General features: G+C 45.9%; 1 protein-coding gene across 1 annotated transcript; it reads right to left on the bottom strand.

Annotated features, from left to right (window-relative positions):
- Window positions 1-36,895: 36,895 nt before the first annotated feature.
- Window positions 36,896-38,025, bottom strand: LOC123065663 (inorganic pyrophosphatase 1). Its single transcript, XM_044488902.1, has one exon. It carries the CDS (start codon window positions 37,937-37,939, stop codon window positions 37,472-37,474), a length of 468 nt encoding a protein of 155 aa, XP_044344837.1. The 5' UTR covers window positions 37,940-38,025; the 3' UTR covers window positions 36,896-37,471.
- Between the last annotated feature and the right edge of the window lie 106,154 nt (window positions 38,026-144,179).

Genomic DNA, 144,179 nt, shown 5'->3' with positions numbered 1-144,179 from the left:
TCACCGCGGCCTTGGCCCTCTTCGCCGCTCTCTGGGCTAGCGTCCTGAAAAAGAAAGGGGTCCAGATTGAAGCAAGTCAGATACAAGATCAAAATAGCAAGATTGAAGAACTACAAGAGCACCAAAGAAACTTACTCTTCTTCCTCCTCGTCGGAGCTGAGCGCGGAAAGATCGAAGTCCGGCTCCCCTCTGGAGCGGCGAGGAGGAGGAGTAGGATCCCTTGCCCGCTTGGTGGGGCCGGTGGCAGTGGCCCGGGAAGATCCCACTCCAGTTGCCGCTGCTGCGTGAGGCGCTCCCACGGCAACATTGCTTGCCGCGGTAGAGCGTGCCGCACGGCTCGGCGGCTGTTGACCCGGCTGCCGCCCCGCCACGTCCGCGGCCCTGCGAAGACGCCTCCTTGGCGGGGCCGGGGGCTCCGCCTGCAGCAAGCTTTCTGAAGGCTCGGGCTCTTCCTCGCCGGCCTCGCTCGGCTCGGCTTCAGAACCGGCAGGCTCTTCCTCGCCAATGAACTCCGCGCGCTCGGCAAGGTTTGCCGCTTCTGCTGCCTCCGCCTCCTCCAGAGTGAACCCGAACATGCCCGCGGCAGCTGCGGCCGCAGCCTCTTCCGCCCTAGTGGCAATGCGCTGCAGCTCCTCATCGGTGGTGTCACGGGTGAGGCTCTTCTGCTCGTCAGCGTGGACCGGCACTTCTTCCAAGTTATCGAAGAACGCTTGCACGACGTCATCCGCAGGCTCTTGCCAAGTTGGAACGATTCCGTGTGAATCGCACAACGGCATCATGGCGCGGATTCGGTCAAGCGAAGAATTATTGCACAATGGGACGACGCCCCTCGGCAGCGTGAATGGGTGCTGGGGGTCGCGTTTGAACAACTCCAGGAGCATTGCATCCAGCTCCAAGACGGTGAAGTTGTAGTTGAGGCCCGGCCGCAGCCTCATGATGTCCGTCGAGTTCTTGAATTCCCAGGCGGGGCTCCCCCTCTCCTGCAGGGGGCGATGCGGCGGCGGAGGAAATCTGCGCCTACAGCGCCTACAGTGAGCCTGGCAAGCCTGAGGCGAAGGATCCTAATAATGGCGATCTTTAGCCTCTCGTCTTCCGGGGCCACGTTGCTCCAGTCATTGCCGCGCACTATCGGAGCTTGGCGCACGGCGGTGAAGGGCTGCGGATTCTCCTCGACGATCCAGCACCACTCCGCTCTCCACTCATCCCACTTGCTGCGGAGCCCACCCTCCAAGTACGCCTCCTTCTTGCCGACTCTCAAGATCCAGGCGATCCCACTGGCAAGCGGCTCTCGTCTCTCTACCCGAGGTATGAAGAAGTGGCGGAAAAGGGCAACACTGGGGTGGACTCCGACAAAGTTTTCGCACAAATGTGCGAAAACTGCCATGGTCAAAACGGCATTGGGGGTGAAATCAAGGAGGCCGAAGCCGTAGGTGTTCATAATATTGCAGAAGAACTCCGAGAAGGGCGGGCAGAGCCCGCAATAGAAAACAGCGCGAAGAATGGGTACCCGTTTGGAGCCAGCTCCGAAGCAGCGGCCGGGAGTACCCTCGTGCGCAGATGCGCCCGCGTCTCCGTCGCCTAAAAGAGGTAGAAGTACTCCCTCATCTCCTGCACGCCGAGCTGGGGGGAGAAGATCGCCCGCTCCTTCCGCAGCACCGCGAGCCGCTGCGCCTCGGCCGACTTCGCACCCTTTCCCTTGTCGGCTTTCGGAGCCATGGCGGAGGTGGTGGGGGAGGTCGAAGGCATTGGTGATGCTGGTGGCAATGGGGGGGCGGAGCGCTGCTCTCTCGGCTTCGAGAAGAAGGGGGGGGGAGCGGCGGAGGTTCGTGAAGACGGAGTAGTAGCAACCAGCGGGGGCGAACGAACTGCCCCTATTTCCTCTGCTTATAAAGAGGGACGGGGCGGATGTTTCGCCCTTCCGAATAAAGAACCACCCATGATCTCTCCCACGATGTCGCATTCAACGCGTGCCATTAGGGGAGAGCGTGGTGGATACGGAGCGAGATTCGGCGTGGCCCAGTCCACATGTGCCCGTGCCCTGTCTTGGGCTTGGCCCAACAGCGCTCGGCACCGTGTCTGGCCCAGGCCCGGGGGCTCCTGTCGGTGTACTAGAATAGGGTACCCTAGTACCCCGAACTTGTGCACGGGAAGTTGCAGCACCCCGCGGCAAGGCTTGCCGGGCTAACGCCAAGATCCTCCGTGGTTCCCTTGGAGCCATTCAAGAACAAAGTATTTAAGCTCAGGAGACAAGGCCCCGGCAAGAGGAGCTTGCCGGGAAGGCCAACCGAAGCACTCCAAGGAACTTGCCGCGACACGCCACGTGCTCCGGCAAGGCAACAAGGCCCCGGCAAGAGGAGCTTGCCGGGAAGACCAACCAAGGTACCTCGAGGCCCGGTGAGCGACAAGCTTCCGGACCCGACAAGATAATAACAGCGGCAAGGCGCTTGCCGCGGCAGGCGGCCACTCCGTACCCGCGCTCCAACGCATCCACCAACGTGTCGCTCTGGGGGCCTCTCCAGGCACGCGTGGCGGGAGGCTGTGGGGAGAGCGCTCCCTTACCGGGAACCCCTCCCTTGGCGGCGTAGTCGAAGCAGATGGCACTTCGGGACCAGCTTCCGGGCGCTCCTGATGTGGCTGCTCTGCTCCTACACAAATTAACAAGCAAGATATCAACAAAGGAAAAAAGCACTCATGCGCGCCCGACAGCAGAAAGCTAACTATGAACTTACGCTGGGGGCTGCTTTGAGGAGTGATTGCCGGGTCCGTCAAGGTGGTCTCGGACCCACCCCCTGCTGACACGATGGGGTCATCTTCGATGATGATCACCGCGGCCTTGGCCCTCTTTGCCGCTCTCTGGGCCAGCGTCCTGAAAAAGAATGTGGTCCAGATTGAAGCAAGTCAGATACAAGATAAAAATAGCAAGATTGAAGAACTACAAGAGCACCAAAGAAACTTACTCTTCTTCCTCCTCGTCGGAGCTGAGCGCGGAAAGATCGAAGTCCGGCTCCCCTCTGGAGCGGCGAGGCGGAGGAGTAGGATCCCTTGCCCGCTTGGCGGGGGCGGTGGCAGTGGCCCGGGAAGATCCCGCTCCAGTTGCCGCTGCTGCGTGAGGCGCTCCCGCGGCAACATTGCTTGCCGCGGTAGAGCGTGTCGCACGGCTCGGCGGCTGTTGACCCGGCTGCCGCCCCGCCACGTCCGCGGCCCTGCAAAGACGCCTCCTTGGCGGGGCCGGGGGCTCCGCTTGCGGCAAGCTTTCTGAAGGCTCGGGCTCTTCCTCGCCGGCCTCGCTCGGCTCGGCTTCAGAACCGGCAGGCTCTTCCTCACCAATGAACTCCGCACGCTCGGCAAGGCTTGCCGCTTCTGCCACCTCTGCCTCCTCCACAGTGAACCCGAACATGCCCGCAGCAGCTGCGGCCGCAACCTCTTCCGCCCTAGTGGCGATGCGCTGCAGCTCCTCATCGGTGGTGTCACGGGTGAGGCTCTTCTGCTCGTCAGCGTGGACCGGCACTTCTTCCAAGTTGTCGAAGAACGCTTGCACGACGTCATCCGTAGGATCTTGCCAAGTTGGAACGATTCCGTGTGAATCGCACAACGGCATCATGGCGTGGATCCGGTCAAGCGAAGAATTATTGCACAATGGGACGACGCCCCTCGGCAGCGTGAATGGGTGCTGGGGGTCGCGTTTGAACAACTCCAGGAGCATTGCATCCAGCTCCAAGATGGTGAAGTTGTAGTTGAGGCCCGGCCGCAGCCTCATGATGTCCGCCGAGTTCTTGAATTCCCAGGCGGGTCTCCCCCTCTCCTGCAGGGGGGCGATGCGGCAGCGGAGGAAATCTGCGCCTACAGCGCCTACAGTGAGCCCGGCAAGCCTGAGGCGAAGGATCCTAATAATGGCGATCTTCAGCCTCTCGTCTTCCGGGGCCACGTTGCTCCAGTCATTGCCGCGCACTATCGGAGCTTGGCGCACGGCGGTGAAGGGCTGCGGATTCTCCTCGACGATCCAGCACCACTCCGCTCTCCACTCATCCCACTTGCTGCGGAGCTCACCCTCCAAGTACGCCTCCTTCTTGCCGACTCTCGAGATCCAGGCTATCCCACCGGCAAGCGGCTCTCCTCTCTCTACCTGAGGTATGAAGAAGTGGCGGAAAAGGGCAACACTAGGGTGGACTCCGACAAAGTTTTCGCACAAATGTGCAAAAACTGCCATGGTCAGAACGGCATTGGGGGTGAAATCAAGGAGGCGGAAGCCACAGGTGTTCATAATATTGCAGAAGAACTCCGAGAAGGGCGGGCAGAGCCCGCAATAGAAGAACAGCGCAAAGAATGGGTACCCGTTTGGAGCCAGCTCCGAAGCAGCGGCCGGGAGTACCCTCGTGCGCAGATGCGCCCGCGTCTCCGTCGCCCAAAAGAGGTAGAAGTACTCCCTCATCTCCTGCACGCCGAGCTGGGGGGAGAAGATCGCCCGCTCCTTCCGCAGCGCCGCGAGCCGCTGCGCCTCGGCCGACTTCACACCCTTTCCCTTGTCGGCTTTCGGAGCCATGGCGGAGGTGGTGGGGGAGGTCGAAGGCATTGGTGATGCTGGTGGCAATGGGGGGGCGGAGCGCTGCTCTCTCGGCTTCGAGAAGAAGGGGGGGGAGCGGCGGAGGTTCGTGAAGACGGAGTAGTAGCAACCAGCGAGGGGGAACGAACTGCCCCTGTTTCCTCTGCTTATAAAGAGGGACGGGGCGGACGTTTCGCCCTTCCGAATAAAGAACCACCCACGATCATTCCCACGATGTCGCATTCAACGCGTGCCGTTAGGGGAGAGCGCGGTGGATACGGAGCGAGATTCGGCGTGGCCCAGTCCACATGTGCCCGTGCCCTGTCTTGGGCTTGGCCCAACAGCGCTCGGCACCGTGTCTGGCCCAGGCCCGGGGGCTCCTGTAGGTGTACTAGAATAGAGGTACCCTAGTACCCCGAACTTGTGCACGGGCAGTTGCAGCACCCCGCGGCAAGGCTTGCCGGGCTAACGCCAGGATCCTCCGTGGTTCCCTTGGAGCCATTCAAGAACAAAGTATTTAAGCTCAAGAGACAAGGCCCCGGCAAGAGGAGCTTGCCGGGAAGGCCAACCGAGGCACTCCAAGGAACTTGCCGCGACGCGCCACGCGCTCCGGCAAGGCAACAAGGCCCCGGCAAGAGGAGCTTGCCGGGAAGACCAACCAAGGTACCTCGAGGCCCGGTGAGCGACAAGCTTCCGGACCCGACAAGATAACAACAGCGGCAAGGCGTTTGCCGCGGCAGGCGGCCACTCCGTGCCCGCGCTCCAGCGCATCCACCAACGTGTTGCTCTGGGGGCCTCTCCAGGCGCGCGTGGCGGGAGGCTGTGGGGAGAGCGCTCCCTTACCGGGAACCCCTCCCTTGGCGGCGTAGTCAAAGCAGATGGCACTTCGGGACCAGCTTCCGGGCGCTCCTGATGTGGCTGCTCTGCTCCTACACAAATCAACAAGCAAGATATCAACAAAGGAAAAAGCACTCATGCGCGCCCGACACCAGAAAGCTAACTATGAACTTACGCTGGGGGCTGCGCTGGGGGCTGCTTTGAGGAGTGATTGCCAGGTCCGTCAAGGTGGTCTCGGACCCACCCCCTGCTGACACGATGGGGTCATCTTCGATGACGATCACCGCGGCCTTGGCCCTCTTCGCCGCTCTCTGGGCTAGCGTCCTGAAAAAGAAAGGGGTCCAGATTGAAGCAAGTCAGATACAAGATAAAAATAGCAAGATTGAAGAACTACAAGAGCACCAAAGAAACTTACTCTTCTTCCTCCTCGTCGGAGCTGAGCGCGGAAAGATCGAAGTCCGGCTCCCCTCTGGTGCGGCGAGGCGGAGGAGTAGGATCCCTTGCCCGCTTGGCGGGGGCGGTGGCAGTGGCCCGGGAAGATCCCGCTCCAGTTGCCGCTGCTGAGTGAGGCGCTCCTGCGGCAACATTTCTTGCCGCGGTAGAGCGTGTCGCACGGCTCGGCGGCTGTTGACCCGGCTGCCGCCCCGCCACGTCCGCGGCCCTGCGAAGCCGCCTCCTTGGCGGGGCCGGGGGCTCCGCCTGCGGCAAGCTTTCTGAAGGCTCGGGCTCTTCCTCGCCGGCCTCGCTCGGCTCGGCTTCAGAACCGGCAGGCTCTTCCTCACCAATGAACTCCGCGCGCTCGGCAAGGTTTGCCGCTTCTGCCACCTCCGCCTCCTCCACAGTGAACCCAAACATGCCCGCGGCAGCTACGGCCGCAACCTCTTCCGCCCTAGTGGCGATGCGCTGCAGCTCCTCATCGGTGGTGTCACGGGTGAGGCTCTTCTGCTCGTCAGCGTGGACCGGCACTTCTTCCAAGTTGTCGAAGAACGCTTGCACGACGTCATCCGCAGGCTCTTGCCAAGTTGGAACGATTCCGTGTGAATCGCACAACGGCATCATGGCGCGGATCCGGTCAAGCGAAGAATTATTGCACAATGGGACGACGCCCCTCGGCAGCGTGAATGGGTGCTGGGGGTCGCGTTTGAACAACTCCAGGAGCATTGCATCCAGCTCCAAGACGGTGAAGTTGTAGTTGAGGCCCGGCCGCAGCCTCATGATGTCCGCCGAGTTCTTCAATTCCCAGGCGGGTCTCCCCCTCTCCTGCAGGGGGGCGATGCGGCGGCGGAGGAAATCTGCGCCTACAGCGCCTACAGTGAGCCCGGCAAGCCTGAGGCGAAGGATCCTAATAATGGCGATCTTCAGCCTCTCGTCTTCCGGGGCCACGTTGCTCCAGTCATTGCCGCGCACTATCGGAGCTTGGCGCACGGCGGTGAAGGGCTGCGGATTCTCCTCGACGATCCAGCACCACTCCGCTCTCCACTCATCCCACTTGCTGCGGAGCTCACCCTCCAAGTACGCCTCCTTCTTGCCGACTCTCGAGATCCAGGCTATCCCACCAGCAAGCGGCTCTCCTCTCTCTACCCGAGGTATGAAGAAGTGGCGGAAAAGGGCAACACTGGGGTGGACTCCGACAAAGTTTTCGCACAAATGTGCGAAAACTGCCATGGTCAGAACGGCATTGGGTGTGAAATCAAGGAGGCGGAAGCCGTAGGTGTTCATAATATTGCAGAAGAACTCCGAGAAGGGCGGGAAGAGCCCGCAATAGAAGAACAACGCGAAGAATGGGTACCCATTTGGAGCCAGCTCCGAAGCAGCGGCCGGGAGTACCCTCGTGCGCAGATGCGCCCGCGTCTCCGTCGCCCAAAAGAGGTAGAAGTACTCCCTCATCTCCTGCACGCCGAGCTGGGGGGAGAAGATCGCCCGCTCCTTCCGCAGCGCCGCGAGCCGCTGCGCCTCGGCCGACTTCACACCCTTTCCCTTGTCGGCTTTCGGAGCCATGGCGGAGGTGGTGGGGGAGGTCGAAGGCATTGGTGATGCTGGTGGCAATGGGGGGGCGGAGCGCTGCTCTCTCGGCTTCGAGAAGAAGGGGGGGGGAGCGGCGGAGGTTCGTGAAGACGGAGTAGTAGCAACCAGCGAGGGGGAACAAACTGCCCCTGTTTCCTCTGCTTATAAAGAGGGACGGGGCGGACGTTTCGCCCTTCCGAATAAAGAACCACCCACGATCTCTCCCATGATGTCGCATTCAACGCGTGCCGTTAGGGGAGAGCGCGGTGGATACGGAGCGAGATTTGGCGTGGCCCAGTCCACATGTGCCCGTGCCCTGTCTTGGGCTTGGCCCAACAGCGCTCGGCACCGTGTCTGGCCCAGGCCCGGGGGCTCCTGTAGGTGTACTAGAATAGAGGTACCCTAGTACCCCGAACTTGTGCACGGGCAGTTGCAGCACCCCGCGGCAAGGCTTGCCGGGCTAACGCCAAGATCCTCCGTGGTTCCCTTGGAGCCATTCAAGAACAAAGTATTTAAGCTCAAGAGAAAAGGCCCCGGCCAGAGGAGCTTGCCGGGAAGGCCAACCGAGGCACTCCAAGGAACTTGCCGCGACGCGCCACGCGCTCCGGCAAGGCAACAAGGCCCCGGCAAGAGGAGCTTGCCGGGAAGACCAACCAAGGTACCTCAAGGCCCGGTGAGCGACAAGCTTCCGGACCCGACAAGATAACAACAGCGGCAAGGCGCTTGCCGCGGCAGGCGGCCACTCCGTGCCCGCGCTCCAGCGCATCCACCAACGTGTCGCTCTGGGGGCCTCTCCAGGCGCGCGTGGCGGGAGGCTGTGGGGAGAGCGCTCCCTTACCGGGAACCCCTCCCTTGGCGGCGTAGTCGAAGCAGATGGCACTTCGGGACCAGCTTCCGGGCGCTCCTGATGTGGCTGCTCTGCTCCTACACAAATCAACAAGCAAGATATCAACAAAGGAAAAAGCACTCATGCGCGCCCGACACCAGAAAGCTAACTATGAACTTACGCTGGGGGCTGTGCTGGGGGCTGCTTTGAGGAGTGATTGCCGGGTCCGTCAAGGTGGTCTCGGACCCACCCCCTGCTGACACGATGGGGTCATCTTCGATGACGATCACCGCGGCCTTGGCCCTCTTCGCCGCTCTCTGGGCTAGCGTCCTGAAAAAGAAAGGGGTCCAGATTGAAGCAAGTCAGATACAAGATAAAAATAGCAAGATTGAAGAACTACAAGAGCACCAAAGAAACTTACTCTTCTTCCTCCTCGTCGGAGCTGAGCGCGGAAAGATCAAAGTCCGGCTCCCCTCTGGTGCGGCGAGGCGGAGGAGTAGGATCCCTTGCCCGCTTGGCGGGGGCGGTGGCAGTGGCCCGGGAAGATCCCGCTCCAGTTGCCGCTGCTGCGTGAGGCGCTCCCGCGGCAACATTTCTTGCCGCGGTAGAGCATGTCGCACGGCTCGGCGGCTGTTGACCCGGCTGCCGCCCCGCCACGTCCGCGGCCCTGCGAAGACGCCTCCTTGGCGGGGCCGGGGGCTCCGCCTGCGGCAAGCTTTCTGAAGGCTCGGGCTCTTCCTCGCCGGCCTCGCTCGGCTCGGCTTCAGAACCGGCAGGCTCTTCCTCGCCAATGAACTCCGCGCGCTCGGCAAGGTTTGCCGCTTCTGCCGCCTCCGCCTCCTCCACAGTGAACCCGAACACGCCCGCGGCAGCTGCGGCCACAACCTCTTCCGCCCTAGTGGCGATGCGCTGCAGCTCCTCGTCGGTGGCGTCACGGGTGAGGCTCTTCTGCTCGTCAGCGTGGACCGACACTCCTTCCAAGTTGTCGAAGAACGCTTGCACGACGTCATCCGCAGGCTCTTGCCAAGTTGGAATGATTCCGTGTGAATCGCACAACGGCATCATGGCGCGGATCCGGTCAAGCGAAGAATTATTGCACAATGGGACGACGCCCCTTGGCAGCGTGAATGGGTGCTGGGGGTCGCGTTTGAACAACTCCAGGAGCATTCCATCCAGCTCCAAGACGTTGAAGTTGTAGTTGAGGCCCGGCCGCAGCCTCATGATGTCCGCCGAGTTCTTGGATTCCCAGGCGGGCCTCCCCCTCTCCTGCAGGGGGGCGATGTGGCGGCGGAGGAAATCTGCGCCTACAGCGCCTACAGTGAGCCCGGCAAGCCTGAGGCGAAGGATCCTAATAATGGCGATCTTCAGCCTCTCGTCTTCTGGGGCCACATTGCTCCTGTCATTGCCGTGCACTATCGGAGCTTGGCGCACGGCGGTGAAGGGCTGCGGATTCTCCTCGACGATCCAGCACCACTCTGCTCTCCACTCATCCCACTTGCTGCGGAGCTCACCCTCCAAGTACGCCTCCTTCTTGCCGACTCTCGAGATCCAGGCGATCCCTCCGGCAAGCGGCTCTCCTCTCTCTACCCGAGGTATGAAGAAGTGGCGGAAAAGGGCAACACTGGGGTGGACTCCGACAAAGTTTTCGCACAAATGTGCGAAAACTGGCATGGTCAGAACGGCATTGGGGGTGAAATCAAGGAGGCGGAAGCCGTAGGTGTTCATAATATCGCAGAAGAACTCCGAGAAGGGCGGGCAGAGCCCGCAATAGAAGAACAGCGCGAAGAATGGGTACCCGTTTGGAGCCAGCTCCGAAGCAGTGGCCGGGAGTACCCTCGTGCGCGGATGCGCCCATGTCTCCGTCGCCCAAAAGAGGTAGAAGTACTCCCTCAGCTCCTGCACGCCGAGCTGGGGGGAGAAGATCGCCCGCTCCTTCCGCAGCGCCGCGAGCCGCTGCGCCTCGGCCGACATCACACCCTTTCCCTTGTCGGCTTTCGGAGCCATGGCGGAGGTGGTGGGGGAGGTCGAAGGCGTTGGTGATGCTGGTGGCAATGGGGGGCGGAGCGCTGCTCTCTCGGCTTCGAGAAGAAGGAGGGGGGGGAGCGGCGGAGGTTCGTGAAGACGGAGTAGTAGCAACAAGCAAGGAGGAACGAACTGCCCCTGTTTCCTCTGCTTATAAAGAGGGACGGGGCGGACGTTTCTCCCTTCTGAATAAAGAACCACCCACGATCTCTCCCACGATGCCGCATTCAACGCGTGCCGCTAGGGGAGAGCGCGTTGGATACGGAGCGAGATTCGGCGTGGCCCAGTCCACATGTGCCCGTGCCCTGTCTTGGGCCTGGCCCAACAGCTCGGCACCGTGTCTGGCCCAGGCCCGGGGGCTCCTGTCGGTGTACTAGAATAGGGGTACCCTAGTACCCCGAACTTGTGCACGGGCAGTTGCAGCACCCCGCGGCAAGGCTTGCCGGGCTAACGCCAAGATCCTCCGTGGTTCCCTTGGAGCCATTCAAGAACAAAGTATTTAAGCTCAGGAGACAAGGCCCCGGTAAGAGGAGCTTGCCGGGAAGGCCAACCGAGGCACTCCAAGGAACTTGCCGCGACGCGCCACGCGCTCCGGCAAGGCAACAAGGCCCCGGCAAGAGGAGCTTGCCGGGAAGACCAACCAAGGTACCTCGAGGCCCGGTGAGTGACAAGCTTTCGGACCCGACAAGATAACAACAGCGGCAAGGCGCCTGCCACGGCAGGCGGCCACTCCGTGCCCGCGCTCCAGCGCATCCACCAACGTGTCGCTCTGGGGGCCTCTCTAGGTGCGCGTGGTGGGAGGTTGTGCAACCAGCGGTACGCAGTGGCATGCGAAGCTGACAAGATCGCCATCGTGGCGAACGGTGGCGCCCCTAACGGTCCTTCTCTGCACTGTTTGGGCGACTCAGACGGGCATCTAATGCCCTTGTCCCCTGCCGTCAGGGTTAGGTAGGGTGCACTATACAAGTAACTGTACAAACCACCTCACTTTTTACATTTGTACCCTTCTCTGCGTTGCCACCTGTCGGTGATCCCTTTAGCGTATAAAAGGAGGCCCATGCGCAACGTAGAGGGGGTTCGGTTCAGTTCGACTCATTCGTAACCCAGTAAAACACTACGCTCTCCCTCTAGAGCAAGAACATAATAGAACCAGACAAGCAGCAGTAGGAGTGTTATCTCTCCGGAGAGCTCCGAAGCTGGGTAAACTACTCGTGTGCTTCGCCTCGATCTGCTCTTCATGCGATCTCTGCCCCCCGCTGAACCGTAAGGGGCCCGGTCCGCCGGCCCCATAGGTGTTCGTGGATCAGTTTCCCCGACACAACGTTTGTAGCCAAATCATCAATCTTAATCAATTTTTCTTCTACCATAGAATTAAAATTCTTTTGAGAATTAATGAAATCTTTAATATTATTTTCAAGATCAGAGGATATTTTACTATAATTTCCGTAAGAATTGTTGTAGGAATTACCATAATTATTAGAGGAAATACTAGGAAACGACGTATGCTTGAAATTACCTATATACGCATTATTACCAAAATTGTCCCTACCAACAAAACTCACATCCATAGATTCATTATTATTCTCAATCAAAGTGGAAAAAGGCATATCATTAGGATCAATAGGAGCACTCTTACTAGCAAACAATTTCATAAGTTCATCCATCTTTTCACTCAAAGTTTTAATTTCTTTAATCACATGCACTTTTTTACTAGTTGAAGATCTTTCAGTATGCCATTGGGAGTAATTTGCCATAATATTATGTAGGAGTTTAGTAGCTTCTCCTAATGTAATTTCCATAAAATTACCTCCCATGGCGGAATCTAAAAGATCTCTAGTTGCAAAATTCAATCCAGCATAAAAGTTTTAGCACGATCTCGAAGTGAGAACGGAAATAGCTTCAATTTAACAATATCATCATCCACATATTTTTTCTTTTGCATGTCACACAACTCAACGGAAGTGTTTAGATGGGATGCAACATCCTCATTAGGGCTACCGGAAAATTGTTCTTTCATCAATTCAAAAAAGCAGCATTAATTTCATAAGATTCTGCACTAGTGGTGGGAGCAATCAGAGTACCAATAAAATCATTATTATTAGTGTTGGAAAATTCACACAATTTGGTATTTTCTTGAGGCAACGTGACGAAGCAAGCAATCTAGCACACAAGCAAACGAAAAGACGAATGAACGAAGGGCGAATAAAAAGGCAAATATTTTTGTGTTTTTCTGAAAATGTTTTAGAAGTGGGGAAGAGGAAAACGAGTGGAGAATGGCAAATAATGTAAGTGCAAGAGATGAGAGTTTATGATGGGTACCTGGTAGGCTTGATGTAGAACCTCCCCGGCAATGGCGCCAGAAATTATTCCTGCTACTTCTTGAGCTTGCTTTGATTTTTCCCTTAAAGAGGAAAGGGGGATGCATCAAAGTAGAGATAAGTATTTCCCTCGGTTAAGAACCGAGGTATCAATCCAATTGGAGGCACAAAAAAGTCTCCAATATATGCACCTGACAAACTAACAAACACTTGCACATAACGCGAAAAAGGGGTTGTCAATCCCTTCACGATCACGAACAAGAGTGAAATCTAATGGAGATAGGTATAAAAGATAAATAAAAGAGCAAACTAAAGTAAATATAAATAAATTGCTTCAAGGTATTTTTGGGTTTTTTGGTTTATAGATTCGAAAATATATGATGAAAAATAGACCCGGGGGCCATAGGTTTCACTAGAGGCTTCTCTACTGAAAATAACATACGGTGGGTAAACAAATTACTGTTGAGCAATTGATAAAAAAGCGCATAATTATAACAATATCTAAGGCAATGATCATGAATATAAGCATCACGTCTGTGACAAGTCGATCGACTCCTGCCTGCATCTACTACTATTACTCCACACATCAACCGCTATCCAGCATGCATCTAGAGTATTAAGTTCATAAGAATGGAGTAACGCCTTAAGTAAGATGACATGATGTAGTGGGATAAACTCAAACAATATGATATAAACCCCATCCTTTTATCCTTGATGGCAACAATGTAATATGTGCCTCGCTACCCCTTCTGTCACTGGGTGAGAACACCGCAAGATTGAACCCAAAACTAAGCACCTCTCCCATTGCAAGAAAAACCAATCTAGTTGGCCAAACCAAACTGATAGTTCAAAGAGAAATACAAAGATATCTTAATCATCCATATAAGAATTTAGAGAAGACTCAAATAATATTCATAGATAATCCGATCATAAATCCACAATTCATCAATCTCAACAAACGCATCGCAAAAGAATATTACATCGAATAGAACTCCAAGAACATCAAGGAGAAAATTGCATTGAAGATCAAAGAGAGAGAAGAAGCCATCTATAGCTACTAGTTGTGGTCTTGTAGGTCTGTAGTAAATTTCTCACGTATCATCGGAAGGGCAGCAAGGTTGATGTAGAGTCCATCCATGATCGAACCCCCCTCTGGCAGATCGCCCGAAAAGGCCCCAAGATGGGATCTCACAAGAACAGAGGCTTGCGGCAGCAGAAAAGTATTTTTGTTGACATTTCTGATATTTGGGGAATATTTGAGAATTTATAGAGGCGGAACTAGGGTTAGAGGACCCTTGAGGGGCACACAAGCCAGCCAACCTCGGCCCCCGGGAGGCGCGCCCTGAGGGCTTGTGGCCTCCTCGGGACTCTTCTGGCCCTCTCTCCAAGTTATGTAGGTGTCTTCTGGTCCAAGAAAAATCATCGGAAAGTTCTATTCCGTTTGGACTCCATTTGATATTCCTTTTATGTAAAAGTCAAAAACAAGGAAAAAACAAAAACTAGCACTAGGCTCTGGGTTAATAAGTTAGTTACAAAAATAATATAAAATAGCATATTAATGCATCTAAAACATCCAAAACAGATAATATAATAGCATGGAACAATAAAAAATTATAGATACGTTGGAGATGTATCAATTGATCATTCCCCTTTTAAAATACCAAACGATAATGATGATGAAATGGTCTGTGATATAAAGAGAGGCTCATGCCTGCATAAATTGTTGAACTTGACCTCATTGATAATCTAGGATGAAGCACTTATGTCGAATAGAATATGTTTTGATGCTTTAGATAGGACCTTGTGCGATGTCCTTTCTGCGGATGACCCTTTACTCTCTGATGTCCTGTTTAGTGGGATGGTTATGGTATTAGGTGGGCATCGTAGACAAATTCTTCCTATTATTGAGGGTGGTACCAGGACTCAGATAGTTGACGCAACAATTACTAATTCTCTGTTGTGGTGATTTGTCAAAGTGTTGTCCCTTACCATTAACATGCGTTTGGTTGTCCCATATGCAGATCCGAGGGTGCAGGAAAGTGTTGCACTGTTTAGTAAATGGGTCCTTGATCTTGGAGAGGGTAGATTACCTACCACACATAAAGGGGGTGAATCTGACCCTTCTTGGATAGAAATACCTGCTGATCTGTTGGTTAAAACGGATGGTGATCGCATAGGGGACATTGTTTCTTCTATTTACAATGACTTCCAGTCTAATTATATGAATGTCGCCTATCTGCAAAGAAGGGCTATTCTGTCGACCACTAATGATTTTGCCGAGGAGATCAATACTCATGTGATGGACTTAGTTCCTTCTCTTGGTAAAGATTACTTGAGTGCCGATTCCGTAGATACCTCAGGAGAGGCCATGCGAGAGGAAAACCTTTTCTACCCTATTGAGTACTTGAACACTGTTAAGATTATTGATTTTCCAAATAATAGGTTGACTCTTAAAAGGGGTCTTCCTATAATGCTTCTCATAAACCTTAGCCAGGAAAATGGTATGTGTAACGGAATGAGACTTTTTGTGAAGGACCTAGATGATTGTGTCATTGAGGCTGCTATTATGGCTGGTTCGCACATGGGTGATATTGTCTATATCCCCCGGATAGAGTTGATGGAAAAACAAACAAAATCACCTTTGTGCTTCAACTTAGGTAGTTCCCTGGACATGTGTGCTATGCGATGACAATAAATAAGAGCTAAGGACAAACTTTGTTTGTTGTTGGTTTGTATATTAAGAAACTTGTCTTCACGCATGGGCAGCTGTATGTGGCAGTTTCCATGTTACTTTGAGGAATTCTTTGAAAATCCTTATAGATTGTGAGGATGGTACCTGTGGCTCCGAGACTAAAAATGTCGTCTTCCCAGAGATCTTGCGATCAGTTGGGATCCTTCCATGATCTGGATAGGTGATAGTTAACTATGTACAACACCTGTGTTTTGGAGATACCCTTTGGGTTAGCTATAAATAAGTTCAATGTATTCTTTGATCTTTTGTTCATGCATGTGCCTAGTGTGTCTTGTCTTCTGTTTATTTCTACGCCGATTATGCTTGATGTTATGAATCTCTTGGATGAATCTTTTGTCTATGCGACTCCTGTAACAAATTTCCACTGTTGCTTGTGTTAGTGGGTTCGGTACTATTCCTTTGGGCACAAACGCTATACTTTTGCTGTTGTGGTTCTGTTATAGATGACAACCATTGCTTTAGATGAGCTTGTCCAAGGAAATAACAAGGATTTAGTCTGTGTGTATGTCTCGCGACTATATGGAACCATCATGGAGGCACTGACACTAGCTAGTCCGATCAAGCACACTACACATGGTTCTAATGTATGCTGTGGTACTCGCTTTCACCTTTAATTATGTGTTTCATGTTAATTATGGGTGTTGGCTGAGACTTATGTATACTCATAATTTCTCTGTCTTTGTAGGGCAACCACATGTATGCTGAGATTTCTAAGAAACTGGTTCCTATATTTGCGCCTAGGATTCATGAAGGTTGTGCATATGTGATTTTTCAGTTCTTGGTGTTTCCAAATAAATGCTATTTCAAGCATGTCATTGGACTAAATCTGATCAGATTCAATCGTTTCACCTCAACTAACCCTCTAGCTAATGAAGAGTCGAATTCCCATTTTGTACTTACTCACTCACTGCTTTGGCTCATCTTCCTGCGCCGGTTGAGACCCCTGACTATTTCACAGGTGTGTTTATTGCCTTCTTATTTTTGCAGCTTCTCTATCTATGCTTTTAATTGTCCTCCCTATGATTATGTAGACATCCTAGGACTTAGTATCGGTGCGTTTGATGCCATGGTATACTTTTGGCATCCTGGACTTGGGGGTATCCAGTCCTGCTTGCCTGCAGCCCACTGCGTGGCTCCATCGACGGCCTGGTACGGCCCAGCTTCAACAACATAGCAAGACCCTCACGAGGGGCCAAGCATCGCGAGGCGGACGACGCCAAGACCCCCGAAGGAGTTGGCCTCCTCAGGAGGGCTCCTTAGGGGCGGAAAGATCTATGCGGCTACCTCATGAGGCTCAGCTGACGTGAGCCATGACGACCAAGGCCAGGCGGGCGCAGAGCGCAGGTTTCCTCTTTGGTGCAAGGGAGGCAAGCCACAGGCGCGGAGACCCGAGGAATCAACCAAAGGTTTCCATTTCGGTGCAACAAGACCAAGACCGCGAGGACGGCAGGACGGAGGTCATCGTTGAGTCCACCGCAACATCATGACCAGAGGCTTTTCGCATGCGAAGACTACTTTTGTCAGGATAGACTGTACTACTTGTCCCCTTTCAAATTCTGTCATTGTGGAATCCCTTCCCGCTCATATTTGGGATGAGGACTAGGGTGACTATATATAGGACTTAGCCACCACCATAGCAGAGAGAGATAGATTCCACCCTGAGCACCACACCAGCTCAAGAACACCTCACCTCCTGAGGCTTGTTCATCCTTTGTACTAGTTCATCCATATCCCCTCGAGGCAATCCACCACACCACACTAGATTAGGGTGTTACACCACAACGGTGGCCTGAACCAGTATAAATCTCTGCATCTTTGTGTCTTTGTGAGCTCTACGCGCTAGGCTAGGGAGGATCGCGAGTAGGCAGGCAGGGCAGGTTGAGATCTCCGCACGCACCCCAGTGTTCAAACCTCTCACGGGTTGCCGGACCCTGAAATCAGACATTTGGCGCGCCAAGTAGGGGTGCGTCAGATCCTCTCTTCCCTCGTTCGATCCGTCTCTACTCCGACATCTCCATGGCCGACACGCGCAGGGCTCGCACCGAACGCCGGGCCGCGGTCACCACCTACGTCGCTCAGACGGCTCCAGCGGGTGACGGCTGCGCCCGCTGCACTCCTTCTTCGGTGGCCAACGCTGCCACGGGCCCTGTTGGCCACAACAAGCTTCATCGCTGCACCCGTCGGTGCGGCGTGATGGCCGCACCACTACTTCGTCGCTCACCCCAGCAGCTTCATCATCCCACGTGTGCCGCGGCCAGATAGACGCGCAGGCCGCCCTGCTCACGGCGCGGGAGCTTCTTCACTACCGTCCTGTGGGTGATCTCTAAGAGGAGTGGCTCGAGCGCATCTCCGAGCTCATTAGCGTCACGCACAGGGCTCCGATGGGCCGGCTCGCTCGCTGCCTCAGCAACCACCTGCAGCGGGCGACGTCACGCACGGGGCTCCTCCTCCGCCTCCGGCCCGCGGTGCCATCATCAAGCCAAGGCGTATGGCTCCACGGTGCGACCTGCAGTACCCGGCACCAGCTCGGGACGATGTGAGCTGCCAGGAGGTTCAACGTCCCCAAGGAGAAGCACGCGTGCTTCCAGCACCCCAGCACCAGGCTCGCGAGCCGCCACAGGAGGGGGCGGTGTGTGTGCACCAGGACCGCGTTCCATCCCCTCGACAACCTCCAGTGGCCACAGCAGGATGCCGCACGTTCACTGGAGAACTCCGCAACGTCATCTGGCCGAGCAAGTTCAAGCCTGGCCTGCCTCCACGCTACGACGGCACCGCAGACCCTACCGAGTTCATGCAGCTCTACGAGTTGAGAATCGAGGCGGCCAACAGCAACGAGAAGATCATGACAAACTAGTTTATGATGGACCTTAAGGATGGCACGCGTTCTTGGCTCCTGAACCTGACCAAGGGGTCGGTTTCTTCCTGGAAGGAGATGCGCAGCCGCTTCATCGCCAACTTCCAGGGCACTCGAGACCGTCCGCCTGCCGCGGGCGACCCGCGCCGCTTCAAGCAGTAGCCTCGGGAGACCCTACATAAGTACATCCAGCACTTCAACTACGTTCGCCTCAAGATTCCCAAGGTGTCGGACGAGGCCATCATCTCTGCATTCACCGATGGCGTCCATGATGTCAAGATGAAGGAGGAGCTCGCCATCCACGAGGACCTTTGCACTGCTCTGGAGATGTTCAACATGGTGAACAAGTGTGCGAGGGCAGAGGAGGGACGCCTCTCCCTCCTCGAGCTCCCCGATGCTGATCCAGAAGACAAGAACACCAAGGCCAAGGACATGAAGCACAAGGGGCCAGCCGTGCTTGCGGCAGAGCTAGAGACCAAGCGCAGCTGCGACCACCCCGAGTCATCCAAGGGCAAGCGGTCGTTTTGTGCCTTCCACAACGTCTACAGCCACAACACCAGCGACTGCCAGGAGCTCAGGGTTCTCCGTGACGGGCGCCTCGGTCGACGCCCCAAGCGCAACGATCGGGGCTACGGTCGCGGAGGTGGCCGAGGTGGAGGACGCTGGGACAGACGCGACAGCCGTCAGGAGTGGCGCGACCAGTCTCGCACGAGCAAATGGAGGGAGCAGCCTCGTGAGGATCACCCTCAAGGCAATGCAGCTTTGCCTCCTCTGCCTCCACCACCAAGAAGGAACGAAGGTCACCATCAGGACGAGGGGGCTGGGGGCTTCCAGGAGCCGCGGGCCTTCGCCTGCATCTTTGGCGACTCACAAGCCTCAGGTTTTCACCGTGTCTTCAAGCAATTTGCACGCGAGGTCAATGCGGTGCTCCCCAGGCTTGAGGCAACTCGCCCTCTCAAGTGGTCCAAGTGTGCCATCACCTTCGACTCCACAGACTGGCTCAAGTGCACGGCCACCGCTGGCGTGCTCCCTATGCTCTGCTCCCCCGTCATCAGCAACGTAACCGTCACCAAGACTCTCATTGATGGCGGAGTAGGGCTCAATGTTCTCTCCGTCCAGACGTTCGACAGGCTCCAGGTGTCGTACTACCAGCTGCACCCCACCAAGCTATTTTTAGGAGTGACCGATGGATCAACGCACCCGATCGGGCAGGTTCGCCTCCCTGTCACCTTCTGCGAGCGCAACAACTACCGCACCGAGCTCATTGACTTCGATGTCGCTGACATCCGCCTGCCCTACAATGCCATACTTGGGTACCCAGCACTGGACAAGTTCATGGCAGCCACGAACCACAGCTACAACATCCTCAGGATGCCAGGAAGCGGCGGCATCATCACGGTCGCCTATCAGGAGAAGGTTGCCATTTGCTCCCTCGAGCGTGCTTTCCATGCTGCAGCAGTTGAAAACCCAGAAGATGAAGACGGCGCCGTCCATCCTGAGGTCGCCCCCAAGACAAAGAAGTTGCAGCTGGGCCAGGGGTCTTGTGAGGAAGCATCAATCGAGGACGCAACACTGAGCCTCGCGTCTCCGGACGTGGCGCCTTCACCCATCGCATAGGAAGGCGCGCCCGACGCCCCTCTTAGGCTGGGCTTGGGGACTCTCCTTTAGAGGGCCTCAGACCTAGCCCATGTCACCGGAATGGCGCTCGGGCACCATGTGGAGGCGCTCTTCAGAGCAGGCTTCCCAGGAGAATACAACAGGCGTGAGGCACCAGGCGTTCAGGAGTTCATCAGCGAGGCAATCGAGGAGATTCAGGAAGGAAGGGTTCTGCAAGGCAATCGTCGCCTACCGCGAGGTGGAGCTCGCTGCCCTAGCAAGGATAAAGAGTTCCGCGTCTGCATCAATATCCTTGGGCTCAGCAGGGCCGTGTCTCGGCAGCTCATGTGGCCTTCTCGTGTTGGCCGATGCAAAGGACCGCCTCACAACTACGTCCACATGCCTTTCGGCCTGGCGGGTGCGGCTGAGGCATTCCAGCGCTGCCTAAGGGACGCTCAGGCGGCCTGCAAAGCTAGGCACCAGGCGATCCTGGCGGAGATGGAGGAGCACCCTCAGGAGTCTTCTGGTTCATCCGAGCCTCCCGAGGCCCGGCATCGGAGCGGCTCATGAGGAACGGCTTCAGCAGCGCGCGTTTTTTGGCTACTTCAACAACTCTTCAGCAACGGTACTAGGTGACATCTCCCTAGTTCATTCAGTCTGGGGGCGCCCCTCGGGCTGCATCATCCGCAGGCCGTGTGGGTCCGTCCCTACGGCGTGTATCGTTTTGCACTCACCAGGATTATCTAATAGTTTCCGTGAATTTATCTATGATTGTCACCTCGTGTCCTCCGCCTCACGGCCTTGATGCATCTGACTAATGTCATTTCTGCACAACACACACATCGGCACGGCGCTTGTGCTCGGGTCCGTCCTTGCAATGCTGATAAAATCAGGGATCGAGCTCTGGTTCACGGCCCGCTTCGCATACACCACCTCGCAGGGTCCCCGGTGCCTCCATCTCACGCCAGGGGCTCTCGGCCTCCTTTGTCATCTAACTTGCAGGATCACCCTACAATGAGCCAAGGGTTGGCCCGGACGACCACCGTCCAGCCTCATGAGTCACTTGCACGTTAAAGGGGGGTCTCCCGAGCATCACTTCTCGGGAGCTCCTACTGGCTCTCCAGCCCTCACCCCCTAGCCTTGACCACGGCATCGCGACCTGGCATACCAGCAGCGGTTGAGCTCGCTCGAGGGTCGGGTTCCGAGGACGTAGAGCACCTTGGCAAGCGAGGCAGGAGGGTGGCCAAGACGGGCTGCGCCTGATGGCACCACAGGTGCGACGGCAAGCATTGCCTCTCCGATGGGCTTAGACCGCAAAAGATAAGTCTCGGCTCGCTTTGGCACTAGTTTCGCTCCACACGCTTCACCCCGCTGTTGGTGTACTAAAGTAGGGGCGCTCCTTCGTACCCCTTACTTGTGCATGGGCAGTTAGAGTCGCACATGTGGCCATTCTTAAGCAGAGCAGGGACAAGGAATCAAAGCCGCAAGATGACCAAAGCAACGCCAAGACGGAGTCATAAAGAGCAAGAAGGCGAGGTGGTTTCCCCCGGCAAGACCCTTGTCGGGGCGACCCCCACGGCCCCGGAAAGATCCTTGCCGGGGTAGCTTACCTGATGCCAGTGGATCACTCCACCCTTGAGCCCCAGTTTTTCCAACACCGCCAACCACGTTGGGACCTGGGCTCGAGAGGCGCCTCCATGATGGCATGTAGATCTTCGTGAAGACAAGAAACACTTCAAATCAGAAGAGGATTAGAAGACGACGAACCTTGGTGAGATCCTTGCCGAGGAAACCCACTAGACCACCAGCAAGATCCTTGCCGGGGACGACCACAACGCCACGGCAAGACCCTTGCCGGGACCCCGGCAGGGCACTTGCCGAGGACATCCGCGAGGCCACAACCAGGCCCTCACCCGCCAAGTTTCTACCGCTCCCATGCAGCTGCCAGCCCACCAGCTAGGCAGGCACCTGTGTGTCGACGTGGGGCTTCTAGGCCAACTCAGCACATGCCTACGTGGTGGCATGCAAACCTCCGTGAAGGCCCTACCACCATGCCACCTCAGCAGCCTGCTAGCCTACATGGCGCTGACCGCCTCACTGGCCCAAGCACGTGTCAAGGCAGGGCGAGGCGATGATAAAGTGAAGGGGACATGTCAGAGGCGCATTAAATGTGTCTTGTCCGTAATGGCAAGCGATCGGCTTAGCCACAGTACCCCGATGCCACCTCCTATGTGCCACTGTGGCGATCCCCTTGCCTATAAAAGGAGGCCCAAGGTATCCAGGAGAAGGATTCAGACTCTTGGACAAGTTACTGTTGGAAATATGCCCTAGAGGCAATAATAAATTAGTTATTATTATTATATTTCCTTGTTCATGATAATCGTTTATTATTCATGCTATAATTGTATTGATAGGAAACTCAGATACATGTGTGGGTACATAGACAACACCATGTCCCTAGTAAGCCTCTAGTTGACTAGCTCGTTGATCAATAGATGGTTACGGTTTCCTGACCATGGACATTGGATGTCGCTGATAACGGGATCACATCATTAGGAGAATGATGTGATGGACAAGACCCAATCCTAAGCCTAGCACAAAGATCGTAGTTCGTATGCTAAAGCTTTTCTAATGTCAAGTATCATTTCCTTAGACCATCAGATTGTGCAACTCCCGGCTACCGTAGGAATGCTTTGGGTGCACCAAACGTCACAATGTAACTGGGTGGCTATAAAGGTGCACTACGGGTATCTCCGAAAGTGTCTGTTGGGTTGGCACGAATCGAGACTGGGATTTGTCACTCTGGTTGACGGAAAGGTATCTCTGGGCCCACTCGGTAGGACATCATCATAATGTGCACAATGTGACCAAGGGGTTGATCACGGGATGATGTGTTATGGAACAAGTAAAGAGACTTACCGGTAACGAGATTGAACAAGGTATCGGCATACCGACGATCGAATCTCGGGCAAGTATAATACCACTAGACAAAGGGAATTGTATACGGGATTGCTTGAATCCTTGACATCGTGCTTCATCCGATGAGATCATCGTGGAACATGTGGGAGCCAACATGAGTATCCAGATCCTGCTGTTGGTTATTGGCCAGAGAGCTGTCTCGGTCATGTCTGCATGATTCCCGAACCCGTAGGGTCTACACACTTAAGGTTTGGTGACGCTAGACTTGTTATGGGAATTGGTGTGCAGTTACCGAATGTTGTTCGTAGTCCCAGATGAGATCCCAGACGTCACGAGGAGTTCCGGAATGGTCCGGAGGTAAAGATTTATATATGGGAAGTCCTATTTTGGCCACCGGAAAATGTTCGGGATTTTTCGGTATTGTAACGGGAAAGTTCTAGAAGGTTTCGAAGTGGGGCCCACCAACATGGGGGGACCCACATGAACGTGGGTAGTGGGTGCAAGGCCCCACACCCTTGATCTTAGAAGGAATAAGATCATATCCCGAAGGGATAAGATCAAGATCCCTAAAAAGGGGGGAGAACAATCGGTGGGGAAGGAAATGATGGGATTTCTTTCCTCCCACCTTTGCCAACGCCCCAATGGACTTGGAGGGCAAGAAACCAGCCCCCTCCACCCCTATATATAGTGGGGAGGCGCATGGGTGCTTCATCCTTGCCCCTGGCGCAGCCCTCTCCCTCCCCAACACCTCCTCCTCCGTAGTAGTGCTTGGCGAAGCCCTGTCGGAGAACTGCAAGTTCCACCACCACGCCGTCGTGCTGCCGGAGCTCTCCCTCAACTTCTCCTCTCCCCTTTCTGGATCAAGAAGGAGGAGACGTCCCCGGGCTGTACGTGTGTTGAACACGGAGGTGCCGTCCGTTCGGCACTAGGATCTCCAGTGATTTGGATCACGATGAGTACGACTCCTTCAACCCCGTTCTCTAGACGCTTCCGCTTAGCGATCTAAAAGGGTATGTAGATGCACTCCCCTCTCTCTCGTTGCTAGTTTCTCCATAGATAGATCTTGGTGACTCATAGGAAAATTTTGAATTTCTGGTACGTTCCCCAACAGTGGCATCATGAGCTAGGTCTATTGCGTAGATTCTTTGCACGAGTAGAACACAAAGTAGTTGTGGGCATTGATTTTGTTCAATATGCTTACCGTTACTAGTCCAATCTTGTTTCGACGGTATTGTGTGATGAAGCGGCCCGGACCGACCTTACACGTACACTTACGTGAGACAGGTTCCACCGATTGACAGGCACTTGTTGCATCAAGTGGCTAGCGGGTGCCAGTCTCTCCCACTTTAGTCGGATCGGATTCGATGAAAAGGGTCCTTATGAAGGGTAAATAGTAATTGACATATCACGTTGTGGTTTTTGCATAGGTAAGAAACGTTCTTGCTAGAAACCCATAGCAGCCACGTAAAACATGCAAACAACAATTAGAGGACGTCTAACTTGTTTTTGCAGGGTATGCTATGTGATGTGATATGGCCAAAAAGAATGTGATGAATGATATGTGATGTATGAGATTGATCATGTTCTTGTAATAGGAATCACGACTTGCATGTCGATGAGTATGACAACTGGCAGGAGCCATAGGAGTTGTCTTAATTTATTGTATGACCTGCGTGTCATTGAACAACGCCATGTAATTACTTTACTTTATTGCTAACCGGTAGCCATAGTAGTAGAAGTAATAGTTGGCGAGACAACTTCATGAAGACACGATGATGGAGATCATGATGATGGAGATCATGGTGTCATGCCGGTGACGATGATGATCGTGGAGCCCCGAAGATGGAGATCAAAAGGAGCAAAATGATATTGGCCATATCATGTCACTTTTTGATTGCATGTGATGTTTATCATGTTTATGCATCTTATTTGCTTAGAATTACGGTAGTAAATAAGATGATCCCTCATTAAAATTTCAAGAAAGTGTTCCCCCTAACTGTGCACCATTGCGAAAGTTCGTCGTTTCGAAGCACCACGTGATGATCGGGTGTGATAGATTCTAACATTCACATACAACGGGTGTAAGCCAGATTTGCACACGCGAAACACTTAGGTTAACTTGACGAGCCTAGCATGTACATACATGGCCTCGGAACACAAGAGACCGAAAGGTCAAGCATGAGTCGTATAGTAGATACGATCAACATGAAGATGTTCACCGATGATGACTAGTCCGTCTCACATGATGATCGGACACAGCCTAGTTGACTCGGATCATGTAATCACTTAGATGACTAGAGGGATGTCTATCTGAGTGGGAGTTCATTAGATGAACTTAATTATCCTGAACATAGTCAAAAGCCCTTTGCAAATTGTGCCATAGCTCGCCTTTAGTTCTACTGTTTTAGATATGTTCCTAGACAAAATATAGTTGAAAGTTGACAGTAGCAATTATGGGGACAGTAGAAGGCTTATGTCCTTAATGCACCACTCGGTGCGCTGGACCTCGAACGTGGTCTGTGGATGGTGCGAACATCTGACATACACGTTTTGATGACTACATGATAGTTCGGTAATGTTAAATGGTTTAGAATTGAGGCACCGAAGACATTTTGAAATGTCGCGGAACATATGAGATGTTTCGAGGGCTGAAATTGGGATTTCAGGCTCGTGCCCAGTCGAGAGGTATGAGACCTCTGATGAGTTTTCTAGCCTACAAACTAAGGGAGAAGATCTCAATCGTTGAGCTTGTACTCAGATTGTCTGGGTACAACAATCACTTGAATCGAGTGGGAGTCGATCTTCCAGATGAGATAGTGATGTTTCTACAAAGTCATTGCCACCAAGCTGCTAGAGCTTCGTGATGAACTATAACGTATCATGGATGGATATGGTGATCCTTGAGATATTCGGGATGTTTGACACCGCGAAAGTAGAAATCAAGAAGGAGCATCAATTGTTGATGGTTAGTGAAACCACTAGTTTCAAGAAGGGCAAGGGCAAGAAGGGGTATTTCATGAAACGGCAAATCAGTTGCTGCTCCAGTTAAGAAACCCAGGGTTGAACCCAAACCTGAGACTAAGTGCTTCTGTAATGAGGGAACGGACACTGGAGCAGAACTACCCTAGATACTTGGTAGATGAGAAGGCTGGCAAGGTTGACAGAAGTATATTGGATATACATATTATGTTAATGTGTACTTTACTAGTACTCCTAGTAGCACCAGGGTATTAGATACCGGTTCGGTTGCTAAGTGTTAGTAACTCGAAATAAAAGAGCTACGGAATAAACAGAGACTAGCTAAAGGTGAGATGACGATGTGTGTTGGAAGTGTTTCCAAGGTTGATGTGATCAAGCATCGCCTGCTCCGTCTACCATCGAAATTGGTGTTAAACCTAAATAATTGCTATTTGGTGTTTGCGTTGAGCATAGACATGATTGGATTGTGTCTATCGCAATACGGTTATTCATGTAAGGAGAATAATGGTTACTCTATTTATTTGAATAATACCTTCAATGGTCTTGCACCTAAAAGAATGGTTCATTGAATCTCGATCGTAGTGATACACATTTTCATGCCAAAAGATATAAGATTTTAATGATAGTACCACTTACTTGTGGCACTGCCATGTAAGTCATATTGGTATAAAACACATGAAGAAGCTCCATGTTGATGGATCTTTGGACTCACACGTTTTTGAAAAGTTTGAGACATGCGAGCCATGTCTATTGGTGTATACGCATGAAGAAACTCCATGCAGATGGATTGTTTGGACTCACTTGATTTTGAATCGCTTGAGAAATGCAAATCATACCACATGGGCAAGATGACTGAAAAGCCTCGTTTTCAGTAAAATGGAACAAGATAGCAACTTGTTGGAAGTAACACATTTTGATGTGTGCAGTCCAATGAGTGCCGAGGCATGCAGTGAATATCGTTATGTTCTTACTTCACGGATGATTTAAGTAGATACTAAGTATATTTACTTGATGAAACACAAGTCTGAATTATTGAATGGTTCAAGTAATTTCAGAGTGAAGTTGAAGATCATCGTGACAAGAGGATAAAATGTCTATGATATGATCATAGAGATGAGTATCTGAGTTACGAGCTTTGGCACGCAATTAAGACATTGTGGAAATTATTTCACAATTAATACCGCCTGGAACACCATAATGTGATGGTGTGTCCGAACATCATATTTGCACCCTATTGGATATAGTGCGTACCATGATGTATCTTATCGAATTACCACTATCATTCATGGGTTAGGCATTAGAGACAACCGCACTCACTTTAATAGGGCACCACATAATTCCGTTGAGACAACACCGTTTGAACTATGGTTTGGAGAAACCTAAGTTGTCGTTTCTTAAAAGTTTGGGGCTGCGACGCTTATGTGAAAAAGTTTCAGGTTGACGAGCTCGAACCCAAAGAGGATAAAAATGCATCTTCATAGGACACCCAAAATAGTTGGGTATACCTCCTATCCCAGATCCGGAAGCAAAAGTAATTGTCTCTAGAAACGGGTCCTTTCTCGAGGAAAAGTTTCTCTCGAAAGAATTGAGTGGGAGAATGGTGGAGACTTGATGAGGTTATTGAACCATCACTTCAACCAGTGAGTAGCAGGGCACATGAAGTTGTTCATGTGCCACCTACACCAATTGAAGTGGAAGCTGATGATAGTGATCATGATGCTTCAGATCAAGTCACTATCAGACCTCGTAGGTCGACAAGGACGCATACTACTTCAGAGTGGTACACAATCCTGTCTTAGAGGTCATGTTGCTAGACAACAATGAACATATGAGCTATGGAGAAGCGATGGTGGGACCGAATTCCGACGAATGGCTCGAGACCATAAAATCTGAGAGAGGATCCATGACTTTGGAAGAAATACTTGATGGACGTAAGGCCGTTGGGTACAGATGGATTTTGAAAGGAAGACAGACAATGATGGTAAGTATCGCCATTAAGAAAGCTCGACTTGTTGTTAAGATGTTTTCTGACAAGTTCAAGGAGTTTACTACGATGAGACTTTCTCACTCGTAGCGATGCTAAGAGTCTGTTGGAATTATATTAGCAATTACTTCATGATTTATGAAATCTTGCAGATAGGATGTCAAAACATTGTTTCCTCGACGATATCCTTGAGGAAAGGTTGTATGTGATACAACCATAAGGTTTTGTCAATCCTGAAGAACGCTAACAAATATGCAAAGCTCCAGCAATCCTTCTAAGGACTGGAGTAAGCATCTCGGAGTTGGAATGTACGCTTTGATGAGATGATCAAAGATTTTGGGTTTATACAAAGTTTATGAGAAACTTGTATTTCCAAAGAAGTGAGTGGGAGCACTATAGAATTTCTGATGAGTATATGTTGTTGACATATTGTTGATCAGAAATGATGTAGAATTTCTGGAAAGCATATAGGGTTATTTGAAAAGTGTTTTTCAATAGAAAACCTGGAATAAGCTGCTTGAACATTGAGCATCAAGATCTATGAGGATAGATCAAAAACGCTAAATGGTACTTTCAAATGAGCACATACCTTGACATGATCTTGAAGGTGTTCAAGATGGACCAGTCAAAGAAGGAGTTCTTGCCTGAGTTGTAAGGTATGAAGTTAAGAGTTAAAGCTCGACCACGGCAGAAGAGAGAGAAAGGACGAAGGTCGTCCCCTATGCTTCAGACGTAGGCTCTATAGTATGCTATGCTCTGTACCGCACCAGAAGTGTGCCTTGCCATGAGTCAGTCAAGGGGTACAAGAATGATCCAGGAATGGATCATTGGACAGTGGTCAAAATTGTCCTTGGAGTAAATAAAGGACATGTTTCTCGATTATGCAGGTGATAAAGAGTTTGACGTAAAGGGTTACGTCGATGCAAGCTTTAACACCTGTCCGAATGACTCTGAGTAGCAAACCGGATATGTATAGTGGAGCAACCATTTGGAATAGCTCCAAGTGGAGCGTGGAAGCAGTATTTACAATATGACCTAGAGATTTGTGAAATACATACGGATCTGAATGTTGCAGACCCGTTGACTAAAACCTCTCTCACAAGCAAAACATGATCAAACCCCGGAACTCATTGAGTCTTAATCACATGATGGTGTGAACTAGTTTAGTGACACTAGTAAACTCTTTTGATGTTGGTCACATGGGGATGTGACCTGTCAGTGTTTATCACATGGCGACGTGAACTAGATTATTGACTCTAGTGCAAGTGGGAGACTGTTGGAAATATGCCCTAGAGGCAATAATAAATTAGTTATTATTATTATATTTCCTTGTTCATGATAATCATTTATTATCCATGCTATAATTGTATTGATAGGAAACTCAGATACATGTGTGGGTACATAGACAACACCATGTCCCTAGTAAGCCTCTAGTTGACTAGCTCGTTGATCAATAGATGGGTACGGTTTCTTGACCATGGACATTGGATGTCGTTGATAACGGGATCACATCATTAGGAGAATGATGTGATGGACAAGACCCAATCCTAAGCCTAGCACAAAGATCGTAGTTCGTATGCTAAAGCTTTTCTAATGGCAAGTATCATTTCCTTAGACCATGAGATTGTGCAACTCCCGGATACCGTAGGAATGCTTTGGGTGCACCAAACGTCACAACGTAACTGGGTGGCTATAAAGGTGCAGTACGGGTATCTCCGAAAGTGTCTGTTGGGTTGGCACGAATCGAGACTGGGATTTGTCACTCCGGTTGACGGAAAGGTATCTCTGGGCCCACTCGGTAGGACATCATCATAATGTGCACAATGTGACCAAGGGGTTGATCACGGGATGATGTGTTACGGAACGAGTAAAGAGACTTGCCGGTAACGAGATTGAACAAGGTATCGGCATACCGACGATCGATTCTCGGGCAAGTATAATACCGCTAGACAAAGCGAATTGTATACGGGATTGCTTGAATCCTTGACATTGTGGTTCATCCGATGAGATCATCGTGGAACATGTGGGAGCCAACATGAGTATCCAGATCCCGCTATTGGTTATTGGCCAGAGAGCTGTCTCGGTCATGTCTGCATGATTCCCGAACCCGTAGGGTCTACACACTTAAGGTCCGGTGACGCTAGACTTGTTATGGGAATTGGTGTGCAGTTACCGAATGTTGTTCGGAGTCCTGGATGAGATCCCGGACATCACGGGGAGTTCCGGAATGGTCCGTAGGTAAAGATTTATATATGGGAAGTCCTATTTTGGCCACCGGAAAATGTTCGGGATTTTTCGGTATTGTACCGGGAAGGTTCTAGAAGGTTCTGGAGTGGGGCCCACCAGCATGGGGGGACCCACATGAACGTGGGTAGTGGGGGCAAGGCCCCACACCCTTGGTCAAGGCGCACCAAGATCCCCCCTTAGAAGGAATAAGATCATATCCCAAAGGGATAAGATAAAGATCCCTAAAAAAGGGGGATAACAATCGGTGGGGAAGGAAATGATGGGATTTCTTTCCTCCCACCTTTGCCAACGCCCCAATGGACTTGGAGGGCAAGAAACCAGCCCCCTCCACCCCTATATATAGTGGGGAGGCGCATGGGAGCTTCACCCTAGCCCCTGGCGCATCCCTCTCCCTCCCCAACACCTCCTCCTCCGTAGTACTGCTTGGCGAAGCCCTGCCGGAGAACTGCAAGCTCCACCGCCATGCTGCCGTGTTGCCGGAGCTCTCCCTCAACTTCTCCTTTCCCCTTGCTGGATCAAGAAGGAGGAGACTTCCCCGGGCTGTACGTGTGTTGAACGCGGAGGTGCCGTCCGTTCGGCACTAGGATCTCCGATGATTTGGATCATGATGAGTACGACTCCTTCAACCCCGTTCTCTTGAATGCTTCCGCTTAGAGATCTACATGGGTATGTAGATGCACTCCCCTCTCTCTCATTGCTAGTTTCTCCATAGATAGATCTTGGTGACTCATAGGAAAATTTTGAATTTCTGCTACGTTCCCCAACAGTTACGCTCGTTGTAGCTAGCACAAGAACTCCAAGAACATAGATATACACACAAAAGCAGGACTAGGGTATTACGCATCCTCGCGGCCCGAACCTGGGTAAACGACCTGAGTGTTTGTGCTGACTGCTGATCCCGCTCTTCTCACCACCCCGCGCCCCGCAACCGTAGTAGGGATTCTCGTGATCCCATACGTGTCATTTCCCACCGATACCCGCGGTTCCACTTGGGCGGTTCAACTCCCCTTCTCAACTCTCTGCGCATCTACTTGCATGCCAAGGGGGATCTCGTGAGCATCGCGCCTCATGAGCTCTTACCGGACCTTGTGTCGCTCACCTCCTAGCCTTGACCACGACATCGCGACCTGGCACACTAGCGACAGCTGAAGCCTGCCTGGGGACTGGGTCCCACCGGCGTAGAGTGCCACGCTGTCGAGGGAAGAGAAAAGGGCGGGACTCAGTCAGACTGGAATACACGCGTTCATTACAAAGTCAAAAGGAACAAACGATACTATTGAATACATCTCGGTCCTTACAAGCCCCACGGGGGCTGATTTTCATCTCGCGTAGGAAAAACAACTACAAGGCTTAGCGGCGTCGCTGACGATGCCGGGCAGCAGCCGCAGCAGCACTCCGACCCCAGCAGGAGCTCAACGGCACATAGTTGTCGTCGCTCAACTCTGGAGAGTCGCTGGGCTCACGAGAGTTGCTGGATTTCGATGCTGCTGGACGAAGCGCTGAAGGGGGCAACGGCATATCCAGCGCCCATCACGGTGTTCCTTCAGCTGTCTCCTCCGGGACAGCACTCCAGCCGCTCGCCTCGCTCGTTGAAGACCTTGAAGAACAAGGTGGACGCGCCGTCGTATTCGAAGTGAATCGCCAGGGCTCCCTCTGCACGGCAAGCCCGGGCGATCTCGCCCCATCCGTGCGTCATGAAGACGTCTCCGGACGACACCACCTCGACCTCAGCCCCGGTGGCCAGGCTGCTGCACCCCGCGTGCTACAGCCATAGCTCCACCGGTCCCCTCGGAGGCAGTTCGTTGGCGAAGAACCGCGGGAATCAGATCCAAGTATTGGGAGGCATCGCCGCCCACACTATGAACTCGCGTGAGCTATCCTCAGTGTGGGTCCATGGTGCGGCCGGCAGGGCAATGGCGGCCCTGTCATCTTCGCGAGGCGCCGCTCGACGGTGCGCTCCTTCACCTTGCGCCCGGACATACAAGGGGAGGAGGAATCCAGGCGGAGGCCTCGATTGCCAAGGCCTAGCCACCTCTCGCCTCACGCCAGCATCGCCGTGGAGGTGGGGTCGTTTCTTCGGCGGGAGAGGGTCCGGCCCCTCCCTTGGAGCCTTCCCTTTCTCTGCCAAAGAGAACCTCCTGATCGGTGCCATGGGAGCAAGACGGAGCGGAAAGAAGCAAGCGGGAGCAAGTCGAGAGAGAAATGGGCAGAGGGTCCGCCTGCTCGCACGTTTATAGCCGGGAGAAGGTAAATCGTCGGCCTCCCATGATTTCTAGTAATGATGATCCTTTCTGCATGCAGCATGTAGTTGTCAAGTCGAGCAGTTGCCGAGGCATCATGGGGAAGCGGAGTCGCCCATGTCCAATCAATCACCATGCGTCATCACGGCCGTAGATGGTTAGGGCCCGCGATGCTGCGCACTTGCCCTTTGGCTTCGTCTGGAAGCCAAGTCCAAGCGCGCCTTAGGCCCGGGGGCTACTGTCGGCGTCCTGGACTTGGGGGTATCCAGTCCTGCCTGCCTACGGCCCACCGCGTGGCTCCATCGACGGCCTGGTACGGCCCAACTTCAACAACAACACAACAAGACCCTCGCGAGGCGGACGACGCCAAGACCCCCGAAGGAGTTGGCCTTCTCAGGAGGGCTCCTGAGGGGCGGAGAGATCTATGCAGCTACCTCATGAGGCTCAGCTGACGTGAGCCATGACGACCAGGGCCAGGCGGGCGCAGAGCGCAGGTTTCCTCGTCGGTGCAAGGGAGGCAAGCCATAGGCGCGGAGTCTCGAGGAATCAGCCAAAGGTTTCCATTCCGGTGCAACAAGACCAAGACCGCCAGGACGGCAGGACGGAGGTCATCGTCGAGTCCACCGCAGCGTCATGACCAGAGGCTTTTTGCATGCGAAGACTACTTCTGTCAGGATAGATTGTACTACTTGTCCCCTTTCAAATCCCGCCGTTGTGGAATCCCTTCCCGCTCATATTTGGGAAGAGGACCAGGGCGACTATATATAGGACTTAGCCACCACCATAGTAGAGAGAGATAGATTCCACCCCGAGCACCACACCAGCTCAAGAACACCACACCTCCTGAGGCTTGTTCATCCTTTGTACTAGTTCATCCATAGCCCCTCGAGGCAATCCACCACACCACACTGGATTAGGGTGTTACACCACAACGGTGGCCCGAACCAGTATAAATCTCTATGTCTTTGTGTCTCTGTGAGCTCTACGTGCTAGGCTAGGGAGGATCACGAGTAGGCAGGCTAGACAGGTTGAGATATCCACATGCATCCCAGTGTTCGAACCTCTCACGGGTTGCTGGACCCTGAAATTCAACATATACCACAGCTATAACAGAGTCGAGCCTTCTGTAAAGCGAACTATCACTATCGTTGACGTGAGGTTGTTGCTCACTATTTACCTTGTGTTCTCGACGTTGCTAGATTTGATATCAATGCCCTCTTTTTTTGTGCAGTGGATATCAGATCAATGTCGTACTGTGGGGAGAGTAGGCAAAGGCCTTGAATGGAAATGATGTCATGTAGATAGGCCAAACTGGGCCAATCATTGCTTTATTTGTTGGGACCCTGGTTAAAAACTATGAAAGTTAGGCCTAGATAAGGTGGAGCCTCTTTTATTACCTGGTGCTTTCTATTTGACTTGGTGTTTTTCCTGAATGTTTTGTAGGGCGCAGGGGGGTTAGTGGTAGCGCGGCATGCCAATTGTATATTAATGATGATATCTCTGACAGCACTCAATTTCATGAAAGGTGCTACGACTGTACTAGACCGTTTGTTGCTTTCTATTTTGTCCATATGCTATTTTGACTCTATGCTTATTTCTTCTTCTCCGGTTTGTGTAGCCCGCAAGGCAAGTCCTCTCATGTAAAGAAGATTATTCTCCCTGGTAAAACAACAAATGAGAAGAGTGCGCAGGTCAATCTACAAACTAAAATAGTTGGTCAACTTCTCGACTTGAACATCTATGAGAATAAGGTGACCATCTTGCCTTTGTTCGTGTGTGGCAGTATGGGCTTTTTAGCTATGTTATCATCTGATATTGTGGTACGTCGTTTATTTTTAGAGCACGCGTTCCTTCTGCTCGGCCACTCTGTCCAGGCTCAGTCCTGGTCAGCCTTGGTGGTTCATGTCTTGTGAGAAGTGCCATAAAATAGCACAGTGACACGACTCTGTCTACAGGTGCATTAACCCTACTTGTGCCTCCACCGAGGCAATGCCAAGGTATTACTCTATACTTTTATTCATAATGCACATTTTCCCTCTCCTTCTCGCTATATAATAATGCGTCTTTTCGTATAGATGTCGCATATGCTTCAGATGCACTGACGATTCAAGGGAGGCCGAGTTTATTTTCTTTGATGGGGTTGGAAAAGAGATAGCTGCTAAATCTTTGATCACTTTGCTGCGTGAAAGGGCATTCCAGTCGTACAACCCTTGATGAGATTGTTGAAATAGCGCGTGGAGACCCAGCCATCCCTAAAGACATATCCACTTTGATTGGTAAGAAGTATAAATTTGTGGTGTCTATGTCTTCAAAGAGCTTTATGCCTGATGCCGAGGAGACATCCAAGTTATCACGATAGATGTGCTTGTGGAAAAGACCTCGAGCTTTGTGGTTTTATATTGCAAGGTAGATTCCTCCGGACCTTCTACTAGTGATGCGGGGTGGACTACTTCTGGTGATGTACCACCCTCGGTGTTGCCCGTTGGAAGCTTCTCTACTGATGCTGGTGCTTTTTTCTTCCTGCATTCCCCGCTGGATCGGTCCCGATCTTGCCCATCTCCGGTGATCAGTCTGCAAGGGTATGATTTTGTGTGTTGTATTTTGCATGTAAGCTGTTGCTGTTTTCGTTTGTGCAGTTATTCTTATTAGCTTTAACCGATATGTTTTTTAGGTTCCTGTTGTTCTTGGCTCTCAATCGACCCTTGCTTCCCCGCCATGGGTCAATAAAAGGTGGGTTTATGGGTTGTCCTGTCAATAAAGTACTACATGTGTGTGGCTACATAAGCAAGCGTGATAATTGTCAGTTACCATTCAGTTGTGTCAAAGTACTAGCATTCATATGTACTAATGTTTGGTCTGTGATTGGTTGCCGATATACCTATAGGTGCTTCATTTCGATTTCTGCTTGCTTGGTGTTCACTTTGTTTTTTGTTTTGACAACTGGCGTACTGCACTCACTCTATACATATCCTTTGAGATCAGCCGATCGATGGTTCATAGTTCTAACGTACCACAGCCCAGGCTCGAGGTTAATGCATGTCTTCTGATGGCGTCCATCTTCCAAAAAGCATACAAGTATCTAGCCCAGTCTACAAATCCGTAGTTGATGTGCCTTTTGTGTGTCCTGTAACTTCTGAAACAGCAGAAACATATTAACCTTGAATAAAAGATTTAGCTAAGAAATACAAGTTATGAATAGCTCAGGAATACAAGTTTTATGAATAAAAGATTGTTGCATCAAAGAACAGTAGCACCTCCTTGTCATTGTCTTTGGCCTCCTTCTAGTAGACCATATTTATCTAGCCTTTCTAAAACTGAACTGATGAATGCTGACGTTCGCAAGCCTTTGTCCCAGTTGACAATTCTAAGGTGTTCCTTCCGTCTTTTATATGCATTGGATCAATATCAGTAACATGTTTATCTGATTGGGTTGCATGTTCTTTGGGCTTCTAGGAAAATGCAACATTGGTCGATGGTCCTGCTACCCTAGGTTAAAAGGTGGATGGTACTACCAGGTATATACTTCTACTTGCCTCCAGTGCTTCATGTTTGATCCATCGCTGTCAAGTAGGTGGTCTGGCTGTTTTCTCTCTCTGTGGTGAACTAAGGGAGGTGCCATTGGCTGGTGAGGGCACCACCATTCGAAAAACCAAAAAGGCAAGGAGGGACTAAGACCAAAGAGGTCAGGTGTTGTTGAGTGCTCGCCCTTTTGGTACGTTTGTTTGATCTCCTCCTTGCTTTCATGACTGTTGTGATGAGCATCTTGTTGATCTGTGGTTGGTAATTTGTGTATCCAAGACCTTATCCTTTTGTTTGTGGATGCGTGAAGAAATGATGAAAAATGCTTGTTGAATCAACCACAAGTGGAGCATGAAGCGCTTTTGGTTTATCGCTGGGCTTTCTAAGTTGGTGCAAATATGCATTGCCCGTATTGTACATTATGTCTACTCTACCTGGACCATATCAGCCAGTGAAATTTGTCTGCATAAGACTGTTACCCCTTGCCTATTGTAGTCTAAATATGTGTGTATCCTACCTCTATGCTAGCAGACAGGATGTGTCTGTATAAGACTTAAACTCAACTATTATTGTAAGTTATGCTATCTACTAGACTACTACCGACTGAACTAAAGAACAGTCGATGTAATGTCATCATGTGTGTACTTAAAATGATCTATCGTGCACTTGTGACCTCTTATGTATTACTACTGTTGTTGTTGTTGTTATCGATTACTACTGTTTATCATCGTCTTGTAATGACACTTAATGAATGGTTATACTTGGATCTCATTTGATGTTCTGCTTTTAATCACTTCCAGTTATTTTGTTATTGGGTTGAAAATGACCGCACCCCTGCAAGCCACACTTCCTACCCGAGGTTCATCCATTTGTGAGCACGAAACAATTGTCATTTTTTGTATTCTACAAATTCACAAAAATGATAGCTGTCGAACATCAACTAGGAGAGTATGTCAAGCGAACGTTTTCTTTTTATTTATTTGGTATGAAATAGCAAATCTTGCCCATTTTTTACGCAATTTTTTTCTTCTTTTCAAAAAATGGCATGCATTCCGAAGAAAATTTTCAACCTCATACAACTAAAATTGACATCTAAAACGTTCGCAAATATCAACTTATCCCAACAAATGTTCGTCGGATATTGCGGTCCCAAATTTATGAAAGACTAGCGAGATTGCTGCTAGATGTGTTGGCTAGAACCATGTGACACATATAGTAAGCAATCCAATTTGTTTCGATGTGTGTTGGCTTGAACAAATTCGTGAAATATCGATGGGCCGAAATTGACTTTCGCCACATCAACTCATGTATTCGTCAATCAATAGATAGATGGGATACATCGAGCTTCAGCATTGCCAGTTGGCTCAAGGACAACACGCACAAATTAGTCAAATACTGTACTACTACTATCGAGTTCGCCATTGGATGACAAGGTATCGGTCCCCAAATTAAGCGTAATGCAGCACGGTTGGATGGATCAGTTCTTGACGACGAGCGGCATGGGCATGCCGTCCTGGACGGCCACCGGCAGCGACTCGAGCTTGCAGTCGAGCGGCAGCAGCTGGCTCTCCTCGACGAGCACCCGGCTGATGAGCCGCAGCAGCGTCTCCTCCATGTCCTTGCCGTCGCTCCACGGGTGCACCTCCGCCTGGAGCAGGCCAGGGTTCTCGCACATGAGGTCCCACACGGGGAAGCCCTTGCGCGGCATCATGAAGTCGTCCCTGGCGAGCCGCAGCGACGGGCAGAAGTCGCCGCGGCCGTCGCCGAGGTAGATGAAGCGCTTCCTGGCGCCGTCCACCGCGGCGGAGGCGCGGATGCGGTCGAGCACCTGGCCCTAGCACATGTTGGGCGGGCATGTGCCGAGGCCGCAGCCGTGCGGGCCGGCGTGGAAGTCGTGGTGCGGCGCGATGCGGAGGCGGCCGTCGGCGTCGACGCGGCTGGGGTTGGTGTTGATCTCGGAGAAGCAGCCCCGGAGGCCGTGGTGGTCGAGGACGGTCTCGATGAAGAAGCGGTTGGCGTCGCTGAGGACCCTGAGGTCGCAGCCGAGGCTGTGGGCGGCCCGGATGGTGGCGACGACGTGCGGGTCGATGGGCGCGGCCCGGAGCACGTCGGCGACGTCGCGGAGGGTCCTGCCCTGCGCGTGCAGCTCCCCCATGACGGTGTCGATGAGGGTGTTCCACGGCATGGTGGGCAGCAGGCTGTCGAAGAGCTCCGTGGCGCCGAGGCCGTCGACGACCCAGTTGTCGCTGTCGACGTCGATGATGGCCTTGTCGAAGTCGAACACCACCACGACGCCGGCCATCTCGACGTACGGTCCTTCTTCTTGGACTTGGATTTCGGAGTGGTGTGCGTGCGTCGGTGCGTGCGTGTTTGCGGTTTGCGTCGAGTGGCCTTGACGAGGAAAGGGTGTGGAGGCGGGCGCGGGGCTATATACTGGCCCGGGACGGGGAGGCGGGAAGATGCCGAGGGAATATTACGAGATGCCTACGAATAGGGGCAGGCATCGGATCGGACTTGCTCCGGCGCGTTGCTGATCGATCCATGTCAGTAATTAGCCGCCCTTTCAGGAAGGCACGCGGCGAATCAGGTTTGGTTTTGGGTTCCGGGATTCGGTTTCTTTGTAGTTTATGCCGTGGCATATGCGCGTTCGCGTCTTTGCCTCCCGCGGCATGAAGACGCGAGGTGGCTTCTCGTGGTGTGGCCGTTATAGCTGGCCAAACCTCGGGCCGGGCCGGGCCTAGCCAAGCCCGACACAAAAAACCCAGGCCCGGGCCCGGCCATCGGGCCTGTGTTTCTGGGACTGAGCCCGGCCCGAACATCTAAAAGCCCGTCAGGCTTCGGGCCGGCCCGGCCCAACCTTCAAAAAACTGCAAAAATGACGGGTCCGGGCTCGGCCCGGGGGCAGCGTCGTGCCGGGCTTTTTTGGGCCGGGTCGGGCCGGGCCGGCCTGGCCAGGCTTCCTATGGCCAGGATTAGTGGATGTGAACGTGAAGGATCCGGAGGAGCTCCTGCATGTGGCCAGGGGAATATCCTCTCCCTCGTGCCGTCGTGGTGGCACTTTCACGCGCCCGTCTCTGGCTCGCGGCTGCTGCGTTCGCGTGTCCGGGAAATTCATGAAATACTTTCGAGCGCGGATGGTACGAGAGCTTTGAACGCAGATACCACGGATGCGTTTGGTTCACATCTTTGTTTTAGAGCATTTTGTATGCTTGTCCCAGTTGGGTTGTCTGCATCAGGTGTTAGAGCAACTCTAGCAGACCCCGCATCCCGCCGGCCCGCAAAACTCATTTGCAGTTCGCGCAAAACCACTTTTGCAGGCCGACGCGGACTAGCACAGATGCAGACCCCCCAAACGGATCTGTCAAAAAATATTCGCGAAATATGCTTTTTTACGGGTCGGCTTCTGCGGGCACCACCGCGAAGACCCGCAAATAGATAAACTGCAAATCTCGTATTTGACATAGGGTTTGACAAACAAGTTCAAATTCAAATGACATAAATAGTTTGCGCGCAAATAAAAGCGAAATTCATTACGCAAAAGAGGGCATGCAAAAGGTTTGCGCCCATGTCCGGCATCTTCTTGGGAGTCGATCTTCACTACGTGCCATGGAGTCCATATTAAAGTTCATCGGCGCCACCGAATCCACCTCCCTCGCTTGTTCCAACTCCTGCACCGAAATCATCCACATTGCCTCCATATGGAGCAGAGAAAACATCACCGGAACTTGAACACGGACCGGCCGAAGCTACCATTCTTCTCTTCAAGATCTCTTTCCTTGCCATATCATGTCATGTTTTGGTGAGGTCGTCCATGTCATTGCGGTTCATTGACATGATCTTGTTCTCTTTGGCGAGCAACAATGACATCGATTTGTTTTCGGAGGCGCGTGCTTTTCTCTCCTCAATGGCAGCTTTGCGGAGCCCCTCTTCCTTGAGCATTTGCCATTTTTCTTGCTTCTCTTTTGCCTTCTTCTCGGCCAACTCTTTCTTGATCTCCAACGACTTCAACAACATCAACTTGTTTGATTGCACCATGGCATCGATCTTCTCCCTCAAGCTCGATGCTTCTTGATCTCTCTTGATCTTCTCTCTCGTCTTTTTATCGCCATCGGGCTTGTGCAAATTTCTTGGGCCATCATCATCTTCGTCTTCATCCATGTTTACAAGTGAGCCTCTCTTTGGTGGGGATTCTCTGTCGATCAACTTCCACTGGCTCCAAGCAAGCTACCCAACAGCTGCACATAGGCTTGATATTCTCCCAACGCCCTTTAAGCAACCGAAATGCACATAGGCTTGACATAAGTAGGTGGTTCTCTCTCAAAAAATGTATGGTGGAAGTGTAGGCACGTTCTGATGGCTCTCTTACTTACTAAGAGGGGGTGGCGGGGTATATATAGCCTCCACACAAAATCGAACCGTTGCACACTTTTCACCCATCTCGGTGGCACCAATCCGTAAACTCGGTGGCACCGATCTGCACAAAAAAATTAACATTAGTAATCTCGGCGGGACCGACTGGAACAACTCAATGGGACCGACGTGCTAGGGCTACGGGAAAACCTCAACTCGCTGGCACTAATTGCATCAACTCGGTGAGACTAAAATGAAGCAATAAGGCAACAGAGAATCAGTCAAGCCAACTCGATGGGACCTATTGTAACATCTCGATGAAACCGAAGTGAATGCAACAAGTCACAGAGCGCTGGCAAGGCCATCTCGGTGGGCCAAGATCCGTATCGGTGGAACCGAATTGTTAGGGTTTTGGAAGTGGCTAAGTCCAGTTCAACTCGGTGGCTCTGGGTAGGAAATATTGGTAGGGGCGAGTTGTAGTTTAGATTTTGGACATATGTGGATAGAGAAAGTGGCCAAGGGTTTTGGAGCAATATCACTAAGCACTTGAGCAACAAGATCATTAAGCAACACCTCATCCCTTTTTAATAGTATTGGCTTTCCCATGGACTCAGTGTGATCTTGGATAACTTAGACAAAAATGAAGAGTCTTGAGCTTTTGCCAATCCTTGTCCTTAGCATTTTGAAGGGGTCCACAATCCTATTTTCCTTGCCATGCCATTGTTGAACTTGTTTGAAATACACTAGATACAACTATTAGTCCAACAAAAGATATGTTGACATTAATTATCAAAATCTCCTAGGGAGCACTTATGCTTTCACCCCCACGCCACTGGGTATGGCAAGGGCAAGGAAAAAAATAAGGGCTACAAACATGCAGGTGGCGCTCCTCCTATGCCGACGCCGTACAACCCCTGGACTGGCGCCATATACATGTGGCTGATGCAGCCTGGTTTGAGCAGCACCGACAGCCTCCTCGGACGAGGCCCGACCCCTCACACCCATGCCTACGTTGCTACCCGCCGGCTAACCAGGGCGTCCCCTATGGCGCCTACGGTGCCGTGCCCAATGGTGCCACCCCGCTCGGTGCTGCCCACTACGCCGCGCCTGCTGCATCGACGCCATTGTGGGATATCTCCTCCCTCACTCAACACTTCACCAACATGACGCTGCAGCAGCCCGCCCCCGAGTGGGTCATGGACAGCGGTGCGACCGACCATCTCTCCTCCAATGTTGGTATCCTCTCCTCTCTTTCCCCTCATCCTATGTACCGTCACGTTGTTGTTGGTGATGGTTCCACCGTCCCCGTCACCACGTCCGGCCATTCTACCCTTCCCTCTCTTTTTCCCAACGGACCTCTTCATTTATGCCATGTTCTAGTCACCCCGCATATCATCAAAAATCTTGTTTTTGTTCGTCAATTCACTATGATAATCATTGCATCGTCGCTTTTGACCCTTTTGGTTTTTCTGTGAAGGACCTTCTTTCCTGGCACGAGATCCTTCGGTGCAATAGTACGGGGGAGATCTACACACTCTCATGTCATCCGCCACCTCGAGCCCTTGCAACGCTCATTGCACGTCATGACATTTGGCACCGTCACCTTGGTCATCCCGGACATGATGCTTACCGTCGTCTCTCGCAGCATATTTCTCTTCCTTGTATCAAACAAACAAATCATAGTACTTTGTGTCATGTGTGTCAGCTAGGAAGTCATGTATGTTGGCCTTTTTCATCTTCAACTAGTCATACCACCCATCCATTCGAGTTAGTTCATTATGATCTTTGGACTTCACCTATATTGAGTGCCCTGGAAATAAATATTTTCTAGTGATTCTTGATGATGTCACACATTTTTATGGACCGTTCCCCTTCACCAAAAGTCGGACGCCTACACCTCGCCCTCTGCTTTTCGCGCGTTCGCTCTTACTTAGTTCGGCTTGTCTCTCACGTCCATACAATGTGATAACAGTCATCAGTTCGATAACAACAAACTCCACTCTCTAGCTGCCACGCATGGTGTTCATATTCGCTTCTCTTGCCCATACACATCCTAACAAAATGGTAAAGCTGAATGCATCATTCACACAGTCAATGGCATCGTGCGCTCTCTTTTATTTCAGGCTAGCTTACCACCATGTTTTTGAGTGGAAGCACTCCACACTGCTACTCACATCCTAAACCGTTTTCCCACAAAAATCGTCAGCGCACCCTCCCCCTACTTTGCCCTACACAACACCCATCCCGATTACTCGTCGCTTTGAGTTTTTCGATGCCTTTGCTATCCTAACATTGCTTCCACTATGCCACATAAACTGTCATTGTGTTCGAGTGTATGTGTCTTTATCGACTACTCCTCTCACCATAAGGGGTATCGGTGCATGGATCTCACTGCCCACCGCATCATGATCTCTCATCATGTTGTTTTCGACGAGATGACTTTTCCTTTTGCCTCCCTCAGCCTACCATCACTGCCACATATGATTTCCTTGATGACGACACCTTGCCCGTCGTTGTCCCCCTTCCCATATCACCACACCCACACCCCCATCACCGCGCGCCCTCCCTCGCCACCCGCCCCTCCGCGCCTATCCATCGCACATGCAGCATCTTCGGCATCCATCGCCCTCCTGTGAGCGGCTTAACATGCATGTTTCTATCAACAGGTACTCACCGGTTCCCATTTTTGCCCACGCTGCTCTCAAGGGTCACAACTTTCTTGATGCTATGACCGCGGAATACCGCGCACTCCTTAACAACAACGCTTGGGACCTTGTGCCGCCGCCTCAGAACGCCAACATCGTCTCCGGCAAGTGGGTGTTTCGCCACAAGCTCAAGCGCAACGACTCCCTCGATCGCTATGAAGCACGTTGGGTGCTTCTCGGTTTCTCTCATGAGCAAGGCATGGACTTCGACGAGACATTCAGTCCAGTTGTTAAACCGGCCACGGTGCGCGTCATCCTCTCCATCGCGCTCTCTCTTAATTGGGAGACTCGACAGCTTGACATCAAGAACGCCTTTCTCCATGCTCACTTGTTAAGGTCGTCTACTGTTGTCAACCCACCGGCTTGCTTGACTCTACTCGCCCTGAGCATGTCTCTTAGCTAAACTGTTCACTCTATGGTCTCAAGCAGGCTCCTCGTGCGTGGTACCAACGCTTCATGACTTTCATCACTCCGACTAGCTTCACATGCTCACGTTCGGACACATCGTTGTTCATCCTCCAGTGTGCGTAAGGAACAACCTTTCTTCTTCTCTAAATGGATGACATCGTCCTCTCACCGCCTCCTCGACCGGACTGCTCGACAGGATCACATCCTCTCTCCGCTCCAAGTTTGCCATGACCGACATGGGTAGTCTCCACTACTTCCTTGGCATCACAGTCACCCGCGACTCCATGGGCATGCACCTCTCGCAAGCCAAGTACGCTGCGGAGATTCTAGATAGGGCCAGCATGACTGACTGCAAGTCCGCCACGACACCGGTTGACACGTCACTGAAGCTTGCTGCCAACTATCGGTCCTCCCGTGGCTGATTCCACTAAGTATCAGAGTTTCGTCGGGGCTTTATACGTCTCCATCGTATATACTTTTCCAAACTCTTTTTCCCTTGTTTTGGACTCTAAATTGCATGATTTGAATAGGAACTAACCCGGACTGACGTTGTTTTTAGCAGAATTGCCACGATGTTATTTTTTTGCAGAAATAAAAGTTCTCGGAATGACCTGAAACTTTACGGAGATGCTTTTTGGAATTAATAAAAAATATTAGCAAAAGAATCAACCTAAGGGGGCCCACACCCTAACCACAAGGGTGGAGGGCGTGGCCACCCCCCTAGGGCAGCCCCATAGACCTCCACCGACCTCAACTCCAACTCCATATATTCACGTTCGGGGAGAAAAAAATTAGAGAGAAGGATTCATCGTGTTTTACAATACGGAGCCGCCGCCAAGCCCTGTTCTTCCTCGGGAGGGAAGATCTGGAGTCCGTTCGGGGCTCAGGAGAGGGGAATCCGTCGCCATCATCATCATCAACCATCCTCCATCACCAATTTCATGATGCTCACTGTCGTGCCTGAGTAATCCCATCGTAGGCTTGCTGTACGGTGTTGGGTTGGATGAGATTTACCATGTAATTGAGTTAGTTTTGTTAGGATTTGATCCCTAGTATCCACTATGTTCTAAGATTGATGTTGCTATGACTTTGCTATGCCTAATGATTGTCACTAGGGCCCAAGTGCCATGATTTCAGATCTGAACCTGTTATGTTTTCATGAATATATTTGTTTTCTTGATCCTATCTTGCAAGTTATAGTCACTTACTACGTGTTATGATCCGGCAACCCCAGAGTGACAATAGTTGGGACACTCGCGGTGATGAGCGTAGTTTGAGGAGTTCATGTATTCACTAAGTGCTAATGCTTTGGTCTAGTACTCTATTAAAAGGAGGCCTTAATATCCCTTAGTTTCCAATAGGACCCCGCTGCCACAGGAGGTAGGACAAAAGATGTCATGCAAGTTCTTTTCCATAAGCACATATGACTATATTCGGAATACATGCCTACATTATATTGATGAATTAGAGCTAGTTCTGTGTCACCCTAGGTTATAACTGTTGCATGATGAATGCCATCTGACATAATTATCCATCATTGATCCATTGCCTACGAGCTTTTCACATATTGATCTTTGCTCTGTTACTTTTCTGTTGCCACTGTTACGATTACTACAAAACTGCTACTATTACTTTTGCCACCGTTACCGCTACTTCCATACTACTTTGCTACTAAATATTTTGCTGCAGATATTAAGTCTTTCAGGTGTGGTTGAATTGACAACTTAGCTGCTAATACTTGAGAATATTCTTTGGCTCCCCTTGTGTTGAATCAATAAATTTGGGTTGAATACTCTACCCTCAAAAACTGTTGCGATCCCCTATACTTGTGGGTTATCAAGACCTTTTTCTGGCGTTGTTGCCGAGCAGCATAGCTCTATTCTCTGAGTCACTTGGGATTTATATATGTTGATCACTATGAGGAATTTGAAAGATCAAAGAACCAAGATTTTTCCCTCAACTACGAGGGGTGGTAAGGAACTGCCATCTAGCTCTGCACTTGATTCTCCTTCTGTTTTGAGTAAACTTGTGACTCCTACACCTGCTATTGATTCTGATATGTCCCATGTTATTTATGATGTCACTTCTACTATGCATGATGCTTATGATGAAACTACTTCTCTGCTTGATAATACTGTGCCACTAGGTGAATTTCTTGATGAACAACTTGCTAGGGTTAGAGAGAATGAAATTACTGAAACTGATGATATTATTAAAACTAAAGACTATGATTCTCCCCCAAGATATGAATTGCCTGTGGTACCTGAGGGTTATATTATGGATGAGGAAACTGCTAGAGACTTTCTTGCTTGCAATGATAGGGAAGATCTTAAGAAACTGTTAGCTAAGCTGAAAGAAAAATCCTTGAATGCTAGAATGAAATATGGTCCTAATTTTGCTACTTGACCTATCTTTGTTACTGATAAGGATTATGAATTCTCTGTCGATCTTGGGTTAATTACTTTGGTTGAATCTGATCCTTTCTATGGTTATGAATCTGAAACTGTTGTGGCACATCTTACTAAATTGAATGATATAGCCACCCTATTTGCTCATGAGGAAAAAATTCGCCATTACTATATTCTTATGTTGTTTCCTTTCTCATTAAAGGGTGATGCTAAGTTATGGTTTAACTCTCTTGCTCCTGGTTGTGTGTGTAGTCCCCAGGATATGATTTACTACTTCTCTCAAAAATATTTTCCTGCTCATAAGAGACAAGCAGCCTTAGGGGAAATATTTAACTTTGTGCAAATTGAAGAAGAGAGTCTCCCAGAAGCTTAGGGGAGCCTTCTTCAATTACTTAATGCTTTGCCTGATCATCCTCTCAAGAAAAATGAAATACTTGATATCTTTTATAATGGACTAACCAATGCTTTCAAAGACCACCTGGATAGTTGTGATGGTTGTGTTTTCAGGGAAAGAACTGTTGAGCAAGCTAAATTACTATTGAATAATATATTGAGTAATGATAATGATTCGGCACTTCCTGAACCAACTCCTAAGCCAACTCCAAAGAAAAGGGGTATTCTATTTCTCAGTCCTGAAGATATGCAAGAGGCAAAGAAATCTATGAAAGAAAAGGGTATTAAAGCTGAAGATGATAAAAATTTACCGCCTATTGAAGAAATACATGGTCTTGATAACCCGACACAAGTATTAGAGGTAAACTCTCTCCATAGATTTGATGGAGGTGATATTCCTCATAATAAGTCTGCTATCAATGCTTGGATGAGTTTGATAATTTTATTGTTAAACAAGAAAACTTCAATGCTTATGTTAGTAGACAATTGAAATGTAATGCTTACATGCTTGGACACTTGAGTGATTATATGAATAGAACTGTCAATGATGTTAAGCTTATTAGTAAACATGCCTTCATGGTTACAACTCAAGAGGAACAAGTACTTAAGGCACATGATGATTTGCTTAATGAGTTGAATAATAAGAATACTGATAATGTTGATAGGGTTATGACTAGAGGTGGTAAAATGACCTAGGAACCTTTGTATCCTGAGGGTCATCCTAAGAGAGTTGAGCAAGATTCTCAGAGAATTAACACTAATGCACCTAGTCCTCATAGTAAAAAGAAAAAGAAAACTGATAGGACTTTGCATACGAGTGAACGTGCTATAGACACACCTGAGAATCTCAATGATATTTCTATTTCTGATGCTGAAACACAATCTAGTGATAAACATGAACCTAGTGATAATGTTAATAATGATGTTCATGTTGATGTCAACCTAGTAATGATAATGATGTAGAGATTGAACATACTGTTGATCTTGATAACCCACAATCAAAGAATCAACACTATGATAAGAGAGACTTCATTGCTAGGAAACATGGTAAAGAAAGAGAACCATGGGTTCAGAAACCCATGCCCTTTCCTCCTAAACCATCCAAGAAAAAGGATGATGAGGATTTTAACACTTTGCTGAAATGATTAGACCTATCTTTTTGCGTATGCGTTTGACTGATATGCTTAAAATGCCTCCTTATGCTAAGTATATGAAAGATATTGTTACTAATAAAAGAAAGATACTGTAGGCTGAAATTTCCACCATGCTTGCTAATTATACTTTTAAGGGCGGAATACCAAGGAAACTAGGAGATCCACGAGTACCAACAATACCATGCTCCATTAAAAGAAACTATGTTAAAACTGCTTTATGTGATCTTGGAGCCGGTGTTAGTGTTATGCCTTTCTTCTTATATCGTAGACTTGATTTGAATAAGTTGACACCTACTGAAATCTCTTTGCAAATGGCTGATAAATCAACTGCTATACCCATCGGTATTTGTGAAGATGTGTCTGTTGTGGTTGCAAACGTTACTATCTTAACGTACTTTGTTATTCTTGATATTCCCGAGGACGACCGTATGTTGATACGTCTCCCTCGTATCTACAATTTTTTATTGTTCCATGCCAATATTATTCAACTTTCATATACTTTTGGCAACTTTTTATACTATTTTTTGGGAGTAACATATTGATCCAGTGCCCAGTGCCAGTTCCTGTTTGTTGCATGTTTTATGTTTCACAGAAACCCAATATCAAACGGAATCCAAACGGGATAAAAACGTACGAAGAATTATTTTGGAATATTTGGGATTTTCCAGAGGAAGAATCAACGCGAAACGGTGTCCGAGGTGGCCACGAGATAGGGGGCGCGCCTGGCACTCTCATGGGCCACCCGTAAGGCGGTTGACGCTCTTCTTTTGCCGCAAGAAAGCTAATTTTATGAGAAAAATCTAGGCGAAAGATTCACCCCAATCGGAGTTAAGGATCTCCAGATATAAAATAAATGGTGAAGGGGCAGAATCAGAGAACGCAGAAACAGAGAGATAGATCCAATCTCGGAGGGGCTCTCGCCCCTACCAAGCCATGGGAGCCAAGGACCAGAGGGGAAACTCTTCTCCCATCTAGGGAGGAGGTCAAGGAAGAAGAAGAAGAAGAAGGGGGCCTCTCCCCCCTTGCTTCCGGTGGCGCCGGAGCGCTGCTAGGGGCCATCATCATCACCGCGATCTTCACCAACACCTCCGCCATCTTCACCAACATCTCCATCACCTTCCCCCTTCTATATTCAGCGGTCCACTCTCCCGCATCCCGCTGTACCTCTACTTGAACATGGTGCTTTATGCTTCAAATTATTATCCAATGATGTGTTGCCATCCTATGATGTCTGAGTAGATTTTCGTTGTCCTTTTGGTCATTGATGAATTTCTATGATTGGTTTCAGTTGCATGTTTTATTATTGGTGTAGTCCTATGGTGCTCTCCGTGTCGCGCAAGCGTGAGGGATTCCTGCTGTAGGGTTTGGAATATGTTCATGATTTGCTTATGGTGGGTGGCGTGAGTGACAGAAGCACAGACCCGAGTAAGTAGGTTGTTTGCGTATGGGATAAAGGGGAGTTGATACTTTAACGCTATGGTTGGGTTTTACCTTAATGAATCTTTAGTAGTTGCGGATGCTTGCTAGTGTTCCAATAATAAGTGCATATGATCCAAGTAGATAAAGTATGTTAGCTTATGTCTCTCCCTCAAATAGAATTGCAATAGTGATTACCGGTCTAGTAACATAGTCAATTGCTTAGGGACAATTCCACAACTCCTGCCACCACTTTTCCACACTCGCTTTATATAAACAACCCCTAGTTTATATTTGTGTTCTTTATTATCTTGCAAACCTATCCAACAACACCTACAAAGTACTTCTAGTTTCATACTTGTTCTAGGTAAAGTGAACACTAAGCGTGCGTAGAGTCGTATCAGTGGCAGATAGGACTTGAGAGAATATTTGTTCTACATTTAGCTCCTCGTTGGGTCCGACACTCTTACTTATCAAAAGAGGCTACAACTATCCTGTATACTTGCGGGTTATCAAGACCTTTTTCTGGCGCCGTTGCCGGGGAGTCATAGCGTGGGGTGAATATTCTCGTGTGTGCTTGTTTGCTTTATCACTAAGTAATTTTTATTTGCTACTCTTAGTTGTTCTCTATCTTTAGTTATGGATATGGAACACGAAATACCAAAAAAATTAGGTGTACTTGCTACTCATGGAGATGGGATAACTCCTAAAACCCCGATGCTCATTATGTTCAAGATATTATGTACTACTTTGATAATCCTGAGAAAACCCCATTCAACTTTATAATGGGAGACACGTTGGATCAACATGAATACTTTAGGGATTATCGCTCGACACAAAAAGGAAACTATTATGGGATCAATTTATTATGTTGAGTTGGTATGCCCGGGATCTATGCTTGAGATATGATATTACTTGTTGCTCTAGGATGAAGGCTCCAGACCTTCCCTTTTCATGCAAATTTAATGATAATGAAACCTTAGCTTCTTATGCTAATGGTATATATGATTACTATGATGTGGAACAAATAGAAGAATTTGTTGCTTTTAAGGCTGCCTATGAAATTGAATCTTTGTTTGAAAAGAATGAAGCTTTAGATGATGATGTTTATAGGCCTGAAAATCTTACTATACTTAGATATTGCTATGAAAATTATGAATACAATTACTATATTAATGCGTTTATTGAGAAAGTCTCCATTGTCCAAGAAGAGACTAATATTTTGCAGGAAGCTATGGAAGAAGAAATTGATGAAACTGTGAGCTCATTGGATGAAAAAAATGATGAGGAGAGCAAAGAACAAAAGGAGGAAGAGCGGATTGATCACCTGTGCCCACCTTCTAATGAGAGTAACTCTTCAACTCATACATTGTTTAATTCCCCTTCGTGCTTACCGAAGGATAATTGCTATGATGATTGCTATGATCCCTTTAATTCTCTTGAAATATCCCTTTTTGATGATGCTTGCTATGCTTGTGGCCGAGATGCCAATATGGATTATGCTTATGGAGATAAACTTGCTATAGTTCCTTATGTTAAACATGAAATTGTTGCTATTGCACCCACGCATGATAGTCCTATTATCTTTTTGAATTCTCCCTACCACACTATATCGGAGAAGTTTGTGCTTATTAAGGATTACATTGATGGGTTGCCTTTTACCGTTGCACATGATGATTTTGATGAATATAATATGCATGTTATTGCTGCTCCTACTTGCAATTATTATGAGAGAGGAACTACATCTCCGCCTCTTTATGTTTCCAACACGATAGAATTGCAAGAAACTGTTTATACTTTGCATTGGCCTTTACTATGTGTGCATGAATTGTTCTTTTATGACATGTCGATGCATAGGAAGAGAGTTAGACTTCGTTGTTGCATGATATATGTTACTTTATGCTCACTACTAAATTACAAATCATTGTTAATTAAAATTGGCTTTTATATACCTTGGGATCCGGGTGGATTCATTACTTGAGCACTATATGCCTAGCTTAATGGCTTTAAAGAAAAAGCTGCCAGGGAGATAACCCGGAAGTTTTAGAGAGTCATTTATTTCTGTTGAGTGCTTCTATATAGTATAAAAACAAAAAAAATAAAGAGCGGAACCTAAAAACTTTTTCAAAAAGGAAAGTGAAAGTGAGAAAGACAAGCATTATTGAAGTGGGAGAGCTCCTTGAACTTTGTTCATGCTCATGGAAACTTTGTGAATCTTGATTACAGAAACTTTTCATCAAAAATAATTAACCCCTTGTACAATTCCATTGTATTATAAAAATAATTTGGTAAGGTTTGCCTTTAGGATGTTTACAATGCTTTTTCTACATTTTTAACTGTAGGACAGAAACTTTGGCTGTAGTGCGCGATTTTACATTTTTAACTGGAACGTCAATTGGTTTTGATTCCTTTTGCACTGTCTTGATGTAAAACTTGTTTATGTTTCCTAATTTTTGGTAGAATTTTTGGGGTACCATAAGTATAGTGAATGTTCAGATTGCTGCAGACTGTTCTGTTTTTGACAGATTCGGTTTTTGATGCATAGTTTGCTTGTTTTGATGAATCTATCAATTTATATTAGTGGATTAAGCCATGGAAAAGTTATATTACAGTAGACACAATGTGAAAACAAAATATGAATTGGTTTTCTACATTACTTAGAGTGGTGATTTGCTTTATTATACTAACGGATCTTACCAAGTTTTCTGTTTAAGTTTTGTGTGGATGAAGTGTCTAATCGAGGAGGTCTCGATATGAGGAAAAAGGAAGAGAGGCAAGAGCTCAAGCTTGGGGATGCTCAAGACACCCCAAGTAAATATTCAAGGAGACTCAAGCATCTAATCTTGGGGATGCCCCGGAAGGCATCCCCTCTTTGTTCAACAAGTATCGGTATGTTTTCGGATTCGTTTCGTTCATGTGATATGTGCAACCTTGGAGCGTCTTTTGCATTTAGTTTTCACTTTTATTTTATGCACCATGATGGTATGAGATAGTCCTTGGTTGATTTATAGAATGCTCATTGCACTTCACTTAAATATTTTGAGTGTGGCTTTATAGAATGCTTCATGTGCTTCACTTATATTATTTGAAGTTTGGATTGTCTGTTTCTCTTCATATAGAAAACCGCCATTTGTAGAATGCTCTTTTGCTTCACTTATATTTGTTAGAGCGTGGGCATATCTTTTGTAGAAAGAATTAAACTCTCTTGCTTCACTTATATCAATTTAGAGAGATGACAGGAATTGGTATTCACATGGTTAGTCATAAAATCCTACATAAACTTGTAGATCGCTGAATATGATATGTTTGATTCCTTGCAATAGTTTTGCGATATAAAGATGGTGATATTAGAGTCATGCTAGTGGGTGGTTGTGGATTGTAGAGACACTTGTGTTGAGGTTTGCAAGTCCCGTAGCATGCACGTATGGTAACCGTTGTGTGACAAATTTGAAGCATGGGGTGTTTATTTGATTGTCTTCCTTATGAGTGGTGGTCGGGGATGAGCGATGGTCTTTTCCTACCAATCTATCCCTCTAGGGGCATGCGTAGTAGTACTTTGCTTTGAGGGCTAATAAACTTCTGCAATAAGTATATGAGTTATTTATGACTAATGTGAGTCCATGGATTATACACACTTTTACCTTTCCATCATTGCTAGCCTCTTCGGTACCATGCATTGCCCTTTCTCACCTTGAGAGTTAGTGCAAACTTCGTCGGTGCATCCAAACCCCGTGATATGATACGCTCTATCACACATAAGCCTCATTATATCTTCCTCAAAACAGCCACCATACCTACCTATCATGGCATTTCCATAGCCATTCCGAGATATATTTCCATGCAACTTCCATCATCATCATATACATGACTTGAGCATTCATTGTCATATTGCTTTGCATGATCGTAAGATAGCTAGCATGATGGTTTCATGGCTTGTCCATTTTTTGATGTCATTGCTACGCTAGATCATTGCACATCCTGGTACACCGCCAGAGGCATTCATATAGAGTCATATCTTTGTTCTAGTATCGAGTTGTAAGTAAATAAAAGTGTGATGATCATCATTATAGAGCATTGCCCCATAAAAAAAGAAAAAGAGAGAAAAAAGGAAAGGCTAAAGAAGCATAAATAAGAACGGCGGCCAAAGAATCCCACCCAAAAAAAGGAAAAAAAGAAAAATAAAGGAAAAGAAAAGGGGCAATGTTACTATCCTTTTTCCACACTTGTGCTTCAAAGTAGCACCATGTTCTTCTTATAGATTGTCTCCTATGTTGTCACTTTCATATACTAGTGGGAGTTTTCATTATAGAACTTGGCTTGTATATTCCAACGATGGGCTTCCTCAAATTCCCTAGGTCTTCATGAGAGAGCAAGTTGGATGCACACCCACTTAGTTTCTTTTGTTGAGCTTTCATACATTTATAGCTCTTAGTGCATCCGTTGCATGGCAATCCCTACTCCTCACATTGACATCAATTGATGGGCATCTCCATAGACCGTTGATTAGCCGCGTCGATGTGAGACTTTCTCCCTTTTTGTCTTCTCCACATAACCTCCATCATTATATTCTATTCCACCTATAGTGCTATATCCATGGCTTGCGCTCATGTATTGCGTGAGGGTTGAAAAAGCTGAAACGCGTTAAAAGGTATGAACCAATTGCTCGGCTTGTCATCGGGGTTGTGCATGATGGGAGCATTTTTGTGTGACGAAAATGAAGCATGGCCAAACTATATGACTTTGTAGGGATAAGCTTGCTTTGGCCTTGTTGTTTTGAAAAGACATGATTGCTTTACTAGTACGCTCGAAGTATTATTGCTTTTTATGTCAAATGATAGACTATTGCTTTTAATCACTCGTGTCTTAATATTCATGCCATGATTAGACATATGATCAAGATTATGCCAGGTAGCATTCCACATCAAAAATTATCTTTTTTATCATTTACCTACTCGAGGACGAGCAGGAATTAAGCTTGGGGATGTTGATATGTCTCCGTCGTATCTATAATTTTTTATTGTTCCATGCCAATATTATTCAACTTTCATATACTTTTGGCAACTTTTTATACTATTTTTTGGGACTAACATATTGGTCAAGTGCCCAGTGCCAGTTCCTATTTGTTGCATGTTTTATGTTTCGTAGAAACCCCATATCAACGGAATCCAAACGGGATAAAAATGGATGGAGAATTATTTTGGAATATTTGGGATTTTCCGGAGGAAGAATCAACGCGAAACGGTGTCCGAGGTGGCCACGAGACAGGGGGCGCGCCCACCCCTTGGGTGTGCCTGGCACTCTCGTGGCCCACCCGTAAGGCGGTTAACGCTCTTCTTTTGCTGTAAGAAAGCTAATTTTATGAGAAAAATCTGGGCGAAAGATTCACCCCAATCGGAGTTATGGATCTCCAGATATAAGAGAAACGGCGAAGGGGGAGAATCAGAGAATGCAGAAACAGAGAGATAGATCCAATCTCGGAGGGGCTCTCGCCCCTCCCAAGCCATGGGAGTCAAGGACCAGAGGGGAAATCCTTCTCCCATCAAGGGAGGAGGTCAAGGAAGAAGAAGAAGAAGGGGGCCTCTCCCCCCTTGCTTTCGGTGGCGCCGGAGCGCTGCCGGGGGCCATCATCATCACCGCGATCTTCACCAACACCTCCGCCATCTTCACCAACATCTCCATCACCTTCCCCCTTCTATATTCAGCGGTCCACTCTCGCGCATCCCGCTGTACCCTCTACTTGAACATGGTGCTTTATGCTTCAAATTATTATCCAATGATGTGTTGCCATCCTATGATGTCTGAGTAGATTTTCATTGTCCTTTTGGTGATTGATGAATTGCTATGTTTGGTTTGAGTTGCATGTTTTATTATTGGTGCTGTCCTATGGTTGTCTCCATGTCGCGCAAGCGTGAGGGATTCCCGCTGTAGGGTTTGCAATATGTTCATGATTTGCTTATGGTGGGTGGCGTGAGTGACAGAAGCACAGACCCAAGTAAGTAGGTTGTTTGCGTATGGGATAAAGGGGACTTGATACTTTAATGCTATGGTTGGTTTTTACCTTAATGAATCTTTAGTAGTTGCGGATGCTTGCTAGAGTTCCAATCATAAGTGCATATGATCCAAGTAGAGAAAGTATGTTAGCTTATGCCTCTCCCTCAAATAGAATTGCAATAGTGATTACCGGTCTAGTAGCATAGTAAATTTCTTAGGGACAATTCCACAACTCCTACCACCACTTTTCCACACTCGCTATATTTACTTTATTGCATCTTTATCTAAACAGCCCCTAGTTTATATTTACGTGTTCTTTATTATCTTGCAAACCTATCCAACAACACCTACAAAGTACTTCTAGTTTCATACCTGTTCTAGGTAAAGTGAACACTAAGCATGCGTAGAGTCGTATCAGTGGCAGATAGGACTTGAGAGAATATTGGTTCTACCTTTAGCTCCTCGTTGGGTTCGACACTCTTACTTATCGAAAGAGGCTACAACTATCCCGTATACTTGCGGGTTATCATATGTCGATTATCCTTGGTAGACCCTTTTTAAATACTGCATGGGTTGTTATTGACTGCAACAAAGGCAATGTCACTTTTCATGTTAATGGTAATGAGCATACGATACACTTTTCGAAGAAACAACCTCCAAGTTCATAGTTTAAATTCTATTGGAAAAACTCGAACTATTACTATTGGAGGTTTTGAATTCCCTCTTCCTACTGTCAAAAAGAAATATGATATTCTTATTGTTGGGGACATGCATATCCCCGTTGAGGTAACCTAGTGTTATTTGAAAGTTCTCCGGTTTCATGTCATTCAGAAGAAGTTTGTTAATTAGACTTGATCAACCTTGTTAATGGATTCCTTTTGATGAGCATGAGATGGATGAATTTAGAAAGCACAACTCTTTGTACCTATCTTTTATTTTCTGTTATTTAGATTAAATAAAGAAAAAATAGTATTTTCTGTCTATTTTCTGAATTATCCGTGCAATAAAAAATACCCCGAAAATAAAAGTTCTCCAAATGCCCTGAAAATTTAGTATGATTTTTTATAGAATATTTGAGAATTTATGGCACTTAGAACACACCAGGGGCCTCACTAGTGGGCCACAAGGGTGGAGGGCGCGCCCTACCCCCTGGACGCGCCCCCTATCCTTGTGGGGCCCACGTGGCACCCCTCCACTTATTCTAGCACCCATCTACTTCTTCTTCCTCCAGAGAAAATCACTCCATAGCTCAAACCCGTGTTCTTGCTCATTTTCCTGCCATTTTCGATCTCCTTGCTCAAAGTTCCACTCACAAAACTGCTTTCGGGGATTGTTCTTCAGTATGTGACTCCTCCAATGGTCCAATTAGTTTTTTGTTCTAGTGTTTTATTTATTGCAAAAAAAATTCTGCTGTGGTGACCTTGTTCTTGAGCTTGCATGTCAAATTTATATGGTCCAAAGTAGTTTTGATGCATGATATAGCCTATAAGCACTTGTAGGAGTAGTTGCTATCAATCTTGTTGAGTTTGGTTCACTTTTATTTTGGGTCACTAAAAATTTCAGAAATTTTTAGAGTAATAAAAATGTCTAGGAGAATGTACCAAGGTGGTTCTTCAAGGAAGCAAGCACCGATGCTCGCGATACGTGAGCTGGACCTTGAACCACCAAGGGAAGCTCAAGTGCGGCCTTGTGAATGCCCGTTGGATGAATTTATTGTCCATGCAGGTTTCAAGGATGAATTTGATGCGTATGTACGTAATGCTGATCTTGAGGACTTCACATCAGATAAGTGCTGACAATACTATTACTTCACTGATTCCTTTGTGCAGAGGTTCGAATTTTCATCTAAGCGCAATATGCATACTGTTTTATTTGATCTTTATGATGAATCATATACCATGGACCTTGAAGATTTTAATACTGCTTGCAAAATCCCACAGTGGGGCCTTCTTAGTGAACCTCACAAATCTGAATACAGTGTTTTCCTTGCTAGCATCACTGTGGGAGAAACTAGAAATATCACACAAGCTACCATAGGGAGCATTCACTTTCCGCCATACATTATTTTGCTCTCTTTATAGGTAGATGCATTAACAGTAAGCATGAGCATAACCAACTTTGCGTTCCGATCTTGGTGTCCTCAAGTGTGCGATTATAAGTTGCCACCTGCTTTTCTTGATTATAATGCTTTGGTGTGCTATTAGTTTCTTGAGAGGAATGAACAGTCCCTCCAGTACCGACTAATCTTTGACAGATGGCGCGCCGTCCATGTTACTCTGCCGGCTCCTGCCTTCTTTAACTTTCAGGTCAGAGGGAGATATTTTATAACCAAGAGGAGGCACACAAGTATAAGAGGGAGACGGAGGCTGCTCGCCTCCATGCTGCAGCCCTTCAGGCAGTAGGTGCTGCATCTCAGTACAACCCCGACTATAACTTTGGATATCCGTCAGGCAAGCCATGGGCGTAGACCAACTTAGGCCAAAAGCCTAAGCTTGGGGGAGTACGTATTTTTCACCAATATTACATTCATGTTCACACACTCATTCCGGTTGTCGGTGTTCATACTTTTTCATTGTATTATCCATGTTAGTTTATTTCTTTTTCTTGCTTTCTTCTTGTGTGTTCGAAAAACCAAAAAAAATATTAGTTGTAGTTTATTTTCTATGCATGCTTAGTAGTAGTATTAAATGAAAACCCAAAAAGATTTCTTGTTCTTCTTTTGCTTGCTGGGAGCTTTCTCGTGTAAATAGTTTTTCTCGTCTTGTTTTACTTTCTTTAGAAAAACAAAAACTCCAAAACATTTTAGTGTGTTTCTTTGAACCTATTTTTCTTTTATTTGGGGGTCGAGAGGAGAAGACCATGATGAAAATGTTGAGTAGCTCTCATATGCATTATTGTTGGTCTAACAAAGAGCCCATATTACCTTGTCTTCTCCTTTGAATAAATGTTTGCAGATTCTGGTTTAGTCCAACGCACATGCACTATTATTATTATTCACACCGTTCGGTCGTGCAAGTGAAAGGCAATAATGACGATATATGATGAAATGATTGAGATGAGGAAAAGCTGGTATGAACTCGACCTATCTTGTTTTTGTAAATATGATTAGTTCATCGTTCTTGATTCAGCTCATTATGAATGAAACATGTTTGCAATGACAGTTAGAGATTATAGTTACCCATGCCATGCTTAATTAGCTAGGAGTTTATATTGGTTTACCTTGCGTGCCAACATGCATTTAAAATTGTTGTGATGTAGTATGGTAGGATGGTATCCTCCGTCTAATGATTCGAGTGGCTTCACTTGGCACATGTTCATGCATGTAGTTGAAACAAAATCAACATAGCCTCCACGATTTTTATGTTCATGGTGATTTATATCCTACTCATGCTTGCACTCAATGTTGGTTAATGTCAATGCATGTTTATGACTGTTGTCGCTCTCTAGTTGGTCTCTTCCCACTCTTTTCTAGCCTTCACTTGTACTAAGCGGGAATACTGCTTGTGCATCCACTTCCATAAACCCAAAGTTATTCCATATGAGTCCACCATACCTTCCTATATGCGGTATTTACCTGCCGTTCCAAGTAAATTTGCATGTGCCAAACTCTAAACCTTCAAATGAAATTCGATTTTGTATGCTCGAATCGCTCATGTAGCAACTAGGGTTGTCAATATCTTCCATGCTAGGTGGGTTATTCTCATGATGAGTGGACTCCGCTCATCATTCACGAGAAAATGGCTGGTAATAGGGATGCCCAGTCCCATGCTCAAATCAAATCAAAATATAATTGCAAACAAAACTCCCCCAGGACTATTGTTAGTTGAACGGTACCCGTTGTTTCGGACCAGCCGTGGAATGTGTTTGTTGGTTGAGGGGGAGTACAAACTTTACCATTCCGTTTGGGAACCGCCTATAATGTATGTAGCATTGAAGATACCGAGATCTCTTGGTTGTTATGTTGACAATGAAAGCATACCACTCAAAATATTATTTATCTCTATTTCAAAAGCTCAAGCTCTGGCACCTCTACAAATCCATGCTTCCCTCTGCGAAGGGCCTATCTATTTAGTTTTATTGTTGAGTCATCATCCTCTTATAAAAAGCACCAGTTAGAGAGCACCACTGTCATTTGTATGCATTGTTATTAATTTATATTGAGTATGACTGTGACTGGATCTCTTTTTCCATGAATTACAATGTCTAGAAAATTCTTGATCTTTAGGGGTGCTCTGCATTTATGTTTTGCGGTCTCAAAAAGGGCTAGCGAGATACCACCTTGTTATATCATATCATGATTGTTTTGAGAAAGAGTTGTCATCCGAGATTTATTATTATTGCTCGCTAGCTGATTATGCCATTGATATGAGTAAATGTGAGGCCTAAATTTTATTGTGAATATGGTTAGTTCGTAATCTTTGCTGAAAACTTGAATGCTGGCTTTACATATTTGCAACAACAAGATCAAACAGAGTTTGTAAAAGTTTTTCTTTATCACTTTCAGTTTGTCAATTGAATTGCTTGAGGACAATGTCAGGACCCCGACTCAATGCCACACCGATCTAGCATGTAACACCTCATATCACTTTGCGGCCTCACGCACGGTATCCCCACGGGTGTCGCCTTACCAAGCCCGGGACCATTTTCGCCTCTTGGCACCCATATATGATAGTGTCGCTAGCATCCATATGACAAGGAGCCCGGGCTGACATGGCTAGTCATGAACCCAAAGTGCCATTAACTTATAGGGACAATCATACATGACCCAACAACGAACGTGTCGGTCATCAGCGAGTGAATCCGGGCTGTAGCAGCTGGGCTAGCAGGACTCCGGAGAATCCAGGCTATAGCAGGCTAACAGGACTCTTGTAGACACCGCGTGACATTTCCCTAAAGGGACGGACACCGGAACGAAGAAGGACACATGCCATCTAGCCTAAGTGTTCCGGAGCAGTAGCAAGCTACCATGGCTCAGTGGAAGCACTAGGAGACATTTTTCGGTAAGAGAGGCTACCAAGGATAAACAACTAGATAGTCAGATCCCACACATACCAAGCATTTCAATAACATACACACAATATGCTCGATATGTGCAAATACAACATGGCATCACAACATGACTCTACAGACAAGCAATGGGTTAAGCTTGGGGGAGTTGATACGTCTCCATCGTATCTACTTTTCCAAACTCTTCTGCCCTTGTTTTGGACTCTAACTTGCATGGTTTGAATAGGAACTAACCCGGACTGACGTTGTTTTCAGCAGAATTGCCATGGTGTTATTTTTGTTCAGAAATAAAAGTTCTCCGAATGACCTGAAACTTTACGGAGATGATTTTTGGAATTAATAAAAAATATTGGTGAAAGAATCAACCGAAGGGGGCCCACACCATGGCCACAAGGGTGGAGGGCTCGACCACCCCCCTGGGCCGCGCCCTCTGTCCTTGTGGCCCCCCTGGACATCCACCGACCTCAACTCCAACTCCATGTATTCACATTCGGGGAGAAAAAAATCTGAGAGATGGATTCATCGCGTTTTACGATACGGAGCCGCCGCCAAGCCCCGTTCTTCCTTAGGAGGGCAAATCTGGAGTCCGTTCGGGGCTCCGGAGAGGGGAATCCGTCGCCATCATCATCATCAACCATCCTCCATCACCAATTTCATGATGCTCACCGTTGTGCCTGAGTAATCCCATCGTAGGCTTGCTGGACGATGATGGGTTGGATGAGATTTACCATCTAATAGAGTTAGTTTTGTTAGGGTTTGATCCCTAGCATCCACTATGTTCTAAGATTGATGTCGCTATGACTTTGCTATGCCTAATGCTTGTCATTGGGGCCCGAGTGCCATGATTTCAGATCTGAACCTATTATGTTTTCATGAATATATTTGTGTTCTTGATCCTATCTTGCAAGTTATAGTCACCTACTACGTGTTATGATCTGGCAACCCCGGAGTGACAATAGTCGGGACACTTCACGGTGATGATCGTAGTTTGAGGAGTTCATCTATTCACTAAGTGCTAATGCTTTGGTTCGATACTCTATTAAAAGGAGGCCTTAATATCCCGTAGTTTCCAATAGGACCCCGTTGCCACGGGAGGGTAGGACAAAAGTTGTCATCCAAGTTCTTTTCCATAAGCACATATGACTATATTCGGAATACATGCCTACATTATATTGATGAATTGGAGCTAGTTCTGTGTCACCCTAGGTTATAACTGTTGCATTATGAATGCCATCCGACATAATTATCCATCATTGATCCATTGCCTACGAGCTTTTCCCATATTGATCTTTGCTCCATTACTTTTTCGTTACCACTGTTACGATTACTACAAAACTGCTACTATTACTTTTGCCACTACTTCCATACTACTTTGCTACTATTTTGCTGCACATATTAAGTCTTTCAAGAGTGGTTGAATTGACAACTCAACTGCTAATACTTGAGAATATTCTTTGGCTCCCCTTGTGTTGAATCAATAAATTTGGGTTGAATAATCTACCCTCAAACACTGTTGCGATCCCCTATACTTGTGGGTTATCAGGGCTCTGAAGTACCTCACCTTCACGTGCCCCGACATCACGTATGCATTTCAGCAGGTGTGCCATCACATGCACGACCCTCGTGAGCAGCACCTTGCAGGCATGAAGCGCATCCTACGCTACGTCAAGGGCACACTCTCTCCTGGACTCTAGCTCTACTCATCTTCACCGAGCTCCATGGTCACCTGCACCGACGCCGACTGGGCTAGTTGCCCCGACACTCGCCGCTCTATATCGGGCTTCTTTGTCTACCTTGGTGACATCCTCGCCTCTTGGTTGTCCAAATGACAACACAGGGTCTCCCGCTCCAGTGCCGAAGCCGAGTACTGCGCCGTGGCCAACGCCGCCGCCGAGGCTAGTTGGATTCGGCAACTTCTCCACGAGATTCACCGACCGTCCCCTCCTACTACGGTTGTGTTCTACAACAATGTCAGTGTCGTCTACATGTCCACGAACCTTGTTCAACATCAGCGCACCAAACACATTGAGATCAACCTCCACTTCATTCTCGATCGTGTCGCCATGGGTCATGTCCGCATGCTACATGTTCCCTCGTCCCGCTAGTTTGCCAACATCTTGATGAAGGGATTACCATCGCCGTTGTTTGTGTATTTTCGGTCCAGTCTTAACGTCTGCTCTCCTCCTGTTGTGACTGCGGGGGAGTGTTAGACTAATACGTCATGTATGGTGACATATCTCCTAATCCCGTAAATTGAGGAGGATCTTTATTATTGTGATCTCCCATTTATGGTTAGGATTATAATATTTGTCTATATATTGACATGCAGTGGAAAAGCCCAAGTGTGGAAAACCTTCCTAAACTCTTTCATTAGGCTCCATGCATGAGGGGAGCAATTAGTCAGCATGATGTTTGGTTGCCTGTGTTGCTGTTGTTAGACAAACAACATGTTGTTTGGTTGCAAATGACTAAAGATGTGATCGCCACTTCTCACTAGTGGTGACATTACTGCACACACTGAACATTGTCTTGTCCTATCTAGGAAACAAATGGTAGTTTATCCTAGTTACTAGCAAATTACAATACAAGTTATTAAGAGCCAACATGGATGAACAGGGGAAAGTTCAATGATGCTAACTAGGTGGAAGTTCATCCTACTTCCGATTTAAACGACCAAAATTGGCCACATTGTGTTGACAACTGAATTTAAACAACCTGAATTTAACTCATTGTCTTGACGGCCGAAATTTATACTAAACTTAAACTTAAAATTAGAACTAAACAGAAACTAAAAGTAAACTAAACTAATCTTCATCCCCATCCTTGCCATAGTAGATATTGAGTCAATCTTGCCTCGACATGCCACTGCCCATTGGGTCCGAGGCGGTGACATCATCGTCGGGGTCGGGGCAGGTGCACTGCCACTCCTCGATGTCAAATTCCTTCTCCGCGCCACCGTCGTCATCGTCGCCTTGCTCCTCGTCATCGGAGATGACGATGACCTAGCCATTGACCGTCCACTTCGCCTCCACGAGCTCGGGATGATGACAAAGGTTTGCCATATTCTCCTTGTTGGTAGCCTCCATTGTGAGGCATTCCCTTGCCTCCCAGTCCTCCTGAGCCATCGACGAGGTCACCACACCTGGCACCGACGGGATGAGGTGGATCAGCACCGTCCCAAACGGGAAGTTGAGGCGCGCCACCGCACCGTGGAGCCGGAATTTCCACCGGTCATATTCGAGCATGGCGAGCTCTATCATGTGTGAAAGTGCTAGTAATCGACTAGAGGGGGTGAATAGGCGATTTTTATGAAAGTCTTCAAAACAGGCAATGTCTTCGAAGATACGGAAGCAAAACAATAACTAAATAGGATACATCAGAAGATAAACTACACTAGGCATGATGGTCAGTCAACAACAGCTGAAGTGAGATGCGAAGACAAACAACAATTAGATTGAACAGAGCAAGCAAGGAAGATAGTGTGAAGACAGAGATGTAATCAGAGGGAATGTCTTGACACAAAGTCTTCTAACATAATGAGCATACAAAGTCTTCACGAATCTAAACTGTGAGTAAAGGAGTGAAGTAATAGATGCTTGGAGAAGACAAATGATTTCTTTGACCAGTTCCAGTTGTTGTGACAACTGTACGCCTGGTTAGGGAGGCTGAGATTGAACTGAGAAGACCTCATCTTCACCTTATTCCCCTTGAGCTAAGATCCGCAAATCTCGCGCAATTACTCAGGTAAGTCTTCAAGGCAGACTTCCAAACCTTAATAGACTTCGTTCATCGGCAATCCATAATGACTCTTAGATTCTCAAAATGAGACGCCTAACTGACTAGAAGATCATTGTCTTCAAGTGCAACAAGTCTTCAGTTCACGCAGAACAGAATGCCTTCAGTGATGCTCAATCACTTTTGGGCCCTGGATGTTTTGGGTTTTTTCCTTGCAAGGATTCTCTCTCAAAGGCTTCGGAGATGGGTTGCTCTCAAAGTAAAATCGTCGTGTAATAACTCAGAGCAGCCACCAAGTTATGGTGGAGGGGGTGGGATATTTATAGCCAATAGGTAACCCGGCATGATATGTCCAAAATAACCCTGGGTCAGTGGACAACCGACACGTGTCTGATACGTCTCCAATGCATCTATAATATTTGATTGTTCCATGCAGTTATATTATCAATCTAGGATGTTTTATATTCATTTTATAGTAACTTTATATCATTTTTTGGGACTAACCTATTGACATAGTGCCCAGTGCCAGTTGCCGTTTTTTGCTTGTATTTACTTCACAAAAAATCAATACCAAATGAAGTCAAAATGCCACAAAACTTTTTGGAGAATTGTTTCTGCCCAGAAGACACCCAGGAGGCCCAAGAAGTGCACTAGAGGGGCCCTATGGGGCCCACGAGGCACCATGGCGTGCCCTGGTGGGTAGTGGGGCCCACAGGCACCCCCTCCACCGAACTCTGCCTCTATAAATACTCTAAAATCCCCAAAACCCTAGGGGAGTCGATGAAACAAAATTCCAACCGCTGCAAGTTCCAGAACCACGAGATCCAATCTAGAGGCCTTTTCCGACACTCTGCCGGAGGGGTCAACGATCACGGAGGGGTTCTTCATCATCACCCTTGCCCCTCCGATGATGCGTGAGTAGTTTACCACAAACCCATGGGTCCGTAGGTAGTATCTAGATGGCTTCTTCTCTCTTTTTGATCTTCAATACAATGTTCTCCTCGATGTTCTTGGAGATCTGTTTGATTTAATGACTTTTTGTGGTATGTTTGTTGGGATCCGATGAATTGTGAGTTTATGATCAGATTTATCCATGAATATTATTTGGGTTTTTTCTTAACTCTTTTATGCATGATTGTTATAGCTTCGTATTTCTTCTTCAAAACTTTGGTTTGGTTTGGCCAACTAGATTGATTCTTCTTGCAATGGAAAGAGGTGCTTTGTGATGGGTTCGATCTTGCGGTGTCCTCACCCAGTGACAGAAGGGGTAGCAAGGCACGCATGTATTGTTGCCATTAAGGATAAAAAGGTGGGGGTCTATCCCTACATGAATAGATCTTGTCTACATCATGCCATCGTTCTTATTGCATTACTCCATTTTTCCATGAACTTAATACACTAGATGCATGCTAGGTAGCGTTCGATGTGTGGAGTAATAGTAGTAGATGTAGGCAGGAGTCAGCCTACTAATCTTGGACGTGATTCCTATATACATGACCATTGGTTTGGATATCATCATAACTATTCGCTTTTCTATCAATTTCCCAAGAGTAATTTGTTTACCCACCGTATGCTATTTTCTCGAGAGAAGCCTCTAGTGAAATGTACAGCCCCCGAGTCTATTTCCTATCATATTAAAACCAAAAATACCTTGTTGCATTTATTTATCTATCTTATTTTCTGTTTTTGCAAGATCTATTTATCAAACTCATACAATTTTATCTATCTCAATACCGAGGAGGGATTTACAACCCATCTTACGCGTTGGGTTACAAGTTCTTGCTATTTGTGTGCAGGTGTTGTTTACATAGTGTTGCTTGGTTCTCCTACTGGATTGATAACCTTGGTTTCATAACTTAGGGAAATACTTACCGTTGTTGTGCTACTTCATCCTCTCCTCTTCGGGAAATACAACACAGATACAAGCAATCAGGAAGAATTTCTGGCACCATTGCCTGGGAGACATCATCAACATCTATCAAGTACCCAATGACAAATCTCATCTCATTGCAATTACTTTGTTTGCCATTTGCCTCTTGTTTTCATCTCCCCCACTTCTAAAAAGTTTTTAGAAAAACACAAAATTATTTGCCTTTTTATTTGCCTTGTTTTTCTTTTGCCTTTTTCTCGTTCGATCTTTTGTTTGCTTGTTGTGAGTCATCATCATGACTGATTTTGGTATGGCAGAAACAGATGATGGCAGAACTCCTAAAATTGGACGTTTTGGTAATCTGGATGCTAAAACTTTTGTTTTGGGACAGGGGAGTGTTATAGGAAAAGGTACTAGCCAAGAATTCTTTAATTGTGTTGGAAATTTGACTTGTGATGATGCTCCTATACTTAAAATAACTAAGACTTATGCAGAAGCTATTTCCGCACTAGTTCTGAAACTTGAGAACAGATTTATTCATACTCATCCTACCTTGCAAAGATTGTTGTGTGAGCTCCTATTATAAAGGATCCTAGGGCTAAAAAGATAGCCACCCTTGTCCTTATGAATGAAGTTGATCATATAGTGTGGGAAGCTTGGGAGATCTTTGATTTTTATGATATGAACCATGAAAAACCAGTGATAGATGAGATTGTTTACAATAATGATTATGTTTTAAGACATTTGCTTGGTAATAATCAAATCTTTGATGAGAACCTTAAAAAGAAAATTTCCATTCTGGATATCACCCAACAAGTTTTCAATGATGTTAATCAACAATATTCTTGGACTGTAGCCAGGAATCAAAGAAGATATACATATGGGCAATTTGTTAATGCCAAAATTTTATGGATAATGTGTTCCAAGTTATATTTGAAAAACCTCCTAACAAAAACACATCTATGGAGAATAAGAAAAAGATGACAATACTTGAATCTATGCATTATGCCTAGCTAGGGGCATAAAACAATAGCACTTGTTGGAAGGCAACCCAATGAATAAAATAAATTTTCACTTTTTCTTTCTGTTCTTGTGTGTTTGCACAATTGTGCTACCGTTATGATTGTAATTTTATGTTTTAATTAGTGTTTGTGCCAAGTAAAGTCTTTGGGGTTGTATTGGGTGATAGTTGATTTGATCATGTTGAAAAACAGAAACTTTTGCACTTAGTTTTGGAGTTGTTTAAATTCACATAAACGTGTTTTTGATCTTAGTTCCTTACACATGATTTATATACAAATTTTCCATGTTGTCCTAATATTTTGGAATTTTGGAGTTACAGAAGTATGAGGAAAATTCAAGTCTTTATAGACTATTCTGTTTTTGACAGATTTTGTTTTTGTTGCATTGTGTGCTTATTTTGATGGAATAAATTCAGAAACCATATGGAAGAACCATAGCATTTCACGACTCATTGGTAAATCAACTTTGATTCTCGATATCTACGGATTGTATCGGGGGTATAAGCCAAGGTAAAGTTAGAATACAGTAGGTATAATACAATAACAAAATATGAATGGGTTTTCAACAATACTGAAAGTAAAGATTGGTTTTATTATACTAACGGATCTCACGAAGGTTTTTGTTAAGTTTTGTGTGATTGAAGTTTTCAAGTTTTGGGTGAGATCACGATGCATGGAGGAATAAGGAGTGTCCAGAGCCTAAGCTTGGGGATGCCATGGAATCCCAAGGTAATATTCAAGGATAACCAAGCAACTAAACTTGGGGATACCCCGGAAGGCATCCCCTCTTTCTTCTAACGACCATCAGTAATTTTACTTGGAGCTATATTTTTATTCATCAGATATCATGAGTTTTACTTGGAGCATCTTATATTATATGAGTCTTTGCTTGTTTTGCTTTTTAGTTTGTCACAACCATCCTTGCTGGACACACCTATTTGAGAGAGCCATAATGATGCTATGATTTGTTCGAATTGCTCTATGTGCTTCACTTAAATTTGTTGAGCTATGGAATTGTTCTAGTACTTCACTTATTTCTTTTTGAGCATGGTGGTGCTTTAATTTTGAAGAAATACTTTCATGCTTCACTTATATTATTTTGAGAACTATTTTTTTTTGAACAAATATTTATGCTCTTGTTCTTCACTTAAATTTGTTTGACAGCTTGTTAGTAGCAATGGTAATATATGAAATTAGTCCCAAAGTGATAGATATTCAAGGGGGATATAATAAAAGCTTTCATAACGATCAGTGGATATTATAAATTTGATTCCTTGTAATAGTTTTGAGATATGGAGATAGTAATATGTGAGTCATGTTGGTGAGTAATTATGCTCTAGTAACAATATTGGTGTTAAGGTTTGTGATTCCTTATGCAAGCACGAAATTCAATAGTTATGCAATGAAGTTACATCCTACTTGTGGTGCATTATTCGGTGTTATTTATGTTTAATGCTCGTTTATGATCATTTTTATTGGTTTCTTCTCAATCTATTTCCTAGCCTTTCCTTGTACTAAGCGGGAATACTGCTTGTGCATCCAAACTACTTAAACCAAGTTGTGCCAATGAGTCCACCATATCTACCTATATGTGTTATTTCCATGCCATTCCAAGTAAATTTGTATGTGCCAACTCTAATGTTCAAAATAAATTCCTTTTTGTGTGCCCGTACCACTCATAAAGCGGCAAGGGGTGGCCAATATTTTCCATGCTAGATATTGTGTTCTCAAGATGAGTATTTATTCACTTGTCATTGCACGAGAGTGTGGCAGGTAATAGGGATGCCCCATGCCGAAATGAAAATAAATTATTTATGTTATCAAATAATAAATTCCTTGGAAAGTGTTGGTATGGAAGGCACCCATGGATACGGCTAGTCATGGATTGTGAAAGAATGGTGAAAAAAGGAATAAACTTTATTTTATGTTTGGGAACCGCGTATGATTTATCTAGCATGAAAGTATTGGGAATTCTTGTTCGTTTTCATTGAAGGGAAAAGTATGACACCCAAAACATTTTATCTCTCAATTTAAGCTTTTAGTTTTGTCACCTCTACAAATCTCTGCTTCCCTCTGCAAAGGGCCTAACTATTTACTTTATGCAATTTTTATTTTTATTGAGTCTCCATATTCTCTTACAAAGCACCAACTAGGGAACACTATGTTCATACTTGTGCATTGGATATAGCTAATATTTGAGTGTGTTTTATGAATGGATCAATGATTTAGCATAATGGGCTAGGGATAGCTTTCTTTAGTGTTGATGTTTTGAAAGACATGGTTTCTTGTTTATATGCTTGAGTATTGATGTCTTCATGTCAATTATAGACTATTGCTTTGAATCATCTAAAAGTGTAAATGTACATGCTACAAAAGAAAAGAACATGTGATGAACATGTTAGGCAGCATTCCACATCAAAAATTCTGTTTTTATCATTTACCTACTCAAGGATGAGCAGGAATTAAGCTTGGGGATGCTGATACGTCTCCAACATATCTATAATATTTGATTGTTACATGTTGTTATATTATCAATCTTGGATGTTTTATATTCATTTTATAGCAACTTTAGATCATTTTTTTGGACTAACCTATTGACATATTGCCCAGTGCTAGTTGATATTTTTTTGCTTGTTTTTTACTTCGTAGAAAATCAATACCAAACGAAGTCCAAATGCCACGGAACTTTTTGGAGAATTGTTTTTGCCCATAAGACACCCAAGAGGCCCAAGAACAGCACCAGAGAGGCCCTATGGGGCCCACTAGGCACCAGGGCACGCCATGGTAGGTAGTGGGGGCCACAAGCACCCCCTACACCAACCTCTGCCTATATAAATACTCTAAAATCCCAAAAACCCTAGGGGAGTCAACGGAACACAATTCCAGCCGCCACAAGTTCCAGAACCATGAGATCCAATCTAGAGGCCTTTTCCAGCACTCTGCCGGAGGGGTCAACGATCACGGAGGGGTTCTTGATCATCACCTTTGCCCCTCCAATGATGCGTGAGTAGTTTACCATAGACCTACAGGTCCGTAGGTAGTAGGTAGATGGCTTCTTCTCTCTTTTTGACCTTCAATACAATGTTCTCCTCAATGTACTTGGAGATCTATTTGATGTAATGAATTTTTGCGGTGTGTTTGTTCGGATCCGATGAATTATGAGTTTATGATCATATCTATCCATGAATATTATTTGGGTTTTTTGCTGAACTCTTTTATGCATGATTGTTATAGCTTCGTATTTCTCCTTCGAAACTTTGGTTTGGTTTCACCAACTAGATTGATTTTTCTTGCAATGGGAAGAGGTGCTTTGTGACGAGTTCGATCTTGTAGTGCTCAATCTCGGTGAAAGGAGTCATGATACGCATGTATATTTGCCCTTAAGGATAAAAATGTGGGGCCTATTCCTACATGAATAGATCTTGTCTACATCATGTCATCGTTCTTATTGCATTACTCCATTTTTCCATGAACTTAATACACTAGATGCATGCTGGATAGCGGTCGATGTGTGGAGTAATAGTAGTAGATGCAGGCAGGAGTCAGTCTACTTATCTTGGACGTGATGCCTATATACATGATCATTGCCTTGGATATCGTCATAACTATTCTCTTTTCTGTCAATTGCCTAATAGTAATTTGTTTACCCGCCGTATGCTATTTCTCGGGAGAAGCCCCTAGTGAAATCTACGGCCCCCGGGTCTACTTCCTATCATACTAAAACCAAAAATACCTTTCTGCAACTTTTCTTTCTTATTTTATTCTATATTTTTGCAATATCTATTTATCAAATCACATACAATTTTATCTATCTCAATACCGAGGAGGGATTGACAACCCCTCTTACGCATTGGGTTGCAAGTTCTTGTTATTTGTGTGCACGCAATGTTTACATAGTGTTGCTTGGTTCTCCTACTGGATTGATAACCTTGATTCCATAACCGAGGGAAATACTTACCATTGTTGTGTTGCTTCATCCTCTCCTTTTCGGAGAAATACCAACACGGATACAAGCAATTAGTGTTCAACGGTCGGATTTCAATCACACGCAACAGCTTGACTTGGGCTATAAGTAAAGATGACTTAACCAACTTTGGAAGAGGTTTTCTCTCATTGCCTTCACCGGAAGACATAGTAATTTAGGTTGAGCATCACGTCAGTTTCTGACTTTATTTACCTCAACCCCACTTCACAGTGCGGTGGTTCCTATGACTCAAGAAAGAAGAAAAATGAAACTACCAAAAGACTGAGTCTTCACACTCCATTGTCTTCAAGCGAAAGTCTTCGTGTACCATTATCTTCAACACGAATGTCTTCATGAACCACCTTTATTTTCAGTGTCTTCATACATTTTTAGGGTTCATCTTTGATGGTTAAGCCGAATCTACTGGTATTTTTACATGTTTCTCCTGTGAATCTCACAAACACATTAGCCACTCAACCAATTTTTCCGTCAATACTCCAAAACCAACAAAGGGTGGCACTAGATGCACATACAGTGTGGAAGGACTCGATCCAATTTTTGGTGTGGGTATCACGGTCGGTGATCTCCGCAACCCAAGTCCCCCACGCTCGCTGGCAGATGCTACTTCTTGATCTTGCGTTGGTTTTTCCCTTGAAGAGGAAATGGTGATGCAGCATAGTAGAGATAAGTATTTCCCTTAGTTAAGAACCAGTGTATCAATCCAGTAGGAGAAACACGCAAGTCCCCAATAGATGCACCTACACAAACAATCAAACACTTGCACCCAATGCGATAAAGGGGTTGTCAACCCCTTCACGGTCACTTGCAAAGGTGAGACCTGATAGAGATAGATAAAACTAAACAAAAGATAAAATATTTTTGGGTTTATAGATCTGAAAATAAAAGATTGCAAAACAGTAGATCCGAAACTAATATGATGGAAAATAGACCTGGGGGCCATAGGTTTCACAAGAGGCTTCTCTCTTGAAGGCAAACAATATGGTTGGTGAACAAATTACTGTCGAGCAACTAATAGAAAAGCGCAAAGTTATGACGATATCCAAGGCAATGAGTATGCAATATAGGCATCACGTCCGTGTCAAGTAGACTGACTCCTGCCTGCATCTACTACTATTACTCCACACATCGACTGCTATCCAACATGCATCTAGAGTATTGAGTTCATAAAGAACGGAGTAGCGCCTTAAGTAAGATGAAATGATGTAGAGGAATAAACTCAAGCAATATGATGAAAACCCAATCTTTTTATCCTCGATGGCAACAATTCAATACGTGTCTCGCTACCCCTACTTTGTCACTAGATGAAATCACACAAGATTGAACACAAAGCTAAGCACCTCTCCCATTGCAAACAAAACCAATCTGTTGGCCAAACAAACCGATAATCCAAAGAGAAATACAAATATCAAATCATGCATATAAGAATTCAGATAATATTCATATAATATTCATAGATAAGCAGATCATAAATCCACAATTCATCGGATCTCGACAAACACACCGCAAAAGAAGATTACATCGGATAGATCTCCAAGAACATCGAGGAGAACATGGTATCGAGAATCAAAGAGAGAGAATAAGCCATCTAGCTACTAGCTATGGACTCGTAGGTCTGTGGTAAACTACTCACACTTCATTTGAAGGGCAATAGAGTTGATGTAGATGCCCTTCGTGATTGAATCCCTTTCCGGCAGGATGCCGGAAAAGGCCCCAAGATGGGATCTCACGGGAACAGAAGGTTGCGGCAGTGGATAAGTGTTTTTGTGGATGCTTATGAGGGTTTTGGAATATTTGAGGATTTATAGGACGAAGAAGTAGGTCAGGATGTCTTCGAGGGGGCCACAAGCCAGGGGGCGCCCCTCCTAGGGAACACCCCTGTTGCCTGTCGTCTACTCCAAGGTCTTTTGACTTGGAGTCTAAGTCCCATAGGTGTCTTCTTGTCCAAGAAAAATCATCGCGAAAGTTTTATTCCATTTGGACTCCGTTTGATATTCCTTTTCTTCGAAACTCAAAAAACAAGTGAAAGGACATGCGGTGCCCCCATGCGTGGTTTTGGTAATTGATGACATTCTCTATGGACTAATGGTTGCATTGAGTTATATTTGAAGGATTTTTCCATAGGCTTTTCTTGAACTCCATGTGTTGGTTTCAAGGAGTTTATGAGTGAACAAGGTGCTATTAAGGAATTATCCAAAGATTGGTCATGTGGGTGTTGAGCTTATTGCAAGCCTGTCTTGAAGATGAAGACTGTGTGATCATTCATGTCTACCTTCAAGACATCATCCAAATGTAGAGAGTTGGAAAGATTCAAGGTCGATCAAGACTAAATCAAGAGAAAATCAAGTTGATCGACATGCAAAGCGTACAAGATGTACCAAGGGATCAAGTGATCCCATCGTATGGTAAGCATTGTCCATTACACTTTGTGTACTAACCCATGGTCTTCGTGAGAGTTCTTTGTGGGGTTAGGTTGCGGTGTGCATGTTCAAGTGATGCATCACGAAGATATCAAGTGCTTGAAGATTGTCGTCCATTGCGGTGACAATGGACTTGTGAAAATGTTCCAAAGAGTGGCTCACCCATAGTGGAGTATGGGGGAGCAATCAACTAGTCTTCATCGAGCAAACACAATCAAGAAAGGTGGTCCAACTTGAGGGAGTCAAGATCGTCATCATCTAGCTCAAGTGGACTTCGTGCAAGGCAAATGTTTTCCCTTGATAGGTTTTATATTTTACTGGTCTCCTGCTGATAGTTTGGAGACCGGGTTATAGGATCGATAGCCATACTATCAAGGGGGGCTCTCAAGTGAGTAGCGTGATCGTATCCTTTGTCGAGATCTCAAACCATTACATCCTTGCATCATCTTTCTTGATTATTATTTGTATTTTCTTTTGAGGTTTAAGAGCTTGTGGTTATCTTTGTGACAAGCTCTAGTTCATCGAAAACGGATTTCATATGCTTCTTCTATCTCGTTTTTGGTGTTGCAGGTTTTACCGGTCTTTTTCGAGGAAGGGTTCTCACCATTTTCTCATGGGACTTTTCTAATTTTCTACTTATTGATATTTCTATCAAGATTGTGTTAGCCCATGTCGTTAGCTTTCCAACACACTTGGTTTCGTTGAATTCGAAGTCCGTTTGCAGAAGTTGTGGCAGTTTTGATGTTCTGAAAAGGCTGCAGCGGTACTACCATGGACAGGAGCGGATGTAATTTTTTACTACCGCTCCAGAGCGGTACTACCACATCTACTACAGCGGTAGTACCGCTCCAGACCAAAAGCTCGTCAGAAGTCCAGCAGTGGTAGGCACAGATGTATTTTTTTTAGTACCGCTCGCAAGCAGTAGTACCGCTACCCTTTGAGGTAGTACCGCTTCCCCTAGCGGTAGTACCATGAGGTCGAGCGGTACTACCGCTCTGTGTGGGCTGTGAGCATGACGGTTGGATTTTTCCCCACCTATAAAAGGGGGACTTCTTCCCCAATGAACCTTATCTCTTGAGCCCGTGTTCTTTCCCCATTGTTGACCTTCTTCGAGCTTGCTAACTCTCAATCCCTCCTATGATTCTTGCTAGTTCTTGAGGGAAAAGAGAGAGGAGATCTAGATCCATGTTTCCACCAATCACTTTCTCCTCTAAGTGAGGGAAACCCCTTGGATCTAGATCTTGGAGTTCTCCGTGTTCTTCTTTCGTTCTTCCTCTCATTTTTATCCCTAGCATTAGTTGCTTTGGTCGGATTTGGGAGAGAAGGACTTGGGCACTCCGTGTGCCCTTGCCATTGCATTTGGTGCATCGATTTGAGTTCTCCATGGTGATATGTGGAAGTGAAGTTTGAGAAGATTATTACTCTTGGGTGTTTGTACACCCTAGAGCTTGTTCCTCTTGGGTGCCTTGGCACCCTAGACGGTTGGTGTTGTTCAGAGCTCAATCATTGTGGTGTAAAGCTCCGGGAAAGCGTTGGGGTCTCCAATTAGGTTGTGGAGATCGTCTCGAGGAATTTGACGGGTACCGGTGACCGCCCCCAAGGGTTGCCAAAGTGTACGGGTTCGGTGACCGCCCCCAAGGGTTGCCACTTGTACAGGTTCGGTGACCGCCCTCAAGGGTCCCTTAGTGGAATCATGGCATCTTGCATTGTCCGAGGGCGTGAAGAGATTACGATGGCCCTAGTGGCTTCTTGGGGAGCATTGCACCTCCACACCGCTCCTAACGGAGATTAGCATCCACAAGGGTGTGAACTTCGGGATACATCGTCGTCTCTGCGTGCCTCGGTTATCTCTTACTTGAGCCATTTACTTATGCACTTTACTTTGTGATAGCCATATTGTTTCTTGTCATATATCTTGCTATCGCTTAGTTTTTTTTATCTTGCTTAGCATAAGTTGTTGGTGCACATAGGTGAGCCTAGTTGTTGTAGGTTTGGTGCTTGACAAATTAACCACTAGGTTTATTCCGCATTTGTTCAAGCCTAAACCGTAATTATTTTAAAGCACCTATTCACCCCCCCTCTAGGTGACATCCACGATCTTTCAATTGGTATCAGAGCCTCGTCTCTCTTTATTAGGCTTTACCTCCTAAAGAATAAAGATGTCGACTAGGGGATTAGGATTCTCCAGAACTCATAGTTTCAATGGCACAAATTTGGATGTTTGGGTAATTCGCATGCTTAATCTCCGTAGGGTCATGGACCCAAATTTAGAGCGAATTGTAGATATGGGGTTTTCTCCTCCAAAGGATCCTCAACAATTATCTTTAGAGGATGATAAAAACTCTTACCTCAACACTCAAGCTTCTAATCTGCTCTTTGATGTTGTGAGCAATGTAGTTATATTTCAACTCATGTCGTTTCGGGATGCTCATGAGTTGTGGACAAAGCTTCAAGATAAATATGGTGTGTCCAAGTTTTGTGGGGGTGATTGTTCTCCCTCCACCTCCAATCGTGTTGCCTTCTCAACTTCTTCTACTTCACCTACATGTGGATTGCCACAAGGTAATGCTATGGTGAGTAGTGTTGGTCATTGCAATGATGATAGTGTGCTAATCGTTGGTGACTCTTCATCACTATCCTATTGCAATGCTCCTTCTTTGGACTTTAACACTTCGAGCACTCCAAATGTTTCACATGCTTGTGTTGATAGTCCTTGCATATCATGTAGAAATTGCTTGACTAAATCTCATGATGATATGCTTGCTATGTCTTGTTGCCAAGATAAAAAATGCTTGTATTTCCTCTAGTTGTTGTGCTAACAATGTATAGGAAACTCAACACTCCATGGAACAATATGTGGTCTTGAATGGTGCCTCAAGCGATCCTACATCATCATCTATTGATTTTTGCCTTATGGCTAAGGCGTCAAAGGTATCTCCTACTTTGAACCCCAATATGTCACTTGATGATGATGTTAATGCTAATGATGATGAGGATAATGATGAAGAGAATGATAATATTGCTTCCTTAAAAATTAAGGGGGAAATGATTTTTAAAGCTCTTCACAAAAATAATCTTGCTCGTTCCAACTTCATGGAAATCATCTCTATTGCCATTGAGGGCAACAAATACATTGAGGGGTTGGAATCTCATCTAGAGGAGCATGAGGTCACCATTGAGAAAATGGAAGCTCATGAGCGTGATTACGCAAATGAGATCGTGGAGCTATCTCAAGCTCTTGAACATGAACAAACCACCTTCGGATCTCTTGAGGAGACTTTTGCTCTAGAACTATCTAGAGTGAAGGAATCTCATTATAGAGCTCTTGAGGTGGCCAATGATTTTGAAACTAAAAATGAGAAGCTTGAAGTTGCACATGCTAAACTCCTTGAGGACTTTGGGCACCTCGAAAATGGCTCAAGTGTCATTAAGAGTAAGCTCATCAAACTCACCGAGTCTCATGCACAACTTAAACCTTCATATTCTAAAGAAATTGCCAAGTTGCCTTCTCCTCTTGTTATTATTGATGATGCTTGTGCTACTAACTCTATTTCTTGTGAAGCATCCATTTTGAAGGAGAATGTTGAGCTACGAGCTCAACTTGAGTTGCTATCTAGCAAATATGTGAAATTGGAAGAAAGTCATGAAAATCTCTCAAGCTCTCATGATGATCTTCGAGTATACCATAGTGTGCTAAAGATATCTCATGAGGCCATGATTGCTAAGGTAACATCTAGTGAGCCTCATGTGGATACTAGCACTATTTCTAGTCAAAATACTATATTGCCATGTGTTAGTCCTTATAATTCATCTACTCACAATGTTGGTACATCTTGTGATGAATTGCTTTCTCTGCCTTGTTGCTCTAATGATGAAGCTTATACTTCCTCTAGTACTTGTGTTGAGACTAACCATGTAGAGGAAATCAAAGAGATCAAGGCCCAAGTCACTTCTTTGAAGAAAGACTTGGAAAAGAGTCATGAAGGGAAATCCAGACTCAACAATATCTTGAATGTGCAAAAATCCCCCAATGACAAATGTGGACTTGGATTCAACTCCAATAAGAAGAAGAATAAGTCCAAGATGAAAAAAAAGAAGGGCCAAGAACAAGTCAAGAATTCGGCCAAGATTGTTTGCTTCAAGTGCAAAGTAGAAGGGCATCATATTAGATCTTGCCCACTGAAGAAGAAGCCCATTAGTGACAAGCAACAAGGGAAGCAGCCAAAAGTTCACTCTCATACTCAACCTCAAGTTGAAGAAATGCCTCTTCCTAGGAAAACTCAAGCTAATGCTTCTCAAGTTGAGAAATCAAGTAAGAAGAAAGTGAAGAGCAGATGTTGCTACCTATGTCGTGAGAAAGGTCACCTTGCTTCTTCATGCACTAGTGGTAACTTATCCAACCCAATTATTATTGATGATATTTATTCTCTTGGGAAGGATAAGGTTGGGAATGTGTTTGCCAAAGTTGTTGGTACTCAAAGTGGTGTCAATAAAAGAACCATTTGGGTAGCCAAGCCTATTGTGTTAATCTCTTAGGACCCAACTTGGTTGGGGACCAACTAGCTCAAACTTGATCAATAGGTGTTGTTGGAGGGCATTGGAGACTTGGCTACTTTATGAAGAATTAAGGGGACTTCATCATTCTTAGTGCCTCGAGCCAAGTTAATTGGGTTATCAAGTTTCTATAATATATCCAATGTGCCTCCTTCCGGTAACTTGTACTTAAATTGTTTACATTGAAAGTTACTTGCCCCTTTGCATGTTTTGGTTTTGGTCCTTGCATGTGTTTGTATAAGTTGTGCCTCCAATTGCTTATCTTGAGTAATCAAGTATGTGTGTGTTGGTTTTCACATCATGTACATGTGTGTCATACGTTGAGCCTTTATGCATCTTGTTTGTATCTTAGTTGGCTCTTGTGAGAGATTAATGGAATATCCCATTATGGGGGAGTGATGTGCTTTGTACACCTCACAATCCTATAAATGTGTGTACATGAGGAATACCATCTAGTATTGATATTACAAGATTATCTAGTTGCTATGTGGTATGTCTTCTCATGCGAAATTCAAATTCTAAATAGTCCATTAGTTATCTCTTGTTGGATCCTCTTATTGCCTCTTGTAAATTTCTTATTGGTATCACATTATGGGGGAGTAATATGCTATGTGCATATTACAAGCCTAGAGAATGTGTACATTTGAGATATTGTCACCTAGAATTGATATTGTAAATTATCTTGTTCCTAGGTGGCATGTTAGCTCTACAAGTTGCAATTTGCTTGTGTGTGGTGTGAAGGTGATGTTGGATATCCTTGCTATCTACCACAGGGAATTATTTACATTTACTTCTTGTCTTTTGACAATTGGTACTCACTTGTGTGGTGGAATTTATTGATCATCTTTACATTAGCTTTTGCTTTAATTTGCCTTTTCTCTTGCCAAGGAATGTATCAACTCCCTTTGTCATCCATACCACTTGTGTATCTTGTTAATTTCTTGATCTTGTCTAGTGTTTTCTAGATATAGTGAAAGTGGTGGTCCCACCTTGTGCATTTTGTATTCAAATGCAAATTCTCTATAATGCACTAGTCTTGGGGGAGCTATCCTATTTTCTATAAAACACTCATCTTGCGATCCTTATCAAGTGTGTGTTGGTGGAAGGCAAGCCGTTTTCTTTTTGGTATGTTGTGCCATCATGAAACTTTGTAGAGAACTTGGTTTGCTTGGAACCATCCTCTCTTTGGGGAGTTTGATATCTTTTATTTAGTGTGTATCAACGGATATGTCATTCCTTGATGTATCTATTATGGATATCCTCCAAGTGATGATTTATTCATTTGGTATCTTTTCTTCTCTTATTTTTTCTTTGTCATTTGGTATCGGTTCTTGAAAGTATTGAGCATCCATATTGACTTCATGTAGTTTCTTTGGCATGCTTTCTTTCTTTGACCCAATATATAGGGAAACTCCACCAAGTCTCAAATTGGATGAGATGTGCCTGAAATTCATTTTCATATCTATATGCACATATTTATGTGGAGTTTGTCCTATGTATTGTTGGTTCTCTAACTCTTTGGTCCTAATGAGTTTGGGTACCATTTTGTTTGTGTTGTTGGTCTAGGAACAATTGGAGATGCATTGGATGCTCGGCTCACTCACAAGGAAGGTGGTGTCACCATGAGCTTATTGGAGTCATGATAGGATGATCAATCAACTACTATCTACCTTCAATTGGTATCTACTACATCCTTCCAATGGTATCTCGGTAACAAGTATCATCATCTACTTCATGCACACATTTCTTTCATCAACCTTGTGTAGGTTGTAACATGGCATGTAATTCATTCTTTTTTGTGATACTTGTTTCCTTTCTCAAAGCATCCCAACAATGATCTCTTGTTGCTAGTTGTGATGTCTTTGATGCCCGTGTGGTTGGAACTCATTTATATACAATAAGACCATATCTAGCCATATGCTATGCCTTCAAGCAAATATCTTATTGGTATATTTATGACTTCCATGTGGATATATTTTTCCTTCCTTTTTGTAACTATTTCATGTGTTCATCCTTCTTTGTGGATTGATATCACCATGATCTTCATCTACCTAGTATCTTGTACACTTGAGAGAAGTTACATCTATAGTTGATATCCTTATTATTTCATGTCCATCTTTCCTTGGTGGTTATGTGAAAGGATTTATCTTGAGTACGGATCTTATATCGTTGCATCTTGATGAAATCTTGTGCGGTGAAGATTATTTTCCTCGTGCTTATCTTTACGAGGCTTTTGCCATCTTAATTGGTATCCCTCGTCTTGATGAGGCTTTCATCTTCTATCTTCACCATGGGTTGTCGCAAGCTTTGTTGTCTTTTTAGTAAGCTTGTGTATCCATTTGCTTCTTGTGTGTGTGTGGGAAGGTCATGTCTTGCACCTTGTATCTCATTTATCCAAGACTATGTTGATGCTTAATGCTCATCCTTATATTAGTCTTCTCAAGTGCTTTGCCATGACTCACACACATCTTTTTTTGGTTGAGCCTATTCTTAAGTTTCCTCTTTTACATGTTGTTAAACCATGTGTTTGTTTCAAGTGCTAGGCTTTGTTTCCTATATGCTAACTTGCACTTGTTGTAAGTTTCTATTGATTTTGGGGGAGCTATGATCCTATTTTGTGCACTTTGTATCCAAATACAAATATTCTTATGTGTGCACAAATCATGGGGAGCTTCTCTAGTTTCTTTAGAACACTCCTTTGCTCATATCATAATATTTTTTTCATGTGGCTCATAGGAGCATTGGTCTTGTTAGTTCAATTGGTATCTTTTGATTGCCTGATTGCTTGTTTCTCTCTTTGTTATGCCTTTGTGGCATATCATTCTTTAGCAATCTTCGAGCCTCAATATATATTGTCTTCAAGTATTTACCTTTGGATATGTGTAGTGCATTCCACTCTCTTATTGAGAAATACACAATTTATGGAGGAACACAATTTATATTGGCCTTCTTAGCTTTTCGCCCATTTTGGCAATCGATGCCAATGGGGGAGAAGTTTCAGAGAGTTTTATGGAAAAGTTTAGAGAGTCATCTGTTTATCTCTTCTTGCTTTGGTTTTGTTCCTAAGCTTTTGCATCTCATACGCATGCATCATTGGTTGTTGCATTGCATGGTGATGCATAATTCCTTATATAAACTCTCCTGAAAGTGATTGTAATCAATTACCAAAATGGGGGAGATTGAAAGGACATGCGGTGCCCCCATGCGTGGTTTTGGTAATTGATGACATTCTCTATGTACTAATGGTTGCATTGAGTTATATTTGAAGGATTTGACCATATGCTTTTCTTTAAGTCCATGTGTTGGTTTGAAGGAGTTTATGAGTTGACCAAGGTGCTATTAAGGAATTATCCAAAGATTGGTCATGTGAGTGTTGAGCTTATTGCAAGCATGTCTTGAAGAAGAAGATTGTGTGATCATTCATGTCTACCTTCAAAACATCATCCAAATGTAGAGAGTTGGAAAGATTCAAGGTCGATCAAGACTAAGTCAAGAGTGAATCAAGTTGATCAACATACAAAGCGTACAAGATGTACCTATAGGATCGGAAGTATGTCTAGAGGGGGGGTGATTAGACTACTTGACCAAATAAAAACTTATCCTTTTCCCAATTTTAGTCTATGGCAGATTTTAGCTAACTTAGCACAAGTCAAGCAATCTTATCACAATTCAAGCAAGCATGCAAAGAGTATATGAGCAGTGGAATGTAAAGCATGCAACTTGCAAGAAAGTAAGGGGAAGGGTTTGGAGAATTCAAACGCAAGTGGAGACACGGATGTTTTTGTCGTGGTTCCGATAGGTGGTGCTATCGTACATCCACGTTGATGGAGACTTCATCCCACGAAGGGTAACGGCTACGCGAGTCCACGGAGGGCTCCACCCAAGAAGGGTCCACGAAGAAGCAACCTTGTCTATCCCACCATGGCCATCGCCCACGAAGGACTTGCCTCACTAGCGGTAGATCTTCACGAAGTAGGCGATCTCCTTGCCCTTACAAACTCCTTGGTTCAACTCCACAATCTTGTCGGAGGCTCCCAAGTGACACCTAGCCAATCTAGGAGACACCACTCTCCAAGAAGTAACAAATGGTGTGTTGATGATGAACTCCTTGCTCTTGTGCTTCAAATGATAGTCTCCCCAACACTCAACTCTCTCACACAGGATTTGGATTTGGTGGAAAGAAGATTTGAGTGGAAAGCAACTTGGGGAAGGCTAGAGATCAAGATTCATATGGTAGGAATGGAATATCGTGGTCTCAACACATGAGTAGGTGGTTCTCTCTCAGAAAATGTAAGTTGGAAGTGTAGGTTCGTTCTGATGGATCTCTCCATGAATGAAGAGGGGGTGGAGGGGTATATATATCCTCCACACAAAATCTAACTGTTACACATAACTTACCAATCTCGGTGGGACCGAATTGAGAAACTCGGTCAAACCGATTCAGTAAATCTAGTGACTGTTAGAAATTTCGGTGGGACCAACATGCAACTCGGTAGGACCGATATGGTTAGGGTTAGGGCATAATGTAATCTCGGTGAGACCGATTACAGAAACTCGGTGAGACCGATTTTGGTAATAAGCTAACCAGAGAGTTGGTCAGGTAAACTCGATGTGACCGATTCGCTCACCTCGGTGAGACCAAAATGTTGCGAAAGGGAAACAGAGAGTTTACATTGCAATATCGGTGGGACCAATCGCTCATCTCGGTGGTACTGAAATGTTACGAAGGGAAACAGAGAGATTACAATCCCATCTCGGTGAGACCGAGATCCCTATCATTGAGACCGATTTGCCTAGGGTTTATGGCAGTGGCTATGACATCTGAACTCGGTGGCGCCGGATAGAAAGAATCAGTGGGGCCGAGTTTGACTTTTGGTTTAGGTCATATGTGGATGTGAGAAAGTAGTTGAGGGCTTTGGAGCATATCACTAAGCACTTTGAAGCAAGAACCTCATTAAGCAACACCTCACCCCTCCTTGATAGTATTGGCTTTTCCGATAGACTCAATGTGATCTTGGATCACTAAAATATAAAATGTAGAGTCTTGAGCTTTGAGCTTGAGCCAATCCTTTTGTCCTTAGCATTTTGAGGGGTCCACTTTTCTCATCCATGCCATGCCATTCATTGAGCTTTCCTGAAATATTTATCTAGAAATAGCATTAGCTCAATGAGCTATATGTTGTTAGGAATTACCAAAACCACCTAGGGATAGTTGCACTTTCAGTACCAAGGGATCAAGTGATCCCATCGTATGGTAAGCATTGTCCATTACACTTTGTGTACTAACCCATGGTCTCCGTGAGAGTTCTTTGTGGGGTTAGGTTGCGTTGTGCATGTTCAAGTGATGCATCACGAAGAGATCAAGTGCTTGAAGATTGCTGTCCATTGTGGTGACAATGGACTTGTGAAAATGTTCCAAAGAGTGGCTCACCCATAGTGGAGTATGGGAGAGCAATCAACTAGTCTTCATCGAGCAAATGCAATTAAGAAAGGTGGTCCAACTTAAGGGAGTCAAGATCGTCATTATCTAGCTCAAGTGGACTTCATGCAAGGAAAAAGTTTGCCCTTGATAGGTTTTATATTTTACCGGTCTCATGGTGATAGTTTGGAGACCGGGTTATAGGATCGATAGCCGTAATATCAAGGGGGGCTCTCAAGTGAGTAGCGTGATCGTATCGTTTGTCGAGAGCTCAAACCATTGCATCCTTACATCATCTTTCTTGATTCTTATTTGTATTTTCTTTTGAGGTTTTAGATCTTGTGGTTATCTTCGTGACAAGCTCTAGTTCATCGAAAATGGATTTCGTATGCTTCTTCTATCGCGTTTTCGGTGTTGGAGGTTTTACCGGTCTTTTTCGAGGAAGGGTTCTCACCATTTTCTCATGGGACTTTTCTAATTTTCTTCTTATTGATGTTTCGATCAATATTGTGTTAGCCCATGTCATTAGCTTTCCAACAAACTTGGTTTCATTCAATTCGGAGTCCATTTGCAGAAGTTTTGGCAGTTTTGGTGTTCTGAAAAGGCTGCAGCAGTACTACCGCGGACAGGAGCGGATGTAATGTTTTACTACCGCTCTAGAGCAGTACTACGACGGCTACTACAGCGGTAGTACCGCTCCGGACCAAAAACTCGTCACAAGTCTAGCGGTGGTAGGCATGGATGTATTTTTTAAGTACCGCTCGCAAGCACTAGTACCGCTACCCTTTGAGGTAGTGCCGCTACCCCTAGAGGTAATACCGTGAGGTTGAGCGGTAGTACTGCTCTGTGCGGGTTGTGAACATAACGGTTGGATTTTTTTTCCCACCTATAAACGGGGTCTTCTTCCCTAATGAACCTTATCTCTTGAGCTCGTGTTCTTCCCCCATTGTTGACCTTCTTCGAGCTTGCTAACTCTCAATCCCTCCAATGATTCTTGCTAGTTCTTGAGGGAAAAGAAAGAGGAGATCTAGATCCACGTTTCCACCAATCACTTTCTCCTCTAAGTGAGGGGAACCCCTTGGATCTAGATCTTGGAGTTCTTCGTGTTCTTCTTTCGTTCTTCCTCTCATTTTCCTCCCTAGCATTAGTTGCTTTGGTGGGATTTGGGAGAGAATGACTTGGGCACTCCGTGTGCCCTTGCCATTGCATTGGGTGCATTGGTTTGAGTTCTCTACGCTTATACGTGGAAGTGAAGTTTGAGAAGCTTATTACTCTTGGGTGTTTGGGCACCCTAGAGCTTGTTCCTCTTGGGTGCCTTGGAGCCCTAGACGGTTGGTGTTGTTCGGAGCTCAATCATTGTGGTGTAAAGCTCCGGGTAAGTGTCGGGGTCTTCAATTAGGTTGTGGAGATTGCCCCAAGCAATTTGACGGGAACCGGTGACCACCTCAAGGGGTGCCAAAGTGTACGGGTTCGGTGACCGCCCCCAAGGGTTGCCATTTGTATGGGTTAGGTGACCGCCCTCAAGGGTCCCTTAGTGGAATCGCGGCATCTTGCATTGTGCGAGGGCATGAGGAGATTACAACGGCCCCAGTGGCTTCTTGGGGAGCATTGTGCCTCCACACCGCTCCAAACGGAGATTAGCATCCGCAAGGGTGTGAACTTCGGGATACATCGTCGTCTCTGCGTGCCTCGGTTATCTCTTACCCGAGCCCTTTACTTATGCACTTTACTTTGTGATAGCCATATTGTTTCTTGTCATATATCTTGCTATCACTTAGTTTTTTATCTTGCTTAGCATAAGTTGTTGGTTCACATAGGTGAGCCTAGTTGTTGTAGGTTTGGTGCTTGACAAATTAACCGCTTGTTGATTCCGCATTTGTTCAAGCCTAAACCGTAATTATTTTAAAGCGCCTATTCACCCCCCCCCCCTCTCTAGGCGACATCCACGATCTTTCAACAAGGAAAAAACATAAACTGGCACTGGGCACATGGTTAATAGGTTAGTCCCAAAAAATATAAAATAGCATATTAATGCATATAAAACATCCAAAACAGATAATATAATAGCATGGAACAATCAAAAATTATAGATACGTTTGAGACGTATCAAGCATCCCCAAGCTTAATTCCTACTCGTCCTTGAGTAGGTAAATGATAAAAACAAATTTTTTGATGTGGAATGCTACCTAACATATTTATCCATGTAATTTTATTCATTGTGACATGAATTTTTAGATCCATAAGATTCAAAACAAAAGTTTAATATTGACATAAAAACAATAATACTTCAAGCATACTAATAAAGCAATCATGTATTCTCAAAATAACATGGCCAAAGAAAGCTATCCCTACAAAATCTAGCTATGCTCCATCTTCATCACACAAAGTATTAAATCATGCACAACCCCGATGACAAGCCAAGTAATTGTTTCATACTTTTGATGTTCTCAAACTTTTTCAACTTTTCGCAATACATGACCATGAGACATGGACATAACACTATAGGTGGAATAGAATATGGTGGTTGTCGAGAAGAAAAAAAGAAGGAGGTAGTCTTACATCAACTAGGCATATCAACAGGCTATGGAGATGCCCATCAATAGATATCAATGTTAGTGAGTAGGGATTGCCATGCAACAGATGCACTAGAGCTATAAGTTTATGAAAGCTCAAAAAGAAACTAAGTGGGTGTGCATCCAACTCGCTTGCTCACGAAGACCTAGGGAAATTTGAGGAAGCCCATCATTGGAATATACAAGCCAAGTTCTATAATGAAAAATTCCCACTAGTATATGAAAGTGATAACATAGGAGACTCTCTATCATGAGGATCATGGTGCTACTTTGAAGCACAAGTGTGGAAAAAGGATAGTAACATTGTCCCTTCCCTCTTTTCTCTTATTTTTTTGGTGCGCTTCTTTGGCCTCTTTTTTTATTTGGGCTTATTTGGCATCTTTTATTTCTCATAAAGTCCGGAGACTCTTCCCAACTTATGAGGGAATCATAGCTTCCATCATCCTTTCCTCACATGGGACAATGCTCTAATAATGATTGTCATCACACTTTTATTTACTTACAACTCAATAGTTAGAACAAAGATATGACTCTATATGAATGCCTCCGGTGGTGTACAGGGATGTGCAATGATCTAGAGTAGCAAATGATATCAAAAAACAGACAAGCCATGGAATCATCATGCTAGCTTTCTTACGATCATGCAAAACAATATGACAATGATGGAGCGTGTCATAATAAAACGGAACGGTGGAAAGTTGCATGGTAATATATCTCGGAATGGCTATGGAAATGCCATAATAGGTAGGTATGGTGGCTGTTTTGAGGAAGGTGAAAGGTAGGTGTAAGGCACCGGCAAAAGTTGCACGGTACTAGAGAGGATAGCAATGGTGGAAGGGTGAGAGTGCTTATAATCCATGGACTCAACATTAGTCCTAAAGAACTCATATACTTACTGCAAAAGTCTATTAGCTATCGAAAGAAAGTGCTACGTGCATGCTCCTCGGGGGGATAGATTGGTAGGAAAAGACCATCGCTCGTCCCCGACCGCCACTCATAAGGAAGACAATCAATAAATAAATAATGCTCCGACTTCATCACATAACAGTTCACAATACGTCATATTAGGACTAAATTCATAACCAAAGAAAATTACCATGCTGTTTAGAGAGACTCTCAAAATAATATAAGTGAAGCATGAGAGTTCAACAATTTATATACAATAAAATCACCACCATGCTCTAAAAAGATATAAGTGAAGCACTAGAGCAAAATTGCCTAGCTCAAAAGATATAAGTGAAGCACATAGAGTATTCTAATAAATCACGATTCATGTGTGTCCCTCTCAAAAGGTGTGTACAGCAAGGATGATTGTGACAAACTAAAAAATAAAGACCCATATCATACAAGACGCTCCAAGCAAAACACATATCATGTGGTGAATAAAAATATAGCCTCGAGTAAATATACCAATAGACGAAGTCGAAAGAGGGGATGCCATCCGGGGCATCCCAAAACTTAGGCTCTTGGTTGTCCTTGAATATTACCCTGGGGTGCCTTGGGCATCCCCAAGCTTAGGCTCTTTCCACTCCTTATTACATAGTCCATCAAATCTTTACCCAAAACTTGAAAAGTTCACAACACAAAACTCAACAGAAAATCTCATGAGATCCGTTAGTATAAGAAAACAAAATCACCACTTTTGGTACTGTTGTGAACTCATTCTTTGTTTATATTGGTGTAATATCTGCTGTATTCCAACTTCTCCATGGTTCATACCCCCCGATATTACCCATAGATTCATCAAAATAAGCAAACAACACATAGAAAACAGAATCTGTCAAAAATGGCACAGTCTGTAGCAATCTGGATATTTTGAGTACTTCTGTAACTCTAAAAATTCTGAAAATTAGGAAAGCTTATGAACCTTGTGTAAAAAATTCAGACCAAAAGAACGCTTATGTGAATTATGAAAATTATTTTACTGGGCGCAAAAGTTTCTGTTTTTCAGCAAGATCAAATCAACTATCACCGTAAGCCATCCCAAAGGTCTTACTTGGCACAAACACTAATTAAAAAACAAAAACACATCTAACCAGAGGCTAGATGAGTTATTTATTGAAAAACACAACCAAAAAAGCAAGAACAACAATAAAATTGGGTTGCCTCCCAGCAAGCGCTATTGTTTAACGCCCTTAGCTAGGCATTGATAATTTTGATGATGCTCATATGAAAGACAAGAATTGAAGCACAGAGAGAGACATGTGAAAAACGCATCTAAGTCTAACATACTTCCTATGCATAAGCATTTTATATGCAAAAAAATTATCAAGGCAAGCAAAAACTAGCATATGCAAGGAAGAAGAAAGAAGCAATAGCAATCTCAACATATAGAGAGGTAATTTAGTAACATGAAAATTTCTACCACAATATTTTCCTCTCTCATAATAATTGCACGTGGGATCATATTCAAATTCAACAATATAGCCATCACATAACATATTCTCTATACGATCCTCATGCATGCAAAGTTGACACTCTTCTTAGATAGTGGGATTAACATTAACAAAGTCATGACGTATCCAAACCCACTTTTATCAAAAAAAATCATAACATTGATCATTCTCCAAAGTAGTGGGATCATTATTACCTAGAGTTGACACTCTTGCAAACCCACTTTCAATATTAATGCAAACATATTCATCATGAGGCTTAAATAAATTTTCATGAGCATAAGAAAAATCACCCCAATCATGATCATTGCAATAAGTAGTGAGCATGCTAACTAGCATCCCCAAGCTTAGGGTTTTGCATATCATTAGCACAATTGACATTAATAGAATTTATAAGAACATCATTGCAATCATGCTTTTGATTCAAGGGGCTATCAAGTGTAATAGCAATAATTTCATGTTTAACATAAGGAACTATAGCAAGTTCATCTCCATAAGCATCATTAATATTGGCATCATGGACACAAGAATAGCGAGCATCATGTTCATCAAGAGGGGATAATTCAATCAAATCAACGGAATCACAATCATCTATAGATTCATGCATATCATCATTTTCTTCCAAAGCAATGGACATTCTCTCAATGAATTCTTTAACATAGGCATTATGATCATAGTTTTCATAGAAATATTTAAGTCTGTCAAAAATTTCAGATTTGTAGAGAGTAATATCATACTTTTCAATCAAAGAAGCAACAATGGTACGCGTCGGTGCTATACAAACTGTTTTCAACCCCTTTATGTGACGGCATTTGGAACTGTTGCCAAGTGAGTATGGGCGATAGGGGGTCCTTCCCACACGACCCAGAAACCGTCGGGGATAAGGAGCCTACAGTACTCCCACTCGTTTGTGCTTGCATTGCCATCACAGTCGGTATTCTGTGGTGCTACGTTTATGATGCGCAACCCATCACAAACGGTTCACTATTATAGAACGTGTATGATAAGCATACAATCACACACATTCGCTTTTACCAAACCTTATGCGATAACTAATTAAGAAGATTAGCTAATCATCATACGAGTGTCGGACAGGATTACAAAATGTCGGACCATCGTAACATCATCGTACACGACAACTATCACACACGCTATTTTGTGGTGCAACGTTTACGATGCATACTTCATCAGAAACAGTTCATGGTAGCGAATCATATACGATAAGGCAACTATCGCAAACGTTAGTTTGCCCGCACCGTTTGTGATATTGTCTAACATCGCACACGCTTTGAAAATGGCAACTTTGTGCATGCTTGCACACGTTTCCTGTCAGGACCCCGATCCTAAGTCACATCGATCTAGCATGTAACACATCATATCACTTTGCGGCCTCACGCACGGTATTCCCACGGGTGCCACCTTACCTGGCCCGGGACCGTTTGCTCCTTTTGGTTCACGTATATGATAGTGCCGCTAGCATCCATATGACAAAGAACCCGGGCTAACATGGCTAGTCGTGAACCCAAAGTGGCACTAACTTACAGGGACAGGCATACATGACCCAACAATGAATGTGTCGGTCATCAGCGAGTGAATCCAGGCTGTAGCACTGGGCTAGCAGGACTCCGGTGAACCGGGCTGTAGCGGGCTAACAGGACTCCGGAATTCATTGCGTGACATTTCCCCGAGGGGACAGACACAGGAACGAAGAAGGACACATGCCGGCCAGCCTAAGTGTTCCGGAGCAGTAGCAAGCTACCATGGCTCAGTGGAAACACTAGGAGACATTTCCCGGTAAGAGAGGCTACTAAGGATAAACAACTAGATAGTCAGATCCCACACATACCAAGCATTTCAATAACATACACACAATATGCTCGATATGTGCAAATACAACATGGCATCACAACATGACTCTACAACTCAAGCATTTTATTCAATAGGCTCCGAGGAGCGAGATATTACAATCATGGGTCTCATGATCCAACAATCAGAGCATACAAGTCAAAGCACATGCGGAAGCTTAACATGTCTGGGTATAGACATCTACAAATGAAAAAGGCTGAGAAGCCTGACTATCTACCAGATCCTGCCGAGGACACAAGATCGTAGCTGAGGTAACAAGCTAAACGTCGAAGTTCACGCGGTACTACTAGCGAGACTGAAGTCTCTCTGCAAAAACATAAATTAAGCAACGTGAGTACAAATGTACCCACCAAGACTTACATCAAATCTAACTACATATGCATCATTATCAACAAGGGGATGGTGGGGTTTAACTGCAGCAGGCCAGCTTTGACTCGGTGGCTATCCTAAACTACGACTGCAAGTAACTCTTTTGAGGTGGCGCACACGAGTCCACATATTCACCATATCAATACACCACTATGGATCCGCTCCCATCTCCCTACGAGAACACCATCCATAGCACTCACGCTTATCTTGCGTATTTTAGAGTATCCACTTTCACTTGTCTATGAACTGTACAGGCAACCCAGAAGTCCTTTACCGCGGACACGGCTATTCGAATAGATGATGTTAACCCTGCAGGGGTGTACTTCTTCACACACGCTCTCACCACTTACCGCCGTTTACACGACATGTACTCGGCAACCTTCAAGCGGAAGCCCAGCGAGGGTGTCGGCCACGACCTGACTAACCACACAAGTCTCTCATCCAGGTTTATCGCCTATTCGGGTTCCATCCGCAAGGAGATCCGGCCGGGGTGTCGCTCACGGCCCCAAATGATGTGTGCAGGGTTCCCAAGCCCACCTCGACGGGTGGATCTACGCTTGGTACACCGTGCCATGGTGCCTAGTCTGTCCCAAGCCCACCTGTACCGGGTACCAATTGGTAGACTACTAACACAACCTACAAACACCAGAAACTAGTTGCAACTCCTGGACAGAGATCGAGTTGATTAATAAGTCGAGAGGGGCACTTAAGCATTCCAATGTGTGGTAGTAACTGGTCATGGATCACAAACACAGAACTCAGTTCCTGAGGACGGCTGCAATGAGACAACCCACCATGTACTCCTACATGGCCTCTCACCGCTACCTTTACCAAATCGTGTTCACACAGTTAGCTCTCAACAGTAGGACATGTTCACACACCTCTGATTCATCCCCGATGAATCAGACCTGACTCAACTCTAAGCAGTAGCAGGCATGACAGCAAGCATGAATGAGTAGGCACATCAGGGCTCAAACAACTCCTACTCATGCTAGTGGGTTTCATCTATTTACTGTGGCAATGACAGGTCATGCAGAGGATAAAGGGGTTCAACTACCGCAGCAAATAACAGTTGTATCGTTGTTGTCCTAATGCAGTAATATAGAGCAGGAGCGAGAGAGTGGGATTGTATCGGACTGAACAAGGGGGTTTTGCTTGCCTGGCACTTCTGAAGATAATATAGTTCTTCATCGGTGTCATCGAACTCATCGTCGGTATGTCGTCTACTGAGAGGGGACAAACACCGACAAACAAAGGAGAAACACAATCAATGCCATGCAACAATATGATGCATGAAGATGACATGGCAATATGCTGTTGATTGGCCTCATGCATCTAGCAATAAGTTAAATGGGTTTGGTTTGAACACTAGGTTCAAATTCAAACTCCATATGTGAGAGTTTAAATGCCATTTAATTGATTTGACCTGATAAGCAGGTATAAGTTCTTCTAACATGCATGAAAATGGTACAGATGGATAGATTGGATTTTTCTGATCATTTTTCATATATAATTTGTTTGATTTGGAGTTACGGTTGAATTTCTATGATTTTTAGAAGTTTAGAGCATTTTCTGGAATTTCCTGTATAAAAATAAATCCAGAAAATACTTATTGCGTCAGCATTGCATCAGGGTGACATCAGCAGGTCAAAGGTGCCAGCCCAGGTCAAACCTGACGGCTGGGACCCACATGTCAGTGTAACAACTAACTAACAGAGTTAGTTAGCGTTAGGTTAGCACTAACCTAGGTTAATTAGAGCCTGGGCCCATACCTAAACTAAATAGGGGCATGGCCCACGCGTCAGTGACCCTGGGGGGGTCAAACCCCAGGTCAAACGAGTCAACCTCGCCGGACTTGGTCCACGGCTCATCGCCGACGACGCCAGAGACGGCGGAGGTGCTCGGGTTTGCGTCTCCGGCGACCAAACGGGCGGCCGAGAGCACGCGCGGGGAGCTGGGGCTCGCACGCATCCAGGGAGGCATACGGCAGCAGCGGGGACAGCCGGAGCTCGCCGGAAACGAGCTCAAGGCGGCACCGGCGTTCGGGTGTATCTGGCTACGGGGCTGCAGTGGCCGTGGTATCGCGTTCGTGGCACCTACAGCAGCTACGTGAGGCATCGAGCATGTTGGACACGATGCCCGGACCAAATGGTCGCCGGAGTCGTGTCGGCGGCGAGTGCAGGCGGCAGCGCAGTCGAGCGAGAGGGGTGTGGTGGCTACGGCGTGCCAGAGGGAGGATGATCAGAAGCTCACGTAGATCATGACGGGCGAGTCAGTGAGCTCGGGGAGGGGTCGGAGCAAGCGGGGCGGCGAGGGGGATCTCCGGCGGCCGACGGCATGGATGAGGATGATGGCATTGCTTCGGGCGTCCCGTGAGCGCGTGCTTTGTCTTGGGGCTCCGTGGCATCGAGGCGGAGCCTCGGGACAGCACAGAGAGTCGGGGGAGAGGCGATGGCCGCGGTGGTGTTCGTCGGCGGCAGCGACAGCGCTCGGTGGTTGCGTGCGAGAGAGCCAGAGGAGGAGAGGAGCTCGGGGAGAGAGTGAGAGCGCCTGGGGGGTGCGTGGCCGTCTCCGTGGCGTCGGAAGGGCCTCGAGGCGCCTCGGTGAGGCAGGCAAGCAGGGAGGTGGCGTGGCGCCCGCGCGCGCGCCGGCGCGCTCCTCTCTGCCTGCCTGGCGAGAGGAAGCAGGTGCTGGCACGGGCCAGCACAGTGCTGGGCCGGCCAGTGGGCTGCCAGGTGGGCTGGCTGGGCTGCTACAATGCTGGGCCAGGTGGGCTGCAAGTAAGTCCAGGTGAGTTTGCTCTCTCTCTCTTTTGTTTCCTCTTTTCTATTTTTCTGTAACTTCTGGGCTTTATTAAAAATGTCAGGGCTTTTCCAATAATCATGAAACTAATCATGACTACTGTTTGGAATATATCCAACAGTAAACATTTTAGTTTATGATTATTTGAGCATTTAAAATATTTAATAGCATTTAAATGCCCAAATGCAAATACTATAAGATTTAATTCAGAGCCCAAATATGTCATGGAAAAATGTGCAACACCCCTGGTTATGTCTCTAGCATTTTCCAGAAATGATGAACATTTAGAAGTCATTTGGAATCACTGAGAAAATTTTAGTTGAACCTAGTGAATTCATTAGGTGCTAGGGTTTGGGCAATCCCCATTTCAAGTTCATTTGAAAGTTAAACATGATGCACACATGAAGGGCTAGCCTATTGCATACCAGGACTAGGGACGTGACAACTCACCCCCACTAAGCAAGAATCTTGTCCCGAGAATCAAGCGTAGGGTAAGATGAAGGGGAAACGCAAACTAGTATAATCTTCACGATCTAGGGTGCACTTCATAAGAGCGTTGATTTGATCCTCATCTTTGTCTCGACGTCTTGCTCTGAGAACTCCATCCAACATGACAATGAGAAGAAAGGAAAATTCTAGAAGAATCGATCTTCTCGAAGATCGAACAACTTAGGATCAACTCGCGGAATGAGGCATAGCAACACCACTCGAGCTGAGACACAAAACACACATCGAGAGGGATGGAGTGGAACAAATGACGAGGGTTCACTAGGTAGACAACAATTCCACGCTTAAAAGGGTGGTGAACGGTTGTCAACGTAGCAAGGAGTTGAGTTGCCATGATGCCACAGTGGGACATCCTGGGGGAGGGTGATTCATAGATTATTACCTTAAGTGGCAAAAATAATTACCTTTGATTCAGAGATCATCAAAAATCTTTTATACCAACCTAGGGCAATTCTCGAGCGACCATTTGGAGGGGTTCGGTAGAATGGCATACCCGGATTAGAATGGACGATGTGGATTACCTTGTTGAAAACAACACTAGGTATGATTTTAGTAACTGGGGAGAAGCTCAACAGTAGAGAGTAAGTCCATTGTTTGAAAAGTTATAGCATAACCGAGGAAGCTAGGAGCAATCCTACTTAGTGTCGCTGATAGCACCTAGAGCTTATGCATGCTCTCAAGAACTTGAGCATTTCCATATTCATCAAGGTTTACGAATATCCGTGTCAAGGATCCGGGCAACACAACTTACTACCATGATGAATGGTGATGGAGGATGCAGATGCAAAGAATGATAACACCTTCTCAGATTTCACCTTAGCGAAACCAAGGGGACAAAATCTGGATGATTGACCAAGAGACATTTAGCACTCCGCTTCTAATGTTCTCCTTGATGTGCTAGCGTAATCCATTCATAGATATGGTTTGATATCTAGAACATCAAGTAAAAGGTCGGACTTCGGGATCTCAAAAATCCATAAGGGTCAACTAGGGAGGAAATCCCATGAAATCCTTATGGGGTGTGGCCAACATCTTCAAGCAAGATACTACAATAATAGGTCTTTCGCCTAGGTGTGTTGGCCATGACATCCACGTTACCGGGTACAGAGAGACCAATATTATAATTCTTGGGACACGTTCCAACCATCATATCTGCCTGAGATTCAGATCTGGTTGGTGTCAGGATATTCCATACTCATCGAGACGAGGAAGAAAAATGAAAGTCTGCAACACAAATCGACGAGATGACGTTGCGAGATTCTCGGGAAATGAACGATGATAGCAAGCTCCAAAACATGAGTAGGTTCTGCTACAACATGAGAACACGCTGTCCCAGACAAGCATGACCACGTAGTAGTCTTATAATAAAACACTACCGAGTTTCGGTTGGGAACCATCAACGAGGATATCGAATCCTAACATAAGTCCAGATTAGCTCTTATGAAGGAATTCCTTTTCCTGGAATAAATCAGTTTGTGGCTTGGTGTGCTAGAGAATTCATATGGAATGAAGATGATCAGTCTAACAAACCACGGAATACTTCGCACGTGCATAACTGACTTGGGATGATTCCAGAGGAGGAAAAAACATGCTTTCTCGAATTCACGGCGGCAACTTGCATCAAATGCACATGAATTAGAGGAAGTCACTTCTTTTCATCTAAACATATGCTTCACGAACGAGTCATGAAGATAATGCTTATAAAAAGTTTCCAACACTAGCTTGATGTCCGACAAAATCATGGAGAAGATAAGGATGTTGTCGATGGGCTCAACCACAATTTATTAAAATTTCCATAAAATGGAATTCCACGACTAGGTGAACAAGGTGATAGCATTGGTCAGACCAAAAGATGTAATGGTGTATGCTCGAGGGTTCAACCACGAATAAGACAACATTACGAACATCGTTGGTTCTGATTCGATTTGACGATAGCCCATACTCAAATCAAAGTTTTTATAAGATAATAGGTCCAACAACTGATCACAGGGACCAATCAATGAAGATATCATCTTTCTTCAACTAACACACCAACACCAGGATATCCCTTAGAAACAAACTAAGTTAAGTAAGCTTTTATCTTCCAACTCTCCAAGTTGTTGTTTAGCTTAACCAACTAGCTCAGGGTTATCCAACATGGATTCTTGGAGAAAGGGTGGTTTCGAAAACCAGCTTGATCACGAGCTCAACATAGCGGTCAGGTGACAACCTGGTGATACTTCTGAGAAGATAATCAGAAAATCACGAACCACCGGTATGCTTCTAAGCTCGAGAACAATCTTGCTTTTCAGGGCAAGACGATATGATCAAATAAGCGAGGGATTGGCACAATCCTAACTCATTGATCGAGAAGTGCACCGGAAGTAAGGACTAGGTAGCACGATCAGTCTTAGAATGATGATTCAAGAACCAACACGCTAAGAATGAAATTATTGTCCTTTAACTACCAAGCAACAAGGTTGCTAGCAGTATTGATTTCACACATCACGATTCACTTGTCGGCATTCCGGTTCAACAACACGGGGACCGAGAAATGAATAATGATGGCGAGAAGTATCACTGCACCAAGAATTCATAAGATGATGTGTAATTCCTATGACTTTCTTGACATAAAGAGGGTAATACTTCAGGGTAGAACAGAACAAAAACTAGATTAGTATTTGATCTGCGGAGTATGACTACTTTGACCCAATCCTAGATATGGATGAGGTACTAGAGTTCATTTCTCCAAGTCATTCTGGGATAGAATGGCTCGACGGACCACAAGAGTAATAGGCATTGATATGCATAATCACTCCTGACTATCAATTGATAGACAAGGTCCAGAAAACAACTAAAGAGGGACAACTCAAAAGAACATATGATTTTCTGAGTTGTGGATGCATAGATTAGCATGTCGAACAAGTTCAACATGTTTCTTCCGGATAACCCATGCAGAAAGGTAGAACTGGCAGAGTCACAACATGGAATCGAGAACTCATCAAGAGCACTCTGGTTGTGATCTTTTGGTTCAAAAGAACTTCTGCCATAGGCAATTCATGGTATTTGGAAGAAGGAAATACCACAGACCTCAAGGACTATCGCAAAGGTTACTAATATCCTAAAGGCACTAGCAAACACTATCAACATGAAGTAAGTATGGTGAATCTCGGGTTCAAAACCCAGAAGTGGAATGCCTACTAACTAAGTGGCATCACGGGATGCTTTCGGGAATGATGGCCAGAGTCATCACACTGGGATCACAAAACAGGGCTAGACTACTAGATGATCCCCTGAGACACCTAGGGTCATAATAATAACTCCAACATAAATGTCAAGGCAATAGAATACCTCAACTCAGCGTTTAGTGTGCTTAATCTGGCCCAAAGAAACATTGGGAAGGGAAAGGGGGATTTGCAAATGCATCAGACTATTTAGAAACCCAGGATGACTCGGACAGCATAACGGCTGTAAATGCTCAAAAGATTTGAGACATCCTGCAAAAATGGTGGCATAACCACTCAGAAGCACAATAAGAAGGTTCCGAGACCAACTATGAACACATAGAGGTAGTAGGAACTGAACTGAGGTCTAAATCCATCAATCCTAAGAGTCTTCGGATTAGTAACACGTGATCCTGATAGAAAGAAGAGAAAACCTAGTTCCTTAACCCCATAGGAAAAATAAGATGACTCAGATCAGAAGAGCATAAGGTATAAGGAGTAAAAAGAGCCTTACATTCCAACCCACAATCAATTCCCTTATATAACTAAAGAATTTCTAGACTCAACTTCGACCAGTTTGGCTTGGTAATCCTACAGGCAGTCAAGCTCTGATACCAAAGCTGTCAGGACCCCGATCCTAAGTCACACCGATCTAGCATGTAACACATCATATCACTTTGCGGACTCACGCACGGTATTCCCACCGGGTGCCACCTTACCTGGCCCGGGACCGTTTGCGCCTTTTGGCTCACGTATATGATAGTGCCGCTAGCATCCATATGACAAAGAACCCGGGCTGACATGGCTAGTCGTGAACCCAAAGTGGCACTAACTTACAGGGACAGGCATACATGACCCAACAACGAACGTGTCGGTCATCAGCGAGTGAATCCAGGCTGTAGCACTAGGCTAGCAGGACTCCGGTGAACCGGGCTGTAGCGGGCTAACAGGACTCCGGAATTCATCGCGTGACATTTCCCCGAAGGGACAGACACAGGAACGAAGAAGGACACATGCCGGCCAGCCTAAGTGTTCCGGAGCAGTAGCAAGCTACCATGGCTCAGTGGAAACACTAGGAGACATTTCCCGGTAAGAGAGGCTACTAAGGATAAACAACTAGATAGTCAGATCCCACACATACCAAGCATTTCAATAACATACACACAATATGCTCGATATGTGCAAATACAACATGGCATCACAACATGACTCTACAACTCAAGTATTTTATTCAATAGGCTCCGAGGAGCGAGATATTACAAACATGGGTCTCATGACCCAACATTCAGAGCATACAAGTCAAAGCACATGCGGAAGCTTAACATGTCTGAGTACAGACATCTACAAATGAAAAAGGCTGAGAAGCCTGACTATCTACCAGATCCTGCCGAGGGCACAAGATCGTAGCTGAGGTAACAAGCTAAACGTCGAAGTCCACGCGGAACTACTAGCGAGACTGAAGTCTCTCTGCAAAAACATAAATTAAGCAACGTGAGTACAAATGTACCCAGCAAGACTTACATCAGATCTAACTACATATGCATCATTATCAACAAAGGGGATGGTGGGGTTTAACTGCAGCAAGCCAGCTTTGACTCGGTGGCTATCCTGAACTACGACTGCAAGTAACTCTTTTGAGGTGGCGCACACGAGTCCACATATTCACCATATCAATACACCACTATGGATCCGCTCCCGTCTCCCTACGAGAACGCCATCCATAGCACTCACGCTTATCTTGCGTATTTTAGAGTATCCACTTTCACTTGTCTATGAACTGTACAGGCAACCCAGAAGTCCTTTACCGCGGACACGGCTATTCGAATAGATGATGTTAACCCTGCAGGGGTGTACTTCTTCACACACGCTCTCACCACTTACCGCCGTTTACACGACATGTACTCGGCAACCTTCAAGCGGAAGCCCAGCGAGGGTGTCGGCCACGACCTGACTAACCACACAAGTCTCTCGTCCAGGTTTATCGCCTATTCGGGTTCCATCCGCAAGGAGATCCGGCCGGGGTGTCGCTCACGGCCCCAAACGATGTGTGCAGGGTTCCCAAGCCCACCTCGACTGGTGGATCTATGCTCGGTACACCGTGCCACGGTGCCTAGTCTGTACCAAGCCCACCTGTACCGGGTACCACTTGGTAGACTACTAACACAACCTACAAACACCAGAAACTAGTTGCAACTCCTGGACAGAGATCGAGTTGATTAATAAGTCGAGAGGGGCACTTAAGCATTCCAATGTGTGGTAGTAACTGGTCATGGATCACAAACACAGAACTCAGTTCCTGAGGACGGCTGCAATGAGACAACCCACCATGTACTCCTACATGGCCTCTCACCGCTACCTTTACAAAATCGTGTTCACACACTTAGCTCTCAACAGTAGGACATGTTCACACACCTCTGATTCATCCCCGACGAATCAGACCTGACTCAACTCTAAGCAGTAGTAGGCATGACAGCAAGCATGAATGAGTAGGCACATCAGGGCTCAAACAACTCCTACTCATGCTAGTGGGTTTCATCTATTTACTGTGGCAATGACAAGTCATGCAAAGGATAAAGGGGTTCAACTACCGCAGCAAATAACAGTTGTATTGTTGTTGTCCTAATGCAGTAAAATAGAGCAGGAGCGAGAGAGTGGGATTGTATCGGAATGAACAAGGGGGTTTTGCTTGCCTGGCACTTCTGAAGATAATATAGTTCTTCATCGGTGTCATCGAACTCATCGTCGGTACGTCGTCTACTGAGAGGGGACAAACACCGACAAACAAAGGAGAAACACAATCAATGCCATGCAACAATATGATGCATGAAGATGACATGGCAATATGCTGTTGATTGGCCTAATGCATCTAGCAACAAGTTAAATGGGGTTGGTTTGAACACTAGGTTCAAATTCAAACTCCATATGTGAGAGTTTAAATGCCATTTAATTGATTTGACCTGATCAGCAGGTATAAGTTGTTCTAACATGCATGAAAATGGTACAGATGGATAGATTGGATTTTTCTGATCATTTTTCATATATAATTTGTTTCATTTGGAGTTACGGTTGAATTTCTATGATTTTTAGAAGTTTAGAGCATTTTCTGGAATTTCCTGTATAAAAATAAATCCAGAAAATACATATTGCGTCAGCATTGCGTCAGGGTGACGTCAGCAGGTCAAAGGTGCTAGCCCAGGTCAAACCTGACGGCTGGGACCCACATGTCAGTGTAACAACTAACTAACAGAGTTAGTTAGCGTTAGGTAAGCACTAACCTAGGTTAATTAGAGCCTGGGCCCACTTGTCAGTGAGTCAACTAATTAACTAAGTTAATTAGTGCTAATTAAACTCACACCTAAACTAAATAGGGGCATGGCCCACGCGTCAGTGACCCTGGGGGGTCAAACCCCAGGTCAAACGAGTCAACCTCGCCGGACTTGGTCCACGGCTCATCGCCAGCGACGCCAGAGACGGCGGAGGTGCTCGGGTTTGCGTCTCCGGCGACCAAACGGGCGGCCGAGAGCACGCGCGGGGAGCTGGGGCTCACCCGCATCCAGGGAGGCATACGGCAGCAGCGGGGACAGCCGGGGCTCGCCGGAAACGAGCTCGAGGCGGCGCCGGCGTTCGGGTGTATCTGGCTACGGGGCTGCAGTGGCCGTGGTATCGCATTCGTGGCACCTACAGCAGCTACGTGAGGCATCGAGCATGTTGGACACGATGCCCGGACCAAATGGTCGCCGGAGTCGTGTCGGCGGCGAGTGCAGGCGGCGGCGCAGTCGGGCGAGAGGGGTGTGGCGGCTACGGCGTGCCAGAGAGAGAACGGAGAGGGGGAGGATGATAAGAAGCTCACGTAGATCATGACGGGCGAGTCGGTGAGCTCGGGGAGGGGTCGGAGCAAGCGGGGCGGCGAGGGGGATCTAAGGTGGCCGACGGCATGGATGAGGATGATGGCGTTGCTTCGGGCGTCCCGTGAGCACGTGCTTTGTCTTGGGGCTCCGTGGCGTCGAGGCGGAGCCTCGGGACAGCACAGAGAGTCGGGGGAGAGGCGATGGCCGCGGTGGTGTTCGTCGGCGGCAGCGACAGCGCTCGGTGGTTGCGTGCGAGAGAGCCAGAGGAGGAGAGGAGCTTGGGGAGAGAGTGAGAGCGCCTGGGGGTGCGTGGTCGCCTCCGTGGCGTCGGAAGGGCCTCCTGGCGCCTCGGTGAGGCAGGCAAGCAGGGAGGTGGCGTGGCGCCCGCGCGCGCGCCGGCGCGCTCCTCTCTGCCTGCCTGGCGAGAGGAAGCAGGTGCTGGCACGGGCCAGCACAGTGCTGGGCCGGCCAGTGGGCTGCCAGGTGGGCTGGCTGGGCTGCTACAATGCTGGGCCAGGTGGGCTGCATGTAAGTCCCGGTGAGTTTGCTCTCTCTCTCTTTTGTTTCCTCTTTTCTATTTTTCTGTAACTTCTGGGCTTTATTAAAAATGTCAGGGCTTTTCCAAAAATCATGAAACTAATCATGACTATTGTTTGGAATATATCCAACAGTAAACATTTTAGTTTATGATTATTTGAGCATTTAAAATATTTAATAGCATTTAAATGCCCAAATGCAAATACTATAAGATTTAATTCAGAGCCCAAATATGTCATGGAAAAATGTGCAACACCCCTGGTTATGTCTCCGGCATTTTCCAGAAATGATGAACATTTTAGAAGTCATTTGGAATCACTGAGAAAATTTTAGTTGAACCTAGTGAATTCATTAGGTGCTAGGGTTTGGGCAATCCCCATTTCAAGTTCATTTGAAAGTTAAACATGATGCACACATGAAGGGCTAGCCTATTGCATACCAGGACTAGGGACATGACAACTCACCCCCACTAAGCAAAAATCTTGTCCCGAGATTCAAGCGTAGGGTAAGATGAAGGGGAAACGCAAACTAGTATAATCTTCACGATCCAGGGTGCACTTCATAAGAGCGTTGATTTGATCCTCATCTTTGTCTCGACGTCTTTCTCTGAGAACTCCATCCAACATGACAATGAGAAGAAAGGAAAATTCTAGAAGAATCGATCTTCTCGAAGATCGAACAACTTAGGATCAACTCGCGGAATGAGGCATAGCAACACCACTCGAGCTGAGACACAAAACACACATCGAGAGGGATGGAGTGGAACAAATGACGAGGGTTCACTAGGTAGACAACAATTCCACGCTTAAAAGGGTGGTGAACGGTTGTCAACGTAGCAAGGAGTTGAGTTGCCATGATGCCACAGTGGGACATCCTGGAGGAGGGTGATTCATAGATTATTACCTTAAGTGGCAAGAAGAATTACCTTTGATTCAAAGATCATCGAAAATCCTTTAAACCAACCTAAGGCAATTCTCGAGCGACCATTTGGAGGGGTTCGGAAGAATGGCATACCCGGATTAGAATGGACGATGTGGATTACCTTGTTGAAAACAACACTAGGTATGATTTTAGTAACTGGGGATAAGCTCAACAGTAGAGAGTGAGCCCATTGTTTGAAAAGTTATAGCATAACCGAGGAAGCTAGGAGAAATCCTACTTAGTGTCGCTGATAGCACCTAGAGCTTATGCGTGCTCTCAAGAACTTGAGCATTTCCATATTCATCAAGGTTTACCAATATCCGTGTCAAGGATCCGGGCAACACAACTTACTACCATGATGAATGGTGATGGAGGATGCAGATGCAAAGAAAGATCACACCTTCTCAGATTTCACCTTAGCTAAACCAAGGGGACAAAATCTGGATGATTGACCAAGAGACACTTAGCACTCCGCTTCTAATGTTCTCCTTGATGTGCTAGCGTAATCCATTCATAGATATGGTTTGATATCTAGAACATCAAGTAAAAGGTCGGACTTCGGGATCTCAAAAATCCATAAGGGTCAACTAGGGAGGAAATCCCACGAAATCCTTATGGGGTGTGGCCAACTTCTTCAAGAAATATACTACAATAATAGGTCTTTCGGCTAGGTGTGTTGGCCATGACATCCACGTTACCGGGTACAGAGAGACCAATATTATAATTCTTGGGACACGTTCCAACCATCATATCTGCCTGAGATTCAGATCTGGTTGGTGTCAGGATATTCCATACTCATCGAGACTAGGAAGAAAAATGAAAGTTTGCAACACAAATCGACGAGATGACGTTGCGAGATTCTCGGGAAATGAACGATGATAGCAAGCTCCAAAACATGAGCAGGTTCTGCTACAACATGTGAACACGATGACCACGTAGTAGTCTTATAATAAAACACTACCGAGTTTCGGTTGGGAACCATCAACGAGGATATCGAAGTCCTAACATAAGTCCGGATTAGCTCTTATGAAGGAATTCCTTTTCCTGGAATAAATCAGTTAGTGGCTTGGTGTGCTAGGGAATTCATATGGAATGAAGATGATCAGTCTAACAAACCACGGAATACTTCGCACGTGCATAACTAACTTGGGATGATTCCAGAGGAGGAAAAAACATGCTTTCTCGAATTCACGGCGGCAACTTGCATCAAATGCACATGAATTAGAGGAAGTCACTTCTTTTCATCCAAACATATGCTTCACGAACGAGTCATGAAGATAATGCTTGTAAAAAGTTTCCAACACTAGCTTGATGTCCGAGAAAATCATGGAGAAGATAAGGATGTTGTCGATGGGCTCAACCACAATTTATCAAAATTTCCATAAAATGGAATTCCACGACTAGGTGAACAAGGTGATAGCATTGGTCAGACCAAAAGATGTAATGGTGTATGCTCGAGGGTTCAACCACGAATAAGACAACATTACGAACATCGTTGGTTCTGATTCGATTTGACGATAGCCCATACTCAAATCAAAGTTTTTATAAGATAATAGGTCCAACAACTGATCACAGGGACCAATCAATGAAGATATCATCTTTCTTCAACTAACACACCAACACCAGGATATCCCTTAGAAACAAACTAAGTTAAGTAAGCTTTTATCTTCCAACTCTCAAAGTTGTTGTTTAGCTTAACCAACTAGCTCAGGGTTATCCAACATGGATTCTTGGAGAAAGGGTGGTTTTGAAAACCAGCTTGATCACGAGCTCAACATAGCGGTCAGGTGACAACCTGGTGATACTTCTGAGAAGATAATCAGAAAATCACGAACCACCGGTATGCTTCTAAGCTTGAGAACAATCTTGCTTTTCAGGGCAAGATGATATGATCAAATAAGCGAGGGATTGGCACAATCCTAACTCATTGATCGAGAAGTGCACCGGAAGTAAGGACTAGGTAGCACGATCAGTCTTAGAATGATGATTCAAGAACCAACACGCTAAGAATGAAATTATTGTCCTTTAACTACCAAGCAACAAGGTTGCTAGCAGTATTGATTTCACACATCACGATTCACTTGTCGGCATTCCGGTTCAACAACACGGGGACCGAGAAATGAATAATGATGGCGAGAAGTATCACTACACCAAGAATTCATAAGATGATGTGTAATTCCTATGACTTTCTTGACATAAAGAGGGTAATACTTCAGGGTAGAACAGAACAAAAACTAGATTAATATTTGATCTGCGGAGTATGACTACTTTGACCCAATCCTAGATATGGATGAGGTACTGGAGTTCATTTCGCCTAGTCATTCTGGGATAGAATGGCTCGACGGACCACAAGAGTAATAGGCATTGATATGCATAATCACTCCTGACTATCAATTGATAGACAAGGTCCAGAAAACAACTAAAGAAGGACAACTCAAAAGAACATATGATTTTCTGAGTTGTGGATGCATAGATTAGCATGTCGAACAAGTTCAACATGTTTCTTCCGGATAACCCATGCAGAAAGGTAGAACTGGCAGAGTCACAACATGGAATCGAGAACTCATCAAAAGAACTCTAGTTGTGATCTTTTGGTTCAAAAGAACTTCTGCCATAGGCAGTTCATGGTATTTGGAAGAAGGAAATACCACAGACCTCAAGGACTATCGCAAAGGTTACTAATATCCTAAAGGCACTAGGAAACACTATCAACATGAAGTAAGTATGGTGAATCTCGGGTTCAAAACCCAGAAGTGGAATGCCTACTAACTAAGTGGCATCACGGGATGCTTTCGAGAATGATGGCCAGAGTCATCACACTGGGATCACAAAACATGGCTAGACTACTAGATGATCCCCTGAGACACCTAGGGTCATAATAATAACTCCAACATAAATGTCAAGGCAATAGAATACCTCAACTCAGCGTTTAGTGTGCTTAATCTGGCCCAAAGAAACATTGGGAAGGGAAAGGGGGATTTGCAAATGCATCAGACTATTTAGAAACCTGGGATGACTCGGACAGCATAACGACTGTAAATGCTCAAAAGATTTGAGACATCCTGCAAAAATGGTGGCATAACCACTCAGAAGCACAATAAGAAGGTTCCGAGACCAACTATGAACACATAGAGGTAGTAGGAACTGAACTGAGGTCTAAATCCATCAATCCTAAGAGTCTTCGGATTAGTAACACGTGATCCTGATAGAAAGAAGAGAAAACCTAGTTCCTTAACCCCGTAGGAAAAATAAGATGACTCAGATCAGAAGAGCATAAGGTATAAGGAGTAAAAAGAGCCTTACATTCCAACCCACAATCAATTCCCTTATATAACTAAAGAATTTCTAGACTCAACTTCGACCAGTTTGGCTTGGTAATCCTACAGGTAGTCAAGCTCTGATACCAAAGCTGTCAGGACCCCGATCCTAAGTCACACCGATCTAGCATGTAACACATCATATCACTTTGCGGACTCACGCACGGTATTCCCACGGGTGCCACCTTACCTGGCCCGGGACCGTTTACGCCTTTTGGCTCACGTATTTGATAGTGCCGCTAGCATCCATATGACAAAGAACCCGGGCTGACATGGCTAGTCGTGAACCCAAAGTGGCACTAACTTACAGGGACAGGCATACATGACCCAACAACGAACGTGTCGGTCATCAACGAGTGAATCCAGGCTGTAGCACTGGACTAGCAGGACTCCGGTGAACCGGGCTGTAGCGGGCTAACAGGACTCCGAAATTCATTGCGTGACATTTCCCCGAGGGGACAGACACAGGAACGAACGACACATGCCGGCGAGCCTAAGTGTTCCGGAGCAGTAGCAAGCTACCATGGCTCAGTGGAAACACTAGGAGACATTTCCCGGTAAGAGAGGCTACTAAGGATAAACAACTAGATAGTCAGATCCCACACATACCAAGCATTTCAATAACATACTCACAATATGCTCGATATGTGCAAATACAACATGAAATTACAACATGACTCTACAACTCAAGCATTTTATTCAATAGGCTCCGAGGAGCGAGATATTACAATCATGGGTCTCATGACCCAACAATCAGAGCATACAAGTCAAAGCACATGCGGAAGCTTAACATGTCTGGGTACAGACATCTACAAATGAAAAAGGCTGATAAGCCTGACTATCTACCAGATCCTGCCGAGGGCACAAGATCGTAGCTGAGGTAACAAGCTAAACGTCGAAGTCCACGCGGTACTACTAGCGAGACTGAAGTCTCTCTGCAAAAACATAAATTAAGCAATGTGAGTACAAATGTACCCAGCAAGACTTACATCAGATCTAACTACATATGCATCATTATCAACAAGGGGATGGTGGGGTTTAACTGCAGCAGGCCAGCTTTGACTCGGTGGCTATCCTAAACTACGACTGCAAGTAACTCTTTTGAGGTGGCGCACACGAGTCCACATATTCAGCATATCAATACACCACTATGGATCCGCTCCCGTCTCCCTACGAGAACGCCATCCATAGCACTCACGCTTATCTTGCGTATTTTAGAGTATCCACTTTCACTTGTCTATGAACTGTACAGGCAACCCAGAAGTCCTTTACCGCGGACACGGCTATTCGAATAGATGATGTTAACCCTGCAGGGGTGTACTTCTTCACACACGCTCTCACCACTTACCGCCGTTTACACGACATGTACTCGGCAACCTTCAAGCGGAAGCCCGGCGAGGGTGTCGGCCACGACCTGACTAACCACACAAGTCTCTCGTCCAGGTTTATCGCCTATTCGGGTTCCATCCGCAAGGAGATCCAGCCGGGGTGTCGCTCACGGCCCCAAACGATGTGTGCAAGGTTCCCAAGCCCACCTCGACGGGTGGATCTATGCTTGGTACACCGTGCCACGGTGCCTAGTCTGTACCAAGCCCACCTGTACCGGGTGCCACTTGGTAGACTACTAACACAACCTACAAACACCAGAAACTAGTTGCAACTCCTGGACAGAGATCGAGTTGATTAATAAGTCGAGAGGGGCACTTAAGCATTCCAATGTGTGGTAGTAACTGGTCATGGATCACAAACACAGAACTCAGTTCCTGAGGACGGCTGCAATGAGACAACCCACCATGTACTCCTACATGGCCTCTCACCGCTACCTTTACCAAATCATGTTCACACACTTAGCTCTCAACAGTAGGACATGTTCACACACCTCTGATTCATCCCCGATGAATCAGACCTGACTCAACTCTAAGCAGTAGCAGGCATGACAGCAAGCATGAATGAGTAGGCACATCAGGGCTCAAACAACTCCTACTCATGCTAGTGGGTTTCATCTATTTACTGTGGCAATGACAGGTCATGCAGAGGATAAAGGGGTTCAACTACCGCAGCAAATAACAGTTGTATTGTTGTTGTCCTAATGCCGTAAAATAGAGCAGGAGCGAGAGAGTGGGATTGTATCGGAATGAACAAGGGGGTTTTGCTTGCCTGGCACTTCTGAAGATAATATAGTTCTTCATCGGTGTCATCGAACTCATCGTCGGTACGTCGTCTACTGAGAGGGGACAAACACCGACAAACAAAGGAGAAACACAATCAATGCCATGCAACAATATGATGCATGAAGATGACATGGCAATATGCTGTTGATTGGCCTAATGCATCTAGCAACAAGTTAAATGGGGTTGGTTTGAACACTAGGTTCAAATTCAAACTCCATATGTGAGAGTTTAAATGCCATTTAATTGATTTGACCTGATCAGCAGGTATAAGTTGTTCTAACATGCCTGAAAATGGTACAGATGGATAGGTTGGATTTTTCTGATCATTTTTCATATATAATTTGTTTCATTTGGAGTTACGGTTGAATTTCTATGATTTTTAGAAGTTTAGAGCATTTTCTGGAATTTCCTGTATAAAAATAAATCCAGAAAATACTTATTGCGTCAGCATTGCGTCAGGGTGATGTCAGCAGGTCAAAGGTGCTAGCCCAGGTCAAACCTGATGGCTGGGACCCACATGTCAGTGTAACAACTAACTAACATAGTTAGTTAGCGTTAGGTTAGCACTAACCTAGGTTAATTAGAGCCTGGGCCCACTTGTCAGTGAGTCAACTAATTAACTAAGTTAATTAGTGCTAATTAAACTCACACCTAAACTAAATAAGGGCATGGCCCACGCGTTAGTGACCCTGTGGGGGTCACACCCCAGGTCAAACGAGTCAACCTCGCCGGACTTGGTCCACGGCTCATCGTCGGCGACGCCAGAGACGGCGGAGGTGCTCGGGTTTGCGTCTCCGGCGACCAAACGGGCGGCCGAGAGCACGCGCGGGGAGCTGGGGCTCACCCGCATCCAGGGAGGCATGCGGCAGCAGCGGAGACGGCTGGAGCTCGCCGAAAACGAGCTCGAGGCGGCGCCGGCGTTCGGGTGTATCTGGCTATGGGGCTGCAGTGGCCGTGGTATCTCGTTCGTGGCACCTACAGCAGCTACGCGAGGCATCGAGCATGTTGGACACGACGCCTGGACCAAATGGTCGCCGGAGTCATGTCGGCGGCGAGTGCAGGCGGCGGCGCAGTCGGGCGAGAGGGGTGTGGCGGCTACGGCGTGCCAGAGAGAGAACGGAGAGGGGGAGGATGATCAGAAGCTCACGTAGATCACGACGGGCGAGTCGGTGAGCTCGAGGAGGGGTCGGAGCAAGCGGGGCGGCGAGGGGGATCACCGTCGGCCGACGGCATGGATGAGGATGATGGCGTTGCTTCGGGCATCCCGCGAGCGCATGCTTCGTCTTGGGGCTCCGTGGCGTCGAGGCGGAGCCTCAGGACAGCACAGAGAGTCGGGGGAGAGGCGATGGCCGTGGTGGTGTTCGTCGGCGGCAGCGACAGCGACAGCGCTTGGTGGTTGCGTGCGAGAGAGCCAGAGGAGGAGAGGAGCTCGGGGAGAGAGTGAGAGGGCCTGGGGGGTGCGTGGCCGTCTCCGTGGCGTCGGAAGGGCCTCGAGGCACCTCGGTGAGGCAGGCAAGCAGGGAGGTGGCGTGGGGCCCCCATGCGCGCCGGCGCGCTCCTCTCTGCCTGCCTGGCGAGAGGAAGCAGGTGGCTGGCACGGGCCAGCACAGTGCTGGGCCGGCCAGTGGGCTGCCAGGTGGGCTGGCTGGGCTGCTACAGTGCTGGGCCAGGTGGGCTACACGTAAGTCCAGGTGAGTTTGCTCTCTTTCTCTTTTGTTTCCTCTTCTCTATTTTTTTGTAACTTCTGGGCTTTATTAAAAATGTCAGGGCTTTTCCAAAAATCATGAAACTAATCATGACTACTGTTTGGAATATATCCAACAGTAAACATTTTAGTTTATGATTATTTGAGCATTTAAAATATTTAATAGCATTTAAATGCCCAAATGCAAATACTATAAGATTTAATTCAGAGCCCAAATATGTCATGGAAAAAATGTGCAACACCCCTGGTTATGTCTCCAGCATTTTCCAGAAATGATGAACATTTTTAGAAGTCATTTGGAATCACTGAGAAAATTTTAGTTGAACCTAGTGAATTCATTAGGTGCTAGGGTTTGGGCAATCCCCATTTCAAGTTCATTTGAAAGTTAAACATGATGCACACATGAAGGGCTAGCCTATTGCATACCAGGACTAGGGACGTGACATTTCCTCTCTATGAACCGTGTCGGATTATGGTGTATATCGCAAACGTTTGTGTTCTACTAACTGTGTGTGCCGTAACGACTTGGAGAGCGTAATTTTACCGTAATTTAATTGCTGCTATTTCAAATTATACTAGATTTGAATTTGAATTTATGCTATAGCTTTATTCATATCCATCAGGTTCAAACAACCAATGCATTATTCGATTCATAGGTACATATGTTCAGAATTACATAAGAACCAAATAAAGAATGATGAACAACAGTTGTGTACTTGTACTATTAAAGACGGTAAAGAAAGAGGCGAAATACATTTTGGTTGCTGAACAAGGTTAAGCGGAATGCCCATATTGTGCACTCCTCCATGCAGAAGGCACGCACGACTCTAGTCCAACCCCTTGCGATAGCCGTCTGTTCCTCCTTCACGGTCTTCATGAAAACATATAGATAATCATCGTGTTCTGGTAGAAATACTTTAACCTTTGCATGCCCACCAATCATGTAGCTTGAGAGGTAATCTTGAGTAAACTGCTTTGGCAACCACTGCAAAGGAAAAAGATTCAGACATTGTCATCTAACACAACTCATTATGGGCAGTAAAAAGAAGGTTGCAGAGTTCTTACTTGCCATCCTGCAGTTCGTTGTTGTCTTGGATAAAGTGTAAACAAATAGTTTAATTGCCATCTTTTGACACATTTCACTAACAATCTTTATCAGATTCCTCACTTGATGATGGTTCATCGATATCTCATTGCCCCATACGCAAAAAGGGTCAAAGCACGGATGTTTACCAATGACATATGTACCTAAAAGCACCAAGTTAATATTAGAAGCTACACAGCAATTGCACAATGATGTAGTACAACGCTCTTTTATAATATCTTATAACATCCAATATACTCACATATTAGATGAATTAACATCTTATATTATGGGCCGAAAGGAGTTTATTGCATTCTTACAAATTATCGGCTGATTAACTACTGTTGTATCCATGGGTTAGAGTTGGTTTGAGCTAGTTCAGGCTCAAATAGCCCTAAAGTATATCCAAACATGAGGGCTAGTTTGAGCTAGTTGCATATAAACCACCAAAGAAAACTATCCAACCCAGGAGGTGCTAATTGGATCTAGTTCTCCTAGTGCATTTATTGTCAATCTAACCCTGTCATCCAAACACCTCTTTGGATGGAGTATTGGAGTTAGTTCAGGATTAGTCATGAGCTAGAAACTAACTCTAACTGCTAGCAAAGTTGAGTATCCAAACAGGGATGTGTTGTTGTTGTTGTTGCTGCTGCTCTTCTACGTATATCTAGACATCATCAACACATTAAGGTAACACTCTTCCTTGTTGCTATGTAGCCTAGGATTGCATATTTTAGACATTAAGTACAGTGCATGTTGCTATGTAGACTCAGATATATTACATACGGCCCTAGTTAACCTAATGATAAATGGGTTACAGATATATTTAGTTAAAAGTCCGATTCACCAATTAGTCCCTTATCAGCCCCCGGCCTATATGGTACCAGCTATCGATATCCTGAACAGTGAGTATATATAAGCCATGGGATGAAAATAACCTCGATGGAAAATAGCAGTCGTTCCCAAAATTGTCCTGTGTAGGTACATCGAGAGGCATGTTAAGCACAATAGGCTAAACATCAACCAAAAATTATCCATGGCAGACAAAATAATCTCCAAAAGATAGCTTTAGTGTGCAGGTTTAAGCACGCTAGTAAAGCAAAACAAGTGGAAAGGTGTGTTAACTGCAACACGCCTAACATTTAACAACAAGCAAACATAGTCATTCAAACTGGTATTGTGCTGGTCTAAGTACACTGGTTATTGTTAAATAAAAATGGAAAGGCGTGTTAACTACAAGATGCAGCAACCAAACGTAGTCATTCATAGTGGTATTGTTGAAACTGGTACTGATGAAATTGAACGACATAGTTCATACTTACACATATTGAACATCACGTTGTGAATAACTGGAATAAACAAGGCATACTACAAACAACCAAAGATAGCATTTGAAACTGGACATATGCTAACTACAAATAACCGAACAATCAAAAAAAATTTAAAAGAGGCATATGCTAGCTATAACGGGCTTAACAGCAAGAAAATATATGCATTCCTATCAGTATATTTAAAACTGGATTGATGAAATGTACTGCACAGTAAATAATTGCACATATATAGCATCACATTATGAACAACAAAAGTAAACAAGGCATACTGCAAACAACCAAATATAGCAATTAAAACTGGACATATTCTCACTACACTACAAAAGGGACTCGACAAAACAAATCATGGGTTTCCCCCTATGAAGAGGCACGGCAAAACAAATCATGGGTTTCCTCACATGTCATAGATGGGATCGTTCCGTGGGAAGAGCATGGACCCTGGATGCGCTCCATGGCGCAGATGGGCTCCTTCACTTTGGAAGAGCATGGTTGTAGGGTGCCCTCCCTGATGTCGCAGACGGGCTCTTTCCCCTTGGAAGAGCATATGGGCTTGGAAGAGTCGGAGAGGGTGTCCTCCTCGTGGTCACTATCGATGAGGTCTGACTTGGAAGCTGTGGATCCCAAGCCAACGTCGCAGAACGTGTCCTTCAGAAATGAAAAATTGTTGACAAGCTGATGGCAATGTAGGATGGCAAATTGTTGACAGTGAGCCAGAGGAGACCAGCGGCGGGGCCATGGATGAGATCGATGGCGGTTGAACCCGAGGGGTTGGGGGTGGGACACTTAACCTGTGACATAGCCCGCCTCAGGCCGTCGCTGTCGATGGCCTTGATGTCATAGCCGGCGTCCGTGACATACCCGCATACTCTAGCCTGCTGCTTGAGTGTGTGCGGCTAGTAATGGTGATCATCTTCCTCGGCGACATCGGGCGAAGAGACCGCAATACACCTCTTTTGGGCCAGTCGCTCCTCGAGCTCGACGGGAAGCGTAGCCAGGCTTAGGCTGCGACACTCTAGAGTGGGGGGTCGGGATGGGGATGGGGATATGTGGGAAAGGGGGCATTTGGCAGGCGTCATCTAAGAAACTCACGGCGGCCTGGGTATGGAGATCGGTGGGTGTAAGCTGCACGGGCAAACTGTCAGATGTTGACAATGGAGGCCTTGCGGCGGCGGCGACGACGAGCACCTCGCTAGGCTTTCGAGCGAGGGAGGGTGTGTGTGTGCGCGCACGCCCGAGGAGGTTTTGGTGTGTGTGTGTGTGTGTGTGTGTGTGTGTTTGTGTGTGTGTGAAGGGGGGCGGGGTGTGTTTAACGAAATGACGTGGGTACTGAAAATTTTACTACGCGGGAGTCAGACGCGGGAGTGAAATGCCGGGGCTATTGAAAATTTTCATGATGGTGTATCACACATGGTCCGGAGATAACAAACGTGTATTATGAAACAGAAAAACCCTCGAGGTGGGCATATATTTTTGAGGGATGCACGCGGGATTGGGAACAAGAAACATCACACATGGTTGAAACACAATAACTGTGTGTTATCAAACAGAAAAAATGTGCAGGCGGGGTAGATATTTTTGAGAGGGGAAGCCTCGTGGATCCCAATGTACTGTGCGGATGTGTCCGTGACAGGGCCACCGGCGTGGCACATGGTTAGTTTGAGTGAACCGTGTCTGTTGCATCATCCGACTTGTCTAATGTTCATAAATTTGGCAAAAAAATGACGCGGGAGATGGTCAGAACACGAACACGCTTTCATGTGGACCAAATTTATGTATGAAAATGGTGGTTTGATGTTCAAATACCAAATGCAACTTCGATGTGGCACCTATATCGCAAAGCGCATGGTATTGCTTGCCCCCTCGTGTCGGCACGTAGGGAATCCTAAGCTATGAATGCATGCCCCCCAACCAGGTTCACCTAGCAAAGTGCAAAGAAGCATCCCTCCACACACACACTTTCAGTCGGCAGGCCAGAGAGGCATCTCACCAAGATGAATCATAAAACGGACCAAGGATAATCCACCTTGGTCGTACAACCTCTATCTTGTTGTTACTAAAAGTGATGGCCATCCATGCGACCCCGTAGATGGGCTAGCTCGCCAATAATCACGCAAGTAGCTAGTCCCTGAAGACAACCACTGCATGTGTTTGGCCCAAACATATGTATGGAGAGGTGTGTTTTTGAATGCACAATGGAATAACTTTGATGTGGCACTGTGATTTCAAACTAGAAATCCCCACACTAAGTGAGGGTTAGGTTGACAATGCATATGTATGTTACACCACACTTCAAGCTGACGGCGGGGATTCATGCATGCATGCATGCGTGCATAGTATATGCACTCAAACTTAATTAGGTCTGAATCTTACCATGACCTATACTATGATAAGATGAACCAAAGGAAGAATCCGCCATGGTAACCAATCTTGTTGTCGGTCAAGGTGATCATGTTTGTCCACGCGGGCCCACTAATATATAGGCTTGTCGCCGATAACCATGCGAGGGAGTGTACCATTCGAAGACAACCACTACATGCATATGTATGGAGGTGATGCATGCATGCATGTTTGAATACCATTTCACAACATTACTGTGGGGTGTGCGTCGAAAATCGTACAGTCCCCACATAGAGTGAGATCGATTCATGACGTGTCGTTGTACTAGCCACTTCAACTTGATGGGAGGGATTCATGCATACACATTCATGTGTGTGTGCTCAAACTGTATCATGTCATCCGAGAGCATGACCTATATATATATATATATATATATATATATATATATATATATGTCGTATTAGAAGCAAAAAATAATCCCCTCCTAAGTCAAATTAACCTCTCTCGTTGTCAGGCAAAAACTAGTGATGGACCAAGCGGGCCCTGAGGGAGTCCTGGATTAGGGGGTCCTCGGACAGCCGGACTATGTACTTGTGCTGGACTGTTGTACTATCAAGATACAAGATTGAAGACTTTGTCCCGTGTCCGGGTGGGACTCTCCTTTGCGTGGAAGACAAGCTTGGCAATTCAGATATGTAGATTTCCTTCTCTGTATCTGACTCTGTGTAACCCTAGCCCCCTCCGGTGTCTATAGAAACTGGAGGGTTTAGTCCGTAGGACAAGAACAATCATAATCATAGGCTAGCTTCTAGGGTTTAGCCTCTACGATCTTGTGGTAGATCAACTCTTGTAATACTCATATCATCAAGATCAATCAAGCAGGAAGTAGGGTATTACCTCCATCGAGAGGACCCGAACCTAGGTAAACATTGTGTCCCCCGCCTCCTGTTACCATTAGCCTTAGACGCACAAATCGGGACCCCCTACCCGAGATCCGCCGGTTTTGACACCGACATTGGTGCTTTCATTGAGAGTTCCACTATGTCGTCATGATAAGGCTTGATGGCTCCTACAATCATCCACAACGATGCGATCCAGGGTGAGGTTTTCCTCCTCGGACAGATCTTCGTATTCGGCGGCTTCGCATTGCGGGCCAACTCGCTTGGCCATCTAGAGCAGATCGATAGCTATGCCCCTGGCCAGCAGGTCAGGTTTGGAAGCCTAAACTACACTGCCGACATCCGCGAAGACTTGATCTTCGATGGATTTGAGCCCATGACAGGTGCGTCGTATAGTCACGATGAACATGACTTAGATTTTCCATCGGATGGTGTTCAGGAGAACGCACCTGCAGTTGTCCTGGACTTAGATCCGGAGCAGATCGTGCCATCCGAGGATGGTTGGATAGACCCCACCATGGAGGTTGCACACTCATCGGCGATGGAGCCAAACACGGACTTCGCCTCCAATGAGGTCTGTGTCATCGGACCCTCGGACTCGTCTCCGGCCATAGGCTCCAAACTGCGTGCATCCATGTCTATTGAGCCTGATTGGGCACCGATCATGGAGTTTACCTCCGCGGATATCTTTCAGCACTCTCCCTTGGGCGACGTGCTAAATTCGTTTAAATCTCTCTCCCTGTCAGGAGACTCCTGGCCGAACTATGTCCGGCTTGAGTGGGAAGCGGACGAAGAAATTCGTTTCCCACCCATCACCCACTTAATAGCCACTGTCGACAACTTAACCGACATGCTTGATTTCGACTCCGAAGACATCGACGGTATGGACGACGATGCCAGAGAAGAACAGGAGCCACCGCCCAGAGGGCGCTGGACAGCCACCTCATCATATGATATCTATATGGTGGACACACCCAAAGAAAGCAATGGCGATGAGGCAACGCAGGATAACCCCCTTGAGAAGCAATCTAAGCGCCGGCGTCAGCGGCGCCGCTCTAAGCCCCACCATAGCAAAAATAGTGATACCGGCACAAGAGACAATAGCACTCAGGATAATGTCGAAGACGAAAACAATCCCGCCCAGCCTAGCTTCGAGCTAGCAGGACGGGAGGATGGGCAAGCTAGCCCTGATGAATAGGCAATGGATGGAGACTCACAGGACGACAATTACATGCCCCTCTCCGAAGACGAGGTGAGCCTCGGAGACGAAGGATTTATCGTGCCTGAGGATCCCGTCGAGCAGGAGCGCTTCAAGCGTCGGCTTATAGCCACTGCAAAAAGCCTGAAGAAAAAGCAGCAGCAGCTTCAAGCTGATCAAGATCTGCTAACTGATAGATGGACTGAGGTCCTGGCGGCCGAGAAATATGGACTCGAGCGCCCAACCAAAAGTTACCCAAAGCGCAGGTTGTTACCTCAATTCGAGGAGGAGGCACTAGAGCCTACACTACCAGCATAGGATGCGGCTGACCGGCCACCTCGTGGTCGAGACAAAGCAGCGTATCAGCCCGAACACCAGCCCGCACCCCGTCACCAAACAAATAAAAACACAAAGGCCCAGGGCTACACACATGACTTGCAAGACGAATTAGAAAACAAAGCAGGACAGTCAAGATCAATCTACGGATCATGGGGGCGCACCCCAACGCGTGATGATGACCACCACGCCAGATATACAAAATACAAATCCGGCCGGGCCGAATACAACATACCAGATTCATTTGAACTGCGTCGTGATGTAGCCTGGCATAGAGGCACCGCACACCCCCTATGCTTCACTGACGAAGTAATGGAGCATGAATTCCCAGAAGGGTTTAAGCCCGTGAATATCGAGCCCTATGATGGGACTACAGACCCCGTGGTATGGATAGAAGGTTTCCTTCTCCACATTCACATGGCCCGCGGGGATGATCTACATGCCATCAAGTACCTCCCACTAAAACTCAAGGGACCGGCTCGGCATTGGCTAAATAGTTTGTCGGCAAACTCCATTGGAAGTTGGGAGAACCTGGAAGACGCATTCCTGGATAATTTCCAGGGCACTTATGTGCGACCACCGGATGCTGATGATTTAAGTCACATAACCCAACAGCTTGGAGAGTCAGCCAGGAAATTTTGGACTCGGTTCCTAACTAAAAAGAACCAAATTGTCGATTGTTCGGATGCCTAAGCCCTAGCGGACTTTAAGCATAACATCCGTGACGAGTGGCTTGCCCGACACCTTGGCCAAGAGAAGTCAAAGTCCATGGCAGCCTCACGACACTCATGACCCGCTTTTGTGCGGGCGGGGATAGTTGGCTGGCTCGTAGCAACAGCACATCAAGAAATCCTGGCACCTCAGATGCCAGAGATAGCAACGGCAAGCCCCGACGCAATAGACACAAGCGTCGCAATAATGGCGATAACGCTAAAGACACGGCCGTCAATGCCGGATTTAGTGGCTCTAAGTCCGGTCAGCGGAAAAAGCCATTCAAAAGAAACAATCCAGATCCGTCCAGTCTGGACCGCATACTCGATCGTTCATGTCAAATTCACGGCACCCCCGATAAACCAGCCAACCACACCAACAGAGAATGTTGGGTGTTTAAACAGGCCGGCAAGTTGAATGTCGAAAACAAGGAAAAGGGGCCGCATAGTGATGACGATGAGGAGCCCCGGCTGCCAAACACAAGAGCACAGAAGAAATCCCCCCCCAAGAAAAAACGGTAAATATGATATAGGCAACCCATATTCCCAAGCGGGAACGGAAGCATGCACTAAGGGGCGTCTACGCGATGGAGTCAGTCGCCCCAAAGTTCAACCCATGGTCTTCTTGTCCGATCACCTTCGATCGCAGGGACCATCCGACCAGTATCCGTCATGGCGGTATGGCCGCGTTGGTCCTCGACCCCATCATTGACGGATTCCACCACACACGAGTCCTTATGGACGGTGGCAGCAGCTTGAACCTGCTCTATCAGGATACAGTGCGCAAAATGGGCATCGATCCCTCAAGGATCAAACCCACCAAAACCACCTTTAATAGTGTCATACCAGGTGTAGAGGACTGTTGCACAGGCTCAATCACACTGGAAGTAGTCTTCGGATCTCCGGACAACTTCCGAAGCGAGGAGTTAATCTTCGATATCATCCCCTTCCGCGGTGGCTATCATGCACTGCTCGGACGAACCGCATTTGCCAGATTCAATGCGATACCACATTATGCATACCTCAAGCTCAAGATGCCAGGACCTCGCGGGGTTATAACAGTCAGTGGAAACACAGAGCGCTCCCTCCGTACGGAGGAGCACACTGCGGTCCTCGCAGTAGAAGTACAGAGCAGCCTTCTTAGGCAGACCTCCAATTCGTCAATAAAACCCCCAGACACCGCCAAGCGAGTCCGAAGTACTCTGCATCAAGATCGTCTGGCACGTCCAAAGCTCGCCTAGCAATTCGGCCTCCATCCTATACCCAGTCAACGGTGAAATTTGTGCCGCGCGTACATAATTACGCACTTAAAATACCATCGGCATAGACGGAGGCACAACTAGAATGCGGTCCACAATGCGGCTCAGCCACCCCAGGATCTGTATACCTTCACCCCTTTTTCTTTCTTCCAGGTCCCTATTTTCTGGAGGCTCTTCCGATAGTCTGATTATCGGACCCATCACGGGACGGGAACACCAAGGAGGCAAGGAGCTTTGACGTACAAGGGAATCCCCAGGTGGTCTCTGATAACGATCGCTATACCTATTTTACATACCCACACGCAGCTCGCTCTTGGTTAGGACATGTAAAATAGTCCTATTTTGCTTATCGCACTGCTTGTATACATACGCCTTGACGTGTTATTCAAATAACAATGGAAAATAATGTACAACGTCAACTTATTATTACATTTCTTTATCTTTTTCCTTGACTGTTTATTTATTACAAATTGCACCCGTACATTTTGGTACGTTCAGCTCGCCAGGGGCTTCAGTGTACCCCATAACACGGCAAGAAAAGTCCGAACACTTTCGACAGTGCGGCACCCCGAACTTATAGCATTATATGCATCAGCTCTGAATCATGTCTTGGGTCAATAGTTGGGATTGCCCGGCTCCCATGTTTTGCTGCCTTATGTTCTGCTATATCGGCTAAGGTGGCATAGGGAGAACTACTGCGATTGTGTCCCGGTTGTTCCGGACGAGCACCTTAGTAGAGAAAGCCGAAAACTAACTGTCATGATGCGGTGAGAGCTGGTCGCTATTCGAGAGGTCTCAAATACTTAAAGATTTTTTTCGCTTTTGGCGAGGAATCGGCCTTTGTCCGATTTAGGCGTGTATAGCGCCCCAAGTTCGGCCTCCCAAATACCAGGGGCTACGCCAAAATTTAAAATTATAGAACTTCTATGGCTAAGTGAGAGTAATAAAGATGTATAGTCCGATTGCCTTGTTCGTTGTGCTAAACACCTCCTTGAAGGACCAAAAATTTGGATAAAGAGTGTTTAGATTTATCCCGAACACCCCGATACTAGTTACATGGGGGAAGAAGCCGACGACTGGCCAACTCTCAGATTTTATAAACGGCCGCACAGAAGGTAAAATCTTAAATCGGCAAGCGTTATATTGCGCAAAAGAACTTGTTTCATATTACAGGATAAAATGAGTGTATTCACTCAAAGATTACATCCTTCGCACATTGCTCCGCCACAAGGCGGGAGCCCTTCAGGACACTATCATAATACTTTTCGGGGTGGCGATGCTCCTTGCCCTTCGGCGGCCCTTCGGTCATCAGCTTCTCGGCATCCATCTTTGCCCAGTGCACTTTTGCGCGGGCGAAGGCCATTCGCGCACCTTTAATGCAAACTGACCGCTTTATAACTTCAGGCCGCGGGCAGGCACTCACAAGCCGCTTTACTAAGCCGAAGTAGCTGCTGGGCAGAGGCTCGGTAGGCCACAGTCGGACTATGAGGTCCTTCATAGCCAGTTTGGCCGCCTTGTGCAGTTCGACCAGTTGCTTCAGCTGGTCGCTCAAGGGCATCGGATGTTCGGTCCCAATTTACTGAGACCAGGACAACTTCTTCGTAGAGCTCCCTTCTTCATCTCGGTAGAACTCTGCGACATCAGATATGCTGGGCGGTAGATCTGCGAACACTCCTGGAGAGCTCCAAATTCGGGTAAGTAAAAGGAAAGTCTCCTTCACATGCTTGCTTTGCATAATGAATGCCTTGCCCGCCATAATCTTCTTGGCCGCCTGAATCTCTTGGAGGGCCTTTTAGGCTTCGGCTTTGGTGTCTCGCGCGCTCTGGAGGGCCTTCGCAAGCTCGGACTCTTGCGTCTTGGAGTCACGCTCCAAGGACTCTTATTTTGGACGAAATCCTGAAGCTCTTGCTGGACCTCGTTGACTCGGGCCTCTTGCTTCTCGGGCTCGGCGCTCTCCTTGGCCGCTTTGTCTTCGGCCTCGGTCAGCACCGTCTTAAGGGCCGCCACTTCGGTCGTGGCCCTAGTAAAGTTCATGACACTTTCATCAGCAGAAACCATTTTTCCTTTCTAAATATACAGATGAGGTATTGTGTACCTTTTGTTTTCCTCGAGCTGCCTCTTCACGAGACTGAGCTCTCCCTCGGTCCGCTCCAGGTCCCGCTTCAGTCCGGAGACCTCCGCAGTACGAGCGGCAGCGTCAAGCAGCGACGCCTGCTTATTCACATAGACATCTTTTGTTAGACTCATGCGGATGTTATTTGATCCTCTCTTCGGCCTTTATTTCCGAACACCGAATAGAGCATCAGGGGCTACTGTCTATACTGTGATATTTTCTCACAAATTTGTTACTTACCTCAAAGCCTGTTAGGAGGCTGGAGCAGGCTTCGGTCAATCCGCTTTTGGCGGACCGGACCTTCTCGATCACCGCACTCATAAGAGTTCGGTGTTCTTCATCAATGGAAGCACCGCGAACCGCTTCCAGCAAGTTGTCTGATGCCTCTGGATGGACAGAGGTCATCGGTACAGGCGGCTCACCCCTCTTAGAGAGAGGCTTCCTGCCTGAATTCGGAACCGCTTGGGTTTCCGAAGCCGTGTTTGGCTGAGGGCCAAACTCGCTGCGGCCCCCTTTTTTGGAGTCCATGGGGGTCTTCCCCCCCCCCCCCACATGTGCCTGGCGATTGGGATTTCGCCTGGGGCGTCTCCAGAACTATCTCCCCCTGGTCCGGTATCCTCGGAGACAACACCTCGGTGTCGTCCGCGGGCTTGGGGGAGGAGGCTGTCGGGAGTGAATTGTTGTTCATCGCCGACGGGCCCAGGGACCCCTCCGAAGAGGATACTCCGATGTGGGATTTGGCCGGACTGCATATGCATGTTCGGCATGATAAGAAGCAATAAAGAAAAACATAATGGAAGCATTATGGTGTCCGGATACTTACGACTTAGCCAGGGGCTTGTCCCTAGGCAACCACTCCTCGCCGCTGTAGGTGGTCATGGTGAAGTGGTCCGGAAGGAAGGTCTTTCCCTTCTTGGACGCCTCGGCCTCCCCCTGCGGGGCGTCCTTTCTCCCCCCCCCCCCGGTCGGGGGGGGGGGGATTTCTTCTTCCTCCTCGTCTTCGTTGGAGGAGTGCGCCTTGGTGTCTTCGGATGTTACGTCCGACATGACCTTGCGCCGGAGACCTTTCCTGGTCCCCGCGGCCTTCTTCTTGGCCTTCTTCTCTGGCACCTCATAGGGCGCCAGGAACAACATCTTCGTCAAAAGAGACGATGCTGGATCTTCAGGTAGCGGAGCCGGACAGTCGATCCGCTCCGCTATCGCTACCCAGTCCTGTTAAATCAGCATGGGGGCTTAGATTCCTCCCGCGAATGTGCTAATAAAAGGCACATCTTGCAAAATGTAAAAACTCACCGGATGCACTTGGCATTTCGTGCTGAGTCCGCGATCTTCGGCTATGGGTGGAGGGATCTTGTTGGCCTTGAAGAGCACCTTCCAAATGTCTTCATGCGCCGTGCTGAAGAGCTCCTGCAGCATCTGGTGTTCAACCGGGTTGAACTCCCACAGATTGTAAGACCGTCTCTGACACGGAAGGATCTGGCAGATGAGCATGACCTAGACCACGTTGACAAGCTTGATTTTCTTGCCTATCATATTTTGGACGCAGGTTTGAAGTCCGGTCAGCTCCACCGATGAGCCCCAGGCTAAGCCCTTCTCTTTCCAGGAGGTGAGCCGCATGGGGACGCCGGATCGAAATTCGGGGGTCGCTGCCCAGTTGGTGTTACGCGGCTCAGTGATGTAGAACCACCCCGACTGCCACCCCTTCACGGTCTCCACAAAAGAGCCCTCGAGCCAGGTGAAATTGGGCATCTTGCCCACCATGGCACCCCCGCACTCTGCTTGCTGGCATCCCACCACCTTTGGTTTCACGTTGAAGGTCTTTAGACATAGGCCAAAGTGGGGCGTGATGCGGAGGAAGGCCTCGCACACAACGATGAACGCCGAGATGTTGAGGATGAAGTTGGGGGCCAGATCATGAAAGTCCAGCCCGTAGTAAAACATAAGTCCGCGGACGATTGGGTGGAGGGGGAATCCCAGTCCGCGGAGGAAATGAGAGAGGAACACTACCCTCTCCTGGGGTTTCGGGGTGGGATGATCTGCCCTTCGGCCGGAAGTCGGTGCACGATGTTTGCGGACAGGTATCCGGCCTCCCGAAGCTTTGTAATGTCCTCCTCCATGACAGAGGAGGCCATCCACTTGCTTCCCACTCCGGACATGCTTGCAATGACTTTGCGGAGAGGGTGAAAGCTTGGGCGGTAGAGCTCGAGCGAGGATGGATGAGCAGAGGAAGAAGAGGGCGTGGGTGAAAAAGGGGAATCCTTATCTCTTTATAAAGGCGGTAGAAACTGTGCGCCTCCCCACTTGCCCTGTAAACTCGCTTATTCCCAAAGCTCCGCATTGATGGCGCAGTTGGGTTACCCACACCCGTATTGATGAGAATCCCATGATAAGGGGACACGATCTCTGCTTCGACAAGACGTGCCAACAAAACCGCCTCGCAATATGTGCAGCAGCAAGCTAGGAAAAACGGTTCGAATACTGACCGGGCCGGGGCGTGATGTCACGCTATGAAAAAGTTGTCAGCAGATTATATTTGTGGGATATTGTGCTCTCTACGGTTGTATGTGGAATTTGTTTTGCAGAGCCGGACACGAGTTATGTGTTCAAAAACCTACCTTGGAGTATTCGGAGAAGGAACCCGCCTTGCAATGTCGAAGACAATCTGTGTGCCGGACTCATCGTCATTGAAGCCTGGTTCAGGGGCTACTGAGGGACTCCTGGATTAGGGGGTCCTCAGACAGCCGGACTATGTACTTGTGCCGGACTGTTGGACTATGAAGATACAAGATTGAAGACTTTGTCCCATGTCTGGGTGGGACTCTCCTTTGCGTGGAAGGCAAGCTTGGCAATTCAGATATGTAGATTTCCTTCTCTGTAACCGACTCTGTGTAGCCCTACCCCCCTCAGGTGTCTATATAAACCGGAGGGTTTAATCCGTAGGACAAGAACAATCATAATCATAGGCTAGCTTCTAGGGTTTAGCCTCTACGATCTCGTGGAAGATCAACTCTTGTAATACTCATATCATCAAGATCAATCAAGCAGGAAGTAGGGTATTACCTCCATCGAGAGGGCCCGAACCTGGGTAAACATTGTGTCCCCCGCCTCCTATTACCATTAGCCTTAGACGCACAGTTCGGCACCCCCTACCCGAGATCCACCGGTTTTGACACCGACAGGCCCACAGATGGAAAGCTTCGATGTCTCCAATAACCGCTTAAGTGGGTGCGAGAGGACAACCACCATCCCTTTGCATGTGGGCCAAACATATGTTGAATTCCCAAAATGCACAACTTTGATGTGCCACATGCCTCAAAAACTGTAAACCCCCCACACAGAGCAAGGTTCATGAAGCGTACTACATATGATGGTCACCTCCCCCCTTTTCTACGCATACTATATGCTCCTACCGTAATACAACCCATAAAGAATCCTCCTCGATGGTGAAATTAATTAACCTCTCCCGATGTAGGTCAAAGTGATGCATGCATCGACGATGGCCTCATGGGCCCACAGATGGAAGTGTCACACATGAGTGTCCTAGCTAGGATAACAACCGCCTGCATGCATGTGGCCCAAAGAGGTGTTGTGTGATGTTTGAATAGCCAATTTCACAACTATGATGTGTCATGTGCCTCGGAAACCGAAAAGTCCCGACACTGAGTGAGGTGTACTTGTTCACGGACACGTACATATAGCATATATGCTAGTCACCTCCCGCCTCTTTGACACATACTATATACCACCATTACCCAAACAAAAAAGATTCTACCTTGTTGGTCAAATTAACCTCACTGCCAGTTGTTCGAAAAAGTGATGGACGACGACCTCGCGGGCCCATAGAGAGTGTCACACGCGAGTGTTGAGTGTCGTGCAGGACAACCATGGACTACATGTGGCCAAAACATGTATGTACGAAAGGGTTGTGTAATGTTTTAAATAACGAATTCACGACTTTGATGTGGCACCTGTCTAACAAAATGGCCAGCCCACATGGTGGCTCACAACTTGTAGTGTACTGCGAGCCGCCCGCCATCCCCCAGACACACACACCCACACACACACCACAAATCCACCGCAACTACGATGCATGTTAAATTATCCCATGGTAAACATATGTTACCAAAGGAGGACGTTTTAATTTTGATTAAAAAACAAAGATCATTAAGACGTTTTAGTACACTAATAGATTGATTTTCTACGGGTATAATGTGCAAAAATCAAATTTGAGCTACATGCACACGTGATAGTGCACCTAAATGGATTGCAAAAACACATGTGTCTCACTGGGTGCATGTTTACTCGATTGCTGGTAATCTACCTCCGTCCTGGTTTATTGGTCCCCTTTGTAATTTGTGTTAAATTTTGACCAAAGATTTCACTGACAAAATGTTAGTGCAAGTCAGCAAAAATTATATCGTTGGATGCATATTTGAACATAGTGTTCAATGATTTAATTTTTTGTGACATGCATAAAAATTTTCTTAGTTAAATATTTGGTCAAAATTTGGTACAAATTACAAAGGGGACCAATAAACCAGAACAAAGGTAGTACGTCAATCACTCACGGTTCCCAAAATTGGAACTCTGTGCAATGACTTTCATTTTAGCTGTTGCGTTAATCACACACGGTTGGCTCTAGCAAACCGTTGCCTCTGAAATTCTTTGTGGGACAGAAAAGTCTCACCACCCAATTCAAAAAATAAAAAATAAAACCCTCACCATCCCCACGTCACAAAAACCCTCACCCCGCCCGCCACCCCCTCCGATCCCCATTCACACGTGCACAAGCTCCTCCACGTCTATGCATGGCACTGTCTATCACGGCAGTAACCACTTAGCTCAACGCCTGCCGCCGTCGTCAGGCTACCGGTAAAGCCCAGCGTATTTCGCCACTTCCGCTTGCCGCCGCCTATCGCCATCGACTTTGTCGACGCTGCTCGCGGTCGACCCAGCTCCGCTCGGTTGGGGAATCTACCGTACTAAGGGTTCTTTCTCATGGACAACAAGGTAACTAATTTAATGATATATTATCTCATCTCTTATCCCAGTTCATCTGCCTCCTTTAATCACCCGGCCGAAATTGCCATGAATTCATTTTTATTCGAGCTGATTTGAGGGTTCTCTTCTGTTCATAGAGTGTACAGTGCGCGGACACATCAGGACATTGCGCCCTCCGCCAGACATTCCATCTCACCATACCAGATGACTTGCGGATGCGCGCGGTATGTTCAATCTCACCCTAAATCGGTTGGCATGGCCTATTTTCCTGAACATATTCTAAATATTGCTACATTTGGATAAAAGGTGCCACATGCACCATATACGTAAAAGGGGATTTTTTCCCCCTCTTCTTTCTACATTAGGCAAATTAATGATGTATTGTTCTTTCTATTACTCTCATATTTCCATGACATCATGTTTACCCTATCTGTTTAATTATAGATTTTTGTCCTTCGATTTCAACTACTATACAGTTCTTTCAATTTGGGCCCATATTTGCATGTTACCATATTTTCTTTAACAATCCTACCATTTTCTGTAGCGTGTCCCTTGCTATGCAACAAAATATGTAGTGCACAATCTTTCCCTTTACATCAATCAAGACTGCAGGGATGTCATACTGAACACAAACCATGGATTTACAATCGTGGCTACTATAAGACTTGATGAACGTGGTGACTCCTATTTTGGCACTGGCCTTTGGAAAGAAATTTCTAAGTTTTATTTACTAAAAGCTGGCACTATAATTGCACTGCACATAAAAGGGCCTGGTCATGTGATATATGCTAACTTCCCCGACGATATCATCCGTCCAGACTTTGTTCGAAGTAAGTTTTCTTTTCAAGTATCTGCATGTTGACTTACCCAGCAATATCAAATGAATTGTGTAGTATTTAAGCAACCAATTATTGTTCCATTTTCTTACTATATTCCTACCTAATAACTTCTAGTTACCAATACACTTTTCTATTGCCCTGTTTTAACTAAACATTCCATGTACTCCCACTTCTATCAGAAATCGTCACTGACAAGGAGACTCCGGAGGTGGAGAACGGGGCTACCAACAAGCGGAGGCGGGGTGAGCAAGAACCACAAGCTACTCCAGCAGGCCTAGACTTCATCAGCAACCTCCCTGATGATATGTTGACAGTCATCATCTCCCTCCTCCCAATCAAATATGGGGCGCTGACAATTGTCCTTTCCCGGCGGTGGCGCCCCCTATGGAACTCCATCCCTCTTGACCTCATCGACACCCACGAGCTCTGCCATGGCTATCACAAAAGCTTGGATGCATTCTCCAAGATCCTCGGCAGTCACTTGGCCCAACCAGAGGGTTCCGTTCCAACGGCAAGGACAGAGCCAAGCTTGACGACTGGTTTCAATCCCCCATCGTAGATCAGCTCGAGGAGCTCACTTTTACTGATGGGCATATGCGCTCGCTGCCAACATCCGCGCTCTGCCTCGCGCCCACGCAACGCGTCACCAAGTTCACGAACTGCCATCCCCCCTTAATGATGCGCCCGCTCTTATTCTACCATGACTGAAGCACCTCGAGCTCGTTGCCGTCTGCCTCCCAAACGATGACATGGAGCGCCTTGATACGTCTCCAACGTATCTATAATTTATGAAGCATTCAAGCTATTATATTGTCTGTTTTGGATGTTTACGGGCTTAATTATACACTTTTATATTATTTTTGGGACTAACCTATTAACCGGAGGCCCAACCCATATTGTTGTTTTCTTGCCTATTTCAGTGTTTCGAAAAAAAGGAATATCAAACGCAGTCCAAACGGAATGAAACCTTCGGGAGCGTGATTTTTGGAACGAACATGATCCACGAGACTTGGAGTTGAAGTCAAGGAAGCTTCGAGGTGGCCACGAGGGTGGGGGCGCGCCCCCCCAACTGGGCACGCCCCCTGTCTCGTGCCCCCCCCCCCTCGAGCGTCCCCTGACCGACTTCTTTCGCCTATATATTCCCATATACCCTAAAAACATCAAAGACAATAATAGATCGGGAGTTCCGCCGCCGCAAGCCTCTGTAGCCACCAAAAACCTCTCGGGAGCCTGTTTCGGCACCCTGCCGGAGGGGGGTCCCTCACCGGTGGCCATCTTCATCACCTCGGCGCTCTCCATGACGAGGAGGGAGTAGTTCACCCTCGGGGCTGAGGGTATGTACCAGTAGCTATGTGTTTGATCTCTCTCTCTCTCTCGTGTTCTCTCCATGGCACCATCTTGATGTATCAGGAGCTTTGCTATTATAGTTGGATCTTATGATGTTTCTCCCCCTCTACTCTCTTGTGATGAATTGAGTTTTCCCTTTGAAGTTATCTTGTCGGATTGAGTCTTTAAGGATTTGAGAACACTTGATGTATGTCTTACCATGCTTATCTATGGTGACAATGGGATATCACGTGATCCACTTGATGTATGTTTTGGTGATCAACTTGCAGGTTCCACCCATAAACCTATGCATAGGGGTTGGCACACGTTTTTGTCTTGACTCTCCGGTAGAAACTTTGGGGCACTCTTTGAAGTACTTTGTGTTGGTTGAATAGATGAATCTGAGATTGTGTGATGCATATCGTATAATCATGCCCACGGATACTTGAGGTGACAATGGAGTATCTAGGTGACATTAGGGTTTTGGTTGATTTGTGTCTTAAGGTGTTATTCTAGTATGAACTCTATGACAGATTGAACGGAAAGAATAGCTTCGTGTTATTTTACTACAGACTCTTGAATAGATCGAGCAGAAAGAATAACTTTGAGGTGGTTTCGTATCCTACCATAATCTCTTCCTTTGTTCCTCGCTATTAGTGGCTTTGGAGTGACTCTTTGTTGCATGTTGAGGGATAGTTATATGATCCAATTATGTTATTATTGTTGAGAGAACTTGCACTAGTGAAAGTATGAACCTTAGGCCTTGTTTCCTACCATTGCAATACTGTTTGTGCTCACTTTTATCATTACTTACCTTGCTGTTTTTATATTTTCATATTACAAATACCCATATCTACCATCCATATTGCACTTGTATTACCATCTCTTCGCCGAACTAGTGCACCTATACAAATTACCATTGTATTGGGTGTGTTGGGGACACAAGAGACTCTTTGTTATTTGGTTGCAGGGTTGCTTGAGAGAGACCATCTTCATCCTACTCCTCCCATGGATTGATAAACCTTAGGTCATCCACTTGAGAGAAATTTTCTACTGTCCTACAAACCTCTGCACTTGGAGGCCCAACAACGTCTACAAGAAGAAGGTTGTGTAGTAGACATCAAGCTCTTTTCTGGCGCCGTTGCCGGGGAGGTGAGTTCTTGAAGGTATATCTTTAGATCTTGCAATCGAATCTTTTTGTTTCTTGTTTTATCACGAGTTTAGTTTATAAAAAAACTACTTAAAAAATGGAATTGAGTTTGCCTCATACGCTTCATCTTTTTAATATCTTTCGTAAGTATGATGAAAAGGAAAATTGTGCTCAAGTGCTAGAAGAAGAAGTCTATAAAATGTGTGGCACTAGATATTTGAATGATGAGCATGATTGCAATGTTGTTAGTATGAATTCCTTGAATATCCATGATGCTAATGATATGCAAAGCCACAAGCTTGGGGAAGCTATGTTTGATGAAGATGATATTTTTTGTCCCCCAAGTTTTGTTGAGCAAATTTATTATGATGAAAGCATGCCTCCTATTTATGATGATTATATTGATGAAAGGTGGGTTTGGAAGAGTGTCAACTTTAGGAAGTAATGATCCCACTATTTTGGAGGATGTTGAATATTATTGTGATAATTATGAAAGTGAATTTGGAGAGGTCATGAATTTATTTAGTGATGAATCCACTATTTCGGAAGAGGTTCCAATTGATTATGAGAATAAAGTTGCTATATATGATGATTATTGTGATGACTTGTATGATATTAAGAATAATGATAACCATGAAACTTGTCATCATTATTTTAGTTTTCAATTGGATTATGCCTCACATGATAATTATTTTGTTGAGTTTGCTCCCACTACTATTCATGAGAAGAAATTTGCTTATGTGGAGAGTAGTAAATTTTCTATGCTTGTAGATCATGAAAAGAATGCTTTAGGTGCTGGTTATGTTGTTGAATTCATTCGTGGTGCTACTGAACATTATTATGATGGAGGAATATATGCTTGTAGGAATTGCAATAATATCAAGTTTCCTCTCTATGTACTTAAAGTTTTGAAGTTATGCTTGTTTTGCCTTCCTATGCTAGTTGATTATTCTTCCCATAAGTTGTTTGCTCACAAAATCCCTATGAATAGGAAGTGGGTTAGGCTTAAATGTGCTAGTCATATGCTTCATGATGCTCCTGTTATGTCTCAATTCTTATCTTTTGTGTGAGCATCATTGTCATCATCATGCCTAGCTAAAAAGGCATTCAAGAAAAGCGCTTGTTGGGAGACAACCCAATATTTACCTTTACTGTTTTTGTGTGTCCACATGATTATTCTACTATAGTAATCATGTTTTATAGCTTTTGTTTCAATAAAGTGCCAAGTAAGACCTTTAGGATAGTTTACGGTGATAGTTGTGTTGATCCTGCTGGAAATCAGAAACTTTTGCACCCAGTAAATTAGTTTTTATAATTCACAGAAACGTGCTTTTGATCTGATTCGTTTTTCTATGGATTGGTACACAAACTTCTTAGGACTTCCTAATTTGGTAGAATTGTTGGAGTTCCAGAAGTATAAGTTTGATACAGATTACTACAGACTGTTCTGTTTTTGACAGATTCTGTTTTCTATGTGTTGTTTGCTTATTTTGATGAATCTATGAGTAGTATCGGAGGGTATGAACCATATAGAAGTTGGAATACAGTATATATTACACCAATATGAATTTAGAATGAGTTCATTACAGTACCTAAGTGGTGGTTTTACTTTCTTATACTAACGGAGCTTACGAGTTTTCTGTTGAGTTTTGTGTTGTGAAGTTTTCAAGTTTTGGGTAAAGATTCGATGGACTATGTAATAAGGAGTGGCAAGAGCCTAAGCTTGGGTATTCCCAAGGAACCCCAAGGTAATATTCAAGTACAACCAAGAGCCTAAGCTTGGGGATGACCCGGATGGCATCCCCTCTTTCGTCTTCGTTCACCGGTAACTTTACTTGGAGCTATATTTTTATTCACCACGTGATATGTGTTTTGCTTGGAGCATCATTTTATTTTGTTAGTATTTGCTTGCTTTTATTTAGAATAATGGTTTGCATCTATATTTTCAGTAAAAATGTCAAGGATAGCCTTTACCATGCTTATTCTGCTAGTATACATGTTGCTGTTTGAAAACAAAAAGTTTACCGCTGTTGCAAAAATTCCCTAGAAAAGTCAGAGAATGGTATAATGTTGAAACCTTTTGCATAATAACCTCTGATAAGTTTGCTATAGTGGGAATGTTCTCTCATAATTGTTGGATTTACGAAAGTATTGATACTCTTGCATTCTTTACAGACTATACTGTTTTGGCAGATCGCTGTTATGTTTGCATTGTTTGCATATGTTTGCTTGTTTAATGATTCTATTTGAGGATAGGAGTATTAAATATGCAGAGACATTTAGTATGCAATGTTGAATAATAATTTTTGTGATTTTTTACAGTAGAAAATGATAAGGTTTTTGCATTGGTTTACACTAACTTATCTCACGAGTTCTTGTTGAGTTTGGTGTGTATGAAGCTTTCGAGATTTAGGAAACCGAGATATAAAAGGAATTAAGGAGACACAAAAGCTCAAGCTTGGGGATGCCCAAGGCACCCCAATATAATATTACAAGAAGTCTCAAGCATCTAAGCTTGGGGATGCCCCGGTAGGCATCCCACCTTTCTTCTTCAACAACTATCGGTTAGTATCGGTTAAGCATACGTTTTTGCTTCTTCACATGAGTTGTGCTATCCTTGCAATGCCATTTTATTTTGTTTTTCTTGCTGTTTGAATAAGATTCCAAGACCTGAAATTCTTAAATGAGAGAGAGTCTTCACATAGTTACATAATTATTTAGCTACCCATTGATCTTCACTTATATCTTTTTGGAGTAGTTTTTCATTTACTCGTGTGCTTCACTTATATCTTATGAGTAAATGGTTGAATAAGTTGAATGTCATAAATCTGAAAATTTATATGTTTCATTTGCTTATCCCATGGGAAGTAATGACTTCACATCGAAGAAGTAGAGGTTGTAAATTTATTGAAGGTTAGCAAGCATTGTATTGGTCATTTGAACAATTCATGAAAGAATATTGAAGGAAGAGAAATTTCACATATAAATATACTATCTTGGACATCTTTTATAATTGTGAGTACTCATTAAAGTATGACATGCTAAAGAGTTGATGATGGACAAGGAAGACAACGTAATGGGTTATGTTTTCTCACATCTCAGTTAAAGTATATTGGCATGGATTGTCCAACATGTTGAGCTTGCCTTTCCCCCTCATGCTAGCCAAAATCCTTGCACCAAGTAGAGATACTACTTGTGCTTCCAAATATCCTTAAACCCAGTTTTGCCATGAGAGTCCACCATACCTACCTATGGATTGAGTAAGATCCTTCAAGTAAGTTGTCATGTTGCAAGCAATAAAAATTGCTCTCTAAATATGTATGACTTATTAGTGCGGAGAAAATAAGCTTTATACGATCGTGTGAAATGGAAGTAATAAAAGCGACAGACTGCATAATAAAGGTTCATACACAAGTGGCAATATAAAGTGACGTTCTTTTGCATTAAGATTTTTGTGCATCCAACCCTAAAAGCACATGACAACCTCTGCTTCCCTATGCGAAGGGCCTATATTTTACTTTATGTCTTTTACTTTATGCAAGAGTCAAGGTGATCTTCACATTTCCCTTTTTCATGTTATCCTTTGGCAAGCACCTCGTGTTGGGAAGATCCTGATATATATATCCAATTGGATGTAAGTTAGCATGAACTATTATTGTTGACATCACCCAAAGGTGAATACGTTGGGAGGCAACACTATAAGCCCCTATCTTTCTTAGTGTCCGACTAAAACTCCATAACCATAAGTATTGCGTGAGTGTTAGCAATTTTAAAAGACTATATGATAGTTGAGTATATGGAGTTTGCTAATCAAAGCTCTGACATAGACCCTTCCTGAAAATAAGATGAATTGCAATTGTTTGATGACTGAGAAAGAAGTTTGCTAGTTTTCAAGAAAGTTTATGGTATATGCTTTAACATGTGAATAGCATGTTACTTGATCTTGAGAAGTTTTATGAAATGAACTACTGTTATGACATATAATCATGCTATAAAAGGTGATTGAAATTATCATTGATCAAACTTGTGCACCTGCTAGCATTCACACTTCATAAATTCTTTCTTTTATCATTTACCTACTCGAGGACGAGCAGGAATTAAGCTTGGGGATGCTGATACATCTCAAACATATCTATAATTTATGAAGCATTCATGCTATTACATTATCTGTTTTGTATGTTTACGGGCTTTATTATACACTTTTATATTATTTTTGGGACTAACCTATTAACCGGAGGCCCAGGCCATATTGCTGTTTTCTTGCCTATTTTAGTGTTTTGAAGAAAAGGAATATCATACAGAGTCCAAACGGAATGAAACCTTTGGGAGCATGATTTTTGGAACGAATGTGATCCAGGAGACTTGGAGTTGAAGTCAAGGAAGCTTTGAGGTGGCCATGAGGATGGGGGGCGCGCCCCCTGTCTCATGGGCCCCCCGAGCATCCCCTGATCGACTTCTTTCGCCTATATATTCCCATATACCCTAAAAACATCAAAGACAACAATAGATCGGGAGTTCCACCACCACAAGCCTCTATAGCCACCAAAAACCTCTCGGGACCCGTTCTGGCACCCTGTCGGAGGGGGGATCCCTCACCGGTGGCCATCTTCATCATCCCGGCGCTCTCCATGATGAGGAGGGAGTAGTTCACCCTCGGGGCTGAGGGTATGTACCAGTAGATATGTGTTTGATCTCTCTCTCGTGTTCTCTCTATGGCACAATCTTGATGTGTCGCGAGCTTTGCTATTATAGTTGGATCTTATGATGTTTCTCCCCCTCTACTCTCTTGTGATGAATTGAGTTTTCCCTTTGAAGTTATCTTCTCGGATTGAGTCTTTAAGGATTTGAGAACACTTGATGTATGTCTTGTCGTGCTTATCTGTGGTGACAATGGGATATCACGTGATCCACTTGATGTATGTTTTCGTTATCAACTTGCGGGTTCCGCCCATGAACCTATGCATAGGGGTTGGCACACGTTTTCATCTTGACTCTCCGGTAGAAACTTTGGGGCACTCTTTGAAGTACTTTGTGTTGGTTGAATAGATGATTCTGAGATTGTGTGATGCATATCGTATAGTCATGCCCACAGATACTTGAGGTGACAATGGAGTATCCAGGTGACATTACGGTTTTGGTTGATTTGTGTCTTAAGGTGTTATTCTAGTATGAACTCTATGATAGATTGAATGGAAAGAATAGCTTCGTGTTATTTTACTACGGACTCTTGAATAGATTGAGCGGAAAGAATAACTTTGAGGTGGTTTCGTACCCTACCATAATCTCTTTGTTTGTTCTCCGCTATTAGTGGCTTTGGAGTGACTCTTTGTTGCATGTTGAGGGATAGTTATATGATCCAATTATGTTATTATTGTTGAGAGAACTTGCACTAGTGAAAGTATGAACCTTAGGCCTTGTTTCCTACCATTGCAATACTGTTTGTGCTCACTTTTATCATTAGTCACCTTGCTGTTTTTATATTTCCAGATTACAAATACACATATCTACCATCCATATTGCACTTGTATTACCATCTCTTCACTGAACTAGTGCACCTATACAATTTACCATTGTATTGGGTGTGTTGGGGACACAAGAGACTCTTTGTTATTTGGTTGCAGGGTTGCTTGAGAGAGACCATCTTCATCCTACGCCTCCCACGGATTGATAAACCTTAGGTCATCCACTTGAGGGAAATTTGCTACTGTCCTACAAACCTCTGCACTTGGAGGCCTAACAACGTCTACAAGAAGAAAGTTGTGTAGTAGACATCACGCCTGCTCTATGGTTGTACTACACTCGAGTACCTTCGTCTTCAGGCGATCAATTGGTTGAGTAGCTTCCACATCATGTCCATGACTGTCCGAATTATTTATGTGTGTTCCTGGTGCGGCAGGAAGACATCACAAGATGTGTACCACGGTATGGTCATTGAGGACACACCTGCACTTGAGATATTGCTTGTAGTTGATCAAGAAGTCCCAACAAGAATTAATGTAATTTCTACACCGAAATTGACACTAGTGGGCTACTCGTCTGACAAATACTCCAAACTTGTTATTGGATCCACACCCGTTCAGGTACAACAGCCGCCTTCTACCTCTCCTTCTACAAACTAACATTATTTCTAATTTTTAAGATGTATGTTCGTCTGTCATCCAAAAAATGATTCCGACAAGCTTGACCCCGAAAATTCGCCCAGTGTAGGTCTTGGCACTAGAATCTATCGGCCCCAACCTGGAGCAAGTTGTCAGTTTCCTGAGATGCTTTCCGTGCCTAGAGAAGCTATATATCAAGGTGATGTTACTTTCCTATTAAATGTTAACCATAAGGGAGTTCAATTTATGACACCTTTTTCCAAGTTTACAATGACAATGTACTACGATTTCTGAACGATCCTTTTGGAGGATTTCAGTACATACATGTACCCGCCATATTGGTTGCTTGATCCATATGGTTACAATCCATAAGCATTTCTCCTTTGGATTCATCTGTATTAGTTTTCTTAGAGAACTTCTCATCCACTCCAACCTCTCGTGAAGAAGGCTACATTTTTCTAGAATGTAATCAAATGCCCATGTTAATCATGTCAGATCAAAGATGGCATGTTAGTGCATTTTACAAATCCTACAAACCAAATAGGCATGTAGTAGTGTTCAAAACTGCATGTAGGCACTAACACATTTTCTTATTTTGCAGATAAGATTAGGCCCAGTGGTGGATAATGTGATACAAACTAACAATCACTTTGAATGCCTAAATCTGCATCTCTCAGAAATTACTTTGAACTCCTACCGAGGGACCTTACCGGAGATTATATTCGTCAGGTTCTTTGTTGTCAGAGCAAGGGTGTTGAAGGTAATGAGGTTTGCCCTACATTTATTTCACAAAAATGAATGGTTTGCTGATCAGCGCTGGAGCCTGCGGCAGAATGGAATAGGCTTCGAAAATGCTGAATTTCATTTGGAACTTCAGATGACAGAGTAATCGAAAGTCATTGTGTCAACCCCATACATGACTTCTTAGTGGTTGGCCCCTTTGCAAAAATTATGTGGTTTTGAAACCAGACTTAGAAGTGATAATATTAGTTTGAACCTCTTTGATATCCATGTTTAGTGGATCAGCGTGAGCGTTTGCAGCTGATGAGCTGAATTTCATTTCTTATATCAGTTTGAACCTTATAATCTCCGAATTTGAGCCATATAACTCTGGAATTTGAACCTTCTAATATTTTGAGCTTTTGTGGTACAACCGTTGAAATGGCATCGTATGAGACTAGTATATTGGCATCACTATTTTGACCTTAATATGCAATGGTCTTAGATTTTATTAATCATACTCGAATTTGTTTACCTTGTCGGTCGCAAAGCACATGATCTGTATAGCTAACACGACTGCGATCTTCAACATTATTGCCAATAGTTGGTTTCTTCAACCGTGTGCCCTATAGAGCGCATAATTAATTATCGCACTCGAGTGTCCACCATCACCCTTCTGTGTAACTTTGACCTCATCACCCACGGGTAAACTTATGGCTGAAGTCATTCCACACACTTTGTCTTTGCAAAGATTTTTGCCAATAAACGCCCATGATTTGTCCCTCTTCTAGTCGACGCGTGGCCAAACTAGCCGGGCAGGAAGCTTGCGCGGTAGCGTGAGAACAGGCTCACTGACGATACATTTGGTGCCTCTTCGAGCCCACGTGTGGTGAAACGAAACGCGTGCGGTGCGGTGTTGTCAAGCCTGCACTGGAATCCTCCGCTATGAATGCCATGAAAAGACGTGATGATTACAGGCCGGCCGTCCCCCATTTATTACAGCGGCCATTTAACCCTTGTGTCTCTTCAACCTTTCGATCACGCCCCACCATTGCAAGAAGCACACCCACCACGAGAAATTCTTACAGGGTATCCTGCGCGGCTCCAGTGGCGCTCCGAGCGGCTGCCAACGATGATCCGCAGTTCACCATGCATGCCATGGTGGACACCCACAGAAGGTTCACGGACCTCTCGGTGGTGTACGCCAACGACCCGGTCTGGGTGGAGCACTCCATCCACATCATGGAGTTGTTGCTTGCCGAGGAGAAGTACAAGGTGGTCGGGTTCGACCTTGAGTACACCCGCGCTCATGCCGGGTCTTGTCCCAAGGTTGTCGTCGCCTAGATGTGTGTGCGCCACCATGTCCTTGTCTACCGCTACTGTCTGGCCACAAGGCCTTGCGAGCGTTTCGCTAGATTTGTCAACAACCCCCACTACATGTTTGCTACGATGGACATCACCAACAATGTAAAGGCACTCGAGAATCCGGGCATCGCCTGCCAGAAACTTGTCGACATCCAGGGCCAATACAGGATCTGGGGAAGCAAGGAGCATGAGAAGGACTCACTGGTTCACCTTGCCGACGCCATCTTCGATCCCTACTATAGACACATGAAGGATTCCTGCAACAAGGACAAGCGTGCCTGGCATTAGGCCTGGATGGAGAAACTTGACAAAGCTCACGTCGTGTGCGCGGCCAAGGAGGCGTACATGAGCTACGACATGTATAGGCGGATCGTTGACATGAGGAAGTGCCTCCTTCCCCAAAACGGCCAGGGATCTAGCCGGAAGCAGAGCAATGGCAAGGGTTGTCGCAACAATAAGTAGATGATTAGATTCTCGTTTCTCCTAGTTTAGTATGCATGTAATTGCTTACTTTGGTGTGTGGAAATGTTATGTGTGTAGTCACTTGTGTAATTGTATGCTTAATTTGGTTATGCAATACTGTCTTTTTTAGTATATATGTTGATGCTCTATAGACAGAGCATAGATGTTGTGCGGACAAAGAAAATCATATCGCACACGGACTAAACAATGAAACCCGTCGGTGATGTTTTCATCAATCACTCACAATTGTATGCTAGCAATCGTTTGCTCACAACACACACGGCTTGTTAATAGGAATCGCCTGTGTTGTTATCGGTCTTCCCACACATTTCCGATCACAGACCCGTTTGCCGCGTATCACACACATCTTGTTAAGTTGAACCGTTTTTGTTCTCTTCGCTCAATGCAAACAATTCATCCGAGTGAACTGTATGTCGTATATCGCACACACCTTGATCTGGCTGACCGTTTCTTTTGTGTTGCCTAATCACAAACAGTTCATCCAAGTGAACCGTATGTTGTATATCGCACACGCCTTCATCTGGCTGCCCGTTTCTTTTGTTCCGCCTCATCGCAAACAGTTCATGGCCCCTTATCCCACACGCAACTAAATTCTGAACCGTGTTTGATGCATTCGTCATCGCAAAAGTTTTGCATCCTTTTTGACGGTTTTTTTACACCGATGTTTACGATTATTGCATCGCACACAGTTTCGTCGAAGGGTCTCTGATTGTAGTGTCGCGTTAGCAGCATCCTACAATAGTGCAACTTCATAATCACCCTTAAAAGTAGATTACATTGGATAGATCTCCAAGAACATCAAGGAGAACATGGTATTGAGAACCAAAGAGAGAGAAGAAGCCATCTAGCTACTAGCTATGGACCCGTAGGTCTGTGGTAAACTACTCACGCTTCATCGGAAGGGCAATAGAGTTGATGTAGATGCCCTCCGTGATTGAATCCCCCTCCGGCAGGATGCTGGAAAAGGCCCCAAGATGGAATCTCATGGGAACAGAAGGTTGCGGTGGTGAAAAAGTGTTTTCGTGGATGCTTCTGAGGGTTTTGGAATATTTGAGGATTTATAGGACGAAGAGTAGGTCGGGAGGTCTTCGAGGGGGCCACAAGCCAGGGGGCGCCCCCCCCCCTCGCTAGGGCGTGCCCCTGTGGCTCGTTGTCTACTCCAAGGTCTTCTGACTTGGAGTCCAAGTCCCACAGGTGTCTTCTGGTCCAAGAAAAATCATCGCGAAAGTTTTATTCCGTTTGGAATCCATTTTATATTCTTTTTCTGCTAAACACAAAAACAAGGAAAAAAACAGAAACTGGCACTGGGCTCTAGGTTAATAGGTTAGTCCCAAAAATAATATAAAATAGCATATTAATGTATATAAAACATCCAAAACAGATAATATAATAGCATGGAACAATCAAAAATTACAGATACGTTGGAGACGTATCAGCAGACGCTGAGGTATTTCCTCTGCGTTTCCCATGGCGGAGGGAGCTCAAGGAAGTCGGCGATGCGGCGAGCGGTGGTCGCATTGGAGAGGCAGCGGCGGCTTGAGGACGCGCCACTTGAAAATGAACCGCGGGCATGGCGACACGGATCCGCGCTGCGGATCGGTTACGTGGAGCACCGACGATGGGATCCGGCCATTGGGTGCTGGAGCGTCGGGAAATGGGGGGGGTCCCCGGTGGCGGGGGATGGGAAGGAGAAGAGGAAAAGGAGGCGGAGAGGAAGAGGAGGTGAAGTGGATATTTTTTTACTCGACCATCGAGCGGTGGAGTAAATATAGGGGCGGGCTACATGGCTGGGGATAATTTATCCTCCACTAACGCCGATTGGGGATCGACTAGGTACGGGTTAAAGGAATAAAACTGGGTTTTTACTCCTTTAATAGGGTTATTGGGGATCGGTTAGAAATGCCCTAAGGGCATCTGACACCTTACCTTTTAAACCGGATTTCAACAAACCAGACGAATTACATGCAACGGAATGATTTTCATCTAAATCGGAGCATATTCATTAAGTTTTTCACATATTTTAATTAAAAAAGACCAAACTTAAACCTAACCTACAGCCGCACCTGTCCCCCGTGTCCTTGTGCTTGCTTTCGGCAATCACCGGGCTCGCCTCGCTATCTCCATGAGCGACGACGATAAGAACCGGGAAATAAAGGTGTGGTCGTCGATAAGGAAGCGTAGACCATGGGAGACGAAGCGGCCCATTTGGGACTTTAGGCACTACCGCCTCCCATGCCCTACGCATTCTCGTTGGAGTCAGCGACATGTCCGTTATCGGTGGACGTGAGGTCCATCGACTTGGAGAGGCCGGCACGCTTGTCGTCCCACCAGCGCGGACACACAGCTGGCGGTGTTCTCATTCGCGATCAGCTGCACCGCCTCTACATTGCGAGCGTCGGCTTGAGCTTAGGCGGCCTTGCCCACCGCTCGGCGACGAAGTTGGGTTCACCGCCGCCATGGCCACCACTGCTTCCTCGCTCACGCGCTCGCCATAGATTTGGCCCTCCACGAGTCGGTGCTACTCAGGAGGAACATGTTGTACTGTTGCTCCTCCTGCGCATGCCGAAACAATGATATAAACCCGGGCGTCAGCTGCTCCTCCGCCATGGCAGTGTTGAAGTGTTGATGTGCCTGCTCCATCGTCAAGCCGGCATGCACTCGCATGGGCTACAATGCAGATTCGTCATCGGAGCCAGTCAGAGACCTTCGGAGAGCTGGCTGGCATGCTGACCTCTATCCACCTGGCACAGTGGCTCTGCCAGGATGCCACCTCATGCTTCTGCTCCGTCTAAAGGCTCTCCCACATTTCCGCTCATGGGTAATGGCAGACATGGAGTGGATGGGTTGTGGTGTGGTGTGAGTGGGGTGTGGTCGCTTTTAAATAGTGGATACCGATGAGGCCAAGCGTCCAGGTTCGTCAATGTGCGGGTGCTGGAGTTGGTTTCTCGACCGAAGCCGATTTAATGGCGGCAAACGAAGGGACAACATTGAATGGGTGTGATAGATATCCTTCCCAGCTCGTCCAGTAAACATCACTAAGGCATTGAATAGGTGTGTACACTGGAGACGCGACATGGAGGCGCCCTTAGCTAGCGAGCCGCTTCAATGCTGGCACCAGTGAGAGGTCACGTATGCTCTGGGCCGGCGTCAATGTAGAGTGCCCGCTCAACAGTAGTGTGAATGCTGGCAGTTGGCTTCGAGTGGGAAATGGCGCGGCCGAGAGAGTGTGGGGAGGGGAGGCTAGGCTTGCCGGACGCTTGGGTGGCAGCGGTCCGAACGTCGGCAATGCCCTCACCCCCCAGTTTGCTTCCGGTTTACAGGAAAAATGACATTCGGACCGCTGAGCGGACCGATACAGAACTGCATTGGATGGTAAAACACGTCTGAACCACGGGTGCTGATTGTTGTGGACAGTTTGAGGGTTGATGTTGGAGATGACTAACCTTTAGTGTGCTACAGAGTTTTTGTTGAGGCAAATTTCGTTATTTATTATTTATTAAAAAGGCATGGGTGGTAGTACAGGATCGGGTTCATGACAAAGTGACAACCAAAGGACATGTGACGAAAATTGATAAGATTCCCCTGTGGATATTCCGTGAATGCGGAGAATCTCCCGTGGATCCATGAAGGAGGGGTGGACAAAGGGTCCACCCGTCAGCACCACATATGGTCAGCACGCTTAACTCTCTTAAACCTTTCTCTTTGGCATTCAATGAAACAGTTCAGGTGCATGGACAAAGTTATGGGGCTGGTCTTGTCATCCTCGAAGACCGCATTGCAGAAGGGACGGCGACTAAAATTAGTTTACGAGTACATGAGTTGTAGTACATGAGCCGTCGCCGTCTCTGGCTGCTCTTCCCTGAAAAGCTCAGGGTTCCTCCTCCTCCTGCTGGCACTGCGTTGATCTGGCTCGTCTCCAGTGACCTTAGGGCCATGGAATACGGATTACGTTCCTTGCTGACGAAAGGACTTTGTTGTTAAATCTTTCTTTGAGTTTTGTTAGGGTTTATGACCTACTTAGCAAATGGAGATGATGGCGGCTCTCTGAAGATGGAATAAATTTCTCTCCGCCTAGCCCCGTTTTGGTGGTTCTTCTAGCATCGACGGTAGACATGCGGAGGTTGCATCGACGATAGACATGCATAGGTGTGTCTCTGGTGGATCCGTTTTTGATGGATCTGCTCGGATCTGTTCATTGTTCGTCTTCTTTTGTGTGTCTTGGGATTTGATTCTTTTGAACTACGCTACTCTTCATCGACGACGGTTGCTGTTCTGATGCGTTGATCCTACGAAGACTTAGCACGACGACTTTCGACTGTCTACTATAACAAATTTTGACCAGCTCCGACGAGGAAGGGGCGACGACTTCCCATCCTTTGCACTTGTGAAGTGGTACTCCTCGTCCTCGGTCAGGAGGACCATGACCTGCACACTACTAGTAGGCGAGCGCAGCCGCATCTCCTCCCCTAACTCCCTCGACGCTCCTCGGCCAACTCCCACCACCACGCACCGTTCATCGTCGGTGTCAGCAGCATCGAGGCGCAATGACCATCAGGGCTTGGTGTGGGGCGGCGGTGAGTGGAGCGCAACTGGCACAGTTTGGGCGCGATGCAACGACGACAATTGGCATAGTGGTGGTTGTGCACGGCTCTACGGCCATGACGGCGAGAGGCGCTAAGTTACGATGCATCGGCGGCGTTGGTGGGGAGCAGCAGGCACTGCGTGAGCATGAGTGGTGGCCGCGATTTTACCAACGAACTTTACAAGTGGAGAACGCTGACTAAACGGTCACGTGAAAAGATACGAGACAACCGAGACCGTCCCTCCCAAGCCAGAATCAAAGTTGCAAAAATTAATTGAGAAATGCGTGCATCAATTGATGTAGAGGTTAAGGGTATGATCTGTTTCTTCATAATAATAATGATATAACTAAGGCAAACATGCACGTGCATGTCGATCACTCCTGAGACCAAGACTACAAATTATCATCCTATATCAATCAAATAGATGAAGGATGGGAAGGTTCCTGTGCACTAGTGGGAAGATAAGATTCGTGCCTTTGTCCGCATGTTATTGGTATCGATACTATGTAATGCACGTTTTTTTTTCTGCGACAAAATGACAACCATGGATAGCACCGTGGGGAAGCAAGTCAGATGGTTTTGCCTGATCCGATCAGGGTCAGACGTACAAGAGCAACGGAGATCTAAGCATCTCACTCTGATCTACGTCAAGTTGATTACAGAAAGAGCATCCCATAAGAGCCTGAGGTCATCAACGCTCATGAGTCACGATCGGCAAAGAAATAAAAAGTGAACATGAACTAGCACATAGTTTTTTAGGATAACTAGCACATAGTTATAGGTAGTTATAGGTGCATGATTATACATCAGAATTACTAAAATCCGCACGCCTGGATTTTCAAAGTTTTTGTCATGTTTTTGTTTGTTTCGTGATGTTAAGTTCCATTGACTTTTGTGAATTTTGATCCACTTCTTTGAAATCATTTATTATTATTATTATTATTATTATTATTATTATTACTACTACTACTACTACTACTACTACTACTACTACTACTACTACTACTACTACTACTACTACTACTATTATTTACAGTTGTTCATTTTGTTAGTTTCATGTTTATTGTTGACCAGACATTTTTTTGCAATTGCACTTGTTTTTGGCGTAATTGTACTTTGACCTTTTTTACTTTTTTTTATTGTCTTGGTTTGCTTCATGACATTAAACTTTTATTTTGTGCAATTGCAGTTATTTTCATGCACTTCCATTTTTCTTCATCTTCTTCAATTTGTTTTTTTCTATTTCAGGTACATTTTGATTTTATAATATACATTGAACATTTTTCCTGTACAGGTCAAAAAATTTATAGATACAATTCAAATACATGTTGAATTATTCATGCGAATAATATTGAACATTTGTCAACTTCACATCTTTTTTCTTGAATACGGGGGGTGTACATATTCTACACACGTGATAAACATTTTTCGAAAATGTCATGAACCTTTTTTAAGCCATCCATTTTTAAGTGCCACAAACATTTTTTAAATAGCACAAAGGTTTTTTTATATGTTATGAATTTTTTTGAAAAATCCAGTGAACAATATTTTACATTTCCTGAACAAACTTTTAAATGTCATGATTTTTTTAAATGGTGCAAAGTTTTCTATATTAATTGTATGAATAGTTTTTAACTTTTCATCACCATTTCAAAAAAACTGTTATAATCATATTTTAAAACTTGTTAACAATTTGAAAATGTCAGTTCATTTTTTTAATTGTACCGACATCTTTTTTAACCGGGAGAATAAAACTTTTACAGTCCAGGAATATTTTTTGCGTAAATGCTTTTGTCCAATAACCTAGCGCAAAAGGGCAAAAAAAATCCAAAAACATAAAGAAAAAAACATCTAAAACTCAAAAACGCGTACAAAGGGAAAATTAAATCCTAAGGAAGCGGCATGCACGCGACGTGTGGTGGTGACGATCTGACTGAGAGTGCGCCAAGTTGTGCGCTCTTATTCCACCCAAACTGACACTTGTGGGAGCCCGCAACAAGTAATCCCCGGCTAGTTGCTCGGCTGTTTCTTCGTTCGGCTACTGTAGGTATTTCTTTTCTTCGGGCTTTTTCTATTTCATTTTCTTTTATTTCGGTTTTTTTCTTTAGACTCTATGTTTTCTTTCCTATTTTCATTGGTTTTCTATGTTTGTTCTCTCGGTTTTCACTGGATCTTTTTTTTACAATTTCTTTCGGCACCTTTGTTTGTTTTTCAGGTTTTCAATATTTATTTACTTTTCTTGATCATGTTTAATAGTGTTTTTATTTATTCTAGTTGTTTTATTTATTTATTTATTTTCATATTTTTATTTGTGTATCCTTTTCAGATTTTTTTCTCTGTTTTATGTGGTGCATCTTTCGTATGCATCAGGAACCTTTTCTGATATGTAAGTTTTTATACACATTTTACATTTTTGTATACATCAGAAACATTTTTTATATACATGTAATATTTTCTAAATAAATGATTAATAAATTTTAAACATATATTTTTTACGTGCTACTTTTCCATAAACATTTTACAGTTTTCTGTTGACATCAGGAAAAAAAATTATACACATGTTCAACATTTTGAGAACATATGATTAACAGTTTTTCAAAACATGTAGTTTTTGATATCTACTTTTTTCAACATGTTGTATATTATTTTTTATATACATCATAA

The sequence above is a fragment of the Triticum aestivum genome, chromosome 3B (genome assembly GCF_018294505.1).
Source record: "Triticum aestivum cultivar Chinese Spring chromosome 3B, IWGSC CS RefSeq v2.1, whole genome shotgun sequence".
Classification (NCBI taxonomy): domain Eukaryota; kingdom Viridiplantae; phylum Streptophyta; class Magnoliopsida; order Poales; family Poaceae; genus Triticum; species Triticum aestivum.
This window is presented reverse-complemented; position numbering and strand designations above follow the sequence as displayed.

Coding starts and splice junctions, on each gene's coding strand:
- LOC123065663 (XM_044488902.1), bottom strand. CDS start 37,939: ATGGCCGGCGTCGTGGTGGTGTTCGACTTCGACAAGGCCATCATCGAC.